Below are 144,179 nucleotides of genomic sequence, written 5' to 3'. Positions count from 1 at the left end.
CATCCGTGGGTCTGGGTAACCTAGGTCAAGCATTATGGCATCAAGTTCATGTACAGAAAACTCATCTATGTCCACATAATCAACATAACGCACTTCACCTCCAGTATACTTTATGTCAGGTAACTTAGTAAACTTCCCACCATGATGAAGCTTAATACTAAACCATGTGGGTGCACCCGCTACAAGTCAAAATTGTACATGATAACAAAGTCAAAATTTGGCGGATTTTAGTATAAATCAAGGGTAAAATGAAAAATAGGAATGTTTAAGAAAACAGAGCAACTTACCATATAAGGATGATACGTCGACAACTTCATTTTTTGGTCTGATCTGCCACATTACGTACACCATTTCGACTTTATGACCTTGTCTCCTTTTGCTTCGATTAGGTTCTTTCGATAACGACTTTTTTTTTTGCAGGTTTAATGGAGCAGAAGGAAGAAGGAGGGAGGTGGGGAGTTGACGGGTGTTTGGGATTGTAAATGAGGGATAAAAGGTAGAAGGAACTGTTGACACTGTAAGTAAAAAGACAGAAATACCCTCACGTGCAAGGCACATGAGGGGGTTAACGGATGGAATTTAACGGGTGTTAAGTATAGGGACCATTCTCACAAACAAACCAGTCCAAAAGGACCACAAAACCAAAAAACTCGTGGTTTGGACTTTTTTCCTGAAAAAATGCAAACCACAGGGACCATTTTTGCAATTTTGTCTAATTTTAAAAACCATTGATACTCGCCCTTCTTCCCAACCAGCAGTAAAAATATGTTTTATTATTAAATTTAGATTTAATTTGAAAGAAATATTATTTTGATCAGTTATTACAAGTCAAACATGTTTTTACTGCTCTAGAAATATCATTACACTAAAAAAAAAATGTCATTAAATTTATATTTTTATACATCATTTACCATTAAACTAAATTTTATACTCATTCAGTTACTTTCATATTTTAAAATCATCATCAAATTTTCAATTATTTTTTAAAGCCAACACAATTCCAAAGAAAAAAAAAAACTCCATTTTGCATTTTTCCTATCCTAACAACAACATGCCCCAGAAATTCCATTTATATGGGGGCGAGAGAGGTAGAATGTCAACAATTAGCCTCGAAGATTCACATCGATAACCTATGACGTGTTCTTCGATGAGGACCCATAGATGAGGCAAAGAAGGAAACAATACATCAAAGTTAGCAGTCAGACAAAACATGAGAAAAATACGGAACAAACCTATGAATATAAATACCTATAAATGATGCAAACAAGGAAACAATACATCAAAGTTAGAAGTCAGACAAAACATGAGAAAAATATGGAACAAACCTATGAATATGAATACCTATAAATGAAGCAAATAAGGAAACGATAAATCAATGTGAACAGTAAAACAAAAACATGAAAATAAATAAAATTAAGAAAAGGTGTATATGAGTGTGAAGCAATTGTCATCAATATAAAGATCAATAACAAAAGGTACATGTGGGTTAGGCTAGTCATCTATCTTAATACTAAGCCTCCAAACGCTCCTATCTACTGTTATATCCTCAGAAAGAGAAAACTCCTCCATTTATATCCTCATATTGTTATCCAACTTCCTTTTATGACGTCTTCTTTTCTTACCATCAATTACCATCGACTATACCATCCGATGTCGACCTTCTTTGTACATGTCAATACAACCTCAATCGTCATTCGCTTAATTTTTTGATGATCCGCTTAACTCTAAAAAATTCTTATAATTGTATTTGGTAGCTTATCCAAAAGAGTTCTACCGCAAGTCCACCTCAACATCCTCATTTCAATTATCCAATAAACTCCTCTTCGGATTTTCTTATAGCTGTTTTCGGTATCATGTATGTATCTTAAAAGCATTTCAAAGCGCACATTCTCCTCTCCGCTTAACTCTAAAACATTTTTCTTATATTATGAAATAATTTTCATCCTACATGTATTTATATTCAACATATAATTCAACCGGAAAGTATCTATTTAAGTAATAAGATTTTCATGTAGTATAACCAAGAATACTTTTAGCTTTTATATAATTATATCTGATTCACATAGAGTGTTACGTAATATTATCAAATGTACACTTAACACGTATTTTAGATAATAAACATTTAATTCACCTATAAAGTATACTATCAACATAGAATACAAACAAACTTTTCAACATATATTTAATTCTTTAAGTATTCAATACTTATATTAAATCATACTCATAAAAGTAAATATCCATTCACTCGATTATAGGTGGAAGATTCACGGTTAATACAACTCATCGCCTAACACTTCAACTTTTCTCTTTTAAACAACCTAAATACGAATATTACTACGTCTCAGTATTCATTCGTATTTATAAGGTTATATTTAACCATTTATGGATCCTTCAATAATTTCAAAGAGCTACATCAAGTTCTATCTGATACGGAATAACCAGATAAAATCATATCAAATGCATAATCCGTTTGATATACAACGTATAATGTTTGGAAATTCCACTTTAAACACCTCACTAGACTTAGCCTAGACATCACTTTAGTAAGTAGACCAATCAATATTTTTATTAGAATCACTGATAAATCTTATTTATAGGTTCATAATAACGATAATGAGCATACATGTAAGTTACAAATAAAATGTAGTAAGTGCAACTTAACTTATATAAATTTGTAGCAAAAGTTCGGAAAGTTGAAGAAAAAATTTCGACCCTGAATACTTTATTTCTTCAGGGCTCTCTAAAGCTTCAACACCTCGCTAAAGTAGCTAAAAACTTAGAAATATCGGTCTCGGGGCCATAGGAAAGTTTCTATAGAGAATGGTGCGTCACGTCATGGCGTGGTGGCTCTATTCAGGTTATGCCACGTGTGACATGCTCGTCTGGCCACGTCATTGAGTCGGTTAAAAAAGCCGACTTCAGCCTTGCCACATGGCATGCTCTCATATGGCCAGGTTACCATACACAAATATTTTTCACCATTTTTGAAAAATCATATTTTTCGCATACGAGCTCCGTTTTCAACATTTTTTATATCAAAACTTTCCTATCAACGAGTAGTATTAAATTGCATCTAGACTTCGTCGAATAATTAATATTGTATAAAAAATACATTGTAAAAGGCTTTACGATATTCATAACTTTTCATACAAACTTTGTTTTAGACGTTCTTTATATTGACGAATTCGTATATACGAGAACTTAAACTTTCATTTAGATTGTTTTGACTAACAAACAACTGATCTCCAATTCACTTTTTATGACACACATTGCTATGTCGGGTTGAACGAGAAATTTTGGAAAATCATAACTTATTAATGCAAAATCAGATTTAGGCGTTCTTTATCTTCACAGGATCGTCATCACCAATATAACAACTTTTGTTAAGATTGTTTATCCTGAATAATCTTTTATTTTTAAAATTTATTGTATCGTTTCAATGATAAATTTTATAATAAGATTTTCTGTAATATTATATACTCATAATATGTGTCCACATAACGTGTATATGATAAATAAATATTTATATAGTTTGTAACGTGTATAACGAGTAATTATCCTATTCGAGGATTTTTGACTATTCAATAAAATAAATAATTATTACTCAAATCACTTAATCATTTAGCCCCAACTTACAGACGTTACATGACCAATCCTTGAATTGTAACACTCGTGTTCCTAAGTATTTTCATTTTCCAGCTAAAAATATAAAAATGTTCCATTTTTGGTCCTTACGCGAGGCGTACTCCATACGCCTACCGTAACTCATTAAAAGGATATCAGGACTCTTTTGAGTATGCAGGAAGTACTCAAGTGGTATGCAGGGCGTACTCACACATGTCCCAAACCCTAATTTTTAGGGTTTGGACCCTATTTAAAGAACCTTAAGTCCTTGAGGCCTCTCTCATCACCAGCCCCCACTATCCCAAAGCACCATTTTGAAAGCCTATCCAACTTGTGAGGTTCTTTAAGCTATTAGAGTGATGTTTTTGTGTGTTTGTAAAGGTGATATTTAGAGGAGCTCTTGGAGATCCATTGCTTGTAGATCCAGTTTGTGTTGTTCATCTAGTTTCTCTAGAAGATAAAAGCTCCCACCTTGATGGTTCATTTGGTAGATCTTGTTGGTTGGTAAATTCTTTTGAGTTTTTGGTCCCATGTGTCACACTCCTTGTCCGGCCTGTGGTGGAAACACTGAGTAGTGTGACGGTATAAAGAGCGTCAATCCTATTAACCTGAGAATAAATGAATATTGAAAAGTCAACATAATGTTGGTGAGTGCACGAGTTTTTATTTTTGAATTTCTTTTAAGAATAATTTTCTTTTGTGAAAACATTTCTTATTTATTTACCTAGTCTTCTATCTTTTAGGGTATCTTTTATTAATCTTAAATTACTATCTTTTTAGGATATCTAACGATCCTAACATATTTTAATTAGGATTATCTTTCGTTAACCCTAATTTACTATCTTTTAAGGATTTCTAACGATCCTAATGTATTGTAATTAGGATTATCTTTCGTTAACCCTAATTTACCATGTTTTAAGGATTTCTAATGATCCTAAAGTATTTTAATTACCATACCAGGCGTCCTAAATGATAATCTAAGTTCTAAGGTAATTTTTAATGTATTAACATGAGCCATTATAATCGATGCTATGACCATAAATGTACCCCTAATCACGATGCTTCATTAGACTTCGAATAGTTACTTATATGGAAGGTAACATACTGGGATTGTAGCAAGCAATCACATGTGGGGTTGCCATGGCCCCATATAGATCTATACATAACTTTATAGCTCTCGCAAGATTAACGATTATAAGTATTGGGGATATGCCGAATTTAATCAAGGCTTTTGGATGAATAACCAACTCACTAACGCATTAACCCTAGTCTTTTATCTTTTAATATTTTATCGTTATCATAATTACCCCTACATATATATATATATATATATATATATATATATATATATATATATATATATATGTATTTAATAATTATATTCATGATTTCATAATTATAAGATGTATATAAATCGTCATATATATACCCTAATTATGGTTATTTTAATAAGATATTTGGGCAGCGTAACAACTAAATACAATGCATATCCTAAATCTTGTCTAGCATAACTCCTAGGTACTAAGGTTTCCTAGGGATTTGGCCATTATAACATCTAAGTAATACCTACTCCTAGGTTATCGAACGTCATATATTTTAGACACAGATCATAGCTTAAATCTAGGCATAGTATCTACAGTTATACTATCCTAAGACATCTAGCTTATTATAAAATGAATTAATATTTATAAAATAATTATTTTTATAAAATCATTTGTTAACCATGTATTCCCCCTGAAAAGATTTTAAAATAGTAAAATAGGGGTCGTAAACTCATTCTAATAGCGTATCGAGAATCGCCCGAACCGTTGCAACCGGAGTTTCTTGCCATCGAGAGGGTATTGAAGTATATAGAGAGAGTTTGGAGGTTGGGTTGAGATGAATAACCAGGAAGCAAGCACCTCTATTTATAGTGATGGTGCGCGTCATGCACTCTCTTGCGCGGCGTGCACTTGCTTCGTGGCCCATCCAAATCTTGCCACGTGTCACCCTTCTGGTGATCCACGTTTCCAAATCTCTGATGAATCTGGGGGTCATATGTGCGCGACGGGCATGCCGCGCACCCTTAATTCCTTTTAAAAAATTCATATTTTATTCATATGAACTTTGTTTCTTACCCTCTTTATAAATTTGTGTAGCTCTTTCCTAGAACTACAACTTTCCGTTAGGTTGCATCTTCTAATTTTAACTTTCATTTTTAACCTACATTTTTATATTTTATAAAAATCGATGCTAGGTGGGGCCCATCGTATGTTACTGATAGATCTGTACCGGGCGGGGCTCATTGTATGTATGATATGTGGTATTTTGGGGAACTCATTAAGTGTAACGTCTCAATTTCGCAACAAAAAATATTCATTTTAATTAAGATAAAAACTTTCCAATTTATTAATTCATTAAACAAGAAAACCATTTATTCTGAAGTACATTTATTAAAAATCAGAGTATAGTAGAATCACATAATCTTCAATGTTGCTAATGAGTGTGTACAGTCTCGCCTTCGCATTCCAGCAATAACCGATGATATCTAAAATCATAAACAACCGGATAATCATAAAGCTTAGTGAATTCCCCCTACCCCCCAAAAAAAATACCACCATATAAAAAGATCACATATATAATCAAACATGTTGGGTCCAGACAACCATCGGGTTGGAATACCCCAGACCCAGTCAACCTCCGGGTCCAGTTATCTTCATGATGGAATACCCCAGGTTGGAATGCCAATATACAATAGGTCCAATCAGCCATCAAGCTGGAATACCTAGGGTTTGTTGGCCCACCACCTCAACCCTACCGCTCTTCCTGAGCCTCCGTGCCTAGGGCTTACAGCCGGCCCACACCGGGTAACTTGGCCTACCGCACAAAGCATGACCACCTCAACCCAAACCAAACACAATATGTCGACATATAAACAATCAAGATCAAGTAGGCACATAATAAAGGCAAACAGTAATCATACAACTCACTACTGCCTACTAATCCTCTCACAACATACCGTCCCGCTACCAGTTAACCCCCATAGAATGCGTAACCGTAAGTAACCAGAGGTGAGGTAGCCATCCGAACAGATTTTCCTACTCTATAGCCACAACCAAACAAGGAACATGTAAGAGAGCCTAGACCAAAAGCTCTCGGACTATCCTACATGACCACAGACAGTCCCTAAGGGCACTCCGTAAATGATAACCAATAAACAAATATAACATACAGTTCTACAGGTTATTGCCACAAAGCAACATACTCAATACCAGGAGACAGATCTAACTGATTACTACAGCATAACAGCATACACGATACTAGAACACAAATCTAACAGATCACTACAACATAACAATATACTTAATACCAAAACAAAGATCTAACAAACCACTATAGCATAACAACATGCAAAATATCGACAATCCAAGGAATGCATGGCCGTATATACTCAGAGGTGTGATAGTCACCCGGACATGTGATCCTACTCCAAAACCACAACCAAACAAGAAACAGGCAAGAGAGCTTAGATCAAGAGTCCTTAATCTATCCTACATGCCTATATACAGTCCCTAGGGAATCCCTCTACTAGCAGATAACCAAAACTAGTTGGCTGACATTGGTGCCTTCGACCCATGGGTACAGTGAGGAAAAACTCACTTCGATATACGTGCGGATAACCACTGTAGCAACGAAGAACTCTACCAGATTTAACTCACTTCTATTCACCTACAGGAAGGTACTTGAGTCAATAACCGGTCACAGGTTATAGTCACATGCAACGATGACCACCTCACATGAAATGACGATTAGGGTTTCACATGAAATAATGATTAGGGTTTCACATGAAATGAAGATTAGGGTTAAGTAAGAACACTTAACCCGTTAAGGACTTAATCACCTAAGGGTAGGACTGATTAAGGTTTAACTTAGTCATTCTCGGGTGAAATAAAAACCCAATCAATAGTCCAACTATGTGCCCGATCATTTTCCAAAATAAAGCTTCTCGATTCTAGGGGTTTTCACATAAAATGATAACTAAGGTTAGTGTTCCACACTTAACCCTTTAAGGACCTAATCTATTAAGCCAAATATTGCATTAAGTTAACTGTAAGGGCATTATTAAGTATTATTTTAAGTTTAATTAATAGTTTTAATACGGGTCCCGTCCAACTCCAAAATTAGGGTTTCCAACCCAAATACTAGCCAATTAGGTTCCAGGTTAGGCTTTTAGGTTAATTAGAGTTTAATAAGCTGGGCACCACCCACTAACACCCTGAGCGGTGTTGGTCAACGGTGGTTCACGACAGCAGCCACCACCTCACGACGGTGGTGGTTATGATTTTAGGCCAAAACAGTGACAAAAGCATTTCAAACATCAGTCCAGACATACACACATATACACACAACCACCCAAAGTGACGGCTGGTGGTGGTAGAACGGCAGCATTGTGGTGGTGGTGGTTTTTATTCAGTTTCCAGTCAAGCAACACCCAAAAACAACATTCAACTGAAATAAACACACTCATAAACACCATTTCACACACACAACCACCTCTCACAGTGGTTGGTGGTGGCAGAAGAAGTAGCATGGGCGGCAACCACCATGGTTAGCTGCCATGGTGCTCCTTTATGATCTCTGACCAACAAATGCACACATACGTGCCGACATATTCTGAAACACGCACACACGCCTTTGAAAACACTAACCACGTTGTTGCAACCTCCCCTTTGGAGGAGGATGATGGCTGGAGTAACCACAAAAAGAACAATCGCGTGGAGCGGCGACAACGGCGATGTTAACGGAAAAATAATCAGAGAAGAGGGAGGTGCACAAACCCGACTGAAAATGGCAGCAACAGATATCACGAGCTTTTAGCTCCTCCGATCTCCCCACTGTTATGGCTTCGGGCTTGCAGTTCTTGTATTTGTCGATGGCGGGAACAACGACGGGTCGCTTGGTGGTGCAAGGCGGTGATAAGGTGGAAGCGACAAATCGAGGAATGGAGGTATAAGGGTGGTGTAACGACCCAAAATTTTCAAATAATTTTTTCATTTTTAATTAGCCAAACACTCCTATAAAATGTAAAGTAACATTAACCACTGTTTTCAAAATTCATAACATTAACATTTTATTCAAAACATCAGAGTATCCCATCAAAACAAATGTCGGAGAGTGCACGCCGCGCCATCAAGCCTTGCCCTTTCCCTTAGGCTCAGATGTACCTGAAACAAATCAAAAAACTGTAAGTTAATGCTTAGTGATTTCCCCATAGCATACCCCACACAATCCACATAATCACATAATCATATTAGCTATAAAAGCTACATAAGCCATGCATACAACATATAGGGATGTCGTGGGCTCGTCCCCAGGGTCTTATTCTAGGATGCCATGGGCTCCCCTCATGGTCTTACACCTAAGTGCCATGAGCTCCCCCGTGGTCTTTAATAGGAAAGGCATGGGATCTCCACACTAACTCCAAAACATGACCAGGCCCAATGACTAATTGAGGCCCAAAAGCTTACAAGCTCAAAACAAGTCCGAGTTCATCCGTTGTGCGTACGTCTTGTGTACCACCCTAGTATGTGCAACGTACTGAGTCCCTGAGACATACGCATTGCATACTCTTAGTTACGCCCAGTGTACAAACAGATTAAGTCCATTTTCCATTAAGTGCTTAATACTCGATGTTCTAACGTCCAAACCTTAGATCTAATCTCATTAAGACGTCCTAAGGCATAAAGTTGGCAACTTTATGCCTTTGCATGTCCCCTATGCTCCCAACAACCCATTAAGACCTTTCCAAGAGTCTTAATCCATGCATGAGGTCAAAACATTCATCAAGACTCCATTTTTATGCAATGAATGGACCAAAGGACTTCAGATCTATCCTCCCTAAACTATGGAGTTTCTCAAACTCTCAAGAGGTGGTCCAAAACCAACTAAAGGGACAAAATAGAAACCCTAGCTAGATCTAATGAATAAGATGGCAAGATTAAGGCTTTATACTTCCAGAAGCTCTTCAAGGTGAACTAGATGCAGATTCTTGAAGCCCAATGCCACTCCAAGCTTGCTTAGCAACTCCTTCTTCTTGAATGGTCACTAAAATGACCACAAATACACTCCTTAAGATCAAAAATGATCTCACAAGGTATCTTTGGTGTAGAAGGGTGAAATAAGACTAGGGAGGCAGACTAGGGTTTAGTCCAAGAGGCTTAAAGGTGTTTAAATAGGTGTCAAGTCTGAGAATTAGGGTTTTGGCCCTCTGTCGCGTACGACCCGCGTACCTATGCGTACGCCCTGCGTACGCGACCACCTTCCACGATCATGAATTCTTAATACGCTTGGCATACTCCTAAAGTATGCCCCGCTTACTAAGGGACCCGTTATTCCATATTTTCCTTTTCAAGGGTCTAAAGTGCAATAGTTGAATTGGAGTGTTACAGGTGGCGGCTGGAGGATACGTTTAGGGTTAGGGTTGGCATGAAGGAAACGAAGGGGGGGGGGGTAAATCCCATCCCTTCCAAACTTAATTCCATTTATACAACATTGGTCTCTGCCTCCCTAAATCCTTTTCAAATTAAAACCAATAATTACCAAACAACCCTTGCTGTACAAATTTCGTCTTAACATTTCAAGCCCTAATGTTATAATATAGACTCCAAATTCTAGAAATTATGTCTCGGGGTCTTAGGGCTTATCATTTATTAATTTATTTACTTATATTATTTATTTATTTATTTTAACGGAATGTTACACTAAGCTTTGTGTTCATGGTTTGTGTTTAAAATGTTTTTTCAGGTACTTCCGGTTCGAAGGGGAAGGGCCTGACATGATGACACAACATCCACCCGTGTTTTTCATTTTATGATTTTGTATTGCACTCTGATAACTATTTTCTATATTGACATACTTTGATGGTTTATGAAATGAATGGTTGATAGTTTTGGCTATTTTAAAACAAAAATTTTTACTTAGTATTTTGGGGATGTTACACGAATTCTTCTTGGCCATGAAGGACTTCGACATGAATCCTTTGAGAAACACAATGATAAAACTACCTAACTATGAGTACTTTAATGGTAGCCTTCTTTCGTTCTCCTATGCAACAATAAACCTAAACCAAAATATTGTATACCTGAACTATTGTTTCCTCTATCCCATTATACTGAAACCTACAAAGATCAAATAGACCGATAATCCTCTAAGAGGAATACACAGTTCTTCCCCACTTAGAGTTCGAACTACCACCGAATGACGTTTTCGAACCACAAATCATCAAACCGGTTCAACCCGATACAGTCAATTTTAGGGAGACTCTGAATCTCAGATGGATACCTTGTAACGCCCCATAATGACACTGACTCACACTTAACGAAGTCACCCATAACACCATTTGATTGACGAGGCACCCTAAGGACCGGACCTTGCACACTAGAAACTTGCATTTGAAGAAATGACACCCAACTTCATCCTCCTGTGAACCTTCAAGAATCCCCTGAAAATAACTCCAAAAAACCTAGCATAACATTAGAACTCCCTTATTCGAACCAAAAACATCTCGATGCTACCTTATGATGAGTACCCCTTTTGCGTCATTTCTCTACATGTCGCCCCAACTGCGACTCTCTAAACCCTTTGAGCGAGTAACAAAACCTTGAATTCTCTACCCTGAGTGTAGTTCTTGGTCATGCACCAGTTATCCTTGTTTTTCGAACTTCCGTTTCGACTTTAGAATCAAATTCTTAATCTACATTGGAGACACCGATCCTGTCAAAACAGGGTCGGAGTCTCAACTTACGACATGATCTCCAATCCATCCACCGAACCAACGAACAATCAATCTCAAACATCCTTATATTAAAGATGGAAAAGATTTACAACGAACCAGACTTTACCCCTTTGCAATAGAAACCGATGTGGAGAACACCATCCCTATATTATATCTATCGATTGACACGCATCCGATCTCTTCTCCCTCGAACACGGAAAGTTGGAAAAACAAAACCCCATCGTAGAAAATGACATCCCAAATCATTGGCCCACACCCATCCTTATACTGCAATCCTTGAGTCGATTAACACAATCACTTCCTACTTGATTCATACTCAAACTAGTACTACTTCGAACAAGGGCCTCGAGGCCTTAGAATCAACTAACTCACACAGGTGTAATGCCAAGTTTTAGGTATGGTCTTTTTTAAGTAAATTTAATCAATTGAATTTGTATTTATGGTGGCCACTACGTGGTGATGGAATCCCACGACATGGCCAAGGCAAGAGTTTTCATGGCCCTTAAGTTGGCGCCACGACGTGGCCGCTGTTTAATGACAAACCCTAATCCGGAATTTGAGCCCCTATTGAAGGAATGTGATGGCTAGGGTTGCCTAACCTCAACCTCATTCACTCTTGTTAGGCTTGTCAAACCCAACAAATAAAAGGGTACAACAGACTCCAAATAAACTGTTTAATGCACTAAAAAGTAGTACCAGGCAAGCAAGATCGAACCACAGAGACACGGGTCAAAAGTCTATACCTCTTTGCACAAGGTACTTTGGTCAAAAAGGGGATTTTGTTTGCAAAAGTAAGTAACTAAATAACAATCTACTTTAAAAGCATGCACATAATGAACTAGATTTGTAAATAAGTTGTAAAAGTGCTTCCAGTTCTGGTTCTCAATGTTGTTGTTCAACTTGATTATGACTTGATGTAATTCATTATTGTTATTCTATGTTGGTACTGAAGGATATTAACACGCTCTAATACCCCTCGCTTGCCAAATTATCTAACCAAAACACGCTCTTTAACTAGACCTAGCTTTACTAATTCAACCTAAACACGCTCTTACATTGCATTGAAAAACTGCATTAAGTTTTGTACAGGCTTCCCAACAATGTTCATTTCTTATCATACGCTAGAAAGTGTGAAAACATGTGATATATGTTTTACAATAAGAAAACTTATTGCTTGTTACCAATTATTAACTTAATAGAATGATTAAGTGCCCTAAAAGTTAATTAACTACACAAAAATTCAATTCATGAAAGTGGCCAATCAAACACAAATCAAATTCAAGGATTATAAAACAAAAACATAATCACTAGAATAGAATCACAAATCAAACATCAAATCATATGCTTCAAGTCAAGCAATCAACATGTTTTGAACAAGAACTGGAAACTAGGGTTTCTTAGCCACACATTGCTAAGAACAAATCAAACAAGAATAAAGATGAAATTGAAAATTTTAATGCTTACTAAAATGAAATCAAAAGTGTTTGCAATGATTAGGTCTTATCAAAAGCTCCAATAATTTTCCCAAAATCGTCCAAGATCGCCCAAAGTTGCTCCAGAAACCGTCTCTCCTCATAAAATGATGTATGGCTTTGTTTTATTTAGTGTTCACGTTCTTTCCATAAGACCATGCGTTTTTAGCATGGTCATGCCTTTTGCCCATGTGTTTTTGGCATGACCCATGCTTTTTGCTAAAATTCCAAAGAGTCTTCACTGTTGGCTCCATCTTCAGTCTAGCTTCAACATGAGTCATTTTGCTTAAATATAAGACGAGAAAGGACAAACATGACCCGTGTCAGTGTGACATGAACCGTGTTTCAAACGTAGTCCTTTGCTATGATGATAATGCAACAATGACTCATATTATGTCTTCATTCTTTCCTTCCATGGCATGATCGATACATCTTCTTTTCATACACTAAAGCTCCATGCTCCATGATCCAAGCTCCATTCTCCATGATCCAAGCTCCATGCTCCATAATGCCTACAAAATAAATCAAAAATAGTGAAGTACCAAGCATTATTAATAAAATATGCAATTGCCCAATTGATTAAGTAAATGCAACAATTGTGAAGTAGAATGCTATGAAAATGGCGGAAATAAACATGCAAAATAGGTGCATAAAATGCACCTATCAATTATCCCTCAGCCTCCAAAAGGAAACCCTAACCTATATTGCTAATCTTTGAGTTTTTGTGTGTTTTGGTGGTATTTTGAAGAAGAAGGCATCTTTGAGCTTGGTTACAACAATCAAATCGTCTCACCAACCTTGATCACGTTTCTGGACCATTGTAAGTCCCTAAGATCCAACCTTTATGTTATTTACCTTTAGATCTAGCCCTTTTGTCCCTAAATCTTCTTGTTGTGATAATTTGGATGGTTGGATCTCATAAAGTTAGCAACTTTATGAATCTATGTGATCATTCTAGTATTATATGTTCCAAATATGATGATCTATGTAGTTTTTGGTTCCATTCTCAAGTTTAAGCCTTTATTTTCATGTTTTTGACCTAAAATGGAAGGGACATGCATTGGACATGCATGTCGATAAAGCTACGATTTTTAGAGGTTATTTGGAGTATGGAATCATTATGGAAACATTCGATGTGCAACTCTAGAGATTTGGTGCTTAATGGGTGTCTTTATGCTTTTGGTCACTCTTAAGGAATTAGGGTTTGGAATCTTGACTTATCGAGGAGTCTTAATGTATAAAGTTGGAAACTTTATCCATCAATACCATGAGAAGGACCATATCTAAGATTTGAAGCTCTTGAAGTTATAGGAAAAATGACTTGGTGGTTAAGCTGTCCAGACCAGTCCCCACGGCGTGACCTTAGGTTGCCACGACGTGTGTGACATCCCCATTTTCACGGCCAGAAAAGAACGATTATGTTTATGCTTTATAAAAACCAGAGCACCCTTTTTATAAAAATGTTGCGGAATTTCTTCCCAGAAAAATATGATAAATACGTTATCAAAGCATTTCCGAAAAAATGTATTTTTTTATTTTAAAACATTAGGATGTCATTGTCAATACAGAAACATAAGCATAACAAAACTTACATTCATTATCACTAGTGATTTACATCTCCTTAATCTCTCAGTGTAATGTAACTTCATATAGACACTTGTGATACATATAAGTTGGAGTGGGTAAGGTTGGGAAACCTGGTGAGTACATAGGGATTTCAATCACACAATGTTATATCATATGTATAATTTAGAACTCACAAAATATACAATTTCACCATATATATATATATATATATATATATATATATATAAACAACTCTTACCCCACCCCATTAATCCTTACAACGAGACTATCCAAAATCTCGGACCTTAAATTTTACTCTTACTTAACCCATACTCTCGGATCTAATTCATTCTCTCGGATCAATAATTGTGCCCATTCCATAATCTCGGATTAGGGACAAGTGTCTAAGTGTAAATCCATTCTCCCATATTAACGACGAATGACTATGTCCTATCCATACTCCCGGACTGAGGACGACTGACTATGTCTTAATCCATACTCTCGGACTAAGGACATCTGACTATGTCTTAATCCATACTCCCAGATTAATGACAGCGGACTATGTCCAATCCATAGTCTCGGACTAGGGACAATGACTATGTCTAATCCACGCTCCCGGATCAAAGACATATACTAAAGTTCTATTCTTTGAGTATAACTCACTCATACTCGTAAGAAATTACTACCCAATATTCTGTTGGATTAGTGTCTAAGTCCATAACTATTTTGGTATGTACTTGACCCGATTATGAGCATGGTCCTTTTGGGTTGCCTTCACCATAGCAATATGTAGGATGAATTAAGGAGAGAGAGGTTTAAATATGATTTATTAATATATTATGAGAATAATATATTAAAGGAGAAATCATATTGTTTAATTAATATTAGTCAAGAATTAATTGATAATTAATTTTGTGGCTAAAAGAGATTAATTAAATTTAGGGGGCTGGACTGCAATTATTGGATAATTGAGTTATTGAGCTAAGGAATGCTAAAGGAACAAGGGGTGAACGAAATTATGATGGGAGCCCATCACATTTTCGTCTATGGCCTTATCCAGAAGGTTCCATGGGCTGCTTAGAGTTTAAGCTGTCCATTAGGGTTTTGACTGAAACCCTAGCAGCCCACACAAGTATATAAAGGACCCCTTAGGCCCCAAAAACGTGAACAACTGATTCTCTAGGGTTTCTAGTCGTTTTTGGCAGCCTCCTTTCTTCTCCTCTTCATCCAAGTTTCATAAGGTGTTTGTGACTCCATTAGAGGTGCAACACTTGAGGCACTAAGCTTTCTAAGGCCAATCCAAGCAAGGAATTGATTGTTATTGCTATATAACAATCAAAGGTAATTCTCTAAACCCTAATTCAGTTTATAATATGTTAGATCTAAGTTTATCAGTCTTGGATTCAAATCATGTACAATAGAGAAACCTAGATCCAAGCATTAGGGTTTGTATGAGCACATAGGATTATTCTTATGCCTAAAACCCATCATATTCCTCATAATTAATTTAGGTTTACTCTTTGTCCTAAATCATCATATATAATCACGTATGTTCTTTAACACGTATTTCAGGCAACATCAATTAACTCGCACATAAACATATAATTAATACTTCAATCAATACTTGTATTAAACTCATGTTCATGAAAGGGACTATGCACTCACTTGATAAGGTGGTGATTCCGAACTCAGACAGCGCTTCGCTTCTAAAAAAATAATTTCCTTTGACGAAACCTAGTATTATTACGACTAGAGTTTAGTCTATTATTCGTCGAGACTAATTAATAGTCTAGCTATTATTACTATTATATAAGCGTTAAACAATACTTATATAACCCATAATAATAGCCCAATTTCTTATTATAAGTTCTTAATAACGTTACTATAACTAGATTATGACCCGCGTAAAACGCGGGGAACATATAAAAATGTACATGTAAATGTATAAAAAAGTTGGCACTATAAAAAAACAAAGTAACATAAACAAACTTAGCATTATTGCTAACATTAAAATGTTTGAAAAAAAAACAAAGAAACATTTGAATATCTATAATAGTTGAAGGACATCTTTGTAAACATAACTTTTTGTTTTATTAGTTTGACAACCTTCCTCGTAATATATGAGTACCTTCAATCCCTTTTCACTTGTGACGCGAGAAACAAAAAATATATAACTGAAAATGAGTGAAGACAAGCTTATGCAAGTATAATCCAACATTTGATAATTATTGTCATTGACTTTTGTTAATGACCATAGCAAATAAACTACTATAGGGAATTGCCTACGCTGAAAACAGAACGAGATTCTTTCATTAGACGGAGTTAAATTCATGTAAGGTATATAAGTAGTCTCCATAAAGAATCTATCATATATGATTCAGGCTTCAATTACGTTTCTTCCAAGCCTAACAATCTATAATCTAGTCCAATTGCATAGTCCTTTGGTTTGGTCGATATTACAAAGTAATATGACCGGAACACCTATTTTTAGTGTAAGTTTATGGTTGGAAATTTCATATGCCTTAAAATCATTCAACACAACTGAAGAGTAAATTGATTCCTCAAAAAAAACCTGGTAACTCTGTATCACGTAAAGAATTTGAACTCATATGTTTTCCCTTCATCTTTCATCAATCCTAAAATATAGTCATTGGTAGCATCAAATTCTACATTATTAGGGACCAAAATAGCTTTATCTTGAAAATATGATTGATCATCAAGATGGTTTTCAAAGGATGGATAAATGTTGGATACAATTGAATGAATATGGTCACCTATAGAGCGAACAACAATGTCTTCTGGAAATTCAATTTCAACTTCACTATCATTAGGGCCGCCAATATTACCTTCACCAATTTTAACAATCCACTCATCAAATGCTTTTGTCTCATCCAAATCTTAGTTAGACAACCAAAATAAATCTTATGTTTACGGTTAAACGTAAAACTGTACATCACGCCGTAATTTGGACGAATATGATGCATGCACAATATCCGAACAATTGCCTCTTTGTATTGCTAGAAGAATTTGTCTAAAGCCATCTCCATATAAAATGGTCTTGCCTCCAAACGATTCTTAAAGATAAATACCTACAGAGCAATGATATCATCTTTGTTGACCATATTTGATGTATAAACTTCATTGTCGTTGAATTGTTCGTCAAAGTTCACTAATACTTTTGTATTGGCACGCGATATCCCTCTAGATAATGCCACATAAAGTTGGCCATGTGTGAAACCGATTCTGGGAGATAAATACCTACGTTTGGAATTTTTCTCCGTAAGCTTTATTGATTGCCATCGCGAAACATAAATTGATTAGAAATTATTTTCTTATCAGCTTGAATGGTAACATGTCATCTTCATGCAGACATAGAGGAAACCTTGGACCAAATCTCTAGATAGTTTATTTTGACTATTAGTGATGCAACTATACCAAATAGTTTCTTTTGATGATAAGTTTCAGACGACTATTTAGGGGCTTAAGGTTTAGAGGGAGGGTGTGTTGCAATAAATATTAACAAATTGGTTAAAAATGAGACTTATTTATGAATGCAAATTTTCATATGTTCTTAGCATGAACATGTTATACTTTAAAGAACACGCAATATATTGTTCTTGTATCATCTCCTATTCATATATAAGTATACATTAATCCTAAAAAAATAGTTATTTTGTCAAAATACCTGTTTAAAAACTAAAATGATATGTGAAGTTTATTTTAAAACGGGTAGATGCTAACACTCTTTTTCGTAATATGATTTTCATATATGAAAAACATAAACCATGATAACTTTTATAATTTGAAAAATTAAAACATGATTATTTTATATATCTGACAAAATTTTCGTATAACAAAACTTTAGAACATAATTAATCGTTTAAAGATAATAATGAAATATTGAAATAAAGAATCAATTAATTGGTTGCTATCTTATTTTTATTTTTATAAGGTGATAATCTCGTTATGTCTTATTTAAAAACTTATATTATAATATAACTTATATATATATATATATATATATATATACACACACACACACACACAAATATTAGAGATTATTGGAATGTTAGATAGTGTAATAAGTTGCAATTAAATATAATTTTCAAATAAAACTTAGTATGAGAAACTAACCAATATGATCAACGGTCACAGAAGACATTATAACTAAAACATAAACAAAGAACTATTACGGATGAAACATGAAACTTTAAGGAGAAACATACAAATTTAAACCGTGAAGGATAACAAAAATCAACAAGTATATTTTTTAAGTAATTTAAACCAATATATTTTTAAAGTAATTTAAACCGGGCCGCAGGTTTATCCATATATTGCTACCTTAAGCATTTCATCGAACAGATAGTAGACAGGTAGACCAAACAAAATTTCCAAGTATCCATATCAAGGTCTCAAATCCTAACACATCCAAAAAAACGAAAAAAAAAACAAATTTGTGACTTTAACTACCAAAAGCAAAGGATATGACATACATTGTGTATGAGTCTACCGTTTATAATTTGATTGCTCAACTTATTGAACAATTCGTCAAAAGTATGAAAAAAATGGGGAATCCCATTGAATGATCTGATTCAAATTTCTAAATAACATAATTGTGACAATTAATTTTCAAACCACAAAATTTGACACCCTCATAACATAAAAATCAAAATATATTTTACTTACGTTCACAAGAACCCAAATGAATTCAACAATTTCTGTTGTTCGTCAACTCCAATTTCGACCTACAAGAAATCTAAAAAAAATCAAACAACTTGAGTAACAATCATTTTCATGTTGTCACAACTTTAGTACAAATATCGATAAATAATACAAATATTAGTTATCAAGAAATAAGCATATATGAGATGACTAAAAAGTTGTCAAGTGGAATTTGAGTTACTTGTTTTCTTACCTTTATCTGATGTATTTATAATTGCAGTCGTTCGACTATAAATCTAAATCGTTAAGTAAAAATCAAAACAATCTGTTTTCCCCCATTTTCTTCTCCACTACAAAACTTAGGTTAGATATATTATGTAAAGAATTGAGGAAGACGAGGTATTTTTGTATTTTATTTTTTGTGAGATTTAATTGTCTTTAATGAAATTCCTAATTTAATTCATTTTATTTTTGGTGATATTTAATTGTCATTAATAAAATTCCCAATTTAATTCATTTTATTTTTGGTGAGATTTAAGTGTCATTAATGAAATTCTAATTTAAAATGTAATATACGTTTTATAAAATCTATTGAAAAAAATAAATGGGTTGAAAAAGATGATGTCATCAAATAATCCAAGGTGGAAAATATATGATTGAAATGCAATCAATGGTCCTGAGTTCTTCAGTTTAAAAATAAAGATTCTCTTTTAATAATATTTATACATTAAATAAAAGCTATATTAAAAATAGCGTATGCGTAGCTCACTTACAACGGGTTTTATAGAAAACCGGTCTTTGCTTGGAGCAGCATTCCCGTGCGGAAAAGCTCTTATTCTCGGAGTCTTCGAGCACTCCGGGGCTTCCGCCTCGTGCTAAGGAGGCTCCCTAGGATTTTCGGGGGGTTTCAGGGCTAGAGAGAGGTTCTAGAGAAAGAGTAAAGAGAAGAAAGAATGAAAAATGTGTGAAGAAAATGAGGGTGAGAGAGGTTCTATTTATAGGGTGAAAATGGCTGAACTTGGTGTCACATGTCACCATCTAGTGGCAAGACTTGGGGAGAAAGCAATGACCAAGATTGTGTCACATCACCCATTTTCGCACAATACACTTTCGACTTCTAAAATCCGTAACTTTCACATACGACCTCCGTTTTTGACGTTATTTATATCCACGCGTAGGTAAAAATAATATCTACAACTTTCATTTTTACTCCATCGACTAATTCTCGACCGATCTTAAATTTAACAATACGAGGAGATTATACTGTTAAATGTTCGCGTAAAATTCATAACTTCTACATACGGACTCTGTTTTCGTCCGTTTTTTTACCGTTGAGTTCCTATTAATGAGATCTTCAATTATCAATTAGGTCGCGTAGGCCAAAACCGCTCGATCTAAAATTCGAGTTCGGGCCGTGCACTGCTATGCCAAATCTTAGAAAATTTATAACTTCATCATACGAAGTCAGATTTGAGCGTTCTTTTTTTTGTATGTTCTCGGTTTAAAGTATACTAAAACTTTTGTTTAGATCACTAAGGCTAAAATGCCCTTCATCAAAAAGTCACTATATACGTCTCCCGGTGCCGTGCCGGTTTTGCCGTAAAAACTTCGACGAGCCATAACTTCTTCATTATAACTCGGATTTCGGCGTTCTTTATATGTATGGAACCCTTAAGAAATATTCTAAAACTTGGTTAAGATTATTTATTCTAAATAATCTTTTGTCGAAAAGTCGTTTTCGACCCCTATTATCTCTCAATTGACTAGTCTGGATCTACGGGCGTTACAACGTGACGACTTGGTAGAGACCCGTTTGCTTTGTCTTTTAGCAGCCACGACGTGGCGACCAAGTGAAGTGACTTTTGACTTTGACCAAGTCTGACTTTAGGTCATCTGGGATATTTTAAGTAGTAGATTGAGGCTTGGTCACTAGGTGTTGTACAGGTGACCCGTAGAGCTGGTAGTTGGAGCAACATTCAGTTCTGCTATCATTGATGTGAGTTTTCTTCAATTTACTTGTGGGTCGAAGGCACCCATGCCGACCCACTGGATTATATATCCTGGTATATTGGATGATGTTATGATGGTTATATGATAGACTGGTAGATCTGTACAATTACATGTGTTTACTGGTTATGTGTTAGACTGGTAGATCTGTATGATTACATGTACTCAATGGTTATTTATTGTTATTGTATATGTCGACATGTTATGTTTTGTTGGGTTGAGGCGGTCTCGCTTTGTGCTGAAGGCTAAGATACCCGAGGCGGTCCGGTCAGGTCAAATGCGCAAAGAGCGGTCCAGATAGGCTATATGCTTTGTGAGACGATCCAATCATTCTGAAGGCTCATATATGTATGTTGTTATCTATTTGGTTGTGTGTGGTACTTTGAGGGAACTCATTAACCTTTGGCTTACAATTTGAACTTGTGGTTTCAGGTACTTCAAAGGACAGAGACAAGATGAAGGCTTGACCGTACACATCATCCTAGATTTTTATGAGATTATGGTTTTTGGATACTCTAATTCATGTTTATGACTTTTGAAAACTATGTTTTGTAAATATGTTTACACCATTTAGACCTAATCTGCCATGACCACTGTTCAGTGCTCATTTTACGACCACTAAATGATTAAAAAAAACTATTTTTACATAAAATTTTAAATTTTTTTCATGACTTTTGAGCTTAAAAAGACAAATTTACATTAAATTTTATGATGCATTTTAAATCTCCTAGTTGATATTTCTTTGTCCCATTCAATTGGGATTGACATGCTTTAGTGAGTCTCTCATCGCATATTCAATAAGTTGGTGGTAGGTTGGATTCTTTTTATGAAGTCTAAAGTTTTTAAACAAATTGACCACCAATTAACTTGTTTTTACAAGTTCGCCTAAATTTCTTAGGTTTCTACCACCTATAAAAAAATCTTCTTTATATAAATACATAAAATAAAGTTTATATGGTATAATTAATATTACTAATTACAAATAATGTTTACTAATGAGTACTAAAAAAAAGAGAAAGGTTAGAACTTATTAAAAAGAAATTGCCTTTTAGAGATAATTGATGATAAAAAGTGTTACAACTTTTTCAATGGTTGAACATAGTATAAACTATAAACAATAGATTGTATAAACTAAAAACTTACTTTTATTCAACTCCAGTCTCGGAAGATTTTTATTTAAAAAAAAATCAACTTGCTTCTATTTTCTCATAACAAAAATCATGATTCACAGACTTTATTATTTGCAAAAATTAAAACATTTTTTTTTTCAATGGTTGAACATACTATAAAATATAAACAATAGACTGTATAAACTAAAAACTTACTTTTATTCAACTCCCAGTTTTGGAAGATTTTTAATTTTTATTTTAATAAAAAACAACTTGCTTCTATTTTCTCATAACAAAAATCCTGATTGACGGACTTTATTATTCGCAAAAATTAAAACATTTTTCTTTGATGTTTTCCCTAAAATAGGAATTACACAAAAATATATTACTCTTTATGCAATTAAATAGAAAAAGTTTTCTACAGAATATGGAGAATAGAAAAAGAGAAGAAGCTTGACAAATTATGCAAGAATAATATAGAAAAATTAAAAGAAAACAATATGATCTAATTTAGAGTTGAATTTCTAAAATAAAAGAAAACAATATAATTTAGAGCCGTTAGATTCTTTAAGGGAGTATCCAAGCTCCAAAACACGAAGTCCAATCTCCTTCCATTAATAACGTTACAACCCTCTTATTTAAAACCACCCCCCACTTTTACATCTCATAAACCTAGCCGTTACTTCTTCTCTTTCTCTCTGTTCTTCACTTTGCTTCAATTCAATGGCAGCTGCGTCAATGGAATCCCCATCTCCAGATCCCCTCTTTAAGGTTTGTTTTAATCGAATTGTCATCTTTTTTCTTCACAAAACCAACCCACTAATTAATGTCCTTTGTTTTTTCGAATAGCAGGGATCAACTCACACCACGGGTTCATCCCCGATCATCAGTCCGATCTCTGATAAGCATTTCTGGAGCATTCTTCGAAATCGGATCGATACGCTTCTTGAGAACCAGAAAGGTCCATCTTTGGTAAGAGGGTTAGGTCGAATTTGATTGATTCTGTGTTTTTGTTTCTGTGTTTTGATTTTTTGTTGGTTTTGGGAAATTTGGTTGTAGAATTATGAAGGGAAGAATCGTGCGAAAAGATTAAAGGAAGACTCGTTGCTTTTATTAAGGGGATTTGATTCTGTTGCTAGTTCCCTTTCTCAGCTTTCTAACAATCTTGACAGTGCACTTCAGGTACGAACTTAATACATCCAGATCATGTCGTCTTTACTTGATTTCTTTCCGGAATTTGAGAATTGGGGAAAATGGACTCTTTTGTCTGTCTGAATCATTGATTTCGGTTTTTAAAAGCTAAATAAGAATCAGCCTAAATCTTGTCTCTTGTGAGTTATCTATTGGCTTATGATCTTCATCTTCTATTGGGTCGTAAGAACAAATTGAAATTGAGTCGCTTCTGAAAAATTTACAGGGAGCAAAAGATCTTGCCAGACCACCAACACTGTCTGATGTTCTTCATAGTTCTTTAGAACAAGCAAAAAGAGCTCAAAGTTCATCAAAGGATGAAGAGGAAGAAGATGATAATGAGAGTTTAGATCCCAACAGAAGAGGGATGAAAAGGAAGTTGGATTCCGAGGAAGCTTCTGATGAAAACCACGATGACACGAAAGAATTTGGGAAACTCAACCGAGCCAAAAATGTGAGTAAACTAAACTCTCGAGTCTTGAATAATTATATTAAGCACAAACTTTTTTGAGTCTCTGATGGTTATCTTTGATTCATCAAGATTGCAATTTCGATGGCAAAAAGAGCAGGATTATTGGCTAGAGAAATGAAATCAATGAAATCGGATCTTTGTTTTATGCAAGAACGATGCAGCATTCTTGAAGAAGAAAACCGGCGGCTTCGTGACGGATTTGTGAAGGGAGTTCCACCGGAGGAAGATGATTTGGTACGTTCTAATTAATTTCTATGCGCGCATTATTGGGTGAAAATTTTGTGGAAGAAATAAAATAAATTTGTCAATTGTCCAGGTGAGGCTTCAATTAGAGGCATTGTTGGGTGAAAAATCGAGACTGGCTAATGATAACGCAAACCTAACGAGAGAAAACCAATGTCTCCGACAGCTTGTGGAGTATCATCAACTTACTTCGCGACAGGATGAAGAGGAGGTGGAGGAGGAGGAGGAGGAGGACTACGAAAAGGTGATTAAGGGTGTGTGTTTGGACTTCTCAGAGCTTGAGGAGGATCTCGCCGGAGATGATGCCTCAGAATCACCGGAAACAGGGAGATATGGGATCTCCGACCATTATGACGAGGACGAAAGATAGAATGGGATTGTTGACCAAAAATGGTTTTCTTGTTATAAACGAAAAAAGTGCTTTTGCTCAAATGATCAATGAATCAATCATTCATATGTTATTTTAAACAGCTGGTGCATTTACTATATGTAAGTTTGATCAATTTAAAATAACCTATTCCGGTTCAAATCAGTTATTTTTCAAAATAATTTTTTTAGTTCCACAATGATTTTTTTTCTTCAAGAATACAAATGCAAAATAAACTTCAAAACGGAACATAACTAGTTTTGGTCCGAATTTAATTATTTAGTTTTGGATAAATTATATAAAAATCATTTCGGACCTAAAATATCTGTTTTTGAAAATAATTGATTCATGGTCATTGTGGAAGTGATCAACCTAAAAAGAATGTAGTGAATGCAACATATTTAGTACATAAATATGCACATATTGAAAACATTATAAGAAAGTAATGCTATGATTGTAGATGAATATGAAGGGTTGTAGATGCATTCGTATATCTCATACACATTCTTACTATGCTCAAAAGGAAACATCGATCACAACCAAATAGAAGAACTAATGTTTGGGGGACAGAAGGTTAAAACGATCATGTTATGGTTATAATAGGCCGATCACACGACCGTGCAACGTGCAAACAACCCTTAACCTCCAAAAACAACAACCAAACTCATCCAACTCAATTCTAACACTTCGAAATCGATTTGTAATGGCTTAAAATTGATTAGTAGAGTTCAAAACATTTTTCAAGCATCAAAATTCATCCTAATCAACACTATTAATGTGATCTATTCAACAATGAAGAAGGACATCATCCTCGACTTCAATTTAAGCTTTAACATATTGTTAATGACCTTTATATTGGATTTCCTTCAATGATTTGAACATATATATAACACTTTAATATATTCAAATCATATATCAAAACCTTCATTTTATAATATTTTTCAAATAGATCAACCGATCAAAAGATAATCCACCATTGCTAGAACTCAATTTGTAATTCAACGTTTCGTAACTTCATGATTCACCATTTGAATGAATTTTACTTCAATCGAATGGATATGGAGCAATCAAATCCACATGCAAACGATATGAAATTAGTGATTACTCCAACTTTTTTATAATACATGAATAATTTGGGCGATTCCCCATTGTTTCTTTTCATGATATACAACACACAACTTATAATGGATAATGATATACCTCAATTGTTTTTTTCATGAAATTGATGTTGAAACTTGAAAGAAAACATTAATCATACTTTAGTTTTGAATGCTCCTCATGAATTGAATCCTATTCCTCTCTATATTCTCTAGATCGTCAAATGAAGAAGAAAAACAAGTCCAACTTGTAATTATCCACAGCTATCCCTTGGAAAAGACTAGTCCCTCTACTCATGCTATATTATGTAAAATATACCCTAGATGGACATATTTAACATTAGTGGTACCTAATTGAATAGGTTAATTTTCGTTTAGTCCGTAAGTTTGAATGCTAAAGCCATATGGGTCCAACATTTAAAGGAGATAAGCCTAGAATTAACCCAATAATAAGCCATATGGGTCCAACACAAGGGAATAAACTTAACATTAGAGTAAACTCGATCAATGATGCAAGCTAAACCAATTACCAAAGACTATTCAAAATATTTAAGCTAAGGGGTCGTTTGATAGTCGTTGACTGGGGTAGAACCGACTGGGTTGGAAGTTCTGACTGGATTAACTTCTGGCTGAAATTAATTGTTTGATTTTACATCTGACTGACTATGTAAAATGACTATATTTGTTGGAATAGTGTCTAAGGCTGCAACTATATTAGACAAGTATTTGACCCGGTTGTGCATGGTCCTTTTGGGTTGCCTTCACCATAGCAACTTGATATGATGATTTATTAAGAGAGAGTAAATATTATTAGTATATTATGAGAATAATATAAAGAATAATAATATTGTTATTTGATTAATATAAGTCATAGAATTAATTGGAATTAATTTGGTGACTTAAAGAGATTAATTGAATAAGAGGGTATAAACTGTCAATTGTTTGATAGTTGAACTTTAGACTGTAAATCCATATAGATATGGTGTAACAGCCCAAAATCTCAAGTATTGTTAAATTGCATTTTGGGGTGTTTTAAAGGGGAGACTCGGCGAGTTGGAGCCAGACTCGCCGAGTAGGGTCGCAGAGTTGGTCGCGGGTTCGCGACTGGACTCGACGAGTCCAGGTATGGACTCAGCGAGTCGACGCTGTTCAGCAGAAACCCTAGCCGTTTCGTATTGGGTCGTATTTAAGGGTTGTTATGTCGTCATTTCACGTCTTTTGGCCGATTGTGGAGAACCCTAGACGACTGTGGCATCTGGAGCAAAACTTGAAGGCCATATTTGACTTTGAAGGAATTGTGGTGCAAGAAGAGGAAGGATTTTGGCCAAAGGAAGAGCAAGGGGGTCGAGTTCTGAGGTTTGGGGACACAGAGAGTATGTTTTCAGGTAAGGTTTCGGATCATTCCTGTTATTTTGATGTGTACACGAATTTAGGGTTTATGAAACCCATTTGGAGATTTGATGGATTATTATGTTGTTATACAAAGGTTTCTACCCTAGTAATAGGATGATTAGAGGTCCAGAAGTCCCATGAGTGTGTATCTCGGGAAAAACGTATCTCAGGAAGCAGTTGGATCGACTGCATGGCGTGGACTCGCCGAGTCGGATGATCAGACTCGGCGAGTAGCTTGAAGATTCACTGGGACTCGCCGAGTTGTTCTTCAGACTCGGCGAGTGGAGTCGGGGTGGCCCCGCGATTCTTCCAGGAGTGACTCGTCGAGTCAAAGAGGATACTCGACGAGTAGAAGGGGAATCTCAGAGGATTGAAGGACGACCAGACTCGCCGAGTCGCCAGGGAACTCGCCGAGTCCAGTCGAGCTGACATTGGACTGTTGACCAGAGTTGACTGGTGTGATTTCTTAGGGTCAGTTGACGTGGAAGATAGAAGTATTAAATAAGGGATATATGATGTTACAGGGAGCTTGTAGCTCGGAGGATCAAGTGCAAGGGATTTTAGGAGTTGCTATCTTCTAGTGTCCGCGAGGTGAGTCTTCTCACTATACCTCACCCGGAAGGGTTTGATTGTGTGACCGGAAGGTCAAGTATGTTATGTATTATGTTTATATGCTATAAATGGAAAGTTAGCTGCTACGCGTGATATACATGTTTATATATGGGCCGGAAGGCAAGGTGTTATGTGACAGGAAGGTCAGGTATGATATATGATATATGTGCTTTATGTGTTAGAGTATTTGTATTATGTGTTATATGTGTATGGGCCGGAAGGCAATTATCTTGTGGACCGAAGGGTCCGGGCCGGAAGGCAATGTTATGTGGATCGAAAGATCCGGGCCGGAAGGCAATGTTATGTGGATCGAAAGATCCGGGCCGGAAGGCAATGTTATGTGGATCGAAAGGTCCGGGCCGGAAGGCGTATGTGCGTAAGGTATATTGGGGAACTCACTAAGCTTCGTGCTTACGTTGTTTATGTTATGTTGTTTCAGGTTCTTACAGTAACGCGGGATGGCAACGGTTCGATTGTACACACCGAAGAAAGAGTTGTGTTTTGGAGGATCCTGGTCTTCTTTTATAACGGAAATGAAACTACGTTTTGTAATTTGAATGTGAATAAGATTTTAAACGAGTGTTTTTAATATTAAATTGATTAATTAAATGAAAATTTTATTTTTGGAAATCTTGGTGTTACAAATTGGTATCAGAGCTTGGTTTGAGGGATTCGGACGCGCCTACGGGTAAATCTGGACTCAAACTGAGGAAGTAAGAAAAAGTTTTCCAAATAAATGGTTTTCTAAAAGTGAATAAGAGTTCAAAGAGGAAGCAAGAAAGAGCAGTGTGTACAATCAGCCAGAGCCAAACGGTGATTTCCCAAAATACCCTTACTTTTGTATTATGAAATATCTATTATGCACTTTATGAGACATTATTGCATGCTAGAGACAGGCTAGGTACTTCACATCTTAGGACTAGAGTGGCCTGATTTGTGATGCCTTAGTCTAGGGTTTGCTGTTATATGTGCGTTATGCTTTTGTGTGTATGTGATGAGTGAGAGTATCTAGTTAGAACGCACAAGGGGTAAAGCTACGGGGTACAGAGGTACTTCCGAGGATGAGCCGAGAAGGTGGAGCTACCACAGATGGGGAGTCCTATGTATGCTTCAATGCTCGAATGCTGCTTGCTTTGTGCTTTGTGGAGTTATCGATGATGGGAGTCAGCTACTAAGTGAGTATGACGATACTCAGGAGGTAGAGGGCTGGCATCATTAGGAACTCTTCAGCAGCTGATAGCAAAGAAGTGGGAGGACAGCTAAAGGAACTAGGGAGTAAACCTAGCCAGATGAGTGCGCTGGTAGAGTAGAGGATTTCGCTGGAAAGCGAGCACGCGCGATGAGATGGGGTGAAAGAGCAGGTTTATCAGCTACTTAGGAACTCTGGGATGGTCCGTGTGGAAAGTATGGGTAGATGTGGCAGGTAGTATGGGCCCGTACTACTGAAAGCAGAGGACCCATACTTGATACAGGGGGCATTCTGAAGGTCCTAAGGAACAGATTGAGGAGTGATGTTATGGTTCGAATACCATACATCGGAGCGGATACAGAGTGATGTTATGGTCAGGGCACCATACATCGGAACAGATTGAGATAGATGTTGTGGTTCGAGTGCTATACATTGGAGCAGATTGAGGAGTGGTGCTATGGTTCAGGTACCATACACCGAAGCATGTTGAAGGGGGATGTCATAGGATGAGTACCATGGTTCGTAGTGGATGATGCTTGTGGCTATCTTGTTATCCGGTTACCGATCGGACGAGCACGAGCGAGCGGGATGCGAGGATTCGCGAGATCCGGCGTGATGAGGTTGCTGCATTGTTGCGGGCTGAGTCGCCAGAATTGTTTGGGTCGGTCAGGACCACTATGATTGAAGTAGTTGGATGAGCGATATGCGGCTTTCGCAGAGACGGCTGCCGCGGCGGTTGCAGCGGCTGTAGCAACGGCAAAGAAAGGAGCTAGTCGGGGTTTTCAGTATCGGGACTTCTATTATGCGAAGCCTCCCACATTCGATGGAGTTCAGGACTCGATTGTTGCTATGAGATGGTTACCAGACATGGAGGGGTGTTTCTCCACGAGTTTATGCCCTGCTAATCAGAGGGTGGGGTGTGCTCTGAACCTATTGAAGCTCGGAGCGAAGGATTGGTGGAGGTTGACCACGAGGTCATTTTCCGATGCGCAGAGGGCTGCGGTTTCATGGGATCAATTCAGAGGGATGTTCAGTACTCGCTATGTTCCGCGAGATGAAAAGGAGAGATTGGCTCGGGAATTCCTTGAGCTGAAGCAGGATTTGGAGTCGGTGACTGAGATCACCAGGATGTTTATTGGGAGGGCGATGTTTCGCCCTGAGTTCGCTTCGGAGCAGGCTCAGATGCCCCGATATTCGAGTAAGCTCAAGGGGGTATCAGACAGTTCGTGTCTGCGCGGAGGTGCGAGACCCTGTTGGAGTTGCAGAAGGCCGCCATGTGGCGTGAGTTAGAGGTTAAGTTGCAGTTGCGTGAGCTGAGACAGGCCCCGATGCAGTCGCAGTCGGCGCCGAAACGGTTCAGGACCGTAGACGTTGAAATGGGGGATCGGAGCGGTCACACTTGTGGGAAGTGTGAGAGAGATGGCACCGGAGCTTGTTGGCCCAATGGTGCATGCCGCGAGTGCGGAAAGGAGGGGCATGGTGCACGGGATTGTCGGCAGTCAGTGCCAATTCGGGATTCCAGGATTTGTTATCAGTGTCGGCAGGTTGGACATTTGAGGGTCAACTGTCCACAGCTTTTGCAGGATCGGTGCAGGCTCTAGCACCGGCCACCTTGAGGAGTTCAGGAGGAGGAAAGGATGGAGTAGAGCCCAAGGGCTCAGGGTTGTGCTTATCGGCTTGCGGCAGAGGGAGACGGAGCAGTGCCGGAGGCAGCTGCGGGTATGATGCTGTCTTGATGTCTTGATTAGCTTGCGTTGTTTGTGGCGTATTGTTTGTGCTGGTAGTGTGGATTTCGATGCGGTAGTCGTTGTTTCGCGGGATTGGCATGGTTATGGATTGGTGCTTCAGGTTTCGTTTTGGCATTCGTTGTTCCCTGATGGTTTGGTATGGTTATAGTCTGGTGTTTTAGTGCCGGTAACTTTGTGCGGTTTTTGAGGTGGTATTCAACCTTTGGCAGGTGTGGGTTTGGTTATGGATTATTGCTTGGGAATTCCGTTGGTCATCGTTCGTGAGGGTTGATAGTGGGGATGCGGCACTGGGTTGAATGACGGGTAGCATCTGCGGTTGTGGAGTGGACGATTGAAAGATCGGATTCTTTTGAGCGGATTGATCAGGGAGGAGATGTGTTTTGCTGAGGGTTGCTTACGCTTGTGGGAAGCAGTCAGTGGGAAAATGTTCTCTTTGTGCAGGATGGTTCTGAAAGGTCGTTAATGACGATCGGTGGCAGTTAGTCAGTGCTTTAGTGGGGGAGAATCGTAAATTCTCCGGGAGATCGATGAGTATGTAAGGGTGCTTAGCTGTTGGGATTCAGCAGGGTTTGTCAGCGCAAAGTATAGGCCGACGAGAGCGAGTGTTGAGTATGCGGGGCGAGATACAGACCTAGGGCATTTGATTGTGGAGGCCTGAGAGGAGGTCGGGATTAAGCTTGAGTAAGTAATCGGAATTTTGCGATCAGAGTATTGGTACGTTTGAGGTACGTGATGGTTGTACTGCATTAATCCCACGGGATTATGTTGTGCATGTTTCTAGAGCTGGAACCGGAAGGTTCCCAGAGTTAGAACCTGAGGGTTCGCAGAGTTTGGGTGTACGGACCCACAGAGATATAGCCTCGAGTGGCTAGTATGTGTTTTGAGAGTCGGTCCAGTCATACTGGAGACTCTGTTGGTATTGCTGGATTAGCTCGAGATTTGCGGATCGCGTATGTTGCAGTGTGATTGCATTGGAAGGTCTGGCCCCGGGTTAGTGATCTTGCTTAGCTGAGGCAGTGATTTTGATGAGTGAAGAGAGTGCATGAGGTTGAGAGCCCTGCAATGAGAACCAGAGTATGTGAATAGCAGTTACGCAAAAAGGGTGGTGTCGCTTGGGGCGAGCACCGTGGCACCGGTTGGAGTGGCATTATGTTCAAGAGAGTTCTGTGGAAAAGGAAAAGAGGAGGGTATGTAACTCCGAAGGGGGTGCAAGTTCACGAAAGTGAAAGCTGCAGAGCAGAGTTTTGGTTAGAGTATTTCGAGTATGGTTTTGAGCGTTGTGTTCGCTGCAGTGGAGTAGGAACCCATTCGGTTGGAATGTCTGTTGAGGCTCAGAAGGGATGCAGGGAGAGAGAAAATTTTAAATTCTCAGTGTGAATCTGATCAGAGTGTAGGGTGGATGTAGTGGTTCATCTTGGGAGATGTTCGAGGATATCATCAGTGTATCGGGTCTTTCCACATGCGGGTGTTGGGACTAGTTCAGTATGTGTATGTGATGGCAAGAGGGAACTTGTGAGAGTTGATCTGAGAGGGAGAACGGATCTCTCAGTCGGTCCGAAATGGGCAAAGTGGGCTTTGGATCGGGGATCCGGTGGTTCAGGGTTTCCTAACCCTTATGGGTTGAGTGATCGTTGAGATTTGGAGCAGGGTGCATCTTGGGTAATTTCCGATTACAGAGAGTGATGAGCAGTTCAGAGTTCGTACTTTAGTTGGCAAAGCAGAATCAGCAGGTTAAAGAGAGTTAGTGATCGTCTAGAGTTAACAGGAAAGTTATGCAGGCAGACGCCGTTACGAGTATGTGATTCAGGTCAGCGACTTCGTATTTCTGATGGGGTGCTTCGTTTTAGGAAGAGGGGTAAATGGGGGGCCCCGGTATGTTGGGTCTTTTCGTGAAGGTGCGAAGGTAGGAAGGGTGGCCGATCGTTTGGAGCTGTCAACGGAATTGGGACGGATCCAGGACACTGGTATGTGTCGCAGTTGAAGAGGTGTATAGCGGATGGGTCAGCAGTGGTTCTGCTGGAGAACGATTGGGTGGATGCGAGCCTGTGTTACGTCGAGAGGCCAGTGGCCGTCGGAGATCGGAAGATCGAGGTTCTGAGGAGCAAGGGGATACCCCTGGTGTTAGTTCAGTGGCAGCATCCGGAGCTAATTTCAGAGCGAGACTTCGAGGGCGAAGTCTAATTCTAGTGGGGGAGAATTGTAACAGCCCAAAATCTCAAGTATTGTTAAATTGCATTTTGGGGTGTTTTAAAGGGGAGACTCGGCGAGTTGGAGCCAGACTCGCCGAGTAGGGTCGCAGAGTTGGTCGCGGGTTCGCGACTGGACTCGACGAGTCCAGGTATGGACTCGGCGAGTCGACGCTGTTCAGCAGAAACCCTAGCCGTTTCGTATTGGGTCGTATTTAAGGGTTGTTATGTCGTCATTTCACGTCTTTTGGCCGATTGTGGAGAACCCTAGACGACTGTGGCATCTGGAGCAAAACTTGAAGGCCATATTTGACTTTGAAGGAATTGTGGTGCAAGAAGAGGAAGGATTTTGGCCAAAGGAAGAGCAAGGGGGTCGAGTTCTGAGGTTTGGGGACACAGAGAGTATGTTTTCAGGTAAGGTTTCGGATCATTCCTGTTATTTTGATGTGTACACGAATTTAGGGTTTATGAAACCCATTTGGAGATTTGATGGATTATTATGTTGTTATACAAAGGTTTCTACCCTAGTAATAGGATGATTAGAGGTCCAGAAGTCCCATGAGTGTGTATCTCGGGAAAAACGTATCTCAGGAAGCAGTTGGATCGACTGCATGGCGTGGACTCGCCGAGTCGGATGATCAGACTCGGCGAGTAGCTTGAAGATTCACTGGGACTCGCCGAGTTGTTCTTCAGACTCGGCGAGTGGAGTCGGGGTGGCCCCGCGATTCTTCCAGGAGTGACTCGTCGAGTCAAAGAGGATACTCGACGAGTAGAAGGGGAATCTCAGAGGATTGAAGGACGACCAGACTCGCCGAGTCGCCAGGGAACTCGCCGAGTCCAGTCGAGCTGACATTGGACTGTTGACCAGAGTTGACTGGTGTGATTTCTTAGGGTCAGTTGACGTGGAAGATAGAAGTATTAAATAAGGGATATATGATGTTACAGGGAGCTTGTAGCTCGGAGGATCAAGTGCAAGGGATTTTAGGAGTTGCTATCTTCTAGTGTCCGCGAGGTGAGTCTTCTCACTATACCTCACCCGGAAGGGTTTGATTGTGTGACCGGAAGGTCAAGTATGTTATGTATTATGTTTATATGCTATAAATGGAAAGTTAGCTGCTACGCGTGATATACATGTTTATATATGGGCCGAAAGGCAAGGTGTTATGTGACAGGAAGGTCAGGTATGATATATGATATATGTGCTTTATGTGTTAGAGTATTTGTATTATGTGTTATATGTGTATGGGCCGGAAGGCAATTATCTTGTGGACCGAAGGGTCCGGGCCGGAAGGCAATGTTATGTGGATCGAAAGATCCGGGCCGGAAGGCAATGTTATGTGGATCGAAAGATCCGGGCCGGAAGGCAATGTTATGTGGATCGAAAGGTCCGGGTCGGAAGGCGTATGTGCGTAAGGTATATTGGGGAACTCACTAAGCTTCGTGCTTACGTTGTTTATGTTATGTTGTTTCAGGTTCTTACAGTAACGCGGGATGGCAACGGTTCGATTGTACACACCGAAGAAAGAGTTGTGTTTTGGAGGATCCTGGTCTTCTTTTATAACGGAAATGAAACTACGTTTTGTAATTTGAATGTGAATAAGATTTTAAACGAGTGTTTTTAATATTAAATTGATTAATTAAATGAAAATTTTATTTTTGGAAATCTTGGTGTTACATATGGATTGGGCAGATTCTAGAAGCTAAAGGATAGCTCAAATCTTCCAAGAGTTATCTAAGGAATGGATTTGGATAGCCTTAAGAGAAGATTATCCAATTAGGGTTTAGGTTGTAACCCTTAAGGAGTCTACAAGTATAAATAGACCCTATGGCTAAGGGAAATCGACACTTCATCAAAAGCATAGAAACCCTGGCCGATTTCCTCCCCTCTCCTCTCTCCCAAATCATCCTCCTTGCTATTTGGTGTTTGTAAGCCATTAGAGGAGTGACAATTGTGACTCTAGAAGCTCCAAGACAACAAGATCAACAAGGAATTCAAAGGTATGATTCTAGATATGTTTTATCATTGTTCTTATTCCTAAATAGTCATTAGAAGTCTTGGATTCAAAGCATGTTTAATTAGAAAGCCTAGATCCAAGCATTAGGGTTTTGCATGCGCACATAGGAAAGTTCTTATGGCTAAAACCCATCAGTGGTATCAGAGCCTAGCTTGGTTTTCATTAAATTGTTGCTTAATTGTCTGAAACTAAACTGCAAAATTTGATTTTTGTGTTTCTGAGTCATGGACTCGGCGAGTCCCTTTGTGCACTCGGCGAGTCCAAGCGTCAGGAATGGCCAGATTCGGGATTTCTTCATGATTATCTTATGGAAACTTACCTTAATCATATTAGATCAACCCTAATCCGATTTTTTGATATATATGACTATAATCTTGATCTAATTAAAGATATTTATCAACTAATAAAATATTTAATTTCCTTATATGATAATTAATTAATTATTTTGATTATTTTGGTAATTATCTTGAAAGAAATCTTGAATAAATCAAATATAGATAATTAGGAAATTAATTGTTAATTGAAATTAGTTGTTATTTGATCCTCCATGTTTTAAATGTTTAAAACTTGTCCTCAAGTTTTGAAATTTATATTTTGTGATTAAAAGTTTTAATTTATACAATTTAAATTTCAAACCCTAGATTTTAAAAGGTTTAAAATACAACCCTATACTAATATAATATTACAAGAATAATATATATATGTATAACTAAATGCTAGTCTTACCGTTAGTAGGCCTCATTCACGAAGCTGATCTATAAGGTGGGTATAAGGTTGTGGCCTATAAAATGGCGCTTAATGGGTGTACACTCACACCCACCGCTTGCTTGATTGGTGGAGGGTCGTTAGCCGAACGGGTAGGATAGGACAACCTCATCCTCTCATTAAAAGTATAATAAGTAATACAAAGTAACTACACATTTTTTTAAAAAAAAAATTCCCAATCTTAGTTACTTTAGGAAAAGTGAATTTATGCAATCCCATGAAATTACACTTTGCACCCTTGCTAAGAAGTTAGTGGAGCGTGTGTGGTTTACCGGCACACTAATTGGTTCTAATCAAAGGTGGCAAAGGGTGATTCATTGTTTATCATAGTTCGATGGAGTGTGTGTGGCTTACCGGCACATCGAATAGATGATCGTTACAATGAAGGCACCATGTGAATTTTCATGGTAATTCACACCCGCTTTGTGATCCTCGGTATCCCAGTCACAAACAAGAGGGGCATATCGAGATTTAAACATGCCATTGAATAGTTTCAATGAATCTCATCCGAACCTAGGAATTCTCAATACATCTAGGTCTAATAGTTAGGTTTTTATGGTGGAGAATTAGTGAATCGTCATTCACTTACCTTCAATTTATTTGCATGTTATATTACGACATCCCTTTTCTAGTATGTAAATGTTATTGTTGGATCTTAGCCCTAATTTTTCTTATTGGGTGATAATTAGGGATTCTTATTCTAATCTATCTTTATCCTTTCTATTTGTAGATGTCGAACGCTAACAACGTTGCTGCTAGTTCTTTCACGTTGATGAGCCTTTGCCAAAAGGTCACCTTCGATGGAACGAACTTTAGCGAATGGATAAGATACATTCGCACCATTGCTCGCTATGAGGATAAGGAGTATGTCCTTGATGAGAAGCTCGAGAAAATCAACCTTGAAATCGCTACTCCGGCTGAAATTACCACTTTTGAAACTCATGAGCGAGATGCAACGAAGGTACATTGCATCATGATAGCCACCATGAACTTCGAATTCCAAAAGTCCTATGAGGACATGTACCCGTACGAGATGCATCAAGACTTATTGGAGAGATACCACCAGAACGCGAGACAAGAGCGTTATGAGATTTTCACTAACATGATTTCCGCTAAGATGGGTCATGGAGAATCTCTTACCGTGCACCTACAAAAGATGCAGAGGTATGTCGACCGCCTTCGCAAGTTAAATGTTGACTTTGGGGATGACTTGGCGATCGACATGGTGCTTCACTCTTTGCCTCCGATGTACAATCAATTTAGGATGACCTACCACATGAACAAATAGGAGGTCACCCTAAGTAAACTCCAAGGTCTCTTGAGGGTCGTTGAGAGCAACTTCAAAGACAATTTTGTTGCACCAACTCCCAATCCACCTGCTGCTCATGTCTTGGCTATTGGTCAAGGAAAGGGAAAGAAGAGGAAGGCTTCCTCTAAGAACTATCGTAAGGTTAAAGCCCGAGATGGTGCCTCTTCTAGTGGGACCAAAGTTGATCCTGCTAAGCCCTGCCCTAACCCGAAGGAGGCAGAGTGCCACCACTGCCACAAGATAGGACATTGGAAGAGAAGCTGCCCAGAGTACCTGCAAACCATAAAGGAAGGAAAGATCAAGCCATCTTTCGCAGGTATATACACAATTAAATCTAACGATTCTAATCATGCTATTTCTTGGGTTCTTGATACCGGTTGTGGTTATCACATTTGTTCTAATGTGCAGGGACTAAGAAGAAGTAGGGATGTGGAGCAAGGAAGGATCAATCTAATCATGGGGAACAAAAGATCGTCGCCTGTGACCAAGATTGGAGTGTATTCTTTAGTGCTTAGGAATAATTTGTGTTTAGATTTGAACAATTGTTGCTATTCTCCAGAAATGGCTAGAAACATCATTTCATTTCATGGTTTATATAGACAAGGTTTTAGATTTTCTTTTAATAATGAGAATGGTTCTATTTTAGCTTATCTAAATGGTGTCTTTTACTTTGAAGCTATACCATGTAATGGAATTTATGAAACTGTTATGATTGTTGATAACTTAGGAAATGATGTTTTGAACATAGATTCTTCCACTAGTATGGATAAAGCATCCTTGTGGCATTGTCGTCTTGGACATGTCAACAAGAAACGCATAGCCCAACTCCAAAAGGATGGAGTGTTGGAGTCATTCGACCTTAGGGAAGATGACACATGCGAGTCTTGTTTGCTTGGAAAGATGACTAAATCACCCTTTACGAGTACGTGTGAAAGGGGTGAAGGTCTATTGGACTTAATACATATCGATGTATGTGGACCGTTTAGATCAACCACGAAGGATGGGAACCGCTTCTACGTGACTTTTACCGATGATTATAGTAGATATGGGTATATCTATTTAATCAAGCAAAAGTCAGAAACCTTTGAAAAGTTCAAAGAGTTCAAGAATGAAGTGGGGAATCAATTGGGCAGGAAATTCAAGATGCTTCGATCCGATCGAGGAGGAGAGTACCTAAGTCTTGAATTTCACGATTATCTCAAGGAGTGTGGAATAGTTTCGCAATTGACGCCTCCTAGGACACCGCGGTTGAATGGTGTGGCAGAAAGGCGTAATCGAACCTTATTGGATATGGTTTGCTCTATGATGAGTCGTGCTTCACTACCTATCTCTTTTTGGGGGTATGCCTTAGAGACTGCCGCCCATATCCTTAACCGAGTCCCTACTAAAAAGGTTGCCAAAACACCTCACGAGATGTGGACAGGGAAAGCTCCCTCGTTGGCACATATCAAGGTTTGGGGTTGCGAGGCTTTCGTAAGACGAGATACTCACGACAAGCTCGAACCTCGAAGTGAGCGATGTATTTTCATCGGCTACCCGCAGAAATCCTTTGGATATCTCTTCTATAGACCGAAGGACAATATTGTCTTCGTTGCGAGGAGAGGAGTTTTCCGAGAGCGAGAACTCATAGGCCAAGGAGACAGTGGGAGGCAAATCGAGCTTGAAGAGATTCAAGAGTCGATAGATGAAGGAACCTCTACCGCTGGCACTCAACCCGAGGAGGTAACTCCGGTTGAACCGATTGACGAGTCCTTACCTCTTAGACATTCCGATAGAGTTAGAGTTCATCCCCAGTTTTATGGTTTTCATATTACTACCGAAGGGGACATGTATATTAGTGATGGTACACTAATAAATCTTGATGAACCTAATAGCTATAAGGAAGCCATGGCAGGCCCGGAGTCTGTAAACTGGAAAGAGGCAATGGATAGCGAGATCCAATCCATGTATGATAACCAATTTGGAATTTGGTTGATTATGTGCCCGGACGTAAGACCGTTGGGTGCAAATGGATCTTCAAGAAAAAGACCGACGTGGATGGAAACGTACACACATATAAAGCGCGAATGGTTGCGAAGGGCTTTACTCAAACTCCCGGAGTTGACTATGATGAGACCTTCTCACCAGTTGCGAAGATTAAATCTATTAGAGTGATGCTAGCGATTACCGCATTTCATGATTATGAGATTTGGCAAATGGATGTCAAGACCGCTTTCCTTAACGGAAAGTTGGATGAGGATGTTTACATGGCTCAGCTAGAGAGGTTTGTGGACCCGAAGCATCCGAATAGAGTGTGTAAGCTTGAGAAGTCCATTTATGGACTTAAGCAAGTGTCTCGCAGATGGAATCTTTGCTTCGATGAGAAAGTCAAAGAGTTTGGATTTGTACGAAGCGAAGACGAATCATGTGTATATGTCAAAGCCATTGGGAGTATAGTAAGCTTCCTCGTTCTATATGTCGATGACATATTACTCATAGGAAACGACACCCCGACTCTGCAGGAGGTTATGTCATGGCTCGGGAAGTGCTTCGCTATGAAGGACCTCGGAGAGGCTTCTTACATTTTGGGAATAAGGATAGTAAGAGAAAGAAGTAAGAGACTAATTGGACTTAGTCAGAATACTTACTTAGAGAAGGTACTAAAACGTTTTAGTATGGAAAACTCAAAGAAGGGAGAATTACCGATACAAAGTAATGCCAAGTTGAGTAAGACTCAAAGTCCGAGTACCGAAGCTGAGATAGCAGAAATGAGTCGAGTACCATACGCTTCCGCAGTTGGCTCAATCATGTACACTATGACTTGTACTCGCCCTGATGTAGCCTTCACTTTGAGCATGGTTAGCAGATATCAAGGGAATCCTGGAAGAGCACATTGGATTGCGGTGAAGAATATCCTTAAGTACCTTCGGAGGACGAAGGAATGGTTCTTAGTCCTCGGAGGGAGTGATGACTTGAAGGTGCGAGGGTATAGTGACGCCAGTTTTCAGACCGACAGGGATAACTACCGTTCACAGTCAGGCTGGGTCTTTACCCTGAATGGAGGAGCAGTGACATGGAAGAGTTCCAAGCAGGTTACCGTAGCTGATTCAACGTGCGAATCAGAGTACATTGCAGCGAGCGAAGAGTCGAAGGAGGCAATATGGCTAAAGAACTTCATCGGTGATCTTGGAGTTGTACCTGTCATAAAGGAGCCCATGGAGATTTTCTGTGATAACGAAGGAGCGGTTGCCTTGACCAAGGAACTGAGGGATCATGGTAGATCAAGACATATCGACAGAAAATATCACTTCATTAGACATCGTGTAGAAGAAGGACAACTCGTAGTGAAGAGGATATCATCAGAAGATAACCCAACAGATCCGCTTACGAAGGGACTGAGTAGGGTTAAGCACTTGCAGCATGCTAGGAGTATTGGGCTGAAGGATGATATTAGCATAGATTAGATAGTGTTAGAAACGTGTAATAGATAAATGTAATTAACATTTGATGATTAAATAAAGGAGTTTTATTTATGAGTAATGTTACTGTCTTATGTTAATTGTTTAACTATTGTTTCACTTTGCATGTTTTGACTTCCAGAATAATTGAGTTTATTAGGAATAATCGAATTATTCGAATTGTCCACAATCGTTCATATGTTGGAAGTAGATATGAATGAAGATTGTCATGAATTGGTGTGTAGATTGTCTAAATGGTGTTAGACATAGCAAAGGGTTGCTGCAACGTTCATGAGTGCTTATGAACTAGTTTTGAGCATTGGAACAAACCCGCGCTTGCTGGAATCACCTTATGGAATATGATATAAAAGGGTGATCGCAAGACGATAATATCATATAGTCTTAAAACCTAGATATATGGTTTGTTATTTGTTAATTGATTGTACATTGATAATGCGAAAACGCATCAGTAACTCAGTGTTATAAAACGCATTGTTGTGTATAGTCGGTTAATGAATAAGTAAATGCATATAAGTCAAAGTTTATCTATAACTTTTATCTAAGAAGGTAAAAGCGATATCTCGGCCGCTCGATGATTTGATTTGACTTATGTGCCGGGCCCGGTCAGAACTGAATTGATGTGTTCGATTAAGTTCTATGTCGAATGAATTAGAGATCGAGAAACCTAAATGCTTGACTAACCATTCCATAGGATTGTTAGCATGATATCTAACAGAGGACTATACGATCCCTTATCTAAAGGACAAGATTGACTAGATCAGAGTTTGACAGCGTCTTTGAGAGCTACGATTGCAAAACGAATTGTACTTGTGCATATAGTTACTAGACTTATCCAAGTGGGAGACTGTTGGAATAGTGTCTAAGGTTGCAACTATATTAGGCAAGTATTTGACCCGGTTGTGCATGGTCCTTTTGGGTTGCCTTCACCATAGCAACTTGATAGGATGATTTATTAAGAGAGAGTAAATATTATTAGTATATTATGAGAATAATATAAAGAATAATAATATTGTTATTTGATTAATATAAGTCATAGAATTAATTGGAATTAATTTGGTGACTTAAAGAGATTAATTGAATAAGAGGGTATAAATTGTCAATTGTTTGATAGTTGAACTTTAGACTGTAAATCCATATAGATATGGATTGGGCAGATTCTAGAAGCTAAAGGATAGCTCAAATCGTCCAAGAGTTATCTAAGGAATGGATTTGGATAGCCTTAAGAGAAGATTATCCAATTAGGGTTTAGGTTGTAACCCTTAAGGAGTCTACAAGTATAAATAGACCCTATGGCTAAGGGAAATCGGCACTTCATCAAAAGCATAGAAACCTTGGCCGATTTCCTCCCCTCTCCTCTCTCCCAAATCATCCTCCTTGCTATTTGGTGTTTGTAAGCCATTAGAGGAGTGAGAATTGTGACTCTAGAAGCTCCAAGACAACAAGATCAACAAGGAATTCAAAGGTATGATTCTAGATCTGTTTTATCATTGTTCTTATTCCTAAATAGTCATTAGAAGTCTTGGATTCAAAGCATGTTTAATTAGAAAGCCTAGATCCAAGCATTAGGGTTTTGCATGCACACATAGGAAAGTTCTTATGGCTAAAACCTATCAATATTACTCTCAAATAACATTTTTTCATAATAATTTCATTATAATTTACGATTTAATTTATAACATTATCTTTTTTACCTAACACATAATAAGGACCAAAAAAGTCTTATCCAAAATAATAAGAGGCAAAAGCAAAGAGGCTAATATAACAATCTTTTTAATGGAATCTTGGGAAGTTTAACATTCATGATTTAATATCCGAAGAATCAAAACGTAATACAATTAACACTAATTAAAGAGTATTGGTTTTTTTAATATATATAATTTGAAGGGTAAATTATCATTCTAGCAACATTTGGATATACGTTTCAAATCTTCAACAGTTACAAGAGTATAAACAACATATAAAGACAAAAGGGAAAAACAATATCAGTAACGATAACCAAGTGAGAAATTACTTCTTTATGTTCATGTTATAAGGTTTAATACAAGTCGGGTTGATATAAATATAAAAAAACTAACCAAAGTAAGTCACAAAACAAGCTACAAATCAACATCAGGGGTAAAAAAAAGGTTAAAAAAAAAGTAAACCACACCAAGGGCAACCACAAGAACAACATCACGGGGCGGGGGGGGGGGGGGGGGAGGGTACATTGTTTCCACAATTTTGTTCATATTTTGCTGTAAATTCTACAACACAATACCACCAATTGCAAAATCAATACGTAAAACCAAAAACTTGTATGTAACCATATCAGCACCAATTGAAACATCAGTGTGTGTACATCCAACTGCTCATCATTAAATTCAATCAATTGCAAATATTATTTGTAAAAACTTCAAATAAACAATCAGTGATACAACTGAATCGCAATAACACTGATACAATTGAAGACAATTTACAAAAAAAGCTAATTACATGGATCAAAATCTTAATATAGCATACCTTGGCTCAGAGACGATGAAATCGATTTGAGAAATCAACAGGATCGATTGTAGTTTTCTGAGAGATAGGTTTTGATTTTGATGGTTATAAAACAAAATTATGAAGGGTAAAATTGGTATCCTTCATTTATCGTAGGATAGGAATGAAGAAAGGAAGAATATGTGTCGTCGAAGGAGAAGTGAAGGAGTCGTTGCTGGTAGAGGGAAAAACGTGTCTTTTTCTTCATCCCACCCAGTTAGCCATGTTTTTCCTTTGGACCGAATCAACACAAAAATGGAGACCGAATCAGGATTGTAGACTGAGGGGGTGTTTGGATAGGGAAAAGATAGACTGTTTATTGCTTATTGCTTAATCTTACTGCAATAAGCAAATTTAAGTGTTTGGATATGAGTCTTTAAAAATCAGCTTATTGCGGTAGGAATAAGCTAAATAAGCTGATTTTAATAAGCAAGGGGGAATGCTTATTGCTTATTGGTCATTTTACTCATATAAGCTGTTTTGTTTGTCAAACACTTAAAATGTTTATTGCTTATTACTTATTCCCACCGCAATAAGCTAATCCAAACACATTTTTAAAAAAAGTGTTTATTCCCACCACAATAAGCAAATAAGCAATGAGCTAATAAACTAAAAACTATTTATCCAAACACCGGCTGAGTCCAAGGCTTCAACAGACAAACAAACACACGGATTGAATATTTATGACCGGGTCCAAGTATTGGACCCGGTTAGAAGATGCATCAAACAACCCCTAGGTAGTTTAATGGCCAAAATCCAAGATAAGACCAATTCATAAGATTGTCGCAAACCTTCATAAGATTGGCGCAAACCACAAAGTAAGCCCAAACTTAAGATGAATAACAAAATCATCACTTATCAAAATATTTTAATCCTTTAAATTAGTTTATATTAATTAATCTCACATATATTAACACAATTTTCAACTTAAATAACCAAAGCTCATAAAATATTAAGATACTTCTAGTTTTCATAAATTCTAAAATATCACCTCAAATAATTTTTCATCCAAATGATCCATTCTCGAAAAGTCAATTCTTATCTTTAAAACTTTCAATATTATTTACTAAAAAATCTATTTTATTTGCTAAAAAATTACATTTAAAGGGTAAAACGTTTAACCTAAATTGTGGATTTACACATGAGACCATCATCAATTTCAAACATAAAGAGAGTATTCGACACACAACTTTTGGGAGCTTCTGGCTTTTAGTTTTTTTTTAAAAAAAAAAACGCTACTTAAAAAAAGTCTCGTTCAGTGACGGGAGTGTTTAGCTTTTAGCTTACACAAAATGCTCTAAAATCAAAAGCTACATGGAGTAGCTTTCAATAAAATGCTCCAAGATCAAAAGTTACTAGCTACCAGCTAGTTTTGCCGAACACGCCCAAAGATTACGAGAATTTTTTGACTCGATCTTTTGTGTCCCATGAGTTATGTTAACTTAACTACACCTCTATATAGTTTTAAAAAAAACGCAAGTAAAAAAAGTCTCGTTCGGTGACGGGAGCGTTTAGCTTATACAAAATGCTCCAAAATCAAAAGCTACATAGAGTAGCTTTCAATAAAACGCTCCAAAAGTAAAAGCTACCAGCTAGTTTTGCCAAACACACCCAAAGATTACGAGAATTTTTTGACTCGATCTTTTGTATCCCATGAGTTATGTTAACTCAACTACACCTCTATATAGTTGTAGACTTCAATATGATATACATGTTTTACAAAAAATAAACCTATGAGAAATAATTCAAGTTATAAAGTTTTATAAATTTCATAATTATTAGGTAAGCAATTGAAATTGATTGAATTTAAGAGTTATTGTTGTAGTTTATGTTTTGCTTAAGTAAAAACTGCAACGATCATCTGTTCGGAAAAAATAGAGACCTAACAACCTTGGTTCCTAAATCATATATTTGAATTGATAAAGAAGTCATCAAGAATATTGACCGATTGAAAAAAAAAAAGAAACTTAATTAGCATACAAGTTTTTGCATAAGTAGGACATATATTTGCTAGATAGATGAAGATGCCACTTTAATGATGTTTGTTCATGTAAACTTGTAAAAAGTTGCTAACCAATTTCATCCGGTAAAAAATGTGCTTTTCTAAAACATTTTTGTAATATAAATGATTTTTAAGAAAACTTTTGTAAATATGAATGATTTAATTTTTTTTTAGTAAAATGGTGGCTTTTCATGTAATAATATTTTTGAAAATTATCCTAAATTTAGTTACATGATAAATGAAAAGACACTAGACATTTAATATCAAAAACCCATTTAATTGGGGTTTGGTTTGATTAAGAAACCAAATTGAACTCACAGCTAATTAGATCTATGAGTTTATATTTTATTACTAAAAAAAACACGTGAAATTAGTGGCGGGAATGGAGGGTTTCTACTAACGACAAATCTACAGAAAGATAAGAAAAACAGAGATCTCAGACCACCTCCACATAAATCTCAAGATAACACACACTTTATCTCTGTGTATGCACATCTTCTTCAACCTTTTGATCCAAAAACCCTAATGGTATCCCTCCTCCACCGTTCAGTTTCAATTTCATTCCACACCCCATCTCACCTCCCTCTCTTTACCCACTTCAACCACCACCACCACCACCGTACCCCCTCTCTTTTGAATCTCCACCATCGTCACCCCGCCACTTCTCTCATAACCTGCATCGAGAAGAACGGCTCCTTTATCTCAAGCAACAATGACCAACAGCCCCAAAGAACGTTGTTCCCCGGTGGGTACAAGCGCCCGGAAATAAAAATCCCCAATGTTGTGCTTCAATTGAATCCCGAAGACGTGCTGGATGACGGAAAGCTTGTTCTTGATGCTGTTGATCAGGCGGTTTCGGGGCTTGTTGGGGTTGTGGTGTTGAATTGTGGTGATGGAAGTGGGAGGAATTTGTATGATGCTGCTTGTTTGTTGAAATCGGTGATTAGGGATCGTGCTTACTTTTTGATTGCAGAGAGGGTTGATATTGCTACTGCTGTAAATGCCAGTGGTGTTGTGGTTTCTGATCAAGGTTAGAAAGTTTCGATGCATTTAGTCAACCGATTTTACCCTAATTTTGAAATGATGCCTATCTATGTGTAGCTTTAGACAACTGAAATAATTTATGTATGTTGCAATTCAAAAACAGGTTTACCTGCCATTGTTGCAAGGAATACAATTATGGATTCAAAATCAGATTCGGTATTTCTTCCTCTGATTGGAAGAAAAGTGCAAAGTTTAGATGCTGCCATGAATGCCTCTAGCTTTGAAGGTGCGGATTTTCTAATATACGATAACAATGGAGACGAAAGCATTGAAGAACCATCGGTTTCCATTATCAGTCAGACAAAAATTCCAACATTTTTCACTGTCAACCCGGATAACAAGGATAAACTATCCAACGAGATGTCATATTTGTTACAATCTGGAGCAAGTGGATTAGTTGTTTCATTAGAAGGACTAAAGTTGCTAGGCAACGATGCTTTGAACAAGATCTATAGCATGCAGGCATCCGATAAAAGAACAGAAGCTTTACGTAATGGTTTGGTGATGGAATCAGAAAATGGTGTTTTGGGTGAAAAGGGGTTCACAGGGTTTGTGAATTTGGAGGATAGAGAAGTAGAGTTGATAGAAAGCGAGAGATCGATGCTGCTTGAAGCCATTGATCTTATTCAGAGAGCTTCGCCTCTGGTGATGTTTTAATCTTATAATTTGGTAGCCAAATTGATTTTGGTGATAGTTTTTGAGTTATATATAATACTTTTTCATTTCATTGGTTCTTAATAAATGTCAGATGGAGGAAGTTTCGCTTCTCAGGGATGCTGTTTCACACCTCAGTGAGCCATTCTTACTGGTTATAGTGGTAATTGTGTGCTGAACTTCAACAACTTCTGATTCCGCGGGTATAAATTGGTATTAGCTCTGAATTTCAAATGATTTTCTTTTATTTTTTTTTTGTTACAAAAATCACTTTCAAATACTCATTTAAAACCGGGGAATTTGCAACGTAGTCAATTTCTAAAAATTTTCTGTTGTTTAACTTTAACCTCAGAGTTGTATTATGATGTATGTAGACTTAAGTAAGTAGTATTAACAGTTTGGTATGATTTTCATTGAGATTTCTTTCATCTTGTCATGATTTGATAGGGTGAATTCAATTCTGGAAAATCAACTTTCATAAATGCTCTTCTTGGGAGAAAGTACTTAAAAGACGGAGTTGTCCCTACAACAAATGAGATAACCTTTTTACGATATTCAGAGCTTGATTCTAACGAACAGCAGCGTTGTGAAAGGCATCCAGATGGGCAATACATATGTTATTTACCTGCACCAATACTTGAGCATGTGAGACACTAATTATATATTTGATTATATATTTTAATTGAGAAAATATTTAATTTAATTTTGGTGAAACAGATGATGATTGTTGATACGCCAGGGACCAATGTGATTCTTCAAAGACAGCAGCGCCTGACCGAAGAATTTGTGCCCCGGGCAGATTTGCTTCTTTTTCTTATTTCTGCTGATCGTCCTTTGACTGAAAGCGAGGTATCTTCTAGATTTTTGTTTTCTGAAACTAACTAGAAAATATCTTTTTTTTTTTTTTTTTTAATTATCTTACTTGAGATATTCTCGTTATGTTTAAGGTTTCTTTTCTGCGTTACACACAACAATGGAAGAAAAAGGTCGTGTTTGTACTCAACAAATCCGATATATACCAAACTCCCATCGAGGTATCATCATACATCCCTTTAATCTCATTTTGAAGGGTATTTCTAATTTTGGTACTGTTATACTAAAAAACTAATCATTCACATTCTGTTTCTTCAACTTGCAATTTTAAATCATTCTGAAACATCTACAGCTTGAGGAAGCAATTGGATTCATTAAAGAGAACACACAAAAGCTGTTAAGCACCGAAGTAACATTGTTTCCTGTATCTGCCCGATCTGCCCTTAAACGAAAACTGTCAACCGTATCTGAAGGGAATGTGGATAAGGATTCTTATTGGGAAACAACTAGTTTTTATGAGCTTGAAAAGTTTTTATACAGCTTCTTAGATGTGTCAACAAGCACAGGAACCGAAAGAATCAAACTGAAACTGGAAACACCAATTGCAATTGCAGAACAACTTCTTTCAGCATCACAAAAGCTTGTGGAAAGAGAATGCTTACAGGCGAAAAAAGACTTGGTTTCAATTAATGAGTTAATAAGCAGTGTAAAAGACTATGCATCCAAGATGGAAACCGAAAGCATATCTTGGAAGAAACAATCTTCATCGCTGGTATACTTATTATTTTTATTTTCTTTGAAATGAATGAAGTTTATGTTTTGGAATCTGTTTGATGTGTTGAAATAAATGCAGATAGATAAAACGCAAGCACGCGTTGTGCAGCTTATTATGTCAACTCTGCGGTTATCAAATCTTGATATTGTGGTGTCGTATGTTTTTAGAGGAGGTAATACTGCCCCAATGCCTGCTGCTACAACCATTAGAAATGACATCATTGGTCCAGCACTATTGGAATCACAGGTATGCACTTCCTTTTTTTTTTTTTTTTTCTCTTCATAAAGGGTGAAAATAGTCATTTTGCATGGAACAAGGTCCGAAATCATTAAGAAACATCAAAATAAGGACCAAGATTGCAAAAATCAGCTTTACTCAATATATTGACACATCATGATCTAAAAATGCTGGCTCTTGTTTTTTGAATCCAGTTTTAGATGAGTTTGAACGAAAAGAATAAGGTTTTAGAAATTGGCATTTTATTCAGATTTCTTGATTTTATGTTTTTTTTGCAGAAATTACTAGGGGAATATGGTGAATGGCTCCGATCAAATAATGCACGTGAAGTAAAATTTTATGAGGAAAGTTTTGAGAAAAGATGGGCATCATTTATGAAGTCAGGCAATCGATATTTGTTTGAGACTCGAAAATTGGTTGAGAGTAAAAATGAATTCAGTATCCAACAATTAGATGACTTCAGTGCTGCTGCTGCTTCCAAACTATTTGAGCAAGAAATCCGTGAAGTGGTCAGCTTCCTTTTATAATTATTTAAATAAATATCCGGTTATAATGAATAAAGCAATTTAGGAATTTATTTGTAAACACTTGAAAAAAAAACTATTGTTAAATTTTGCAAGTGCTAATTAGTCTTTTTTATTTTTTGTGTTAATAAAGTTCTTAGGGACATTTGGTGGAATAGGAACAGCCAGTTTATTAGCTTCACTTCTGACATCTGTCCTACCAACCACTTTGGAAGATCTTCTTGCTCTTGGTCTTTGCTCTGCTGGCGGGTATTATATTTTTCAATAATAGCAACATACTTTCATTCATTTGCTTATTAGCATCCTACTTTGCTACTTGTTGATGTAAATAAATAAAAGTAGATTGCTATTTCTTGCATTTTGCCCAATGTAAAATCACCTGACCAAAATAATAATAAATTTTTTGTTTTTTTCTTGGGTCATGTGATAGTTACATAGCGATTGCGAATTTTCCGTTTCGAAGGCAAAAAGTGGTGGAAAAAGTGAAGAGGACTGCGGATAACTTGGCACGTAAAATTGAAGAAGCAATGGAGAGAGATTTGTTGGAGACAAGTGAGAGTCTTGAAAGCTATGTTAAGCTTGTTGGTAAACCATATCAGGATTCAGCACAAACTAGATTAGATGAACTTGTGATGATTCAACAAGAATTGACAAAAATGGAGGAAAGAATCAAAGGGTTACAGATTGATGTCCAAAACCTCCATGTGCCATTATGATATCATAGGCAATGCTAGTCTTGAATCTTTATAAGTTTGCATTTGAGGCGTGTGTTGTGAGATGCAATTGAACAAGCTTTGGTATAGCTAATAAATTTGATTAATTTTAATGGTAATTTGTGTTAGTCGAGAGTAATCTGAGATATATAGATATATAGAGTTTGAGAAGCTCGATAAGAGCTTGAGTTGAGATGGATTGAAAGCTCGTTTCACGTTTTCTTGACAAGCTTATTGATACGAACTCATCCCATACTAGGCCCGTATCATGCCATAAGCCCAAGTGTAGAACTCACTCCCAAAAGCCAACTTGTGGGAGGAGGGGACACTTAGACTTATAAGCCACCAACTTATAGTACTTTCGGCCGATGTGGGATCATAACAATACCCCACGCTTTAAAGAGCCAACGTCCTCGTTGGTCACGGTTGGCACCCCCTTTTGGTCCAAGCCACCACTCCGAGTCATTGTTGGTCACGGCTATGTTGGTCACGGTTGACACCCCTCTTTTCAGGTCCAAGCCACCACTCCGTAGGCCACCACTCCAAGTGTTGGCACCCCGAAAGATGGGGACGACTCTGATACCAATTGATACGAACTCATCCCATACTAGGCCCGTATCATGCCATAAGCCCAAGTGTAGAACTCACTCCCAAAAGCCAGCTTGTGGGAGGAGGGGACACTTAGACTTATAAGCCACCAACTTATAGTACTTTCGACCGATGTGGGATCATAACACTTATATAGTTATACATATTGAAATATAAACATGATCGCCATGTTCTCGACCTTAACTTTTCAAGCCAAACGAGTTTGACATGCTTATATAATTTACACATATATAAATATAAACATTATCCTTATTGCCATGTTATTAAGTTTTTTAATAAAGGTAAGGGAGGGGAAGGGAAGAAAGGAATTGGAAGGGAAGAAAGGAATTGGAAGGGAAATAGAAGTAACTAATTGTGTTCTTGAGTTGAAGGAAAAATAGAAGAAAATTTGTGCTCTTAAGCTGCTAGAAAAGAGAAGGAAATCAACATTCTTATAGTTTTGTCCTTCATTTGAGAGAAAAGAGATTTGTTGCATGGGTAAAAATGTAACTTATGAACATTCCTCTATTTTCCCCTTCTAATTCGCCCAAAACTTGAAGGATAGATTTCAATGCTATTTTGTCCTTGGAAAAATGACTTATGAAGGTAACTAACTATTTTGATTGTCCACATATAGGTAATGTTCTTTTTTTTTTGTTCTTATTAATGAAACCAACTTGTTATTTATGTTCATATTTAGGTAATATGACCGGCTATTACCTCTTTTTGCCCGTTTTAACCGGTTGCATCACTTTTACTCAATTAAAGCTAATTACGTGGATTCTTACGTGACCATTACTCCCCTTTCTCATTTAATTAGGGTTCGATACGTTCAATTTCACCATAATTACCTCCCGATTTTAGATTCGATTCACCAAATTGAAGATTAGAGTTTGGAGTTGAAGTTACGTGTTGAAATCGACTGTAAGATGGCGTCCCAATCATCTACAGGTAAGTATTTAACTGTAGATGTTCATTACAATGGAGTATTTGCCCGAAATCCGTTGAAATACTTCGACCTCAAAAAGATAACAGTGTGTGATGTCGATTTTGGAGGATTTACGTACAAAGAGTTTCTTTTGTGGCTTAGGAATTTAACCAATGGAAGTTGTGATAATGTGTACTACTGTAGTAGAAAGGAAACCTTGGGTGAGGGTATTATAAGAATCGACAGTGATGCTGATTATTAGGAGTTTGTTAAAGCTACTTATACTCCTGAAGCTCAGTTGGATGTCTACATTGACCACCAAAATGATCCAATCCTTGATTGGGCTGAAAATGAGGTGTTATCAGATGGTAATTGGTATGACTTGGATGACAACGAAGAAGAGGATGACAATGAAGAAGAGGATCACAAGGAAGAAGAGGATGACAATGATGAAGATGATAACTTGGATGATATTATGGCATATGAGCATGAAGTTGATGAAGAAGTCCAACAAAACTGTTGGTGACGATTTTTTAAACAAACTTTCAGGTAAACTTAGTGATGATGAGCAACCTAATGATGGAAAGGATGATAAGGTTGTATTCCATGTCCATGATGAGAATCAAGAATGGGATAAGATGGTGCCAATTCTAGGTATGAAGTTTGCAAACCCAATGCAATTGAAGCTATGTCTAACCAATTATGCAATGAAGAATGGGTATGATTTGTGGTGTTTCTGAGAGTTTTAACTCAATCATTGGAGCTGCCAGGAAGAGACCTCTAATCACTATGTTAGAGGAAATTAGAATTTGTGATGGAGAGACTTTGTAGACAAAAAAGTAAGGGAAGTTCTTGGGGAGACTTAAACATATGTCCTGCCATTAGACTGAAATTGTCCAAGATTAAGGAACTTCAAAGGTTAGTGGTTGAATACCTTTTATATATATGTCTGACATTCAATTATGTATACTTACATTTAAGTGTGTGTAGACAGATTTTGGAGAGTTGTACCATCTGGTTATCAACAATTTGAAGTGAGACTTTTACAAGATGCATATGTTGTAGACCTTGGTAAGAAAACATGTGGATGTAGAGGCTGACAATTAACTGGTTACCCTTGTGTACATGCATATGCTGCAATTTCAAACCTCAATAAGGATCTAGAGGACTATGTATCACCATGGCTGACCACAACAATGTTTTGTAATGCCTACATGTACACCATTAAGCAATTAAATGGTAGTGATATGTGGCCTGATGTGGATTACATCAAGCCATTGCCTCCCAATAAGAGAAGGATGCCAGGAAGACCATCAACAAAAAGGAAAAGGGATCAGATTGAGAGTGAACTAAAGGGCAATAAGTATACAGTCTCAAAAGGGGAATTGTTATGAGATGCAGCATATGCAGAGAATCAGGGCATAACAAAGCAAAATGTCCTCAAAAACTAATTGGGGAATCATCTAATCCAAAGCCAAAGTCAAAAAATAAAAAAAGCCAACAAAAAAGGTATTTCTCCTCCTTTACCTTTTGATTACAATATAACAGCTTCTAATTCTAACATTTGAATTATTTCATAACAAGTAAAGTGAAGGTTGAATGGAATCAAGAAGTTGATGTGGAAAGTGATAGTGACAGTGAAGTTCAAATGGAGCCTGACAGTGAGGTGGAGTCTTATGAAGTTGATTTTGAAGAGGGTAATCATACATATGAAGATGTAGACCAACCTGAGGTTGAAGCTGAAGAACAAGTTGAAGTTGGAGGGGTTGAAGAACAGGTTGAAGCACTTGTTGAAGTTGAAGTTGAAGAAGGTGAATACCAGGATGCAGTTCTAGATCAAGTAGAAGTTAAAGCTGAAGGACAAGGTGATGGTCAAGAAGGTGAAGAACTTGAAGTACTTCAAGATCCAGTTGGACAAGATGACCAAGGACAGATTGCAGTTGAAGATCCAGTGGAAGAGGAGCATATGATGGAACTACCAACATTTCAAGTTCTACAGGGAAAGAGAAGAAGGAAACCTTCAGAAAGAATCACAAAAATTCAAATAAGAAAGAAGTGGGATGGGAAACAAGGGAGTAGTGGTGAAAATCCAATGGAATTGGAATAGAATTTGACAATTGGTTGTTTTTTGGCATCATTGACTGGGAATCTTTTGTCTAGTAATATGTGTAACTTTTGGACTTGTGTCTAGTCATATATGTTACTTTTGGAATCTTGTGTGTACCTTTGGCAGTAATGCACGTGCAACTGTGTTAAATTCCAATGTTTTGTAAACAATGTTTCCTGGGAATCCAATGTTACATTCCCATGTTAGATTATATTACATCCCAATGTTTCAATGTATACCATTCCAGTGTTTAATTATTTTTCATTCTAAACATGTAACAAAAACATCAAAAGCAAAAACATGTAATAAAAGTTCCATCCATTCATTACATACATAAGCATACACAATAACAGGAGGACTACATCCATTCATTACCAATCAAGTTTCAATCATGAAATACATCATTCAACCCTAATACATCATGAACTACAATCAAATCAACATTTTCACATACAATACAAATAACAAAATCAGTGCCAATTTGTAACGCTCTAGAAATTTCAAACAATTTAAACTTTTCAAAAACAACCCAGTTTCATAAAGTTATTACAAAAAGGTTTTCAATACAATTATTATCAGAGTCTTCCCAGAACCATATCATAAAACATTATCATGAGGAGCGGTACGATCACGCCTTTGCCTTGCCACGGTCTCCTGAAGAACCTGAAAAACATTAAACCACAACTGTAAGCCCGAAGCTTAGTGAGATACCCCCAAAATACCAACCACATATACCATACACGCACAACATGCCATAACATAACAGAACACAGAACAGCCATGCACTTCGGGTCTACTGTGTGACTGGTCCGCCGTACCGGGCCTTCAGTCCACGTGGTCCACCCTCCGAGTCTAGTCATATACATCAAGTCTACAGTGTGATTGGTCCGCCCGCACCGGGCCTTCAATCCACCTGGTCCACTCTCTGAGTCTACAATATGACTGGTTCGCCCGCACTGGGCCTTCAGTCGGCCTGGTCCACTCTCCGAGCCTCGAAACGTCTAGTCCACCCTCTTGGGGCCTACAGCCTATCCGGACTGCTCGCTGGGCCTTCGGGATAACCGGTCCGCCCTGGGTATGTTGGCCTACAGCACAAAACCATGTGCACATAAACATTCAATCATATAACAATTCTCATCCAATCAAATCGATCTAGCAGATCACATAGCATAACGTCATCCTAACCAGGATACCGACCTTAACCAGGTCTCTAACATATACCATCCTAACTACCAGGATGCAAACATAGCAAAGCAATAACATAGCAACGATACCCGGATCTCAATCCGATAAAGGGTCGGCCTTGGTGTCGTAGACCCTGTCAATATAGTGAGGATAACTCACCTCGCAACTGCCGACTGAAAAGATAAGACCAAGATGCTCCGACCACTGACACGATCTCCACTACTAGCCAACACCAACACTGAACTCAAAACAATTGCCAACAATTACCAAAATGCCCCCTGGAAGTCAACTAGTCAACCCTTGGTCAAAGTTGTCACACCCCGAAAACCGAAGGCGGAAACATTTCCGGGGCGGACTGTAACGACCCAATTTTCATGACCAAAAATTTTGTTTTAAAAACATTACTTTTAGAAAATATTAAAAACTAAAACATTGTCTGATCGAATTATCACACAAGTGAACCATGTCTAAAAGCCAATTCATACATTCAATCAAAATATCAGAGTACAGATCCCAGTGAAGCTCGTAAATGCGGAAACCGGAGAGTGTGTGTGTGTGTGTGCGTGAGTGACGTGCCGCTACCGCGCCGGCTCCTTTCCCCTAGCTGAGGAGGTACCTGAAACCAAAACTGAAAACTGTAAGCACAAAGCTTAGTGAGTTCCCCCATAATACCACATACCATGCAACATAACAACCATTGTTCAGCTAGGAGTTACGGGCCTTGCCCACACTCGAGAAGATACGAGCCCTGCCCATACTTCGCTAGCCGGGAGATACGGGCCTCGCCCACACTTGTGAAGATACGGGCCCTGCCCACACTTCGCTATCTGGGAGATACGAGCCTCGCCCACACTTGTGAAGATACGGGCCCTGTCCACACTTCGCTATCTGGTAGATACGGGCCTAGCCCACACTCCAACCTCGGAGAGATACGGGCCCTGCCCACACTCAACCGCTAACTCATAACATACAAGTATCACGCAGACAACAAGTATAAGCAATTCTATCATATTAACACATATATCATACTTGACTAAACCCAGAGATACGGGCTCGGCCCACACTCTAGTACTAGCATCTCGTCTACACGGGTCGGCCTTGGTGCCTTGGACCCGTTCCTACTGGAAAGGAAACTCACCTCGAAATAGCTGCTGGTCTGTGTGGGAATTGATCACCTACTACTGCTGCTGCTGCTCCGGAAACCCTCCGGCTGCAATTCCCACAATATACTCAATCAAACACTGCTCACTGACCTTTGGGTAAAATGACCATTTTACCCCTGACCTTGCCCTAAGTCAAAGTCAGAGTCAACTTTTCAGTTGACCTCGACTCGCCGAGTTGGCTTTCCAACTCGCCGAGTCCCTACGCAAACGACTGCCCTGAATCCTGATCCTACTCGTTGAGTTAGGCGTTGACTCGACGGGTTCACCTTCTTCACCAATATTCAAGTCCTTCATCCTACTCGCCGAGTTGTATGAACAACTCGCCGAGTTCATCTTCATCCGATGAACACTTATGCGAAGACTCGCCGAGTTGTATGAACAACTCGTCGAGTCTGTTCTTGATCTAAGGAGATTGCCTTGAACTCGCCGAGTCAGGGCATTGACTCGCCGAGTACCTCCATAGATGAGTTAAGCTTCCGACTCACTGAGTCACACCCCGTGACTCACTGCTCACTCGATACTACGAAAAAAGGGGACAAACTTGGAGACTCGCGAATAGACTCGCCGAGTCATATGAACGACTCGCCGAGTCGTTTCCATGCACCTACTGAATACACGGATTTGCTCGATTCCAGTCCATGCCATTCATAGATCTGGACTTCTAGGACACGAATCACACGTAAAGTTTCCAACTTTACGTGTGGATATTCACCAATATGGATTTTAGGGCTCAAAATGTCTCAAAAGGGTAGATCTAGGCTAACAAGCAACATGGGGCCAAAAAGCTAACAGATCTGAGCCCCTGGAGCTCAATCTTGCCTAGATCCAAAGGCCAAACGCCTTATTACGACATACAAAGCACATATAAGCTTGGGGATTTGACCAAGAAGGACCCAAATGAAGTTTTAAGCATGGAATCAAGGGGAAAACGAGTTATACCTCAAAGGAACTGCTGGAAGAACACAAATAACGCTTGGATGGCTTCCCTTCTTCTGGATCCACTTCCTTCCTCTTCCAAAGCCTTCAAAAACACACACACACACTAACCTCAAACTCTCAAAGAATAGCTTAGAACGAGAGATACAGGGCTTTAAGGGTCAATAGGGGTCGGCTTGGGGCTGATAAGTCCTTTAAATAGGGTGCAAACCCCCGAAACTTAGGGTTTCATCCAACAGCTGTGACTCGCCGAGTCCAGGATATGGACTCGCCGAGTCACCAACTTAAACGTGTCCCGGGTCCCGCATCCACTCGGCGAGTCGGACCCATGACTCGCCGAGTCCAAGGCTAAAAGAAAGGAAATACTCAAATAACATTTACGTACCAGGAACCGGGTGCTACACGGACTCCACGTTGAGTATCAAATCCAATGCACATAGTAATCAAAGTAAACAACCATTACATTACATATAAAAGTTTACATATGTTCAAAAGTAAGTTGTACAAGTGTGTTACATAGTATATATAAACAAAAGAAAGACGTGTCTTCAACGCACTCCGTCTTCGCCAAAAGGGATCATCGGGTACGTGTCTAATGCGGACCTAAGAATACAAGCAGTTTGAAAATCAGCATAAAGCTGGTGAGTTCATAAGATGTTTGTTTTCTGAAAAATCTACAAGTTTCCTTTAGATTTCTGAAAAGGTTTGTTATCCAAGAAAATCCCATATTTTCTTATAAGTATAGTTTAGTTTTCTGTTTATCATACGTTTCGGTTATATACAGTTCAATTATCCCAGGAAAAACCCTTATTTTCCTAAAAGTAAAGTTTAGTTGAATATCACAGTGTATAGTTTGATACATAAAACTATATATTGAAAAATCATGGGATTACTATCCCGTACTAGATATAAGATAACTCCGATACATAAAGACTATAGTTTGAAAATCATGGGATTTACCGTCCCGTACTAGGTATAAATGCTATAGAAATACCATCCCTTACTAGATATAAGATAGTTTGATATACACAAAACTATAGATAGATATAGATTGAAAATCATGAGATTATCATACCGTACTAGATATAGATTGAAAATCATGGGATTATCTGTAACGCCCGCAAATCCGGGCTAGTCAAATTAGAGGCAATAGGGGTCGAAAATGACTTTTCGACAAAAGATTATTTAGAATAAATAATCTTAACCAAGTTGTAGAGTACGTTACAAGGTTTTCGTACATATAAAGAACGCCGAAATCCGAGTTATAACGAAGAAGTTATGACCCGTTGAAGTTTTGCGACGGAACCGGCATGATACCGGGAAGCGTAAATAGTGAATTTATGATAGAGCAAGATTTAGCCTTAGTGATCTAAACGAAAGTCGTAGAATATGTTAAACTAAGAACATCGATAAAAAGAACGCCCAAATCTGACTTCGTATGAGGAAGTTATGATTTTTCTAAGATTTAGCATAGCAGTGCACAGCCTGAAATCTGAATTTTAGATCGGTCGATTTTTAGCCGACGGGATCTAAATGAAAGTTGTAGTACTCGTAAATACCAACGCGTGGATATAAAGAACGTCGATAATAGAACTCGTATGCGAAAGTTATGGACGAAGCTTAGTCCCTACTTTTCGAGCGCGGCGAATTCGATACAGTTTTGTAAATCCGAGATAGAATGAGAATTAGCCAACGAGGTCTAAATGAGAGTTGAAGATCTCATTAATAGGAACTCAACGGTAAAAAGACAGACAAAAACGGAACTCGTATGCGAAAGTTATGGACGAAGCTTAGTCTCTACTTTTCGAGCGCGGCGAATTCGATACAGTTTTGTAAATCCGAGATAGAATGAGAATTAGCTAACGAGGTCTAAATGAAAGTTGAAGATCTCATTAATAGGAACTCAACAGTAAAAAGACAGCAAAAACGGAGCTCGTATGCAAAAGTTACGGACAAAGCTTGGAGACTACTTTACTATACACTTCTTATAAATACAAGGGTGAACTCCTCATATTTTCTTCACACCATAAGCCTTTCTTTCTCTCTCTAACTTCTCTCTAACCTCCCTAAACCCCTCCCAAGTCTAGGGAACCTCCCTATCACGAGAAGAAAGCCCCGGAGCGCCCGACGGCTCCGAGAAGAAAAGCTTTCGGCTCGGAAACGCTGCTCCAGCGAAGCCCGGTTTTTAATAAAAACCCGCTGTAAGTGAGCTACGCCTATAGTATATTTAATATAGATTTTATTTAATTATAGTAACATTGTTAGGACCTTAAAATAATTATTTGGGCTATTATTATGAGTTATATTGAGTGTTATTTAACGCTTATATAATAGTAATAATAGCTAGACTATTAAATTAGTCTCGTCAAGCGTTAGACTAAACTCTAGTGGTAATGATACTAGGTTTCGTCAAGGGATAATTGTTTTAAGAGTAACGAAGTGCTGTCCGAGTGCCGACTCACCACCTTTCAGGTGAGTGCATAGTCCCTTTCATCTTACACATAGATATGAAGTATTTTATATAAACTACGTGCTATGTGTGCACATTATCTGAATACTTGCTGTCTATGCTGGTTGAACATTTTATACATGTTTTAAAGGACTTAAACTGTATACGTATTTTATATATACGAAAATGTTGGGTATGAGATGGGTAGATGAATGATGAGAGATAGAAGATGACGTGAGTATACATTGGCAGCTATAGACTTAGTGCCTATGGGACAAACACCGGTAGCTATGGACTTAGTACCTTTTAGACGTTGGTAGCTATGGATTTAGTACCTGTTGGGAATTGGTAGCTATGGACTTAGTACCTATTAGTTAGATGCTGGTAGCTAAGGATTTAGTACCTGTAGGAATTGGTAGCTATGGACTTAGTACCTGTTGAACATTGGTAGCTATGGACTTAGTACCTATTAGATAAAGACTGCTAGCTATGGATTTAGTACCCGATGAATAGACTATAACAGCTATGGAATTAGTGCTTTATGAACGAACATTGGCAGCTATGGATTTAGTGCCAGTCCCATAACCCTGGAAGTAAGGGACTTCGGAATAAACGAATGCAGGATAGATGACTCTTAGGTTAAATCCTTAAAGAGTAAAGAAGATAATGAGGATGGGTAATTGGGTTGATTGTTTGATTGAACATAATAATTATATTATTGTGGGTTGAAAACCCTATGTACTCACCAGGTTTCCCAACCTGACCCACTAAGTTTATGTATATCACAGGTGACGAAGTGAAGTGACATTACACTGAGAGATTTAAAAGAGATGTAGATCACTAGTGTAAATCATTGTAAGTTCTGTTTATGCTTATGTTTCGGTATTAACGATGACATCCCAAACATTTTAAAATGAAATAAATATGTTTCTTCGAAAATGTTTTAATAACGTATTTACCATGTTTTTCTGGGAACAAATTCCGCAACCTTTTTATAAAATGAAGTACTCTGATTTTTATAAAGCATAAACAAAATCGGTCTTTTCTGGCCGTGATTTTGGGGATGTCACATTATCATCCCATACTAGATATAGATTGAAAACCATGGGATTATCATCCCGTACTAGATATAGATTGAAAACCATGGGATTATCATCCCGTATTAGATATAGATTGAAAACCATGGGATTATTATCCCGTACTAGATATAGACTGAAAACCATGGGATTATTATCCCGTACTAGATATAGACTGAAAACCATGGGATTATCATCCCTACTAGGTTATAGATTGAAAATCATGGGATTATCATCCCGAACTAGATACAAGAACTATAGATAGAAGATAGATATAAAATCAAATCCAATACCGTGAACAAACTTATATTAATACGTATTGTGAGTCGGGTAACCATGCTGATGCGACACCGAGACCTCCTTGACGTTTGTCAGACGTCGGACGATTTCCAGAATTTGTCACCCCAGGCGTGCCCGCCTAATTGTAGCTAGCAGTTAAGGTGTGGGATTGTCAGTCCTGAATAGATCTATTCACAAATTCCACGCTCTCCCTCCAGGAGACTCTGGTTACACTTCCGGGGAAGATTTACTGATAACCCAAAGGGTAATGACGAATCTCACAAGCTAGTATTAAATTATTCACGGTGTTCTCAGACGATATCAAACATAATAAACGTTATGAAACAAAATACAGTCAATACAATTATATACAATGAAATTATCTGGCAATATATTCTAAATTAAACAGAGATAAACTGAATCAGACATAGTTTATCTAATAACTTTACATACATCAGTACACGTTAAACAAGAACTAAAGATCCCAAATTATTCCCATAATAATTTGATTGGTTTGATTGTTTCCTTTACTAAAATCCATATAGTTATAATTGATAAAACATCCCTTATGCTCAACATAATACATAAGGGGTAAAGATATCTATAAGTTTGCCAGATATTTATTGAAATACATCAATTTTAGGTTTTGAATTTTTTTTATTTTGCTTGTATTCCCCCCTGAAAACATTGAAAAAACCATTGAAAAAGGGTAGGGGTATGAACTCACCGGTTGAGGAACGCGTCGGTTTCCTAAACGTCAGTTCTGGGTTTGCAAACGCACGAGGTTCCTATGTAATATGAAATAATACACAATTGTATCTAATTAGACTTTGAATCACTAATTAGATAAGGTTATACACTCCAGGACGCGAAAACACTTTAAAATAAGTGTTTGGAGTGACCCGGTGACATCTAAGGACGTATAAGGTTTGGATAATGAGTTTGCTCTTCAAGAGTAAACTCCTTAGGGAGTTTACGGCCCTAAGACTATGACCACATGAGTTCACGGCCGTGAACTCATGGTTGATGGGTTTTAAGGTGCTAAATGGCCTTATATCACTTGGGAAAATTAGATAGGATCACATCTAGGGCATTGGAATGGATTTAACTCACATATGGACCATTTATTGGAGTTTACGGCAGTAAACTAGGAGTTTACGGCCGTAAACTCCCCCGCACACATTCCTTTGATGTTTTGGTGGTTTACGGCCTAAGAACCCGTTATTGGGGGTGTTCACGGCCGTAAGCTCCTATGGGGGTTGTTCTAGCATGTTTAAGGCCCTTAACTTGATTGTGGTTACTTCTAGATTTTATCCCAAGGCTTATGGTGTGTTTAAGTGGCATCTTAACACATTGAAATGAGTTTACTCTCCAAGAATATGAGTTTACCGCCCAAGCATGTTCTTGGGCAGTAAACTCATGTTTACTCCTCAAAAATGATGTTCAAGGTGTTCCAAGTCCAATTTGGTAATTCCCTAAGTCATATCTAAGCTCCAAATGAAGTTTGGAAGGGTTTTATGGCTCAAAAACCCCATTTACATGTGTTCACGGCCTATGGATGTTCCAGGGCCGTAAACACATGTTTATGGTCCTAATCCTCATATTTTTCACGAATTTGAAGGCCAAAGGTGTTATACTAGGAGCTAAGATAGTTACCTTGATGATTTGAAGCTTGTTTTGGATGATTTTTGGACCTAGACTTGGATTTGAGGAGAGAGGTTAGAGAGAGAGTGTAAAACTTCAAAATGAAGTCTTTTGAGTTTTAAATATGTTCTAAGTGTTGGACACGGTGGAATTCTACCCGATACCGACGTTAAACGGGGCTTTTGGTCACACCCGATTAAGTTGTCGTAACCCGACGGGGACGTTTCTAAAATTTTCAAATAAACATTTTGGGGCCAATTTTCATGAGTTCCTAAGGGGTTTGGACACTCATGAGATTAAAATAAACATATAAATTTAAATAATTTAGCCCAAAAACGAAATCGGAACGAATCGCTAAAGACGGGTTTTACGGACGAAATGGGTTTCGGCGATGGACAACTTCGGGTTGTTACAAAAGTCAAAGTCAACCTCCTGACTGACTCTACTCGTCAATTCAACCCGATGACTCGTTGAGTCCCCATGCTCAGAACTTCCTCAATCCGCGACTCAACTCGCCGAGTCACCCCGAGACTCGTCGAGCCCCACAACTCTAAGTCCTTTCTCATTCAACTCACCGAGTCATCCCTTGACTCACTGATTCACGGTTCAACCAGAAGAAGGTTAGGACCTCACGACCAGACTCACAGAGTCCAAGGCTATCTTCAATCAACTCGCCGAGTTGTTCTTCCAACTCATCGAGTTCCTGCCCATCTTCAAGCAACTCACCGAGTATACCTTTGTGACTCGCCGAGTACCCCTAGATCTTAATCCATACAGAAGCTTTCAGGCCATGCAGATGATTCAAACCATATATCTACCCTTCTACAAGCCATCCATCACGCAAAGTGGCAAACTTTACGTGAATCCAAGTAGATCTAAGCATTTTACACTCTAGGGTTTGGGTTTGGGACAAGATGGCTTCACCAATCACTCAAGAACAGGGACTTTAATGCACTCTAGACCTTCTCCATTCCAGATCTGAGGTAGCAACCTCAGATCTAACCTCCAAACTCAAAATATCACAAGCTATTCTTTCCAAACACCCCAAAATGAAGAATCTAGATGTAATAACAGCCCAAGCAACGAAATAATACCTCAAAAGGAAGCTCCAACAGAAGAGAATCCGAGTCCTAGCAAAGCCCCTTGCTCCAAGCCTCTTAACTCTCCAAGATCTCTTCCAAAATCTCTTCTCCAAGGTTCAAATGCTCTCAAAACACTCACAAACGCGCATTAGGGTTTTATGGACTTCAAGAGAGGGTAAAGAGGCTGGGGAGAGGGTATAATGTCCTTTATATAGGGCTCATCCTCCGAAATTAGGGTTTTCTCCACACAGCACCAACTCGCCGAGTCCAGCCACCGACTCGCCGAGTTGGCCACTTAACACGCGACCATAATCGCGACCCTACTCGCCGAGTCCACCCATGGACTCGCCAAGTTACCCTTTCACATTTTCACTTTGAACCCAGAACTTGCACTCCTGAACTCGGGATGTTACACAATTTGTGAGTAAACAACTTCCACTTGACTTTGTACAATTCCTGTCTATTAACCAAATTGGTGTTGTTTTCTTGTTCGATCTTCATCCTACATATGCTGATTTCATTCTCCAAAGTGCAAATTTTCAAGATTAAATTAAAGCTTTCTTCTGGTTTCCTCCAGTAAGGCTTTCTTCCATCTGTCCTCCCTTCATCCTCATCCAGCCATTGCCAGAATTTATAGCTTGGACTTTTTCCATTCTTGAAGAAAAATTAAAAAATGTTAAATTAAAGGATGAAGAAGAAGAAAGGGTATTCAACAAGATGAAGAAGAAGAAAGTTGCAACGTATTCAACAATACTGATTACCATTGAGTTTTGACAAACTCTAAATTTTCTTCCAGGGTTGTCAGGGGTTCTTAAACTTTTCACACGAGATGGTAAGTTGCAATCACATGGATGATCAGCTTGAAATTCATCTTGTCGTTTGAAGAATAAGATGAGGAAGAATAAGCCATCGTTGATCTAGGGTTCAAAATCAGGGGTGTAATTGAATGACTTCTTATATTGTAAACGGAGAGAATTTATGCACAATGCCACGTAGGTGCAACGTATTCAAGTCACGTACCAGATGGCTGCCACATAAGCAAAAACATGTAATAACCGATCATATTACCCAAATATGAACATAAATAACAAGTTGGTCTCATTAATGAGAACAAAAAAAGAACATTGCCTATATGTGGACAATCGAAATAACTAGTTACCTTCATAAGTCATTTTCCCTTTGTCCTTCATTTCCCTTCCATTCTATCCTTAAAAATAAACCAATAACATGTTTGATTTTTTTCCCTTTTATTTCCCTCCTAAAATGAACTCGAAAACAATTAAATGTGTGAGCCATAAGTTCCAAACATTGGACTACCTTGATTATCCATTTTTTCAACATTGGTTATAATCATTATCCATTTTTTTCATTGAAAACCGACCATTTGTCTCGATAACTAATTTAATAAATATCAAATCTTTTGACTGTGTTTTTTGGTAACTCAATTAACTATTTATGTATTAATTAGTTGTTATTTGATTGTTTTTTTAGTAAATTTTATTTAGTTATACATCAGAATTCGTTATACAAATAGAAAACATATTTACATTACAAATTTATAATTTTTAATTTTTAATCGTAATGAAAATTATGATTAAATGACAAATTATAGCAAAAATATTTTATCATGTTTGTCAAATCATAACAATAGTTATTGTATCCTATGAGATGATATAATTCAAATTACAACAACAACAAAAAAAATATATTGGTGTGTTACTATTTTAATAAAAATAAAATCTTGCTTATAATCAAATAAGTTTTGTTGGAAAAGAAGGTTTTAAACTACTCAATGCCTTATTTGTTATTTGTTAGTTTTCGTTTTGACAAATCTACCCATATTATTATAGTATAACCTTATATAAACGAAAACAAATTTTTCCTTTGAATTCCATATTCAACTGAAATGGGGGGCCAAAATCTACCCCTGACTTACCGTTTGTGGTCACGGTCAAGCTAAGAGGTATGATCACTACATGTTTATTGAAAAAGTTACGCATCGTCTGCACATCATTTTCGCTAATCCTTATTATAACCCCACAAACTTTTGGAAATGATCAACGGTCTACATTATTAATATATTTTTTTTACTCCAACGTATATAACATTATAATTAATATTATACAGCTTAAAATTAAATTAATTTGATTCAGCCTAACTGTTAGCCCACCAAGACTATAAAAGCACACTCCTTTTCTTTTTCTTTGTTCAAGATTTTAAAATGAGTCGTGGTGGTTTAGAGAGGGTTTGGCTAAGCTTAAAAAATATATATATTTTGAACTTATTACCGGTTTCATATCTATATAGCCTATATAAGTTAAAAAGAATGTTTGGTATCATTTTTTTTAAAAAAAAAAGTTTATAGGTGTTTGAGACTTCTAGCAAATCATTTTACAAAAAAAGTTTATTACCCTTCTTATCAAAAGCTCCTTAGGGTGGAAGGAGTTGTGTCACACTCCTTCATGTTATCACACTGCCATGTAGGCGCCACCCTAGTATTTACCACAAAAATATGGTTTGATACCACACCCAAGTAGTGGTGTCATACTCATTTTTTAAGAATCTATTTAAAAAAAAAAAACTAAATTTTAAACAATAAAAACTTCATTTCATTACTTAAAAAACATTACATTGCATTACCTATAAAAAAATATACCATGACATTAAAAAACACTCATCAAACGATTAAAATAACTAAAAATATACTCGATGCGGGGTCTTGCTTTGTGTTATAGGCCAACATACCCGGTGCGGGCCAGCTGTAAGCCGTAGGTACGGAGGCTCGGGACGAGCAGTTGGCTTGAGGCGGTAAGCCAACAAACCTTGGGTATTCTAGTCCGATGACTAATTGGACCCGTTGCATGTTCGCATTCAAGTCCGATGACTTATGGGGCCTGGGCATTCCAATCCGATGATTGAGGACTGTTGTGCATGCCTGTATGTTTATCGTATGAATACTTTGGGGGAAACTCACTAAACTTTGTGTTTACCTAGTTGTTTATTGTTTCAGGTATTATCAGTTATCATGGGAGGACGAATGCGTGAATGTAAACATTCATTAGCAACAATGAATATTTTACGCTTTAATATTACTATGATTTTCAATAAATGTATTTTAGAATAAACGGTTTTCTTAATAATGGATTTATAATTGATAAGTTTTACTTTAATAAAATAAAAAAAATTGGTTGTGAAAATGGGACATTACAAAATTGAGGTCAATGTGTTAAACCCCGTTAATATGTTCCACCAAGTCAATGCTAAAAATAGTCAAATGTGCATTGGACATATCCTAATTATCCATTTTTTTGGAACACGATGATTAATCTCGACCACTAATTTAATAAATATCAGATCGTAACTCAGTTAATTATTATGCATAATTAGTGGTTGGTTGAACGGTTTTTTAGCAAATTTTATTTAGTTATACAATATTATTTTTATTAAGATAACTAAATACATCAAAATTTGTATTTTAACTTTCTATACAAATAGTCAAATAGAGACGATATAAATTCTAAATTTATAATTTTGAATCATATCAAAATTTATGATTAACCTACATAACATAATAAAAATATTTAATCATAATATTTGTTATGATTTAATATTTCATGTATTATGGTTGAGTAGTAAATCATATCATACTGGATGATATAATAACAATAATAATAATAATAATAATAATAATAATAATAATAATAATATTGGTGTACTACTTATTTTATTTTATTTTTTAACAAACTAAAGAAAACCAACTTTTTCTTTCGAAGCCCATATTCAATTGAAACGGGGGCCCAAAATTTACCCCTGATTCACCGTTTCTTGGTCTTGGTCATGGAATCCAGAAGGCTGCAGCCGCACCACTCTGCCTGGGTCTGTTGACGGTGTAAGCCATGCTCCGTCTTGGTCGACGATCACTCGCCGCTGTCCGATATTTCTCGGCCACAGCGGTTGCGGAGGCTTCGAAAGTTCCAGTTCCATCCCCTGCTCCTGGTGCCATCACCATCGCCCCTAGGAAAAACACCGGTGCCGGAAAGGACACCTTAGGTCGAAGGCTTCTTAGCCTGGTTTACACGAAACGCTGCGCCGTTATCACCATAAAGAAATGGAAGGAGGAAGGGCACGTAGTTCGTAAGTACGAGCTTAATCGCATAGTACGAGAGCTCCGGAAGCTAAAGCGTTACAAACACGCCCTCGAGGTACTCATATCTCTCGTCTACATTACGAAATTTTTGCATCAGTTCGAATAAATCTATTTGAAGTTTTCACTGTCAATTTAGTAAGAATTATCTTGTATGTCTTTACATTATGATTGATTAAATGGTTATCAGCTTCAGATAGAAGTATATCTGACTTTTTGTAAAGAATAATAGCTTTAATTCTACTGTCGATGTGCTGGTTTTGAAAATTATTTGTATTAAGTTTTTCTTTTAACATTAATTTGAATATTCTGAAGGTTTGTGAATGGATGACTTTACAACAAGATATCAAGTTAGTAGAAGGAGATTACGCTGTTCACTTGGACTTAATTGCAAAAATTCGTGGTGTAAACAGCGCAGAGAAGTTTTTTGAAGATCTTCCAGATCAAATGAAAGGGCAGCCAACCTGTACATCTCTTCTCCATACTTACGTCCAGCATAAAGATTCTTCCAAAGCCGAAGCTTTAATGGCAAAAATGTCAGAATGTGGTTTCTTGAAATACCCTCTTCCTTTTAACCATATGATGTCACTCTACATCTCCAATGGCCAATTACAGAAGCTTCCTGGAATTCTTCAGGAGCTGAAAAAGAATACCTCACCAGATATAGTAACTTACAATCTATGGTTAACAGCATGTAACTCCCAGAATGACATCATTACTGCTGAAAAGATTATTCTTGAGCTCAAGAAGAGAAAGGTGGATCCAGATTGGGTAACATTTAGTCTTTTAACCAGTTTGTATCTTAAAAATTCACGACATGAAGACGCCTCTTTGAGTGTTAAGGAAATGGAGAAAAGGGTTTCTAAAAAGGTCCGTGTTGCTTATTCTTCAATTATCAGTCTTTATACAAGTCTTGGGAAAAAAGAAGATGTTGATCGCATATGGAGGAAGATGAAATCAACCTTTCGCAAGCTAAATGATGCAGAATATAATTGCATGATATCTTCTATGATAAAACTTAATGAGCTTAAAGAAGCAGAGAATATATATACAGAATGGGAGTCTGTATCTATAACTGGCGATTCTAGGGTTCCAAATTTGATCCTTGCAGCTTACATCAACAAAAATGAAATGAAAATGGCTGAAAACTTTTTTGAAAAAAGGATGGTTGAAAAAGGAATTGTACCTAGTTACACATCATGGGAGCTTCTTACATATGGTTATGTACATGAAAAGGAAATGGATAAAGTTTTGGAATGTTTCAAGAAAGCTATAGGGTCAGTGAAAAAGTGGGACCCGGATGAAAAGATTGTTAGAAAAGTGTATGGAATGCTTGAAGAATATGGTAATGTTGAGGGTGCTGAACAAGTGTTGGTGACTCTTCGTGATGCTGGCTATGTGAGCACAGAGATATATAATTTGGTTCTTAAGACGTATGTGAAAGCTGGAAAAATGCCATTAATTGTAGGCGAGAGGATGAAGAAAGATAAAGTGGAATTGAATGATGAAACATATCAACTTATAAAGGTGACAAGTAAAATGTGTGTAAGTGAAGTTTCAACGCATCTTTAGTAGAAAAAAAGGTCTTGCAAATTGGCCTTTTTTTTTCCAGTCAAGTTACTAATTTGTATTGCTTAGATTATTTTCATGTAGTTGCTTTAATCCTTTGAAAGAAAGGATATGTTTGTGCTCCAAATGTGTATGCATTGAGTTACTGAGGGACTACTTTTTGGAATTTATATGGTGTTTATTATGTGAGAGTTTTCTGTATTGACAGCAGATTTACGTGTAATATATATTTTTTGTGAGTAGGAGTAAAACTTACTGTGAGACTTAGGTGCTGTTTGTTTTGGAAGTGGTTAAATGTCTTTTGTCTTTTTCCAAGTTTGCGGAAGAAGACGTGCACTTGCAAAACGTGTACCCGCCAGAAGGGAAAAGTGCTCAAAAAGTACTTTTGTAGAAAAACAAACGAGGCCTTAGTAAAGTTTGGAAGCGTGTTTGGTAGAATAAAATAGGTTTTATTTTCACTCTAAGCATATGAAGAAATGGTAGGTGATCCAGTCCAAATGTGTATGCAATTGAGTAGATGCGATACTTATGTTGCAGTGTTTATGTGTTGGGAGCCACATGATAAACGCAAACACATATAATTTGCTTTTTGTTAATAATATATTAATATTACTAGTAAATAGTTAAGTACTAAATATAATTTAACAATCCCACCAATTGTCAACAGGATTTTTCCCCATTCGACATGATCAAAAGACTTACTGGAGAAGGCTTTACGATTGATCTAAACCAAAATGTTCAATCGCTTGAAACCATACGCAAATAACAAATATTAAAGAAACCACTTTAACCGACATGATCATCGACATAAAGGGATTATCAATTTATGAACTTATTTTTACCTAAATATGCAAACAAACTTATTCAATTTTCTTTTTTACGTACAAAATATTGAAGGTAAACGGGCAACAAGGCAAACCTGATTAGACTTTTGATCTTTTATACTTAACAAGGGAAATCAACAAAATCATATACAAATCGAGGGGTGATTGTGGGTCAAAACAAGCACAAAGAAAAAAAAACAAGCAAAAACTTTTGTTTCTATTGTTATAATCATAAACAATATTTAATATTGTAAAGTATAAATGAGTGTGGATTTGGGATCCTATAGTTTTTGTATTTTTTTTCTTCGGTCATCAACTTGGGATTGAGATTTTCAGTTAAGGTCATGTACTCATGTTGACAAACCAACTTATAAGCTAAGTTATCAATAAACTATTTTAAACTAGTTTATCAATAACTTATTTTATAATATGCTTTATAAACTGTAATAATTATTTTTATAATTTTATCAAATGCTAAATTACAATAAAATAGCTTATTATTTTCCAAATATGGCCTAAACCTAAGTTGGATGTTGAGTTTTCAAGTACGTATATATTTTTTTCTACCAAGCCAAACTAGTCCAGTAAAATCCATGATTTGGTTTGGAACATTATAAACTAAACTTACCTAATTGAGCAACGTTTTACTGTTAAAACAAAAACAAACCAAATCTTTATGACATAGACCTTGTATGTTAGTTAGACCATCCGGTGTACATTGCATGAACCCGTCCGTGGTCTAGTTGGCCACGAACCACGGCCGTGCACACCACCCCGGTGGTTCGTGGTGGGTCGTGGTCGTGGCCTTCCGTGGCCCGGACAACGAATGCAAACGACCAATCGAATTCGACCGTTTCTTGTGTAGCCGTTGATGTGTATCCGTTGTGTAGCCGTTGTTAAACGGCTAAATTTATAAAAAAATAAATAAATAAATAAATAATTTATTTACCTATAAATACCATACTTTTACTCCTTATTTTTTACACCATTCTTTTCTTTCTCTATACACAAACTACACACTACATCTTCACAACCAAAAATCATGGATCCCAACCAAAATACCCCTCCAAACTACCGAAATCGCAAACCCGATAACGCTTTTGCGTTAGACACAACACCTCGACAATTCCCGACGATGGAGTCACCTCAAGGCGGTTTTATCAATCTACTTCAAAGTGGTTCCCCTATCCAATAAACACCACTTTTCCAACAACAATATCAACCTTTTCCGGCTTTCCAACAACAACAAACGCAACAACAATACCAACAATTTCAACAATTCCAACAACTACAACAACTCCAACAACAATCGTCACAACAACAACAACCACCAAGCTCATAACCACCACTTTCGCTGGATTTTGTTCCGGAAACGCAACCTTCACCACCACCTTAACCAAAAAAGAAAAAAGGAAAAAAAACGGCCCGACCCACTACCAACCAAGAAAGGGTCCCATGGACAAAAGAAGAAGAAGAAAAGTTAGCGGAGGCATGGGTGGCGGCTTCCGAAGATCCAATTGTAGGAGATAGCCAGACGTACGGAAGTTTTTGGGAAAAAGTCCGAGCCATTTTTTACGACTTAATGGAAAGTCAAGCTCGAAATGCCGATCAAATTACGTCGAAATGGTGAGATATTCGATTAAAATGCACCGATTTTGGAGGAATCTACAACAATCTCCTAAACATACGCAAAAGCGGCTCGAACGATTTTGATGTTTTCAAGGCGGCCATGGACCAATATGAAAAAACAACGCCTACACGCAAAGCTTTTCCGTATATGAAGCCGTGGCTAAAATTGAAAGACTCCCCAAAATGGAAAGAGCAAACGGAAGGAAGTTCCCAATCTTCCGGTTCAAAGCGTTCGAGAAACCCCGATGGAACTTCTCAACAATCGGACGGCCGAGCACACATCGACATCAACGACGATCCGATAGATCTTGAAACCGACCAACCTCTTCCTCGGCCAGTTGGAAGAAATAAAGCAAAAAAAGCGGCGTCAACATCTTCGAATTCTAGTGTTATGGATATGTTCGGCGATAAATTTGATCGATATGTGCAGCTTCAAGAAACGAAGGCCGAGGTGATGACTCGGATGGAACAAAAAATGATCGAAGCACAAACATCATTTCAAGAGGCACAAGAGACACTCCAAACAAAAACCGATATGGAAATCTTGAAAATGAAAGCGGACGACCTTGAGGGCGAAGAACTTGGAACTTTTTCTAGCAATGAAAGAGTCGGTTCGAGCCCGACGTAGGCGTAGGGGGTAGTTTATTTTATGTATGGTTGGAATTTTTAGTTTTTTTAATGTTTTTTTTTTATAATTTTTTTTAAATTAACTAATGTAATTTTTATTTTGATTGTTATTTTTATTTTATTTTTTAATTTCAATTAATTTAGTTTTTATTTAATGTAATTTGGTATTTTAATTTAATGGAAAAATAGTATTAAAAAAATGTTTTTAATGTATTTTTGAATTAAATTTAAATAAAAAAATGAGGTGGAGTGGTGTTTTAATGTATTTTTGAATTAAATTTAAATAAAAAAATGAGGTGGAGTGGTGTGTTTAGTGGTAAGTACCCCATGTATGTGGTAGTGGAATGTGGTGCTGATGTGGCACCCACCACATATGTGGTATGTGGTGGGTATAACGGATGACCTTATTTTGTATTGGGACCGGAGTTTGGTAATTCTATTGAACTTTGATAAACGTTCTGTGGCAAAACTATGAAAAATATAAGTACTGGACCAACAATATAAATATCACAATCATCTTAAAACCCCAATACTGTCGAAGCAAAACCCCAAGTCCCAGGTACGACCAACGTCCACAGTCCGTCCACTTCATTGTGACCCGAGCCGGATGCCGTAATCTTTATCGCCGCCGGTCTAAGCCGTCAATAGTTAATTGACGAGATATAGCTATTACTCGACTGTTTATAAGGACTAGGGTTTACCTTTCAAAGAATTTGCAAATGCAGAGCATCAACCCATGTTTTAGCGACGTTAATTCACTATCCGCTAATTACTTTTCTCTACAACGTGGATTACGCGTATCAGGTAATTTTGATAATTCCTATTTCTTAATCGACTTTTTTCATATAATCATGTTCTTGAATTTATATGAATTGTGTTGGGTAAGTGGTATGAATAGAAGACTTATCCTGAGTAGAGGCTCTGATTATGTGACAAAGATCAAATTTTTAGAATCGTAAGAACTTAGGATAATTGTCCGAGCATTTTCATCATTAAAAAATGTTGAAGATTACTCATGGGGATTTATAAAGTGATGCATAAGTTCTCAGCTTTCTAGTGATTGGGAAAACTGAATATGATTAGGATTTGCTGATTTTTGCGATCAAAATAAACTGATTATTAAAATAATTCTAAAATTATCTAACTACTGAGTTTAAATCAAATTGTTATCTTATTCTTATGGGTGTAATATGTAAATTCCTTTTCTCTGATGAACAGGCAGACATGCACGTAGCCTCCAGTTATGGCATGTACCATATGATAGAAAAAGATTTTCCCTCAAGACCACGAATTCAGAACTTTACAAACTACATTTTGTAAATTTAGCAAAACCTTTTCATTCAAGTGAATGCCACAATTCACCAATGTCCATATACAATCAGCCCAAAAGAAGCCATATGAGAATCCATTCAGCATCTGCAGAGTCTCTAAGCCACGAACTTATCGAGCAAACTTCTGAACACGAGTTTGAAGTTAGTTCATATAATCCTGAGAAATCACAACCAAAACCCAAATATGAAAACAGATTCCTTATTTTTGCACGCGTAGGTTCAGTCATCAATAATGCTGCTGAATCATTTTTCAAGAGTGAGATAAGAAGGAGATTATTTGTTACTGCTGCATTACTTGTGATTAGTCGTGTAGGATATTTTATTCCTCTTCCTGGTTTTGATAGAAGATTAGTACCAGAGAATTACCTTAGTTTTGTCTCGGGTTCAGTTGGTATGTTAATGACATTTTAATCATCATTATCTTTTCTTTTCATTTCTTATTATAATTTCATTGTCTGAAATGGCAGAGGAGCTTGGTGAGCTGGCACCAGAACTTAAGCTTTCCCTATTCCAACTTGGAATCAGTCCCCAAATTGCAGCATCTATTGTTATGCAGGTTGATTGTGATTGAAATTGAATTTGATTTCATATATATATTTAAGCTAATTATAGAGTGATTATGGGATCAGGTACTTTGCTATGTTCTTCCTTCATTGATCAAGCTAAGGAAAGAAGGGTTGGATGCTAATGAGAAAATAAAGGGTTATATGTATGTTTACTCACATTCTCTTAAAAATGGTTTTATACTATTATAGAAAGGTTAATAATCCCATGTTTTTCTTACTTGAGTCCAGATGGTGGATGTCGCTTGGGTTTGCAATAGTAGAGGCACTGATCATTTCTTATTTTTCACTTTCGTATTCGATTTATGCAGCAAATGCAAGTCAAAGGTAATTTCTAGTATTGATTTACACACCGTGGAAGTTGCTTATTATTAATATTTTACTTGCAGATTGAAGCACATCATGTTGACAACAATTTTGTTGGTTTCTGGTGCAATGACTACAACATGGATCTGTGACAAAATATCAGACTCTGGTTTTGGTATGTGAATTTATTGTGTGTGTTGGGTTCTCAATTTTCAGGTGTTTGATATAGCATGTATGTCATGATGTAGGTCATGGATCATCTTTGCTGATATGTGTGAATATCTTGAATGGCTACATAGAGACATTACATAAAATGTTGTCTCAGCTCTCAGGTGAGTAACATCTTGTTTGTAATTGAAATGCATGAAAACTTGGTATAATATTAAATAAGTTTTGTGGTGTAGGTGGCAGTGGATGGTGGCAATATATATTTGGAGTGTCGGGTGTGTTTGTTGTTGTGACTATGTGGGCGGTTGTTGTAACTCAGGGTTGCAGAAAAATCAAGCTGCAATACTATGGCTTCAAACTTGCATCTTCCACAAGGTCATATTGTTTTTTTTTTTTTAATACTTTGATTTGAGTAGTAGTACAAGTAAAGAATGAAGATTAGTAATTTGTGAAATATTTATGTTGTGGACAGAGAAGATTCCCCAGTTACAGAGGTGGAGCAATATATTCCATTCAATATTAATCCATCTGGAATGCAACCTGTCCTCACTACCAGCTACCTATTAGGCTTTCCTGCAATTGTTGCCAGGTTTGATCATATTTATATATGATTATAACATCTTGATTGTTATTGGATGTGTTTGATGTTTGGTTTGTTTTGTTTTGGTGGTGATTTTAATTTAAAATTTGATCCATCTCCATCAGTTGGAAGATATTGATACATACATACCCCTGTTGTTGGCAGCTTTTTTAGTTCAAGATTTTGGAGAAATGTGAGAGAGATTCTAAATCCTGAATCATCTCTTGGAGCAGCACCATGGGTGTACTATACAATCTATGCATTCTTTGTTTTCCTTTTCAACATATTTGATATTGTAAGTACTCATATTTTAGCAATGAATATGATAGATACAAGGGTGTTTAAACATAATTGACTAATTGACTAATTGTGTTATTGTCAGGCCAACATGCCAAAGGAAATTGCAGAGTACTTGAATAAAATGGGGGCAAGGATACCAAATATAAAGCCTGGAAAGGCGACTGTTGAATATTTGACCAAGATTCAAGCTTCAACCCGTTTCTGGGGTATTCGATCTCTTCTCTCTCCACAACACAAACAAACCTTTCCAGCTAAAATTATGTTATGTGTTTTGTTGCATAGCATGATTAATTAACTGAAACTTTTTTTTGTTTGTTTTTTCAGGTGGTTTGCTGTTGAGTATATTGGCGACATCATCAACAATTCTTGATCATTATCTGCGAAAAACAAACGAAGGATTTTCGATAGGGTTTACATCTGTTCTAATCATCGTAAGTCTTTATTATATACCACTTTCAATTTTTAGCTCTTAATTCCACATCTTGTTTGTGCAAAATGGAAGACAAGACAATGAATAGACATGACATGTTGTTTGTGACTTGGTGCAGGTGGGTTCAATCATCGAACTAAAAAGATCTTATGAAGCCTACAATGTCATGCCAAGTTTAACCAAAGCCTTAAAGCGATACGGTGTATGATACACACATAGATTGATCCATATTCTACCAATCTAAACACACAAAAAGGGAAGCAGCATGCATATTGTCTTATTGACTTATTTCCTTATTGCATGATGGATGATGATGTGTTGCAACAAAGGGCTCCACTCTGAGCAGACAATAAAAAAAAAAAAAACAAAGTTTCACGTCTGGGATATGAACCATTTGTGGGGGCAAACATACTCTCTGGTTATATTATATGGTGGTATATGTTTTGTTGTCCCAGAGCCTCGTCGGGTCATCAATATTATTATTATTTTTTTAAATGTTTTGGGGAAAGTTTTGATTATATGATTTTCTTGTGTATAAATGAAATTCTTGTCATAGGTATGTATGACCATTTTGGATCTACATCAATGTTTGTTTTTATTTAGGACAAATATTTCAATATCATAAAGGAAATACATAATAATGCAGGAGATTCTTATAATAAAAAACAAAATGTGCAAACATGTAATCAAATTAAATAGGTCATTCGAAAAAACTAAACGCGGTATGTGACAATTTTATAAAAATTCGACAAGGTTATGAATTCACTGAGTAGAGATGTTGTTAACCATCATCCGGATTAATGACGTCATTAACATGTATTTTGATAGGACCTAACTATTATCTTTACATATAATGATTATTATTTTATTTATTTCAACTTAATCAACAATATCAAGACATTTGATGATTTTTAGAATATAAAAATATAAGGTAAATGACACAAAAAACACTATTTTTACACAGAAATTCGATTTTGACACCGTGTTATTTTTTGTGTCAATTTTGACACTGTGTTTTCCAATTCGTTACAATTCTGACCACTTGACCGGTTAATCAGGTAACATGCTGACGTGGCATGATGACGTGTCAGTTTTGATGACGTGGCATATTGACATGATATGCTGACGTGTCAAAATTGATTTTTTTTCCACAAAAAACACCAAGTTTTCACTTTTTTTTTTTATTTTGACACTAAGTTTAATTTTTTATTTCAATTTTGACACTATGTTTTTTTTGTTCCAATCGAACATCATTTATCGAATTTTGTTCAATTTTGTCTATTTTCCATTTGAAACCGTATAAATATATTTTTTTTATTACATTTTAAACCGTATAACATATTTTTTTTCATTTAAAAACCACATTTTTATTTAAATACAAGGTGTTTTTTTTCTTACATTCAAAGCATTAGTTATATCATGAGAATCAAACTAACCATAAGCTTCTAATAAGATGTAAAAATTTGATGGGTTGCAAACTTAATATCCAAATTTTGATCAACTACACGCCTATAAACCTTCAAACACATTTTAAAGTTGCATATTAATATAAAATACAACTTTTATATAGCTAATACATATTTATACATAAAAATATGGTTTGAGTGTAAAAAAAAATGTATTTATACAAAACTTTGGTTTTTAAATGAAAAAAAAACATATTTATACGGTTTAAATGTATTAAAAAAATATTTATACGGTTTCAAATAGAAAATTGTCAACATTGAACAAAATTGGAAAAAATGATGTTCGATTTGGAACAAAAAAACATAGTGTCAAAGTTGAAAGAAAAAATTAAACGTAGTGTCAAAATCGAAAAAAATGAAAACTTAGTGTTTTTTGTGAGAAAAAAATTCAATTTTGACACGTCAGCATATCATGTCAGCATGCCACGTCATCAAAACTGACACGTCATCATGCCACGTCAGCATGCAACCTGGTTAACCGGTCAAGTGGTCAGAATTGTAACAAATTGGAAAACACAGTGTCAAAATTGACACAAAAAAAAATACAGTGTCAAAATCGAATTTCTGTGTAAAAAGAGTGTTTTTTGTGTCATTTACCCAAAAATATACTTAGATTTTTGGTCATAAAAATGATTACATTTGTTATAACAATGTTTACTAATTTTTCTATTCAAATAGTTTAAATGATCATCGACGTCGTAGGTTTTTATAATTAATAAATAAATGATATATTTAAAAAAATCATGTCAGATTTAAGGTGTAGTTTAAGAGTATGTTAGATTTGTCGTTTCAAAAAAAGAAATGTTTGTCTAATTGTTAAAAAAAACAAAAATTATCTTATAAACTATTTCTTATGTCATTACCAAAAGAAGAAAACATTATATTCTTTAAAACAACCTAAAAAAATATATCTTTTTACAAGATATGATAAATAAAATGTCTCTTTTAACATTTTTTTAAATCTTAAAAGTATAACAAGTACTTTGTTATCTCATAATATATATTTTTCATTTTGGATAGTTTTGATTCAAAATTACATTTATCATTTAGTAATTATTATAAGATAATGATATAGTTAGCAAAAATGGCAAGATTATATTTTACAGATCGATTAAGAAAGTAGCTGCTACCAAATAATAGTTGATAAAAATGATGTTATGTAACTAAAAACCAGCTGATAATTTATTTGTTGAATGGAAAATGATATAAACAAAAATTCAAAATTCAGAAAAAAAATGATTCATTATTATAAGAGAAATATGTAATACACATGAGGGAATTTTTATAATTAATTCAAAATATGCAAACACATAATCAAATTAAATAAGTCATTTGAAGCATCATATATTATACAATTTTATGAAAATATGATAGCTTATGAATTCACTAATTAGACATGTCAGTTAATCTGGATCAATAATGTCACTAATTAGAGATGTCGTTAGCCTTGAAGTATCGCATGTTAGACACGCTTATAAAAAATACTATCTTTATATATTTTATATATAATGATTATTCTTTTATTTATATAAACTTCAATAAATAATATAATTATATTTTATGAATTTTAGAATATAGAAGATATTTAGATTTGTAGGAACAATCATGAAAATGATTACAATTGTTATTTAATGTTTTAATTATTTCATATTCAAATAGTTTAAATTATCATCAATTAAGATAGGTAATGATTTTTTATAATTAATAAACGATATATTATTTCTTTTTAAAGAACTTTATAAAATTTATAAACTCGTTTCAATGATATATTAAAAAAAAAAAAGTTAGAATGCGGAATATAACCTTATTCGAAAAATGTCGTTACAAAAACTATAATTATATTATGTTGAAAATCAAAGTTGGCATCTTGATTCACGAATGTTTACCCGCCTCTTGGCTTTTTCAAAATTAGGAGCAGAGCACTGAACACGCAAGTGTCGATTTTCAGAATGCCAAATGATAGAGAACCGATGGAAGGAGGAGGTAGCTCGGAGATGGAGTTCGCCGACCTCGAAGTTGCGGCGGACTCTATCGACGCCTCTGTGATGTTTCATCTCGTTATGGACATCCTAGGGTTTGTTCTTTACATGCACCAACAGATCCCTTCGTAAGTTCCATATCAATTCTACTTTCCTTATCACAAATCAGACTTTGTTTCATTATTTCTGACATTTGATTGAGTTGCTGAACATCCGTGCTTGAATAACCTAAATATTGAGATTATATGTTAGACATATGCCTCAGGAAGTCGAAAATTAGATCTATGTGTGAAAGGATAATGTATCGCAACTCTTATTTGGATAATTTAAGGAAGATTATCTGTTATGAGAGTAATTTGTCCCGAATTTTGTAATTGGTCGTATGGAGCTGCAACAATGTGAATATTTCTGGTTCCAGTTCCATCTCTATTTTGCAACTTTATGTTTATCATAAAGTTTGTTAATTTTGTGTGATTTCATCCCCCAATTGGGAAAAAAAATAGAGATATAGAAAGCAAAAGATGACAATAATAATCTTGTTTAAATTGTTCTCTCTCAAGCTGGAAGAAAGAAAGTGATATGTTTTAGGTATCAGCTCGTTCCTAGGACCTGTGAAAAAAGACAAAGAAAGCTGATAGTTTCTCAAGTATAAGCTTCCTGTTTATATTAGATTAAAAAGAAAAGTTAAAAAGTTAATTCTCTCTTTCTCCACTCACATCAAATAGGACTTTTGAAGCATGAAAAAACGTTCTTTTGTTTGCTTGAAGCTGTATGAAGGAAAATCAGGATGATTCTTGTTACAACTGCACTTGTTTTAATCTGTTAGTTACTATAAATTGAATCTTCAGTTCCTATTAAACTTGTAATGGTGCTCTTTTGTATGCTAGAAATGGTCAACCTTTATACCTTTTTTCTTTGCAGGATCTTACAAGATGTCAATCTTGAGTTTGATGCACTGCATACGGAGTATAAAGATCTGGTATGCTAAGCTTGCACAATTTTCTTAAAGATAATGATTTCATTTAAGAATTCCTTTTCAGGAGGTAGTTCTTGCAGAGACAGATATGAAAGCGTCTCAACGAAGAGTTCAAAATGGAAGAAAGAGAGAAGTGAAACATGGCATAAAAAGGCTCCAAAAGCTGATGAACAATATCAGTAATGCCCAAACTGCCCTCAAACTGGTCTTCAGTGAGATCCCACATGTTGAGGCTGTCATTCTGGTTCTTGGAGGTAGTCCTGCTCGACCTCAACATGTATATGAGCTCTGCTTTTCACATGGACAGGATACCCTCTCTGATGCTTGTGATTTTACCAAAACTAAAGCAGCAGAAGGGATTTCTAGAAAGGTTTGTTATCTCAGCTCCATATAATATTATATATATTCCCAGCATTCTAGGGGCTAATATAGTAATATTTCACCTTTGCAACAGGCCATCAGGACACTTGTATCCAGAGGTGCTGGATCTGCTTCTTATGGAGGTATTTTTTGATCAGCTTTTGTCATAAACAAACAAAAAAAAAAAAAACTTTTGAGTTTCTTGGAAATGGTGAGAGTTGAAGCTTTGCCATTTTTAGGCCCTTCCAAGTTGTTCCTGTTGATCAAAGCTCATTCTTCTTTCAATGCGCCTCTGCATTTTCTACCCAAACGTGACTTTAGATACAATAAAAAGGTAATATTTCATAAAGAAGCATATTTTATACCCCTCTGCCTGTCTGTGAGATCTTTGCTGACTACACCTACAAGTATAAAATATTGCTCTTCATTTGCAGATAGTGCCTATGAGATTAAGAATCAAGTGTAGAAACCAAGATCATGAGATTCCTGCTCTAAGTTCTGACCCTCAACCTGCAGACTCTAATAATATGATGCCTTCTACTTCAAATGATTACATCTGGTAATACTCCTTTCAAATTGAAATTTATTAGTTGATTATAATTGTCTTCATTTTTGGGAGGTCAAATGAAAAAAAAATGTTTTTACTTTTTATTGTAGGTTTCAATGTCGGCATGTTATCAAGGGTTTGGTTTGCAAGACATCACCAGAAGAATGAACATTATGATTTATGATATGACAGAGGTTGATGTTGCCCACATTCTAAACAAAAGCAAACTTACTTCAAGAAACATGACATGGAACTAACAAAAGCAATCAATTCATTCAACTTCAAAACCACTGTTGTTGGGGTTGTTCTGAAGCTGAACTGAAGAACAACAGGTTTAGTATTCATCATATGTCTAAATCAGTAAATTGTAGCATGATATGATCTCCATAACCATTTGGCATCTTTGCTTATATCTTTCAAAGTGTAGACTTATTTCATGGTTAAAACAATGCATGGATATGCATAAATTGATGGCGTAATTGGTTTGCAAAATTCATTTATTTATTTTCCTTATATTCCCTCTTTAATGGATGTCATGTTTGATTAATTTTGTAAGTTGTATTAATCCAACCAATACTAGGGAAGTTATAGTGTTGTGTTTGTGGATCAAAATGATGTTTGTTTATTAAACATGGATATGTCTTTAAAAAAGGGAAAATAGCAGGAAATCACAATTTACTTTAATCATTTTACCTATACAAACAATGTACTTTACTTTTTACCATAATAGCAATATGTGAATTAGTTCTTTACTATGATAATACTAATGTACTTACTGATAATAGCATTATGTACCAAATAAAGTATATTGCACACTTATTGGTAGTGAAATGTAACTAGGTTGTTATTATGGGTAAAAAATAAAAGTACTTTGTTATTTGAGAAAAAGAAAAAGATCTTTCTTTTATTGGTTTGTATAAAGAGACGTTCTCATGAACCAATTACCTCACCATGTCAATTAAAAAGATAGTATTTGGACATGTTTATTGTTCAAAGTTGTAATAATAAGTTGTTTGAGTGTTAAATAAATTTTTGTTTAAGAAAATAACATATAAAATTACCAAAAATGACATTGTTGTGATAAAAAAATGAGGTTTCCTCGTAAAATTAGGGGAAAATGACTCTTGAGGGTAATTAACTTTTGCGTTTGTACTCATTTGGTCTTCTTTTTTTTTTTTTTTTTTTTTTTTGTATTCAATATACCATCGAACTTGTTGTTGGTGTTTACCATAGCCCTTTTGACCGACATTTGACCTGTGATAGCTGGTCAAAGGGTTATGATGAGCACAAACAACAAGTTCGATGGTATATTGAGTACAAAAAAAAGGAAAGGGACCAAATGAAAACAAACGCAACAGTTGGTTACTCTCCTGATTCATTTTTTTTTTACTCATTTACAGCAAATCTCACGTCATCTCCTACTGAAACTAATGACTATGAGATTCATTATTGCTTCTCTTCAAAACATAACTCACGAAAGAACATTATTCATGCATGTACAACTTTGTAATGCACTTGAATATTTATTAGGGGAATCTTGACTAAGCAGACGCATTTCATGACTACATTTACATTTGCAATCAAATGATTTATTGTATCATGGATTCTAGACAAGTCTATAAACGAGTGGAATCACAAGTGCTGTGATTTTTGAGTTTACTTAACTTTAAGATACAACATCAATATGTACAATATAATGCTGCTTTTGTAGACACATCACCATAATATTCTACATATTGATGTTGTATCTTATCCCATGAGTTCGATCTTAAAGTTAAGTAAACTCAAAAATCACAGCACTTGTGATTCCACTCGTTTGTAGACTTGTCTAGAATCCATGATACGATAAATCATTTGATTGCAAATGTAAATGTAGTCATGAAATGCGTCTGCTTAGTCAAGATTCCCCTAATAAATATTCAAGTGCATTACAAAGTTGTACATGTATGAATAATGTCCTTTCGTAGGTTATGTTTTGAAGATAAGCAAGAATGAATCTCATAAAATCATTAATATCAGTAGGAGATGATGTAAGATTTGTTGTAAATGAGTAAAGGGAAAATGAATCAAGAGGGTAACCAATTGTTGCGTTTGTTCTCATTTGGTCCCTTTTTTTTTGTACTCAATATACCAGCGAACTTGTTGTTTGTGTTTACCATAACCCTTTGACCGGCTATCACAGGTCAAAAGCCGGTCAAAAGGGCTATGGTAAACACCAACAACAAATTTGATGGTATATTGAATACAAAAAAAAAGGGGACCAAATGAGTACAAACGCAAAAGTTAATTACCCTCAAGAGTCATTTTCCCTAAAATTAGTGTAAACCCCTCTCAAATTAGGTTAAAAATATGTGAATGATAATTTTATTTACCATTTGATAGACAATTATGTGAATGCTTAACAAATTCTGGCTATGCATGAAAATCATAGATAAAAATAATAATCTTGTTAGAAGATGAGAATATAAGGATTAATTAGTTCAAAAAATGTAAATAATATTTCATTATACTAGTATTTGACTATCATATTTGTAAGAAAATAATTTTTTGATACCACACCCTTCCCAAACACAATCTAAAGCTTTGTTTGCTAAGTAATACATTACATACATTTATATTGTATTTTATATAAAATAGACTGAATCGATATTAATGTGACAAAATACAACATTTTATTTGAAGTGACTTTCTCATCCTCCTATTTTAAAATGCCTTAAAAGATTTGTTTAGTCTCATCCAACTATTAATGTCTATGAAACAACTAATAAACATAGTCTAAAAAATAAATATTAAGTGTACAAAAATTAGAAAACATAATTTCAACCAATTTATTCGCATCTAGTGTCGTATCTAATTTCTAAAAGAATATATATATATATATATATATATATATATATATATATATATATATATATATAAATAAAAGGTTAGGTTCTTTTGTTTTCACTATTTATTGTGTGTATGTATGATTGATTCTGGACCAATTATTTTAGTTATTTTAAGAAAATAATTAATGCATATTACATTTTGAAGATATAATAAGTATTAATTACATCTTCAGCATTTAATATGCATTAATTACTTTCTTAAAATAACTAAAATGATTGGTTCAGAATCAATCATACATATACATAATAGATAATGAAAACATTGGAACCTAAGTCTCTATATATATATATATATATATATATATATATATATATATATATATATATATATATATATATATATATATATATATATATATATATATATATATATATAAGTCAATTTCTTGATTTTTCCTCTAAAAATAATACTATTATTTTTCCACAATATTTTCACAAAAGATGTAAAAATTCGCAACCTTTTTTTCCCAAAAAGAACACCATGCGCTCAAACTATAAAAATTTACACTTGCGGCTTCTCTTTCATTATCCCCTGGCGCCGTCAGACATTCTCAGTCCGTCGCCATTTCCGGCAATCTTCGTTTTCTCTCGCAGATCGCACTCTCAAACAGTCACAATAGAATCATTATCATATCAAAGAACGCTAGTGTGAATATACGGGGAAGATGAAGTTCCAAATCGAAGATGTAACAGTCTACTTCCCCTACGATCACATATATCCCGAACAGTACTCCTACATGATCGAGCTCAAACGAGCCCTAGACGCCAAAGGCCATTGCCTCCTTGAAATGCCCACCGGTACCGGAAAAACCATCGCCCTTCTCTCATTGATCACCAGCTACACTCTTTCTAAACCATCTAATCCCGTTAAACTACTCTACTGTACTCGCACGGTGCACGAAATGGAAAAAACCCTAGCCGAGCTCAAGCTCCTTCACAAGTACCAGCTCGAGAATATCGGTCCTTCTGCTCGGATGCTTGCCCTTGGGCTTTCGTCGAGAAAGAATTTGTGTATAAATCCCGATGTGGTTTCTGCGGAGAATCGGGATTCCGTTGATGCGGGATGTCGGAAACTTACTGCTAGTTGGGTTAGGGCGCTTGCTATTGAAAACCCTAATATTCCAACTTGTTCGTTCTTTGAGACCTACGAGAAGGCTGGCTCTGATGCTGTTTTGCCTCCTGGAGTGTATACGTTACAGGTTTGTAGTTTTTTTTTTCATAAGAGATACAGGCATTTTCATAGTCCTGTGTGTCACTTATGTACTGAAATTGGAATAACTAAGCTAGTAATTTGCTAAGATTAAACATTGAATTACCTTTAACACATGAATGCACTGCAATGACGATATCTTAACCTTGGTGTGATTTGAGGATGTTATGATGATGATTTAAACTGGTGGCAGGATCTGAGGATGTTTGGGAAGGAGAAAGGGTGGTGTCCATACTTTCTAGCCCGCCACATGATCCAATTTGCAAATGTGGTGGTTTATAGCTACCAATACTTGCTTGATCCGAAAGTAGCTGGCTTCATATCAAAGGAGATGCAAAGAGAGTCTGTAGTCGTGTTTGATGAGGCTCACAATATTGATAATGTCTGCATTGAAGCCCTAAGTGTGAGTGTACGCAAACAAACACTTGAAGGGGCGACTAGAAACCTTAATAAAATGTCTCAAGAGATCGAAAGGTAATCCTTTTATTACTTTCAAATCATTTAGGCAGCTCTCATTGATAATTGTTTTGTTTGATAATCTTTATTTTAACTTTGTTCAACTTGGTAGGAAGGTTTAAGGCCACTGATGCTGGTAGGCTGCGTGCTGAATACAACCGACTTGTTGATGGTTTAGCACAAAGAGGGAACTTACCCCGTATGTAAACACCAACTTTTTTTCATTATATATATATATATATATATATATATATATATATATATATATATATATTTTTTACATTAAAAAATCTTGAGCTTTACAGTTGGTGACACGTGGCTTGCAAATCCTGCATTGCCTGATGATATCTTGAAGGAGGCAGTGCCTGGAAATATAAGGAGAGCAGAGCATTTCTTGTCTGTTTTGCGCAGATTAGTGCAGTATTTGAAAGGGCGTTTGGATACTGACAATGTTGAAAAGGAGGGCCCACTTACATTTGTTAATGCTGTGAATTCACATGTTGGGATTGACCAAAAAATGCTCAAGTTTTGCTACGATCGTCTGCATTCGCTTATGCTGACTTTGGAAATAACTGATACGGATGAGTTTCTGCACATTCAAACAATTTGCGACTTTGCAACACTTGTGGGGACATACACCAGAGGGTTTTCAATCATAATTGAACCTTATGATGAGAGAATGCCCCATATTCCTGATCCAGTTTTGCAGGTATTTATACAAGTTTCCAACATCAGGAAATCAAATCTGTTACATCATAGTTTTTAATTTTTTCAGCTTAGCTGCCATGATGCTTCTCTTGCAATAAAGCCGGTGTTTGAGAGATTTCAATCGGTTGTGATCACATCTGGAACACTAAGCCCCATTGATCTGTATCCTCGGCTTCTTAATTTCAATCCAGTGGTTAGTAGGAGTTTTACCATGTCTTTGACAAGGGATTGCATATGCCCCATGGTTCTCACACGTGGAAGGTAAACTGATTGACAAATGTGTGTATTGTATTTATTTTGATTGAGATCTCAGTTGTTTATTACTTTTGTTGACTTGTGAACGACAGCGATCAGCTTCCAGTTAGCACAAAATTTGATTTGAGAAGTGACCCTGGAGTGGAAAGAAATTACGGAAGGCTTTTATTGGAGATGGTGTCAGTGGTTCCTGATGGAATTGTTTGTTTCTTTGTGAGTTACTCGTATATGGATGCCATTGTCAACAGTTGGAATGAAACAGGGATCTTGAAGGTACAAAACAAAACCCTCTTCTCCTTCAGTTATTGGTATTATTTGAAATTTGAAATTAATTTTGTTATGGTCCAGGAAATAATGCAACGTAAACTGGTGTTCATTGAGACACAAGATGTGGTTGAAACTACTTTAGCACTGGACAATTATCGTAAAGCCTGTGATTGCGGGAGAGGTGCTGTGTTTTTCTCTGTTGCTAGGTAACTGATAGACCCTTGTTGAATCTATCGTATACTAACAGATTCACAGCAACAAAACACTCAATAACACTATAAAAAAATCAGGATAGAATTCCCATTGATAATCAAACTATGAACTGATAAGAATAAGATAGATCAGGGAGGGTTTTCCCTCCCATTCATTCGAGAGGAATGGACTCTCCATGAAGAACAAAGTTCTTAACAATATAATTTCTTAGCTCCCTCATTCTACCTTCTAACTACTACTAAAGAAAAGGACAAAAGGGAATAACATAACAGCTTAGCGAGGTGATATCCCCACTAACGTTGTTTTCCACCTATGATTGGCTCTAGTGTAGACTCACTAATAGGAAAATAAATAGATAAAAGACAGAAATACCCCTATGCTATATAAACCAGTAAAGTTGGGGCTTATCAACAACAGCATTCTACCTACATTACATTATTATTAACTAGTACTATTAAGGAGGAATCATACATCATACTTAAGTTTGTTCAATCTACCTAGTTAATAGTTATAGCATTGCAGTTTGAATCCATGTATGATTATTTGTATCGACAATGTTGTGTTGCAGGGGAAAAGTTGCAGAAGGTATAGACTTTGACCGACATTATGGGAGACTTGTAATCATGTTTGGCATTCCTTTCCAGTACACATTAAGCAGGTGAGTGAGTAATCAAGATTAACTGAGGGGCTATGCTATAGTTATACCCTATAGAATACATATACATATACATGGCTGTATCATGTATCTTTTTGACTTAATAAGCCAAGAAACCTATTAAGACACGACACCAACCCTTTCCCAACATTCAAGTCAATGAATCTTGTGAAAATTTGTTTGTTGCATTTTATCAAAGGTAAAATGATCATTTAAACGGTTTATTCAATCTAGAAAAGAAATATGCTCTAATAATAGAAACAAATGAAAGTAGGATATGCTACAATAAATGAAAGTGTGTTTGTAAATAAAAGGTGGGGGATTCTGATTGATATATATATATATATATATATATATATATATATATATATATATATATATATATATATATATCATATTATTTGGTTGCAGGATATTACTTGCTCGGTTGGAGTACCTGCGAGAGACTTTTCAGATAAAAGAAGGGGACTTTTTGACTTTCGATGCATTGGTACCTTTTTTTTTTTGATGAATCTTGAATTGTTTGTAAGGAATATATATATATATATATATATATATATATATATATATATATATATATATATATATATATATATTCATTCTAAATCTAAACAGAGACAAGCTGCTCAATGTGTGGGACGAGTTATCCGTTCAAAGGCAGATTATGGAATGATGATATTTGCTGACAAGAGGTGGTTCCCTCCCTTGTTTTTTATAGTTAGTTATTTATATTTATTTCTTCCATGTTTTTTGATTTCATATATATATATATATATATATATATATATATATATATATATATATATATATATATATATATATATATATATATATATATATATATATATATATATATATATATATATATATATAAAAAAATGTAGATATACCCGACATGACAAGCGGTCAAAATTGCCTGGGTGGATTCTGTCTCATCTGCGTGATGCCCACCTCAACTTGAGTACAGATATGGCTGTCCATATAGCAAGAGAGGTACACACACACACACACATCTTGTAGTTGCAGTTGATTTATTTGTTACACAGAACGTAACATAACAGTACTTGCATTGGACTTGGATTGATATCAGTGAGACAAAAAATGCAATTGTTTGTCTCGCCCAAAAAGACACACGAATGCCCTCCCCTCCTCCTTTGAAGTTATGGTGGGTGTACTCCATTAAAGTTGTATTTTAAATGCAGTTTTTGAGGAAAATGGCACAGCCTTATGATAAAACGGGTGGTAGTGGAAAGAAAACACTCCTCTCACAACAAGACTTGGAAAAGATGAATGCTACTGAAGGGATCATGTTCTGACTCTGACTGTAACTAACTGCAAAAACAATCAAGTTTTGCCCCCTTTATTGCCATCCGCTTTTCAAAGTCTCATTTTCTGTCTTTGTTGCTAATTTATTATTATTATTATTATTATTATTATTATTATTATTATTATTATTATTATGGACTTCTCTTACATTTTTTGCTTTATCTAGTATTACTATCTACAATTTCTTCAACACAACTCAACTCACCTCACATTAAGTTTTTTCAAGATTCCTAATAAACCAAATTGCAAGGAAAAATATACACTCGCTTCTAATTTATGATTTATACTATACTCTTTCAAAATCATCATCTTAAGATCCAGTCTTCTTGGTCCCTAGTGCTTCCATTTATTAAGGCTTCATTTCAACTTAAATTCTAAACTAAAATATGGACACTAAACATTATGAAATTTTTTACAGTATCATTCCTAATCCTAGACCATTTAACCTTTCTTGATATTGCTCCACCATATGTTGTTGGTAACTTTAAAAAACTGTATCCATGATACCCTGGTGACTTGCTATAGCATTTTCACATGTTACATGACTTTTTTTTTACAAATTTCTCCCAGGTTTTTTTTATTTATTATGAATTTAGTCCCTAACTTTTTTTTAAAAGTTGATTTTTACATATTCAACCTTAAACATTCTTATATACACGTGCCCAATTGAGAAGGGCAATGTGAGTCTGGGACTTTGGATACAAGTGAAGTGAAGTGCGCTCGTTATGATTTAGGGTAATTCTGTTCCATCGTATTCAATAAGTCCCATCTTATTTATCCTGTGCATGGGAAAATTCTTTGGTGCACGATATATCTATATCCTCTTATCATCATTATCATTTATGCTTTTCTTCCTTTCATGTCTTCATAATCTAAGCCATGACTCCAACAACATAAAATGCAAGTCCGATTGATAGATAAGACATGTCAATTACCTATTAAGTTACTGTACATTATAATCAGTAGTATATTAATATTAAAAATCTAGCTTCATTGGGATGGGTGAGAAACCATACACTCTTCACAAACCATAAATATAAATGTTCTTGTCTCTGTGTGTGTGTAAGCCTCATCCCAATTCCTACACAAACTACTCTTCTAGGTCGAGTTAATGTGTTCTACATGCCTTCTATGGAGCCATAGGGTTTCCAGAAGCATTAACAAACTTGTAAAAAAACCCTGTAAAGCCGAAAACGGTTTATTAAAACAAGGTAAAAAAAAAAACCTTGTAAACATAAAGTTGTAAAAGCAACTTATGAAAAAATATGTAAAATCTGATTTAAGGAAAAACATGTAAAAATGGATTTGGCAAAATGAAATTATAAAAAAAAAAAGTTGGCTGAATGAGAGAGGTAATTAGGTAAACTGTAAATCTGTTGTATCAGTTCACTACTTTACACATGTTCAGATTTTTGCACTTGTTTACGTTGTTTTGGGATGATTATAAGTCATGTTTTATTTTTTCCATGTGTAATGGTAATTTAAGAAATGGGGTGATTATAAGTCCAGCTCCAGCATGGCTAGGCTAGTCTAGATATAATGGTATGAATCAGCCATTGTGACTACTTAGTTTGTGGTGCTTATTGGCTTATGACATTTCAACCATGATGGGTGTGCCAAGTGCACTCATGGGACTATCTTATCCCTAGTTGAATATTTATTCAAGTAAGGGTTTGTGGTGCAAATTAATGTTGTGTCAAACCCTAAAAGGAATGTAGACTTTTGCACTTACCTATGTTCCATTCCATATCTCTCAAGAAATGGCCTTCTATATATATATATATATATATATATATATATATATATATATATATATATATATATATATATATATATATATATATATATATATATATATATATATATATATATATATATATATATATATATATATATATCTCAAAAGAAAATGAAACCCAACCAAGAGAAAGGGAGTAAAAGAGTTATGAGCACCAAAATAGACATTTCCATCAGAAATGAAACTTCTCCTACTCCTAGCCACACAAAGCAAAAGAAAGCTTGTTTCTTTTCAACTCTGTTTTCTCCTATACTACCCACAATATGTGAACATGACATAAAAAAACTCATTCACAGCTTCAAGGTTGGATTTGCCTTGGTCTTGGTTTCACTTCTGTATATCCTTGATCCACTATTTGAGCAAGTTGGGGAAAATGCAATGTGGGCTATCATGACTATTGAAGTTATCTTTGACTTCTTTGCAGGTTTGTTATAATGGAATTATTCTACAACTATATATTAATTTTAGAATTTAGTTTGATCAATACATATAATCCCAGGTGCCACATTAAGCAAAGGGTTACTTCGTGGAATTGGAACTCTACTTGGTGGTGGACTTGGGTGTTTGGCATCAACTTTGGCAAGTGATCTGGGAAAGATAGAATACACTATAGTTGTTGGCACTTTAATATTTGTTTTTGGCAAGTATTTTCCAAAACTTGTTGAATAAATATTCATCTACTTCCGATATTTGTCTGATCTATGTCATGAAGCATGTTAATGAATGAAAGATATTGTATAATGAATGGATTATAGGTGCCATGGCAACATACTGTCGACTTATTCCAAGCATAAACAAGAGATATGATTATGGGGTTACAATCTTTATCCTTACCTTTAACCTTGTAGCAGCATCAAGCTTGCATGGTGATCATCAAGTCATGGAATTAGCCCACCATCGTCTTTCAGCAGTTGCCATGGGTTTTGCTGTCTGTATATTCATCGGTTTACTTGTATTTCCCATGTGGGCTACTGATGAACTTCATCAACTCACCTCCTCCAAGTTTAAACAACTAGCTTCCTGCATTGAAGGTACTTGCATGTTGATGTTATACCCCATACATAACACTCTTTTACTTATCATTGATGAATTCTAGAATGCATGGAAGCATTCTTGGTAGTTGATGAAAAGGAAAGTCGCCCAATCATTCATGTCAGCAGTTGCAACTCAGTTTTGCACTCGAACTCAAGTGATGAATCACTGGTGATATCTCTTATCCATATCAAACTTAAATACCATGCACCAAATATCAAGTTTTTAATTAAGTTGTTACGACAAGTCTTAAATTCACTTGTAAAATTCATAAACTAACCAAAATCCAAGACCCGGTATTGAAATTCCATATAAGTTTCAGGTGAATTTTGCAAGGTGGGAACCTACACATGGAAGATTTTGGTTTTGTAATCCTTGGGAGAAACATCAACAGATAACAGAATTGCTGAGGGAGCTTGCTTCTAACATTCTGTCACTTCAAGGGTGTCTTAAATCAGCATTACAGGTCCACAGTATTATCTACCAGGATCTGCTTTATGAATTATGACCAATGCAACAAATAAAGATAAAATCAGAGCACAAAAAGGTATTAAAATCACTCATTTCTCTACACAGCCCTCATCAATGCTGCTAGAAGTAATCAAAGAGCCATGCAAAAATGTTGGGCTGTTGCTTGGACTTACCATGCGAGAGCTAGGGGAAAACATCATGAACAAGAAAAGGAGCAATTTAGAGGTCGTCATAATGCCAGAATTGCAATCCATTAAACTAGACTTGATCCTGCTTTCTACTTCAAAGCTAGGAGCAATTGAAAACGTTGAAGATCTTGCGATAGCAAATTTCTTGTTTCTGGTAATGGAGATGGTCGATAAAGTGGAACTCCTAGCTAAAGAAGTCGAAGCACTTGGAAAGGTTGCTGGTTTTCAAACAAAATAGCTTATAAAGACTGTACTTGAATTAATAATCAGATCGGAGCTCAGTGATCGTGTATCCGGTATGAACAATATCCCCTTATAGATTAACCGATTCGCATCCATAGTAACCTGTAACTATGTTCGGTGTAATTTTATCAAATTCATGGATTTCCACCGAATTCTCCTGAGCTGTTTGATTGGACTAGTAATTTTACTTTTCGTTTGTGTAATAATGACGCCTCACCCTTTATTACATGTTCATAGGATTCATTAACTGATTTCATCGATTATATAAATCAGGAAAACGAACGTCAAAACATTATTAGGTCATCCGTACCCCACATACCACATATTTTACCACTAACATGAAATATCTACCACTCATACACCACTCCACATCATTATTTTTATTTATTTTTAATTCAAAAATACAATAAAGTTACATATTTTATAATTAAAAAACATTTATTTTTTTAAACTAGTGTTTCATTAATTATAAAAATAAAATTACAACTTCAAACTACATTACTTAGTTAATTTAGAAAAAAAAATTTACATTAATGAAAAAAACAAAGAAACATACATATAAAAAACCTAATCGTCATTCATGTTATGTTGGTACAAATGTTCTGCGACATCTTCTCGAAGATTGAAACACGTTTCACTGTTATGAATTTCAACAACTCGCTCTAAAAACGCATTCGTTCCCGGTACGAACTCCTTAATTGGAATGACAACGTCGTTCGGATCATACGTGCAAATCGCTCGACCTTCATCTTCGATAATCATATTATGCATTATAATACATGTTAGGACCATTCGTTTAATTCTTTCTTTATCCCAGAGTCGTGTAACATATTTTACTACATGCCATGTCTGCTTAAAGACTCCAAATGCCCTCTCGATATATTTTCTCGCCGATTCCTGTTTTTTTGTAAAAAACTTTGCCTTTTCACTTCGAGGAACCGAGTATGCCTTCATCAATGTAGAATAATACGGGTATATCCCATCACCAAGGTAGTAACCGTATTTGTACGCGTGCCCGTTCACCATGAACATCATATCAGGTGCTTTGCCGGTCCAAATATCGTTTAAAAGTGGAGACTGACCAAGAACATTAAGATCGTTGTTAGACCCCGCTACTCCAAAAAAGACATGTCATATCCACAAATCTTGAGATGCAACAACTTCTAGGATGATAGTTGGTTCACCTATATCTCCTCGAGTGAACTGACCACGCCATGCAGTTGGACATTTTTCCCAAGCAACATGCATACAATCTAGACTGCCAAGCATACCCGGAAATCCATGCCTCTCTTCATGAGCCGAATATAATCTCTCAATATCACGTTGAGTAGGTTTGCGCAAATATTCTTCGTGAAAAACCTCATAAACACATGCAGAAAACCAATCTACACATTCAACGGCGGTCCTCTCGGATACTTTCAAGTATTCGTCAGATGCATTGAATGCTATACCGTATCTTAAATACCTAAGAGCAGCCACACATTTTTGTATACTACTAAAACTCATTCTTCCTCTAGCATCAGGTTTTTGTTTGAAAAAATTATTCCTAATACCTTGCCACATTAGCATTTTAAATGCCACTCCATTTTTCTTCTTTTAACATCTAAACTTAACATTTTGTAAGGAATGGTAACACTCCTAGCACTCCATTTTTTATTTTTTATTTTCTATTTAATTTAATTACTATATTTTAATAAACAAATAATTTTTTTATCTAATATTATATAAAATATTAGTTGAATGGTAGTTGAATATATATATATATATATATATATATATATATATATATATATATATATATATATATATATATATATATATAATTAAAAACATTTTTTTTGTAATTAAATCATAAATTGTTGAGATATTAATTTGGATGGATAAATTGTTGTTGAGATATTAATGCATAAATTAATTTGGATGGAATCAAGAATTAAATACGCTGAAGTTTCAACATGCAACCCTAAACAATTCATTTCAGCCAATCAAAACCTCACAGTGCTCTCTCTTTCTTCTCGTTTTATGCTTGGCGTGTTTTATTTGGCGAGTGGTGTTCTACATTTTTGGCGAGTAAAACGAGTGGCTTGACGAGTGCCACTTCGCTTAGTCTTAAGATTCCAAAACTTTAAGAAATTTGTAGTACCGACCTTTCCATTGCCGAATCGTCGATTCGCATCCATAACAACGTGGTAATCTGGGGTGTTTAGGTTTCCTTTTAAATGACTTTTGACTTTTGACTTTTTCAAAAAGTATTTTAGAATGACTTTTGACTTTTAACTTTTTCAAAAAGTCAAAAAGATGTTTGAGTAATAGAAAAGTTCTTTTTAAAATGACTTTTTACATATAGTAAAACGAAGGGTTTTAAAAAGTCACAAAAACATGACTTTTTGTGACTTTGTGTGTAAAAGTTAAGACAAAAGTCCTTTTGCTAATCTAAATATTTTTTAAAGAGCTTCTTTTGCAAAAAGTCATTTTACAAAAATTCCTTTTACAAAAAGGACTTTTGATATTTAAAAGCAATCTCAAACATCCTCTCTATTTGCATTTTTCGTTCATAAATCTGCAATTCAACCATAAAACTTTCGTAATTCAAAAGAAGGAAAAATATGACTATGTTCGGGAGGGCGGGAGAGGAATTCCAGCTGCCGGAATCAGTACATTTCGCTCTTCAAGTTCAATTGCAGATATGCAGTAATCGGGTAGGTATGATTTTTAAAATCAAAATTTATGGATTTAAAATTTCAAAGCTTAGTTAGAGGTGATTGGGATTACTTTTTAATTTTTTAAAAAAAATACTTTTTGTAGAAACACCTCTTAGAAAGGAGTTAAAAAAAATGAATTCTATACAAATTAATTTTTTAATTTTTTTAAAATGTGTTTGGATTAGTTTTTGAGGCAAAAATCAAAAGTTGTTTTTAAAAAATATTTGGTTTAACTTTTACATGTAAAATGATTAAAAATAAGATGTTTACATATTTACAACGATTTACTACTTTACATATACTATTTATACTTAATATTTTTTAAAACATATATTATAATTTTGTAAATATTTTATTAGAAAATATAAAATATAAATTTATTTTAAAAAATTTCTAATTTTTTTTATTAGACGATGATAATATTAAAACTACGTTCATACAAATTGTAAATAATTCATAAAAAATATCATAGATAATATTACATTCATCTTCGCAATGTGATTATATCTTGTGCAATAATATCTCGTATCGATGTCATATACAAATCATCATCACTCGTGTGACGTGTATTTGGATCTTCTTCGTAAACTTCACTACTAGTACCACCTCGTATGTGATTGTAGGATTCTTGTTGTGCCCTATTAAACGCTTCATCAATCCTACCAACATTTCTAATGTAGTTATGGATCGTCATAGATGCTATCACAATTCTCACTTGGTTCTTGTACTTATAATTAACATGCATGTCTCTTAATAACGTCCACCTAGCTTTCCACACTCCAAAAGTTCGTTCAATGATATTTCGCAATGATGAGTGGAGATAGTTAAATTTCTCTTTCGGTCCACGAGGTTCACGAATAGCAGCCGTGTGTCCACGTCGATAATCTGGTAAATGATAACGAATATTTGTGTCTTTGTATGGAGCAAGATACCCTCTGGTATTTGGATATCTGGAATCGTAATATTTATCTGTAAATAAAACAAACATTTATTATTCGTTTCGAACAAGTAGTAAAAACATAAAACTTGTGTTCCAAAAAAAATATACTAACCGCCCGTTAGATATGGAAAATTAAGATCTGGTCTCTATAAGGCTTCATTGAAAACTATTGTGTCATGCGCAGTCCCCTCCCAACTGGCCCATACATGTTAAAATCACAAACAACCATTATATTTTGTGTTGCATATCCCTTTTGACCAATGTATTTCGCTTCCTCTTTTTGTGGAACTGATGCCCTAACTGTGTCCCATCTATAGCATCAATGCAATCCTTCAAATACAAAAATATATCATAAATAAATAATTTGTTAAAGTTTGACTACCAAGAAAATGAACATTGGATAATACCTTGAACATTGGATGATACTGAGGGTTATTTAATATATATTCGGGAACATCATCATTATAGTTTCCGACTCAGAGCTACACCCATGATCCAAAGTCATCAAGAATATTCCTACAGACTCCTCAATAGATATATTTCGTGTTTGTTGTAGTCCGTAATTTGTAGCAAGATCTATGCATAATTGTCCAAAAACCGGTACATGTAGTCTAAACATCTCATAACACCATTTAGGATGGCCATTTAGTACTTCATTAATAAACATGTGCCCTGTACGGTCTGAAGTGTGACATTGCATACGTACGTTACGAGCTAGTATTACCCCTTTCAAAGCTAATCCACATAACATTTCAAATTCTCTATCCTCTTCCCCCCAACATTCTTCAGTATCATTGGATGAATTAGAGTCATCACTATCCATCCTACATAATACAAATAAAAAGATGTCAAGCATTCCATGTTCAGCCACCAGTACAACCTCTTTAGGTCTTGGTACATCTTTTCGGAGCCGGGATGGACATAATATCTTGTTTTGTGAGCCTCATCCAAGACTAGAACCGTGATTCCTTCGAATTTGGGCGTCCAGATTCGGTCCATGAAATATCGTGTCCCGTCATCCCTAAGCTCGAATTGTTGTTCCATTCATTGCAGGGCTTCTTCTGCAATATTCTCTTCTTTTACAGCTTCGAGTTGGGCTTGCCGTATCCGTGTACCTAGATTGGAATGAACGGTCATGATTAGTGCACACGCACGTCTAGGTTTCTCATGCTCTTTCCGACTCAGAGCGTCTGCCACTACATTAGCCTTGCCAGGGTGATAACGAATTTCACAGTCGTAATCATTTAGCAGTTCGACCCACCTGTGTTGCCTCATGTTGAGTTCTTTTTGTTTGAAGATATGCTATATACTCTTATGATCTGTTAAGATTGTACATTTAGTACCATACAAGTTTTGCATATGTTGTTAAACTTATAAAATAACTGAATGTAATTGCATCAACTACAGGAGAATACGTTTCTTCATAATCAATTTCGGGCCTTTGGGTAAAACCTTGTGCAACAAGTATTGCTTTATATCTCACAACTTCATTTTTTTCTCGTTTCTTTTGTGCACAAATACCCATTCGTGTCCCACTGTTCTTACTCTATTTGGTGTATAGACTACATGTCCAAAAACTTTTCATTAGGTAAGACAATTAAGCTCTTTATTTATTTCATCTTTCCATTTTGGCCAATATTTTCTATTCATACATTTCTCAATAGATTTAGGTTCAAGATCATCATTTTCTTTATAATCGAGCGCGGAACATAATATGAAAAATTATCGTCGACTTCTGTCTTATGTTGGTTCCATCTTATTTCTGTGATGACATAATTTATTGAGATCTCATCATTTTCATTTTTTTCAGGTACCTTATATTCTTTTGTTATGTCATTGGGCTCTTCTAGAGCTTCATTAATCTTTTCAAGAGATTTTGTTTTCTCTTTTGGACCATCAATTGTATTTGCTCCAATTCATTTTCGAGGATTTTTATCTTTGGAACCGGCTGATCTTCCACGCTTCAGGCGTGCCTAAGATTCATTTGTAGTTGTATTTTTTTCCTGTAGGATATAAATTCTAACTGGAGTATGTATAACTGGTAAATGAGACTTTGTTACTCACTTAGGGTCAGTAAATGCTTCTGGCAATTGATTTGCTACATTTTGTAAAGGAATTATCTTTTTTATTTCAAGTTCACATTGACTCGAACGATGATCTAAAACTGAAAGTGATAATTCCTTTTAAGAAATTTTATTTTCCAGCTTCTTTATTTCTCACCCTAATGTTGGAAAATATGATTCATCAAAATATTAATCATCAAATATAGTTGTAAATAAATCTTTAGTTGACGATTTTAAATATTTTACTATAGATGGAGATTCATAACCAACATAAATTCTCATTCTTCTCGAGGACCCATTTTTGTGAAGTGAGGTGGAGAAATGGGTACATAAATTGTACATCCAAACATCCTTGGATGGTAAATATTTGGTTCCTGACCGCAAACCAGTTGAATAGGGGAGAACTCATGATAACTAATTGGCATTATGCATATAAGTGATGTTGCATGTAAAATTTCATGCCCTTATGTTGATTAGAAAGTCTATAATGCATTAGTAATGGTCTTGCAGTTAATTAAAGGTGTTTGATTAATTGATCAATTAGACCATTTTCCGTACGAACATGTGTAACAGGATGTTCAATCCAATCGACATGCAATAATCGTTAATAGCATGCAATGAAAATTTTGCAACATTGTCAAGTCGAATTATCTTAATTGGGTAATCGTGAAATGTGCCCTTGGGCTGATTATTTATGCAAGTAATATTGCAAAAACCAAATTACAGCTAGACAACAAGCACACATGTGACCATCTAGTTGACTCATCAATTAAAACCATAAAATATCTAAATGGTCCACATAGTGTTAGATGAATTAGTCCATATATATCCTCTTGAATTCTTTGTAAGAAACTAAGACTTTCATACCCAATTTTGTTCAATGATGGACTGGAAATTAATTTTCCTTAAGAGCATGCAACACAATTCATTATTGTAACGCCTGTGTTTCCGGGCTTGCCGTTTTTAGCAATATAATAGTCTAGGTTAACCTTTGTAACCCGTTTTGAAATAATAAGATTGTATTATTTGAGTATTATGTGTTTTGTGATTAATTGCTTAATTATGTGGTCTGATTAATTAAGAATAAAAATAAGCGTCAAAATTTAAGTGTAAAATAAACTTAATATCTTTGGTTAATGTTGTAGTAGTCGGAATGAGGTTTCCGAATATATATAGAACGCCCAAATCTGACTTCGTATGAGGAAGTTATGATTTATCGAAGTTCCGGCTTAGCGGTATACAGCCTGAAATACTCGAATTGAGATCGAGCGGTTGTTAGCCGAAGCAATCTAAATGAGAATCGAAGATCTCATTGTTGGTATCGAAGCGATAAAAAGTTAGGCGAGAACGGACATCAAACGAAGAAGTTATGAATTTATAACGAAAGTTTCTGTCGCGGCCTATTAAAAATAATTAATAAAAAATAAAGTCAAAATTAGCCGACGGAGTCTAAACGAAAGTCGTAGAGCATGGTCTCACCTTTCCGTGGATATAAAGAACGTCGAAAACGGAGTTCGTATGAAGAAGTTATGAATTTCCGAAGTTTATTAATCATTTTGTATTTATTTTTAAATCAAAATCGGAGGCATTATCCGAAGCCGAGTCACCCGTCTGATCCAAGGTACGCCCCGCGTACGTGAGTACGCTATCGCGTACTCCGCATAGTGTCGACACTTCGGATGACGCATGCAGTGACGATTTCGGACGCGTACGCGCTGCGTACGCCTGTACGCCCCGCGTACTCCGAGGCTCCAGCCTCTATATAAAGGATCCGAAGGCAGCCGGCTATCTTGTTCATTTCTTCTCTTCTCTCTCCCGTTTTTCACCGTTTTGCGTGCCAGAAATACCCCGAAGCCCCGGTATCATACTCTAGCCCCGAGACAAGTCCCGAGATCCCGAAGATCCCGAGAAGCGCGGTTCCCGAGTCGAAGCTCTGCCCGCGAAAAGTCGATTTTTGTGAAGATCTTCCAGATCTGCTGAGGAATACTACTTCTATAAGCCGTAGTGCTGTCGGATCGTCTTCTGATCAAGTGAGTGTGTAGTTATTTCTTCTAATACAATAATACGAAGTATTTTATATAAAAATACGTGCTATGTGTATATATTTGGTTGTGTTATGTGTGAATGAGTATTCACTCTCTTCTATCTTATAGATCTGCTTATTTCTTTATGAGATATGTGTTATGTGTGTGTGTGCCTCATCTGTTATGTGATATATGTGTTGATTAAAGCATGCTATACAGGTTTTCTTTAAACTATGTATACAAATGTATATTTTTATCTACTAATATGTTGGGTAGAACATGGGTAGATAGTTGGTGTGTAATAAACAGATGAGAGGCCTCGTTGTTGTTGTTGTTGATCTAGTTATTCAGCGGAGTATGGATAACGACCACGGACTCTTTCTAGACAGTCCAGTGGAACGCTAGCAGGTTCATAACCTGTAGGTGTTGTGAACGATGTGTTCACCGGTGTACTCTATCCCCCTCATGGTTGCCTTTAGGATATCTATTGTTGAGGAAACCCCTTCGCAGTGATGTCCGTCCCGATGAAAATCCTAGATTAGGTCCCTTGAGATAGTTGTTTTAGGGACGTAAAGTGAGGATAACGGGAACGGGTAATCGGGATAGTGTTTGGTTGGTGAAATTAAATATAACTTATTTATTGTGGGTTGAAAACCCTATATGCTCACCAGGCTCCCAAGCCTGACCCACTCAGTTTTATTTGTATTACAGGAAGTGGCACAAGGGCGTAAGATGGATGGATCATCTTGTTGTTTTGTTTACAAGTCTGTATATGTATATATTTGTTGAATGACTTGTAATGTTTATCGTTTATGCTTTATGGTCTGTATCGGAACATGACATCCCGAGTTTTGATTATATAATGAAATGCATCTCTTGATGAAATGCTTTGATAAATATTATTTTATCATGTTTTGTTTTGGGAACAAATTCCGCAACTCTTTCAAATCAAATGGATTTACTCTGAAAATATTTAAAAGCATAAATGAAAATCGGTCTTTTCTGGCCGAGATTTTGGCGATGTCACAGTTGGTATCAGAGCATTAGTTTAAGCGAACTAGGAATTTGTAGGATTTCTAGACTTAAACTTAGAGTGCTAAGTGGAGATTGTGAGATGTGTGTCTGATAAATTTTAGACACGAGCACTAGTTTATTTTAGGAAGGTTGCCTAAAATGTTTTTATGTGCTAAATGTTATATGTTGCCATATATGATATTGTTTGTTCGGATCTACGGTTTGTTGCCAACCGGATCTGAAGGTTTATGTGTTTAGGATTCTAAGCGTATGTATACGATATTAGAACTAGCATGTAATCGTTTGGAGTAATAAGGTGAAATAATTCGGTGTGTAGATCAAAATGGTGAGAACAAGGAGTGGCGTTGGAAACGCTGATGAAAACAGGAATCAACCACCTGTAATTCAACAAGTACCTGTCGTAGCTGATGCACCTGAGCCGATAACAATGGCTGGTGTACAAATGATGATTCAAATGATGTTGGATCGTCAGATGGAAGAAACAAGACGCCTGCTTAGGCAGAATCATGAAGAACCGTCAATTCAAGCGGAAGAGCCCGAGGAGAATGGAGGGCAGTCTGAAGGAGAAAACTTTAGTGGAATCATTGGTCAAGACGAACAACCAGTGGTTAGACGCAATAACCAGTATGGAGGAAATGATGGTCGTGGGTGCAAGTATAAGGATTTCATGGCATCCAAACCACCATGTTTATCCGGAAGCCCGACGCCGGTGCAAGTTATGGATTGGGTCTCCGAAATGGAGACTATGTTTGAAAGTTGCGAATGCAGCAACAGGCAGAAGACCGCTCTTGCGATCCCTCTGCTAAAATCTGGCGTGTTGAGTTGGTGGAAGCTGTTAGCTGACTCTATGCCCAAGGGAGAAGCAAGCAAAATGTCTTGGGAAGACTTTGTGGAACAACTAAAAATGCAATACTGCTCCGAGCAGGACCTTCTGGAAATCAGTAATGAGTTTCAGAATTTGAAGAAAGGGAAATTGAGCGTTACTGAATACGCTGCAAGTTTCACAGAAAAGATGAAGTTTATCCCATATTTGGTGCCTACAGAACTCTCTAAGGTCAACAAGTTTGCCCTTGGACTACCAGCGGACTATGGTCCAATGGTTAAGCAAGCGACCACATTGAAAGCCGCCATCTGGGCTGCTAGAAATGTTGAGACCCAGATCAGGGAAAAAGGTCTGGAAAGGTCAGAGGTTGGCGAGAAAAGGAAAATCGATGGATTTTCAGGGTCCAGCAAGAAAAGTAAATTCTCGAAGTCTAGTTCGAGAGGAAGTGGAGGAAAGGTAGAGGCGAAATGGTGCGACAAGTGCAAGAAGAAGCATCATGGGAAGTGTGGCGGGGAAACCACATGCTTCAAATGTGGAAAGCCAGGGCATTATGCCAACGACTGCACTTTCACCAAGAATGTTTGTTATGGTTGTGGTGAGGAGGGGCACATCTCAAGGGATTGTCCGAAAAAGAAGGAAGCAGCAAGACCCAACATTCCGCCAAAGCCAAAGGCGAGAGCATTCCAGATGACACTGGAAGCTGCTAAAGATGAAGCTGATCTCGCTTCAGGTACCTTTCTCGTTAACAAATTGCCTGCCCAAATTTTATTTGATTCTGGAGCCAACTACTCCTTTATATCGCATGAATTTGGTAGAAAGCTAGCTTTGCCTGTTGTTAGACTAGATAATGCTTTATTAGTCGAAGTTGCTAGTGGCAAGTTTGTACCTGTTAGCTATCGCATGAAAAACATCTTAATTGATCTAAATGGGAATAAGTTCCACGAGGAATTATTGCCTATCGAACTTAATGGTTTCGACATCGTATTGGGAATGGATTGGCTTAGCGCCAACGACGCCGAAATTTTATGCAAGAAGAAAATAGTCAAAGTAAACCCGCCTGGGAAAGATTCGTTTATGGTGTATGGAGATAAACGCAGAGTGAATTCTGGAATCATTTCATTGATGAAAGCCAGAAAATGTTTGACCAAGGGGTGTACATCGTATTTAGCATTCGTGATTGATTCTAAGAAGGAAAAGAAGGTGATGCAGAATATTCCAATTGTGTGTGATTATCCGGAAGTATTTCCCGAAGATCTTCCTGGATTACCGCCTGATCGACAAGTGGAATTCCGTATTGACTTGTTGCCAGGAACGACACCAATTGCAAAAGCACCTTATCGATTAGCACCGACGGAGATGAAGGAGCTGATGATGCAACTTCAGGAGTTATTGGACAAAGGTTTCATTAGACCTAGTTCATCGCCCTGGGGAGCTCCGGTGTTATTTGTAAAGAAGAAAGATGGAAGTATGAGAATGTGCATCGATTACAGAGAGCTGAACAAGGCAACAATAAAGAATAGATATCCGTTGCCGAGGATTGATGACCTGTTTGATCAATTGCAAGGTTCGAGCTATTTCTCGAAGATCGATCTTAGGTCAGGATATCATCAGCTAAAAGTAAGAGAGCAAGATATCGAGAAGACTGCATTCAGAACTAGATATGGACACTACGAGTTCTTGGTTATGTCGTTTGGACTAACCAATGCTCCAGCAGCGTTCATGGATTTGATGAATAGGGTTTGTAACCCGTTCCTTGATAAATCCGTGATAGTGTTTATAGACGACATTCTGATTTACTCGAAAAGCCAGGAGGAGCATGGCAGACACTTGCGAGAAGTGTTAGAAGTCTTGAAGAAGGAGAAGCTGTATGCTAAGTTCTCCAAATGTGATTTTTGGATTCGTGAAGTCCAATTCTTGGGTCACGTGGTCAACCAAGAAGGGATAATGGTTGATCCAACGAAGATCGAAGCTGTGACGAAGTGGGAACAACCGAAAAGTCCCACGGAGATTCGAAGCTTTTTAGGATTAGCCGGATATTACCGAAGTTTTATCCAAGGCTTTTCTTCGATCGCTAGTCCATTGTCAGCTTTGACCCACAAAGGAGCTACTTATGCTTGGGGTGAGAAGCATAAGGAAGCATTTGAGAAGCTAAAGGAGAAGCTATGCGAGGCACCGATACTTTCTCTACCCAATGGAGTTGAAGACTTCGCTGTCTATAGCGATGCGTCTGGTGTTGGTTTGGGTTGTGTTTTGACCCAAAGAGAAAAGGTGATAGCATATGCGTCTCGACAGCTGAAAGAGCATGAAAAGAACTACCCGACTCATGATTTAGAGTTGGCAGCGGTAGTTTTCGCTCTGAAAATATGGAGGCATTACCTCTATGGCACGAAGTGCAAACTTTTCACTGATCATAAGAGTCTCCAATACCTCTTTAATCAGAAAGAATTGAATATGAGGCAACGACGCTGGCTAGAATTACTTAAAGACTATGACTGCGAGATACTTTACCACCCCGGTAAAGCTAATGTTGTTGCTGATGCTCTCAGTCGGAAAGTCAATCCCGAAAGGAAAAGGCCAAGAGCGTTGAGAATTGAAGTTGTCTCAACTATTTTGGAAAGTATAAAGAAAGCTCAGAGCGAAGCTTCTGAGAAGAATGACAGAAAGGAGGAACGTTTGGGTAAAACGTTGGTGTTCGGTGTAAACAGTCATGGACTGAAGGTGTTCCAAGATCGGATTTGGATACCTAAGACAGGAGGAGTCAGAGATCTTCTGATGGAAGAAGCTCACAAGACCATGTACTCGATTCATCCGGGTAGCACTAAAATGTATAGGGACCTGAAACCCTACTACTGGTGGCCGACGATGAAGCTTGATGTTGCAAAGTATGTGGCCGAGTGTGTGACTTGTGCAAGAGTCAAGACACAACATCAGAAACCGTACGGGAGTTTAGAACCTTTGCCTGTGCCTATGGGTAAGTGGGAAGACATTGCTATGGATTTTGTCACTAAACTGCCCAGAACAAAGAATGGTCACGACATGATTTGGGTGGTCGTTGATCGATTCACTAAGAGTGCGCATTTCATATCGGCCAGGGAGAAATGGTCTATGGAGAAGCTTGCGAATTCTTACGTGAAGGAAATTGTGAGGCTTCACGGTGTTCCGTTAACGATTGTGTCGGATCGTGATAGCCGTTTCACATCGAGGTTTTGGAAAAGTCTACAAGAGGAATTGGGTACCAAGTTGTGTTTAAGTACAGCTTACCATCCGCAGACTGATGGTCAGAGCGAACGAACGATACAAACACTTGAAGATATGCTGAGAGCATGTACTCTGGAATTCCTAGGTAATTGGGATGAACATTTACCGTTGGTAGAGTTTTCCTATAATAATAGTTTTCACTCGAGCATTAAGATGGCACCTTACCAAGCTTTGTATGGACAGAAGTGTCGTACGCCGTCTTGTTGGCTTGAGGCTGGGGAAAAGCAGTTTATGGGACCGGAGTTGGTTCATCAAACTGCTGAAAAGTTGAAAATAATTAGGGAAAGAATGTTAGCGGCTCAGGATCGTCAAAAGAGCTATGCTGACAAAAAGCGAAGACCGATAACTTTTGAGGTTGGGGATTCGGTTTTGCTTAAAGTCTCGCCGTGGAAGGGACTTATAAGATTTGGTAAAAGGGGAAAGTTGAGTCCAAGGTTTATTGGACCGTTTAAAGTTCTTCAGAGGATTGGGAACCAAGCTTACAAGCTCGAACTACCAGAAGAACTGAATGGAATTCATAACACTTTTCATGTGTGTTATTTGAGGAAGTTCACGGGAGAAGTTCCCGACATAATTCCAATTTCTGAATTGAGAATTGATGAGAACAAAAGGTTGATTGAAGAACCAGAGGCAATTGTTGACCGAAAGACTAAGAAATTGCGACGCAAGATGGTTGGGTTAGTGCTTGTCCGATGGAAACACACGAATGGGCCGAATCTCACCTGGGAGACGGAGAGTGACATGATGGGTCGCTATCCGCATTTGTTTGTTGATGTGTGATTCCGGGGACGGAATCATTCTAAGGTGGAGAGAATTGTAACGCCTGTGTTTCCGGGCTTGCCGTTTTTAGCAATATAATAGTCTAGGTTAACCTTTGTAACCCGTTTTGAAATAATAAGATTGTATTATTTGAGTATTATGTGTTTTGTGATTAATTGCTTAATTATGTGGTCTGATTAATTAAGAATAAAAATAAGCGTCAAAATTTAAGTGTAAAATAAACTTAATATCTTTGGTTAATGTTGTAGTAGTCGGAATGAGGTTTCCGAATATATATAGAACGCCCAAATCTGACTTCGTATGAGGAAGTTATGATTTATCGAAGTTCCGGCTTAGCGGTATACAGCCTGAAATACTCGAATTGAGATCGAGCGGTTGTTAGCCGAAGCAATCTAAATGAGAATCGAAGATCTCATTGTTGGTATCGAAGCGATAAAAAGTTAGGCGAGAACGGACATCAAACGAAGAAGTTATGAATTTATAACGAAAGTTTCTGTCGCGGCCTATTAAAAATAATTAATAAAAAATAAAGTCAAAATTAGCCGACGGGGTCTAAACGAAAGTCGTAGAGCATGGTCTCACCTTTCCGTGGATATAAAGAACGTCGAAAACGGAGTTCGTATGAAGAAGTTATGAATTTCCGAAGTTTATTAATCATTTTGTATTTATTTTTAAATCAAAATCGGAGGCATTATCCGAAGCCGAGTCACCCGTCTGATCCAAGGTACGCCCCGCGTACGTGAGTACGCTATCGCGTACTCCGCATAGTGTCGACACTTCGGATGACGCATGCAGTGACGATTTCGGACGCGTACGCGCTGCGTACGCCTGTACGCCCCGCGTACTCCGAGGCTCCAGCCTCTATATAAAGGATCCGAAGGCAGCCGGCTATCTTGTTCATTTCTTCTCTTCTCTCTCCCGTTTTTCACCGTTTTGCGTGCCAGAAATACCCCGAAGCCCCGGTATCATACTCTAGCCCCGAGACAAGTCCCGAGATCCCGAAGATCCCGAGAAGCGCGGTTCCCGAGTCGAAGCTCTGCCCGCGAAAAGTCGATTTTTGTGAAGATCTTCCAGATCTGCTGAGGAATACTACTTCTATAAGCCGTAGTGCTGTCGGATCGTCTTCTGATCAAGTGAGTGTGTAGTTATTTCTTCTAATACAATAATACGAAGTATTTTATATAAAAATACGTGCTATGTGTATATATTTGGTTGTGTTATGTGTGAATGAGTATTCACTCTCTTCTATCTTATAGATCTGCTTATTTCTTTATGAGATATGTGTTATGTGTGTGTGTGCCTCATCTGTTATGTGATATATGTGTTGATTAAAGCATGCTATACAGGTTTTCTTTAAACTATGTATACAAATGTATATTTTTATCTACTAATATGTTGGGTAGAACATGGGTAGATAGTTGGTGTGTAATAAACAGATGAGAGGCCTCGTTGTTGTTGTTGTTGATCTAGTTATTCAGCGGAGTATGGATAACGACCACGGACTCTTTCTAGACAGTCCAGTGGAACGCTAGCAGGTTCATAACCTGTAGGTGTTGTGAACGATGTGTTCACCGGTGTACTCTATCCCCCTCATGGTTGCCTTTAGGATATCTATTGTTGAGGAAACCCCTTCGCAGTGATGTCCGTCCCGATGAAAATCCTAGATTAGGTCCCTTGAGATAGTTGTTTTAGGGACGTAAAGTGAGGATAACGGGAACGGGTAATCGGGATAGTGTTTGGTTGGTGAAATTAAATATAACTTATTTATTGTGGGTTGAAAACCCTATATGCTCACCAGGCTCCCAAGCCTGACCCACTCAGTTTTATTTGTATTACAGGAAGTGGCACAAGGGCGTAAGATGGATGGATCATCTTGTTGTTTTGTTTACAAGTCTGTATATGTATATATTTGTTGAATGACTTGTAATGTTTATCGTTTATGCTTTATGGTCTGTATCGGAACATGACATCCCGAGTTTTGATTATATAATGAAATGCATCTCTTGATGAAATGCTTTGATAAATATTATTTTATCATGTTTTGTTTTGGGAACAAATTCCGCAACTCTTTCAAATCAAATGGATTTACTCTGAAAATATTTAAAAGCATAAATGAAAATCGGTCTTTTCTGGCCGAGATTTTGGGGATGTCACAATTATCTTGAAAAATCTTCTGGTTTTCAAGGAATGACCACTTGAAGTTTCATTTATTCTATATACCATAACAGATCTGGGATGGCCCAACCGGTCATGCCAAACTATGAAGGTAATATCATACCGTTTTTATTTTCAATAACATGAATCATTGTAATATTTTCAATAGCATGAATCATTGTAATATTTGTATAGTACAATCCGGAGGACAATACATGTAATTTTTCCAAAAAACTTTTCTTATCCGATATCATTTTTGTAATGTTGAGATAATTTTTATTACTATCATTAGTTGTTTCAATAGGATATCCATTAGACTGAATATCCTTAAAACTTAATAATTTTCTTGATGATTTTAATAATGCATCACCAATTGTAATTATTGTCACTTATGGTAATACTATATTTGCTCTTCCGGACCCTTTAATCATTTTTGCATTACCTGTTATTATATTAACATTTGCTTCTCTAATTGATAAGTAAGCAGAATGTTATTGCATTGTCTGCAAGAAATATATCTTCCTTATTTCTTTTACGAATATTCATATTTCTTTTCAATAAGTAAATAAAACATAAGAAACATTCGACATATGACATAAAAATATAATAAATGTCATGAAACAAAACTACACAATATTCTTCAATCACCATCCATATCACCACTTGTCCCTTCTGGGTAGACAAGAAAATCGACAACATCCAAATCTGTCATTTCAGGTTGATCTTCATGAATATCACTTTGAATAAAATTTGTTTTGATATATTATTTTTCTTTAGATTTTAGAGAAGTTTCATAAAGATCAACAAAATGCTTTGGTAAGCGGCATGTACAAGACCAATGAATGGTCGTTCCACATTTCTCATTAATATCAAGAATCATTCGGGCAATCATTATCTCTAACATTCTTAATGTTCTTGAATCTCTTTACACTATTCATACTTATTATTTATTCACTTTGATCACTTTGTTGAACTTCTTAATTTCGAGACAAGACTGATTTATCAGTTGACTAGATATTTATTATTAATAGACATTGATCTTAAGTTAATTCAAGGTTTGAGTTTTCAAACCTTGTCCGAGTAGATCCTTGTTTTCACAATTGGTATCAGAGCCTAGGTGGTTGTCCTTTGAATCTATAAGAACATATTATAGTTGGTTGAAGATTACCTTGGTATCTCAATTGTTTATGTGTTCAGGATAAAAGTTCTTCTATATACCACTTCAGCTCTAATATCTTAACTTCAATGGCTTCTTCTAATCAATCTCAACAAATGTACTCAATGCAAATAACAAATAACATGGGTTTCCCATTGCTTTCCCATTGCTAGTTGTTGAAGAGTATGATCACTGGAAAGTTAGAATGGAGAGGTGTTTAATTGGTAATGAAAAAGGTGAAGAAATATGGAGATTAGTGAAAGAAGGTCATTGTGTTCCAGTAAGACAAGTGGTTAGAGATTCTTTTTCCACATTCATGGCCCAATATGAGGCTCAACAAGCACCATTGAATGCATCAGACATCGAGAAGCCTCACGCAGATCAAGTCGCCTTCTCTGAAATGGCTTTTGGTATACCTCCATTTCTCTTTGAGCACATTAGGTTATGCAAATCTGCAAAGGAGATTTGGGATACACTACAAGATCTGTTTAAAGCTTCAGAGAACATAAAGTATAAGCGTTTGACATCTGTTGTTAAAGACTTCGACACCTTCACTATAACTCCTGGTGAATCTATAGTCTCTGCCTCAAATTGGTATAGGATCATGGTGAAGTAAAATGACGGAACATGGAGTAGTCTGAAATCCACTCGAGTACAACTCAAGTTCATCAACAACTTAGGAAAAGGATGGGGAAACGTAAAGGTATGTTTTCAGATTAATGGGTCTCTGAAGAAACTAAAGCTCTATCAGTTATTTGATGAACTTCAAGGTCATGAATCCAACGTTGCTCAAATGTTGAGAGAACTTTCAGGAGGTCCTCTCGCTTTAGTTAGCTTAGTCAATCCACTGATTCCGAACCCGTCTGTTTCAGATCATTTTGGAGTCATCCCACTTGTTTAACCTACACGAACCATTCCACCTGTCACACCTGTTCCTCCAATTCCGAACTACCCGCACAAAGAAGACATTGATCCAGAAATCGTTGATTCTGAACTTCGTTTTCAGCAAGAGTTTGCACTTCTATCTATGAAGTACAAACGTCCTTGTAATCCTAATAAAAAACCTTCCTAAAACAGATTTCAAGCTCCTCGCCAAAGCAATCCTCAACCTTACCCTAAAACTATTGAAAATCCACCAGTATACCGACCCAACATTCTAAATCGTTCTTCAGAACCTCAATACGTTCTGAACTCAATCAAACCTAAGGTTATTTGTCACAAATGTGGTATCGGAAACCACTTTGCTAAATACTGTGTAACACACGGTTTCTAATCGCTTCATCATTCGGGGTCGTGGCCCTATCATCAGTTATCATAAGGATTAGGACCTTTGAAAAGGTGGGATGTTGGCCCATTTGGATGCGAGTGATGTATTTAAAGTGATATAGGTGTTTGGTTCATGTTTTGGAGCCTAGGGGTATTTCGGTAAAGTGTCAATTCGGGATTTTGTGGAAATTAGCTTTTTGTTCGAAAGGTCTTAAGGATGGTATGAGTTGATAGAAGTGTAGGTCTTCTCATTACCTTTCCGTGGATAAAAGGATCGTTGGAAACGAGCTTATAACGGAGAAGTTATGTCGACCGTCGCTGGTTAGGTTAGGGTTATCGTCGCCGATTATGGCTTCGCACCCTTCTATGATGTTACGACACGAATGGGTCGACCGATGTTATGCTCAATCGATGGCTCACCTCACTCCTCAACACCTCCTCACCATCGTTGTCAGCCAATGATAGATTAAGAGATTAATTTCAGATCATTAAACTTAGGTGTTGTTTGTTTTTTGTCTGTAGATTTTCTTAGTCTCTTTTGCCTGCATCGTACAGACCACACACAGACATTATGTTTCGCAGACTGTTTGTTTTTTAGAAGACTACAGACCTAACAAGGTCTGCACATCCTCTTCTTGATATGAGTCTTCAAACCTCTTTAGGCGTCTTCTAGCCTAAAAAACATGTATTTCTTTGTTTTTTTAAACTTAGATTTATTCCAATTTTATCAATGATAAACAATTTGGAAAAAAAAAAAGTTACACTACTTAAGGAAAAAAAGTTCGATGACATAATCATAACCTTTGTGATAAATTTATAAATAAAGATTTAATTACAATAATGGTCGTTGGAGCTGTAAATATAAGATATGAAAAAAATCTTAATATTGTCTTATATTTTTATGCCAATTTTTTTAAAACATTATTTAATGCGGTATCATTTATTTTAAGGGAAAAATATTTATGGCTAGTTTTTAATTGATTTTGAAAAAGTAAAATGAAAATTTTGAAATTTTCATTTAGAATCAAAGTTTATTTCCATCCATTTTATGTGTTCAATTTTTTTTATCCATAATTACAATGTTTAGGTATAACTTTGCAACCAAAGTTTGTTGGTTTTTATCAAATATATATGTTAATTCGTACCATTTTATTTTCATTTTTTTTTTACAATAATACATAAAAGTTGATCTATATTTGTTAATTATCTATAATAAAGTTATAAAATTATTGAAAAACTTTTTATTTTTTTTCAAATAATCAGTTTAATTTAATTGTAGCTTATTCTAGCAGTCTGCAGATGTTAAAAAACAAACAATTTTCTTCTTTCAAACTGCAAACGTTTGGTCCACCTTTTTTACTGTAGAGATCCACAGAGATCCGCGGATGTTGTCCGCAGACTGTAGACATTTTGTCTCAGAAAAAACAAACAACACCTTAACGGAGGTGCTTGCATCAACAACAGGGCAAGTGTGTGTTTTGTCTATAATAATGATTCATATAAATAGACTTTTCCGCGAAGCCGGGAGAGTAACTTTCTAATTTGTATCTAATTTTTTTTTTCTATATCATTTTGTATATTGAATATATATTCAAAAGCATCCTTTTGATTGTTTAGTAAACTATGTTTATATATGTAAAATATCAAAAATAAAATTTTGGATTAAAAATGATGAAATAACAAATTCCTTGTAACTTAAATAAACACTTTCAAATAACTTAACTTAGTAGTAAGTTACTAAACACGTTTTAATTCATGCAATTCAAACAATCAAATAAGCAATCTAAACATCCGAGTGATCCATCAGTTTGATGGCCTTCTGACCGAATTCTAGTTTTTTTTAAACTTAACCATGTTATAGATGAATTTCAATATATAGATGAATTTCAACTTTTTTACGGTAGAGGGAATATACCATTGCCGCCTAGGCAGCGAACACCGCCCCTCACTGCGGTTTGGGTGCGAACTTGACTGCAATGTGGTAAATTTTGGTCATACCTTCTTCTTTTTTTCTCTATTTTTTTATTTCTTTCCCCCTTTATTTTTCTTTGGAAATCTAATTCTTTTTATATATTAAAACCAATTCCTTTAACTTCTATTTCCGACAAATGTATGTATTTAATTTCCTTTTCTCAATTTAACTCTTTTCTCTCCCTTCTATCTTGCTTTCTATTTTTTTGTTTCATTTTCTTTTAATTTTGTATATAGATATCTAGATAATAATAAATTTGTAAATAATAATGAAGAGGGATGTGCTCATGTGGAGCTTTCTTTCTCACTGATTCTCCTATTTTACACTGATTCCTTTTTGATGAGAAAAGAGAGAAGAGGGGAAAGCGAAAATTGCAGACTTCTTCCCTCATCTGCAACCCCGTGCTTTATTCATAGTCTTCTCCACCACACCTCTATTAAGCCACCTTATACCATCATATTAATTCCGAAATGGATTCAGAGGGTGTGGGGGACCTAATCTCATTTCTTGTTGAATTAAACACTGACGCAAAAAAGGTTTGGGTATTTTGAGAGTTATGTTCGATCAGAGGGAAAACAGAGGAAGTATTTGTGTGCGATTCAGAAGATGGAAAAAGGGAGAACTCGATGGAGGGTGCTGTAAGAAGAGAGCAAGGAGGAAGAAGGGACAACGGGTGTGCTCTGATTAATCAAATCGGGAAGGAGATTAAAGAAACAATGAGGTCTTATTTCTGGAACGAATTAGGGGCACTTCATTCGTTGGTTTGGTTAATCAAAGGGATGGATCAAGAGACTGAGAAAGAAAAAGCAATAATCGGTCAATGTTTACCACTCTGGGAGGAGCTTCGACTGAAAACCAAGGACTGGTGTGCTAAGTTTCATGTCAATGAGAATCACGCACACAAGGTGTTTGATTGATAAAATGTTTAAGAGAAACTACTGCCCTGTTTGGGAAACAACTGCTTTTATCCTCGATCCATTCCATTTGATCTGTGACACAGCTGGGAATTACTTGCCACCTTTCAAATGTTAAGGTCTGAACAAGAGAAAAATGTAGTAAAACTTATAACAAGGCTTATTTCACGTCAAGAAGCTCACATTGCATTAATGGAGCTTATGAAATGGAGATGGAAGAAGGGAACAATAGACAACTAGTGGGTTGACGGTGGAAAATTGAAAAGGGTAAGGTATAAAAATGTGGGTCCCATTTAAATTTCCTTTTTAATAAAAAAAAACTAAAAATCAGTAAACACCTGAAAAAATAAATGGAAAAAAAATAGATAAGGGCATTACAGTCAATTCCAGTCGGTCAGGGATGAATCGTGCATGTTGTAAAGTATGAATTGTCCGAGTTAATTTTTGAAAATAAGGACTAAACGTGCATTTTGACACTTGCACGAGAGACGATTTGTGTAATTTACTCATAAAACTATGATGTATGGTTTTATGTTAACTAGAAGGTAATCCGTGCTTTGCAGCGGTCCGATTTTTTTTTTTGTATTTACATATTTTGGTGTTTCTTTGGTTCTTTTTCTCGTTTGTTGTTTCTAATTTGTGTGTGTAATGTTTTGAGGAAAGTAGGATCATATAGTAGAATATCGAAGGTGGGAGACAAAAAACGCAAATTCCACAAACTAATGTAGCAAAACATTGAGGTGTTATATTTGGTAAATACTACGGACCAAAAGTGGCAAACTATTAAAACCTTTATAGCTAGCAGTAGAAAATATCGAAGTTGATGGACCAAAAGTGTCAACTTCACATACTAATATGGTAAAAAGTTGAAGAGAGACTAAAAATAACAAAGTATTAAAACTTTTAGGGCAAAACTTTAAAAAGATTGAAGAGTAAAGGGCAAAATGTTTGAAAATTTTGTGGCAAAACTTTAAAAAATAGAAAGTATATTGTTCATAAGGGTTTTTGTGATTTAATTGTATATATAATATGAGTAATGTTTTTTTTAATATTTTGAAGTAATGATATAATATGGTACCACTTTGTGAGTGTGACAATGAACCATATCTTTACGGTAAAATGTGATGTGACATTTATGTGACATTGAAAAGATTGTGGTTATAATGGCATCACTTCCTCCGGCCGTGGGATTACTTTAGCCACATAGTTGTATTCATACACGACACATATATACTACAATTATATAAGTGGGATAACGCCACTAGTGTATTCATGGTTGTGTTGTACTACTTAGTTCAATTTGTTTGATCGACGAGAAATATATATATATATATATATATATATATATATATATATATATATATATATATATATATATATATATATATATTGTCGGGCTTTTTGTTAGATATAAAATAGTAAACCACAACTTACAACATATAAAGAGCATGTTTGGCAAAAATAGCTGTTAGCTGGAAACGGATAGCGGTTAGCTAGAAACGGGTAGCGGTTAGCTGGAAATGGATAATCGGTAGCGTGTAGCAGTTAGCTGCTAGCGGGAAGCTGTAGCTTTTATTTGTTGTATGAATGTTTGGCAAAAGTAGCTGAAAGCTTTTGAAATATATAAAATTACATAAAACAACAATTGATTAAAAATAAATAAATATATAAATATATTTTTAGGGGTAATTATGGAAATTGATTTCAAAAGCTCATAAGCGTTTTGTTAAACGCTACATGAAGTAGTTTTTAGAATCAGAGCGTTTTGTTAAAACTAAAAGCTAAACGCTCGTACTACCAACCGAAGCTTTTTGTTTAAACTAAAGCGTTTTATCAAAAGCTAAAAGCTAGAAGCTCCCAAACGCTTCCAAAAGCTCCGTGCCAAACAAACCCAAAATGCGATTAAAATTTAAAACACAAAAATATAAAAAGAATGTTAGGAACTAAGCATTACATCATGGTTTATATAAATTATGATTCGGCCATTTAGACAAAACTGCAAGATTTGTTTATGTAGTATTCAAAAAACTTTTGATAGTATCTAAAAAGTTTCCAACTTGAAAGAAATGTCTAAAATTAATGTTTTTTCTGTGTTTTTTGGTCCCTGATACATTTGAAAAACCGATTTTACCTTTTTCATTTCTTTTTCTATTTATTTATTTATTTTGGTATTTAAATATTTAAAAATAAAAAATAAAAATAAAATGTCACCCAATCCTCTCTCTCTTTCTCTCTCTCTCCCCACCAGAGAAAAAACAACTACACTAGGGATGAGCAGTTTGTCCCAAATCCCGATCTCGTACCGGTACTGTACTGGAACCGGTACCGAACCGTACCAAATTTGAAAATATAGAACGGTACTCGGTACTCCAAATATATGAAATTAGGGATTCGGTACCACCGGTACTGGTACCGAAAATCGGTACCATTTCCGGTATCGGTACCGATGAAGTTAATTCGGTTCGGTACTCGGGATTTACTTTCGATAAAATTCGGTTTTCGGAAAATCAGAAACGGTACGGTTGGGTACCGGTTCCGTCCCATGCTCATCCCTAACCTACACCCCACCCTCGTTTTTCTTCTTCCCTTGTTGTCATCTACCTCATCTCTTTAGCTCTCATAAACGTATCTGAAGTCCCATCTTTTCTTTGTGTAATCCCAACAACCAAGAGAAAGAAGGTACATCATACACCAATTCTTGAAGAATAGATGACCTGATCTTGAAATCTGATTCACAGAAGGTATGGTGGTGGTTGGTGTTGATGTTGATGAAGACGATCGTCACCAACTTTGATTATGTTAACAACCCGTTTCTCTTCCAAATCAAGACGAGGTTTCGTGCAACAAGGTTCTTCATCAGGTTCATCAACTTAGAAAACCCCTTTAATTTCAAAATTGATCAAGGGAAACCCATTGATTTAAGAATTGAAAGACTCCCTGAATGTTCGCTTTGTTAAAACGATTTTGACTTGGCCTCTGGCCAATTTGCACCTGAACCGGAGACTCTTTGCCATCTTTCTCGCATGTATAATGATTTGGAGGTGCTTGAAAGCTTCAATTATGTTTTTTCTAGGTTTTGAAAGCATCGATGAACACACAATCAAAGCTTATATAAGTTCAAAGTTGGATTTAATTATTTTGAGTTTTTTGTTATGTCTTGAAATTTCATTAACTGATTGGTTTGAGAATACGAAGACGACCTGCATTTTAATTTTTTTTGGACAAAGCTTTGAAGGGGGTTGTAGGGTTCTATAGATTTGTTCCAACTACTTTTTGTATTCATGGTCATCCTCAGCCTCCATCTTTGATTTTTTCTTCGAAGATTTTGATTTTTTCCAGCTTCAATTAGGACTAGATCACAATTTGGTTTGGATTCTTGATTTTAATATTGATTTAGTAATTGTGTTTGGAGTTAGAATTTGTTCTTTCATCTTTTTCTCACGGATGCACCTTACTCATGGCATCATATATATATATATATATATATATATATATATATATATATATATATATATATATATATATATATATATATATATATATATATATATATATATATATATATATATATATATATAGAGAGAGAGAGAGAGAGAGAGATATATTTTATTTTTTTATTTTTAATTATTTAAATACCAAATAAATAAAGAAAATAAAAAAAATAGTAAAATCAACTTTTCCACTAAAAACGCAAAAATAAATAAATAAATAAAAATAAAATAAAAAACTTTGATTTGAAATTCCTTGTAAACCTTTTGGACAATATCCAAAATTTATCTTAGAACACTTTATTCACGCTTATCTGTAAAGGCATTTTCTACTTGATTGTTAACAACCAAAACTCATAAGTGCATAATATTCTTTCAACACAAATTTGTTGTAAATATTTAAACTAGCCGTTTACAGAAAAGGACAAAATGTTCTAGCACCTCACTAGTCATTATCGACTATCGAACTTCTTGTTTTTTTTTCCCAAAAAATTTCCCTAAAAAGTTAAAACATGTTTTGGCCCAATCGAAACGGCCTAACCGTCCTCCAAAAAAGGTTACATGTCACGTGAACTTAATTTTATAACTTTAGGCTCGTACTGCATGCAAATATAAGTTGTACCTTTAATATGGGGTGTTCGTTTGGATGGATCAGATCGATCCGATCTAATTAATTAAATCCAAATTGATTTTGGTTTTTAAAATATGGATCCGAATAATCAAAATAAATTCAAATCCGATCCAATCCAATTACAATTCGGTTAGATCAGTTTTTTATAATTTGGATTTCAAAAACTAAAACATTTTAAAATGACATATAAGTATAATATTATCCAATTTTTATAGAAGCAAAAAAAATATTTAATTGTGATTTAAAATTTTTAAACTACTAAGAATGTATATTATAGTTTAATATTTAATAGATAAAGAACTTCTAAGAAAAAATATGTATTTATGTTTTTTATTAGATGAAACTTTTTGAACTTATTTGAAAAAATAAACTATAAAATTAATAAATAGTTACAGTTATATTAAAAATAAATAAAGAATAAATTGTTATTCGATTTTTTTGGATTATTCGGTTTATATTTTATAAACCAAAACCAATCCAAAATAGTAATTCGGTTTTGTTGAAAACCAATCCAAAAATCTGAATATCCAAACCAAATAGTCCAATCCGATTTGTCAAATTTGTCAAATTTGACAATTTGGTTTTATCCCAATAAGTCATAACCTTTACAAGTAAAAAAAAACATTAAATTGCAAACGAGTCCCCCACATTTACAAAGCACCCAAATATTGCCCCCCAACTATGTATATTATATATTTTGTTATTCAATTCAATTTCGGTATTTACCCGCCCCCCCACTATGTATATTCAAAAATCTCCCCCTCAATCTTTAGTTCTTTACACATCAATCTTCTCATCAATGCAATTTGCACTGAATCCCAAAAACAATTCCGCCTTCAAACCCCCGTCTCAGCCCATTCAATCACCACCACAATCTTCATCATAGAATCGTGCCACCACCTGCCGCCACCGGCAATCAGAAACCGCCATGTCCACTGCCTCCGCAAGCCCATGTCACTATCACCTCAAAGCTTCCATTTTTAAATTCATAAGAGGCAACATTGGTTTCCCCACCATTGATCATATCAAAGATGGGGTGGTGGCGGCAGTGAAATTCCCAGCAAGGGAGTATTCTCGTTTGAGAAAGACTGCATAGAGAAGCTCGTTCCAAGAATCCGGGACTCCAGGTAAGCACCAATGGCTGCAGTCTTGCTTACGTAAAGGTGCGGGCCCACCGTATTTTGGGCCCAAATAATATAGAGACGCATGACCATCTTTTCGCTTTGATGACATGTATGTCACATTCAATAACTCTAATGACTCATTCCCGTGTTTGTGTTCCGATAACACCGAACCGAAAATATTTGTGAAAAACATGGTGCCCGATGAAGCCGGGGATGAACTCAAGTCCGGCAGTGTCTCGAGGTGGCAGCTACCACCGGATTTCCAATCACCGCCCCTAAAACACCGCCCCATTAAGTAAGTAAGTAAGCATTAACCAAAAATCTTATAATAAAGATTTTCAAGGAAAATGAAAATGAACCTGAAATGCACCGGAGAAAACCCCCGGAAGATGACTTGTGTCTTGTTCGTGTCTACTTCTTTACTTATAAAGTTCAAAACCGTTTCAATCGATTTTTTGTACGCGGTTTCTATGGTCATATTCATTTTCACATCTCCGGATTCTTGATAGTAGCACCCCCTACAAATTTCAAATTTGTCATGTTATTTTCCCAAATACGTAATTTTTAAACATCATGACAACACTTAAACAAGAAACAGGGTCTTACTCGCGTGTAGTTTTCTCAATATTCCACCAATGGCCACTGTTGAATACAATCACATCCGCGTTTTTCCATTTTGCAGCACTCCAATCCATTTTATCAAGCTTCAAAGTGGTTCTCACCTGTTTTGGTGATCCAGGAGGTGGTCTGCTCTGTAACACCAGATATGGAGCTCTGTAATACTCGATTGTGCAATTGAAATCCAAAAATTTGAACACCAAAAACCCCATGTGTTTCGTGATTGGTCTCCCGTTGACTTCATATATTGAAGATGCGTTTGTAACAGCAGAAGATAACAAACACAGAAGGGATTCCCATTGATTTCTCCCAATTGAATCACCAACGAATGCTAGCCTACGGTTTCTTAGCCTTTCCAACATAGTTTTTGCATCGAATCTGTATTCATGCACATATGATCAAAACCAAAAATTCATAAGCTTTCATACACGAGAATCATCTTTGGAAAATTCAAAATCATCACCCAAAAACACAAAATCTCCATCAACAAATGGCATAAATAACTGATCTTTAGCATACCCATCAACTTCGTTATTCAGGGTCGCAATAATCTGGTGTTTGGATGTTGTGATGCTTATGATTATTTGATTTGATTTGATTATTTTAGGGTGGATTGTAGCGGCAATGAAAATGATTACAAAAAAGTCTAGTACAATTACTTATATACCCCCGGTTATAACACAACTTCAACCTCAAAAACATGTCCAACCATTATCTCATGTACCACGTTTATAAAGGCTAATTCAATTTATTATTATAAGTACTTATTCAGTATCTCATCATCAATTTAAGGCTTAAACAATAAGCAATCGATTATTGTAATCTAATTCTTCCCCTTAGCAATAGATGGTTAAAGAAATTGCATATACAAACACACCCGATTAACATATGTGATGAAAAAACCTAAAATTTGCAAAAATGAACTTGAACCATCATCTAAATCTTACCAGCTAATTATAACTCAAAATTGAATAACACCCGATTAATTTTTAATTTTTTCACACAAAAAGACACAGTAGAGTCAGAGATAGATAGATAGAAATTAGAACCTGGGTAAGTTACAATCTTTGGGTTGCCATCGCCACTTGGTGTAGAAACTATCAACTCTTCCGTTTTCAGAACACCTAAAACCATCATCTAATAACAGACAATCTTTAGAATCATAAAGTGGATAACTCTCGTCCCACACCCAATTACCATCAAATATGTTACAGTTTTCACCATGACCCATTTCAAGAAACCCAGAAAGATCTCGTCTCGAAGAACTAGACGCACTTAACCCAGACCACAGACCCAACCCATGGTGCCCACGAACCCTGAACCCTTTGCTCAAGGACCGATAATCCAAGAAAAAGAGGCACACGATGAAGCAAAGACTGATGCAGAAACAGCCAAGTTCAGAAGGCTTCAATTTCTTGAATTTCTTCAACAATTCCAATTGGGTCATTTTATTCGGACCCTTTTTCGGATTCTAGAACCAAAAACTGAGTTTGAAAAGAAGGGTATATATCTATTTGGGTTTGGGATTGGCAAAACTCAAAAGGGGGTTTCTTATAAGAGCGAAATAAAGACCAGCAACACACACTGGTTAACAGTTATCAAAGGGAATTTGCAATGGAACGAAGAGAGAGGTGGGGCTTTTGTTTTGGGAGGAGAGAGAAAGAGAACGGAGAAAAGAAAGGACAGAATTAGGAGATTAGATGGGTGGGGCCAATGGAGGAGAGACAAACATTCATGGTTTTCACACACTAGTGTGTGTTTTCTTCATTTTTTTCTTTATAATATACAATCAATCCTCTTGATGATTAGTGATGAACCTGTAACTTGTAATCATGTGAATTATTGCAAACATATAAAGAATCAAGAAAAATGGAAAATGTTCAAAGAAAGCAATTTTTTGACTTGGGAAAGTGGAGAGAGATGTTGTCGGAGGTGGATTTCGTGGGGTTTAGTGGGGAGAGGGAATAGTGGGAAGAATTTTGAAGAGTCTCCGCGCAATTGGTGCTTAATCATAAATGTCGACAATTGTCCTGTGGCATAATATCAAACTGAAATCTAGGGTATTTGTCAAAATACCATTAAAAATTGCAAGTAAATTACATAAATGGTCTATCAACGAATCATGCATAATAAAATGTTATATCCCCTAAATTTTCGGATGTAATTTTTAAAAGACAAAACTACAAATTTGGTCCTTGTGGTTTTCAAAAACCTTTGGATGGGGTCCAAAAAGTTTCCAACTTGCATGGAAGGTCCAAAATCAAGGTTTTTCTGGGTTTTTGGTCCAAAAAAACTTAAAAAGACGATTATGCCCTTTTATTTTCTTTTTTCTATTTTCTTTATTGTTTTTGGTATTTAAATAATTAAAAAAAATAAAAAATAAATAAAAGGCGTTCGATTCCACGTGTACTCTCTTTTCTCTTTCTTTTGTCTTCTCACCGATGAATCCAGCTTAGCTACTTCTTCCCAACATCGACTCTCAAACCCTAAATTCAAATCCCAATTCTTCAAATTATCAATTCTATGATTCTTCAACTCTTCAATCTTCTCCTCGTCCACAACCAATGCTCTGCTCCAAGTCATCCAAATGGCTAAACCGCCTTCGTTCATCCAGAGGATTTCCAGACTCCGATAACATCAACCTCGAGCACTTCCTCTCCAATTCCCTCGACAAAATTGATCCCCAAACGTCGACGGATCCTTCGCTTCCCGATAAAAGACCCAAACTTGACAAACGGGATGATAGTGGAGCTATCCAAGGTCGTGAAGTGATGAATAATGTACTATCGGAGCTGTTTCAGATGGGAGAATTTCAGGATTTATCGAGAATTAAAAGGAAAAAGAGCTGTAGGAAGCAACAGTGCCCTAGAATCTGTATTGTTTCTACAAATTCGAATGTTCAGAACGTGCCTGTTGGAAAGGACAGGGTTTCCTCGCCACCGCCGTCGCTGTCGCCATTTCCGTTGACTTTGAGCAATCGACGTACAGCAAAGGATGTCAATCGAGAGTTGAAGGTGACTGGACATGTTGAGGAGGAGGAGAAAGGCCATTGGGATCTAACCGCGTATTCGCAAACAGAGGTTACTGTTATCGATACGAGTGTTCCATCTTGGAAATTCGAGAAGATGTTGTACAGGAGAAAGAATGTATGGAAGGTTGGGGATAAGAAAGGTAAGGGATTAATGACCAGTGACAGAAAGAAGAGAAAGGAGCGTCTGATTGAGAATGGTGATGTAGAGAAGAAGAAATTGAAGCTGTGTAGTTCATTATCCAAGTCGGGAAATGCAGAACAAGGCGGAGAGAATAAGAAGAAAAAGAAGTTGAAGATGTGCAATTCATCGAAGTATGAAGATAAAGAAGAATCCATGGCTCGATCAAAGTCCCCTCAGGAGAAGATTGAAGAGTTGAAGAATCGTAGAATTGATAATTTGAAGAATTGGGATTTGAATTTAGGGTTTGAGAGTCGATGTTGGGAAGAAGTAGCTAAGCTGGATTCATCGGTGAGAAGACGAAAGAAAGAGAAAAGAGAGTACACGTGGAATCGAACGCCTTTTATTTTATTTTTTATTTTTTTTTAATTATTTAAATACCAAAAACAATAAAGAAAATAGAAAAAAGAAATTAAAAAGGGTAAAATCGACTTTTCAAGTTTTTTTGGACCAAAAACAATGAAAAACTTTGATTTTGGACCTTCGGTGCAAGCAAAAAACTTTTTGGACCCCATCCAAAGGTTTTTGCAAACCACGAGGACCAAATTTACAGTTTTGTCTTTTTAAAAGAATTAGTTTTACCATTTAAAAAGGCTTAGCGGCAATGCTTGTTGTCCGTTTGTCATCTCACTCATTGTACGATGCCAATTAAATTATATGGTTAATGAAAATTTTGAATGGTAAAAAAAAATTCATTCTAACTTTCGAAATATTCACAGGTCGTATATTTGTGGTTTTTAAAATTTACAGTTTTGATCCCTGATCAAGGTGTTCACAATTGGATAATGGATATTCCCATGTTTTCTATACAATGGATGAGCATCAGTACTCGCTTTTGGAATCGAAACTGTCGGTTCCGAAACTGTAACTGACTTAAGCGGTTCTGGTTCCGGTTCCTAAAGTTATGGAACCGCCTTATGTGGTTTCGGTTCCGGTTCTTATTTTTTTCGGAACCGCTACCCGTCAGAACCGGTTTATGTGTGTGTGTATGTATAGTATGAATATATGTGTGTGTTATTTAGATTGATTTAGAATATATTGGTCCGTTTTGTCCAGAGTCTCCAGTTCCAGGACTGGTTCCAAAATGCTAAGAACTGCCTAGACCGGTTCTGGTTCTCGACAAATGAGGCGTGTGTCCGTCTACACTCCTCCCTAGATCCAATTATTCATTTGATATTTGAATATTGTCAACCAATTAAATACAATTAACATTGGTTAATCGAACCGACCTTATCCAATACAATGGTTTCGTTCACCACCGTCACTCTACGACATATAGAAACGAAATACAAAAAGCTTAGAGAACTTTCTCCTATTAAGCTACCTCACATGTGTTCTCATTCAATGAAGTATTTTCATTATTTGTGGATTAGTTGAAGAATTATTTAATCGTTTTGCTTAATATACATATTACCCTCAACAAATTATCGTTTTGCTTAATATACATATTACCCATCATATTTATCACCATATGATTACACATTATTCATTGTATACTGTTTCAGCTATCAACTTTATTCTTGAATTAAAACAATAGTTGTCGCATGCTCCAAGCATGTACACTATGTTTTTCTAAACACCAGTCATGCCACACACCAAGTATGCATACTATGTTTGTCTATGATCTTTACTTTGTGAAATAGATCAATTGAACATAACTCCAATGATTCTCATTTCACAGTCCCAAATCTTACTGCAAATGCAAGAATTCCAAATTCATGCCATTTACTGAAACCTGTTAGATTCTAAACTTATATGCATTGATCCTCTTGTAATGATTATGCACAAATTCACAAAGACTTGGCAACAATCATTACAGAGTATTCCAAAGGAGATCAACTCCTTGGAAACATCCTTCTTGCATTAAGTTTCCTAATCATACAGATTGAATATTTTCTAACTTTGAAGCATATTCCATTTTGACTATCACTTCTGAACAAGAGTTGCCTCCTTACAGATTATGTCAATATGGTCCTTCCAGAATTAATACTATACTTCCAACTATCCTTGAGCAACCAATCTTTGGTAAACCTTAGATTGTCCTCAATAATTGCTTAATCATTTTAGTCATATCAATTTCTAGACCTTTTTTCCCTTCTTCATGCCCCAGGCATTTGGAAAAACTTAGAAAGAGTGAATATAGCACATGTAATCGATCCTATATCCGAAGCATATGGGACACGATTCATGATGTCTCACATAAAGACTAAACCAGTCTTTTGCTATAATATTTCTATTTCTATTTGCCAAGTTCTCATAATTCAGATTATGAAAAGGGATGTCGTAATCATAATCGAATTTTAGAACGCAAATAATGAACCCATATATAGAATTTCCTTATGTTGAGCCACCCCAACATGAAGTTCATATATATTCTTGACTAAATACGATTAAGACCTCAATCTAAGCTTTTAGATTTGAGATGAAGTATAATTTCCTCTCCCTTAATTATAGCAAAACAACTTTTTCAACCCCTGCAACCTCATGAATTGAAACTTTTGTTTTCTATAATTAACATTGCTAACTTGCAATACTTATCATAATTATCATGCTCCCACTAACATGATGATTATTAGCATAACACTTATGCTCCCACTAGCTTTGACATGTACCCATAAATCAACTGAACTTCTAGAAATCAATACTTTATTGACTTTCTTACCAAAGTTCAGATTTCTGATACTAGATTTCCTTTATAAGACTTTATCAATATCATACACCTCTCTTAGATAGCTCATATGTGTGTCTAAACAATTATGAAGAGGGATGTCGTAATCATAATGTTTAGACCTTTTGTCATTCCCACAATTGCTATCTACTCAAAATCTACTTAGTGAAAGAGTTTCCTTACCATCATTTTCATGAATCGAAGAGAAACCTTATGACACTTAGATTTGATGGTGTATGTGTTCTTATCCATGTGAATTGTCAAGACCATAGTCACATGACAACGATAATGACAAATCCAAACTCATATGGATTGAACTTGTGCAATCTTAACTTCTTGCCACCTGGCAGCTCAAGGGCCTGCCATTGCTTCCAAGTAGTTATGCAAACAATTGAGAACATGTAGAACTCAAATGTATAGCCAACTTAACTGGAATGGGCACAGAAATGTCAGCACGATAGGTTATAAACCTCTAATTGTGTGCTAGCGATGAAATACATGTTTTATTCTTGATTACTTCTTGAAACCTTTTTCAGGATCTTTTAGACTCCCACTGTCTCCTTGACCTATACGACTTTCTTGCCAAATATTCAAGAGATAGTGTCTTCCTAAAATAATATTGTCAATAAAAAAGATAAACTCTGGCAGCTCTGGACTTAGTGTCTAACAGATAACATCAACGTTTCTCTTTCTTGTAGATTGTATGCACAATGATATAAATGGCAGTAAGTAGATAAATTAGGATTGAGGATTTTTTATTTATTAGAAATTTTGAAATGGGAATTGTTCCAATGATTTTTCACCTGACATTCGGAAAGTATTTAAATGTCTCCAACAGCTCATTTCCAGAATCAACAAGTCCAGCTGTTCGACTCTCTCCATCGAGTCTACCACATGATACAGAACAGATAGCTTCGGAGAGACTCTTGTTTATGGTATCCAGTGCTGCTGAAAACGCCCCAATTCTCTTTTGAATTTGTATAGACTGAAATCGAGATAAACGATTGTCAAAAATAAACAAACTAGTAAAACTTGGTTACTATATCATACAAATACAATAAGCAACTTTTGAAAAAAGAGCCTAAAAGAGAAGAGAATGAAAGTTTATGTAACACCCAAAATTTGGAAGGCTAAGAAAAGAAAGAAAACCTTAATTTTAAGGGGAGACTCGGCGAGTCCAAGGAGGAACTCGGCGAGTCCGAGCGGGATCCAGGTCAAGCAGTAAGTAACCGACTCAGCAAGTCAGCTAAGGAGACTCGACGAGTCTGGTCTGAACGAGGAAAACCCTAAATTCGGGACTTGGAGCCTATTTAAGCGCGGCATTCTCTTCCCTAGGGTTCCTTTACAGCCCCTCTAACCCAGAACACCAAACCCTAGCCGTCATATCCATTTTTGAGCTAATTATTGCCTTGAAGAGTGCATTAAAGCTTGGAGAAGGAAGAAGAATATTGGAGGTGCAAGAAGGGGGCTATAGATCCGGGATTGGAGAGACATTTCTGAGCATTTTGAGGTAATAAACTAGTTCTTGGACTCCTTTGCACCTAGATCTATGTGTGTGTTTTGGGCATTCTTGGCATGATAGTAACCATTTCGAGCTAGGGGTTCAGATCTGAGGTTGCTACCTCAGATCCATGCTTGTTTTGGTCTAGAATCCCGTAAAGTATCAGCTCTTGGTATGTTGGTGAAGTATGGTTGTCATAAACCCTAGTTTTGAGTGTTTTGAGCCTAGATCTCCTTATCTACACATAAAGTTTGCCACTTTACATGAGGAATAGGCCTTAGAAGTATGGATCTATATGTTGGAGCCCCTGTTTGGCTCAAAGAGCCACTGCATGGATTAAGAGCTGGAGTGACTCGGCGAGTCACATGGGTAGACTCGGCGAGTCGGATGAAGTTGGGCAGGAATTCGGCGAGTTGGAAGAACAACTCGGCGAGTCTGTTGAAGGTTGTCTTGGACTCGACGAGTATGTTCTTGGACTCGGCGAGTCAAGACACGAAACCTCAAACCCTTCGAGTTGAGACTCGAATCAGTGAGTCGAGTGGAGACTCGGTGAGTTGGTCAGGTCAGGACTCGGAAATCGGTAGACTCGGGGAGTCATGGACTGACTCGGCGAGTCGAGACGCGAATGGAAGGACTTTGAACATATGAACTCGGCGAGTCAATAGGGTGACTCGGCGAGTAGGGTTGACCTGGAAGGTTGACTTTGACCAGGACTTTGACTTTGACCAGAGTTGACTTAGTTGACTTTTAGGGGTCAGTTAGACTAAGTATTTCTTTAATATTGGTAGCTCGGGGAGCTAGTGGAGCAGGAGTTCAGGAAGTTGCCGGGAAACAGCTAGAGGGCGCTATCAGCAAGTCCAGCAAGTGCAGGTGAGTTTCCATTTTATGTGAATGGGTCTAAGGCCACAATGTCGGCCCATGTAGTTATGAGTAGAAGACCTGGGGGTTAACCCTAGGCACAGTATGCTAGTATGATATTCAGGACGAGGCCCAATGATAGCGGGCAGGTGCCCAAGGATTGGTTTATATGATAGTTTATACTTGTTTTCTGTGTGATACATGTATGTGCCTGGTAGGTAGGCGGGGTGAGTGTGGGCGAGGTCCCGTATCTCACTAACAACAGAGTGTGGATGGTGTTCTACATCTCATTAGCAGCTGAGCAGGGCGAGGTCCAAGTTAGGGAAGGAGTGAGTGTGGGTTGGGCCCGTATCTCACTATCCGTAGGAGCGTGGACGGGGTTCCATGTCTCATCAGTAGCAGGACAAGGGCGAGGCCCAGGATAGGCGAGGCCTTAGGACAGGATCCAATGTATAACGGGTGAGGCCCTGTGACAGGCGAGGCCTAAGTGAAACAAATCTGTATCTGAGCGGGGCTCGAAGCCAGGCGGGGCCTGGAGCGGCGGAGCCATTGTAGCGGGCGAGGCCCGAGGCAGGGGGCGAGGCCCAAGATAGCGGGTGTGGCCCAGTATGTGCAGTATGTGGTTATGCATGGTATGTGGTAGGGTGGGAAACTCACTATGCTTCGTGCTTACGGTTTTCAGTTTTGGTTTCAGGTACTTCCGGTAGCGGAGGGAAGAGCTCGGGGTGATCGCATGGCACACACCATAGATTAGACAGCCTGGGAATGTTTACTCTGATAACGAACATGTGTTTTGAAAATTAATACTCTGATTATGTTTTGGAATGATGACTTTGCTTTAAGTAATGTTTTATTAAAAGAAATTTTTAGTCTTGAATTTTGGGACGTTACAGTTTACCTTGTCATTAAGCCCAACTTCCAGACACCTGCTAGCAACTTCAATCAAAAACTGGTACCTCTCTTTTCCATCAACCAAAAACCTCCTTAACTCACCTTATTCTCCTGCCCTTCTTGCCCCAAGCACCAAAAGTATCCCACCATTACGCAACAACAACTCCATCAACAACTGTTGTATCATCAAACTACATTGCCTTTGTTGATCCACATTCCCCATCCCAGACCAAGACAAATTTCCCACCACCAACAACAGCAGCAACCTGCGCATAATACTCCAACGCCATCATAAGATTGTTATGTCGTAGATACAACGAACCATATTGTCTAATTATACTTGTTGACTCAGCAAAACCATCCATCACACCTAACTTATGACCTGTCGTCCCAGTGATATCAACAAGAACACCATGGTCTGCTAACACAATTGCTATATGAGTAGCATCGATGTTGTACTCATCGTCTCCGATATCTTTAGACAGATATAAAACAGCTGGAAGCAACTGTATGCTTAGTAGCAAGACATAAGGATACACCAATGGATCTTTCCCCTTTTTTGTGTAGTAAGATGGTTCAAATTTGTTTAAGTAGGATTGTTGATCGTGTAAGGTGTAAGGTGATAAGCCTTCGTTTGAATTGGTGGGGGAGTCTTGAACAGCACAGATTTTGAACCAGAGGAAGTCTTATATGGTGTTGAAAAGTGTGGGGTGCTCTCTCAGTAGGCGATCGATTTGCCTGCGGGACCTGAATATGAGGGCGTAGAGAAGTAGTTTTTTTTCAAATGTTCCTCGGCCTGATCGATCCCCCATACATAACATTTTTTTATATTCTTCTGTAGCAATGGAAGCGGTTTCTACTGATACCATGCCTCCGTTTGAGATCCATTCTGTAAGCTGTTTTGTTAAAAAAGAATGAGATAAGTAAGGTGTTATTTCTTTTTGACTTAATGAATTTAATAGGGACAAAATTTAATCTGGACAGGTATATAGTGGTGTTTCTTTTTCACTAAACCAAAAACTATTAATGTGGATGTAAAACATAATGTGAATATTTTTACTAGCTTTTTATCATAGTTATATACAACTTCCAGTTATATCTATCAAATATTCAGTTAGTTATCATTAAGAATCACTTCTAGACAGAAGGGTAAAATGGTCATTTTCCATATTCAGGACAGCCCTTAAGAAAGTAATTAATGCATATTACATGTTAAAGATATAATGATCATTAATTAAACCTTCAGAATTTAATATGCATTAATTACTTTCTTATAATAACTAAAATGATTGGTCCAAAATCAATTCTACAAGCACACAATAAATAGTAGAAACATTTGAAACTAATTGAATCTGTCATTAATGTCAGCAATAAAATTCTTTCAGAATGTATTCGCATCTAGGTTTTTTTATATGAGTTTGCATTGTGTTTCAGGACTCATTCACTTGAAATACAATAAAGTTGCATGGAATATGAAGAACGAGAGTGTATTCTAGTAGAATACACTTTCATTCTGCTGAAATATACTATTATTCTTCTAAATATGAATTCATTCTGAAAGAATATTATTGTTGACATTAATGGCGAATTTAATTAGCTTCCATAAAAATGAATTATAAGTATGGATAGCATTTAATATACATATAATTAATACTAAATTCTTATTGGTGCATTCTTCCACACAATAGATGTGAGAAACATTTAAACCTATATATATATATATATATATATATATATATATATATATATATATATATATATATATATATATATAGGGATGAGATCGATTTAAAACTCATAGTTTCCCGAAAACTAAAAGTGGAGTGTTAGATCAAAACTAATTCATTAAGGACATGATCGTCATCATACCAATCCAACTTATTTTTTTGTATTATTGCAAATATTAATAAAAAACTCTCAAATTAACATTATAAAACAAATTTCAGATTTTTTTTATATAAAAAAAATAATTTTTGTTTTTTTTTTAAATTGTAGAGTTTTTAACATTTTTGGAAAGCATAAATTTTTAAAAATTTTGAATTTTTTTTTAAATTATTGCATTTAAAAAACTGTAGTTTTTTATAAAAAAAAACTTTAATTTTTTCAAAAAAACTGCAACTTTATCAAAAAAAAAAACAGCACTTTTTTTAAAAAAACTGCAATTTTTTTTAAAAAATGTGCATTTTTTTTAAAAAAATATAAATTTTAAAAATTCAGTAAATTTAAAAAAAAAAAAAAAAAAAAACTAAAATATTTTTAAAAAAACTCTATTTTTTTAACAAAAAAAATCAACATTTTATGTGCATATATGCATATTTTTTTTCAAATGAATATATGCATATTTCTTATACTATAATATTCGTAAGTAAATCATAAAAAATCTCATTTTTATTAATCAATCTATAAAGATAATAGTACAAGTATTTTATTCGATATAAAATAAAAAATAAAAAATAAAATATGCTACGAAGATTCACATTGTTATCATTTCTTCATATCAAGATTTTCATATTTTTTTCAATTTATCACTTTTCACCTCTTCAATATTTTCCACAAATTCTTCAAAATCTACAAGAAAATTAAAAAATTTAATTAATGCAAGACACTCACAAAAATGCACATGTAATTTACATATGAATTACGTGTGATTAATATGTGAATTATATATGAATCGCATATAATTGATATGTGATTCACTTGTAAATCACATGTAATTCATATATATATAAGTAATTCTTATGTGATTCACTTGTGAATCATATGTAATTCATACGCGATTCATTTGTGATTTACATATGAATTACATGTGATTAATATGTGAATTACTTGTGATTTACATATGAATCACATGTGTTATTTACATGTGAATCACATGTAATTGATATGTGATTCACTTGTGATTTACATGTGAATCATATATGAATTACATATGATTTGCATGTAATTCATATGTGAATTACATGTTATTTACATGTGAATATCATGTAATTCATATGTGATTTACATGTGAATCACATGTAATTCATATGTGATTTACATGTGAATCACATGTAATTGGTATGATGGAATCATGTAAAGAAATGGAATTACTTTATCAAGTCTTGATTATGATCAAATTCCATAGAGTTGAGGTGTTGTGTTTACCTTATACACTTATCAAGTCTTGATTCTTCAACATTTAGATGTTGAAGCTCAATCGGTCATCAACAACAAGAGGGGAGGATTTTGTTTGAAAGAATCGCTCCTTCAACATATTGTGTAAGGCCTGCATTTAGGATCAAGAAACACAGACACAGTTAAACACACACATTAAGATAAATGATATATATAAAGAGAGATAGACACAGTTAAACACACACATTAAGATTATGAATTTCATGAAATTCTAAGGCATTATGGACAAACATCTCAAGATAAGGCAATCTTTGGGAAGCTGTGCCAATCCCTCACAGAATATGAAAAGTCCCTAACTGCAAACTTGTTTTCTAAAACAAGTGATTTTTTCATGTCCCTTATGTCAACATTTAGCAAATCAGATGATAATACTTCAGAAGAACGCAACAAGAAATATAAGGTAGCTGCTAATGCTAATCCTTGTTGGACACATACACATGTGCCAAAAATTTGATGAATACATTACATTTCTAAAAAGGTTTTCCCAATAAATTATATAAACTTTTGTATACGACAGCTAATACTTTCTATTAGCAACATGCATACAACGCACACTGACCTCAGAAGGCCATTTGAGTTCGAGCATGGAATGAACTCGCCGAGTCCATGAACATACTCGACGAGTCGGACCGGGTTGTCCCGTTACTCACACAGATGGTGACTCGCTGAGTTGGGGGAATGAATCGGTGAGTCAGTTGGGATTTAGGGGACTGGAGTTCACGTCTGAACTCGCCGAGTCAATGTCTGACTTGACGAGTTGGGTCAAAGGGGTGGCCATTGACCAACGTTGACCAGAGTTGACTTGTGTTGACTTAAGGGCATTAGTCAAACTAATTCGGGGAGGTATTAATTAGAGATGTATTTATGCCATAGGAGGAAGCTAGGTCGGAAGATTGAGCGCGAGTGATCATCCAACATCTTCGAGGTGAGTCTTCTCACTATGCCTTACCCGATGGGGTGATTATATGTGTCCGGAAGGTCTTATGTGTATGATGAAAATGTGATGTATGTTGTATATGTAATATGTTATGATATGAGTATGATGATATGGACCGGAAGGTCAACAGAGTTATGGGATGGAAATCCCCTGAGACACTTGGATCGGAAGATCCCATAGAGTTATGACCCGGAAAAGCGTATGTGTTGTACGTGGTATTTTGGGGAACTCACTAAGCATTATTGCTTACCGTTTGCGTGTTATGTGTTTCAGGTACCAGTGATGATCGCGGGAAGGCGCTAACATGATCAGTACACACTTATGGCGGAGATGATTTGAGATTCTGGGGATTTTGATTGCACTTATGTTATGTAAAAACAATTTATACACGTTTTTGAGAATTGTGATTAGAGTATTTTTATTAATTTAAAATGAAAATTTGTTTTGAAATTTCACGGTGTTACACAAAATCACGATGGATAACCGGTAGGAGAGAAGATTTGGTGACATGCTTGTGTTAGGGTTTGGTTATTCCTGAGCACTACAAGAACAATTGACAGCTCCAAATTTGATATTTACTTTCCAGGAGCGATCATAGCCGGAGAACTGTGACAGATGCTTTGTACCGGAGACGAGCATCATCGAGAACTCCACCGATTTTGTCGAAGATAATATCACCATCTATGAGGAATGTCATTGAGGCGGGATGAAGAAAAAAAGAGATAGAGAGAGAAAGGGGTCTGAATTATTTATTCAAAAAAATGCCCCTTATTCATAATAATTATGATGCCCCCGTGTCTTTTTTTCAAACTATTTACAAAATCGCCATCGAGCATCCTAGCCTTCTATTATTTTGATCTAATGGCTCACAATCGGTTCTCGGGTTCTCGGAAAACTTTGAGTTCTCAAATGATCGTTGCTCTCTCTCTCTCTCTCTCTCTCTCTATATATATATATATATATATATATATATATATATATATATATATATATATATATATATATATATATATATACATAGGGAAAAATTATTTGGAAAACAAAAAAACCCTAAAAATCATAAAAATGCATAAAAAAAAAAACCTAGAGATCACAAAAAAATTTTTGATATTTTTTAAGAAAAAATCACAGGTTTTTAAAGAATATCGCTGAAAAAAAAATTTGAAAAAAAAACTTTTTTTTATATATAAAATAAAAAAAATTTTGATTTTTTATTTTTTTTTTCAGCGAATTTTTATAAAAAGCTGCGAATTTTTATAAAAAACTGCGATTTTTTATAAAAAAAATTCAAAAAAAGTTTTGTGATCTCTAAGTATTTTTTTATGCATTTTTATGATTTTTAGGATTTTTTATTTTCCATAGAACCTAAACCTATATATATATATATATATATATATATATATATATATATATATATATATATATATATATAATTACCTTTTTATGTCAACTTTTGTGGGTCTTAGAATCCCGTTCTTACAAACTTAAAAACGATCTTATGTTAGAATTATAATTTTGACAACATTGACAGAAAGATATAATCGGCAACTATTTCCTTATAAGTTGTGACCTATTTTTGGAACAAAATGATTTGATGATTTAATGTTATATCCAGTTTTCACATACTCTCTCAAAAATTTATTGTTAGTTTTGATATTTTCTCAATTTTGTTTATTTTTTGAAAGATGATTAATTAGATTTACTTAATCTGTCATGTACTATAAGTTTTAGCATTCATCCTTAATTTAAATTATTTGTTGTGTAAAACTTATATTTATTCAATTACATAATATTATTATCAAATTTCTTATTTTTCTTTAAAATATAATAAGTAATAAATTATTTTACTCATAACATGTTATAACCTTTGTTTCACAATTTCCGTGCAAAATGTTTCCTCTTTGAATAGGTCATTCAAAATAACGTTTTATACAACAATCAAACATATTTATTTTATATATAAATGTGCAAACATATTGAATGATTTGCTTTGGACCCATTTGCGATGGAAAAGGTGGGTTAACCAATTAAATTGTTTGATATGGTTTTTACATGTTCAACAAGAAGCTCCCGAAACTCATTTATGTTGCGGTTTCATTACAAATGACAGAAAAGTTGTCTTAAATGAAAAAAAAAAAAAAAAAAAAACATAGTTGCTAATCATTCAAAAATAAAATGACAATAAAAAGAAAGCATTTATCGAAACAGAGATTTATGTGGTTTTTTTTTTTTTTTTTTTCATTGTGATATCGATCGGCTGTTGATATACTTGAATTATGAGGACTAAAAATACTCGTGTCAAATTGTCTATTATGATGGAAATTGACTACCGATTATGTTATAACGGCAAATTTAAAATGATTAAAATAGAAAAGTGATTTTATTAAAGATGTAAATGGAGGAAACGACGTAAATCAATGTGATCAAGAATTAAAGTAGGAAAATAGTTATATTGAAAATATACCATAATTTTAAAGTGCATAGTTTTAAGTTAAAACGAAATAGTATTGGAAGTTATATATAAAAATGCATATATGAAGGCGTTTAGAACGGATATCTAGCGGGTAACGGTTCCCGTAAATATGATAACCGGAACCATAACCGGTTCCAATCGGTTTCACATTTTGGGAATCGGAACCAAAACTACTTATGCGGTTTCGGTTCCAAAGACAGGTAACTGATTTTGCGGCTCACCCCTAGCCTTTAGTACATAAAATAGTTACAGACATGAACTAATGAAAATAATTATTAGTTAAAATCATTGTTCATGCATTACGATTATATTTGATGGAAGCCTTTGTTCGGCTCGAATTTACAAGTCTCATTTTTGAACCATCTACTATCTATAATCGTTAACTTTGACTCTATCAATGATTAATTTTTTATTTATTTTTTATCGAACACGGAAATAAAAAAGAAACTAACACCGACGTAATTCATTTAATTCGGTGGCTAATGAAAATGAGAAATAATATTAATAATGTATCTTGAAATGTCAATGAAATTCGATATTCTTGTTGACATACGAAACTCAAATCGCATTTCAAAATAATACAAAAATAATCATAGAATCGTTATAATTCTAACCAACCTATAAAAATAATACAATACAGATAACACTAGCATATTTAAGCCTCGTTATTATTAATTTAATCAAAGACCAAATTAAAAACAATAACAAACTAATCAAAAAGGAAATGGACGGTTCAATCAATTTGAAGGCTCTAAACGAATATAAAATTTAGGGCTATTTGGTCTTTATTATACTTAATGTTATAAACTCTTCTCATTTATTTGGGGTTGATATATACTATACTCAATATTAGTTTGTTCTTTATAATTTTCAATATTAAGTTGTTCGTTATCATTTTCACTATTAATTTGTTCGTTATCATTTTCAATATTAGTTTGTTTATTATTAGCTAGTTGTCATACCTTTATACTATATGAATTTATTATAAAAAATGAAGATCGACAAATTTAAGAAGTTTGAATTTATAAAGAAAAATATAGAATTATTAAAATGTAGTGTTCAGTTTGTTATTTTGATTTTTTTTTTCATTTCTTTTAAAATTTAAACAAATAATTTAATAAACAAGCAAATGAAATAATTGGATTAAATTTAAAAAACTTTGAAATTATGTAACGTCTCATATCCACAACCAAAAATTTTCATTTCATTTAAGCAGAGCTTCCCATTTATAAATACATTTGGAAGAAAATCGTTTATTCTAAATACATTTATTAAAATTAGAGTAATATTAAAACGCGTAATCTTCATTGTTGCTGATGAATGTGTACAGTCACGCCTTTGTCTTCCCATGACGACGGATGAAAGCTGAAACAATAAACAACTGAGTAAGCACAAAGCTTAGGTGTTGTTTGTTTTTTTGAAGCCAAAATGTCTGTAGTCTGCACATTGCGGACCACATCTGTAAGCCTTTGCGACTGAATAGGTGGGTCAAATGTCTACAGTCTGCAATAAGAAGACTGTTTGTTTTTAACGTCTACAGTTGTTGAAATAAATTGATTTTTCAAACTTAATTTCATATCATAAACATTAAAAATGTATTTTCAGCCAAAAAAAACTAACACTCCGCGAGAGCATATGTTTGAGCGTTGTCTGCACGGCGCATACAAAAGTGGTTGCATAGATCTTCACAAAAAAAAAAAAAACAGCCCCTTAGTGAGTTTCCCCCAAAATACCTCATACGATAAACATACAAGCAAGCGTCAGGTCCACTCAGCCATCGGACTGGAATACCTAGGGTTTGGTGGCCTACCGCCTCAACCTAACCAATCCTCCCGAGCCTCTGTGCCTTCGGCTTACTTTTGGCTCGCACCAGGTATCTTGGCCTACAACACAAAACAGGACCGCTTCAACCCACTACAACCATATGTCGACATATAAACAATAGAGGATCAAGTAAGGCACATAATACAGACTAACAACAATCATACAACTCACCACCGCCCACTAGTCCTCACACCGCACACTGTACCGCTACTAGTTATCCTCCATGAAATGCGTAACCAAAGGTGAGATAGCCATCCAAACAGATGATCTTACTCTAGAGTCACAACCAAACAAGGAACATGCAAGAAAGCCTAGATAAAGAGTTCTCAGGCTCTCTTATATGACCATATATAGTCTATAGGGCACTCCACTAGAAGATAACCAGCAAGTACATGTAAACATACAGATCTATAGATCACTACTACATAACAACATCCTATATACCAGGATACATATCTAACGGATGACTACAGCATAACAACATCCTATATATCATGATACAAATCTAACAAATCACTACAACATAACAACATACTAAATACCAGAATAGAGATCTAACAGATCATTACATCATAGTAACATGCTAAATACCAACAACCCAAGGAATACATAACCGTAGATACTCAGAAGTGTAGATAGACACCCAAACAGGTGATCCTACTCTAGAGCCACAACCAAACAAGGAACACACAATAAATCCTAGATCAAGAGTCCTCAGTCTATCCTACATGACTATATACAGTCCTTATGGCATCCCTCTATAAAAGATAACCAAAACTAGTGGGCCGAAATTGGTGCCTTCGACCCACTGGTACAATAAGGCAAAACTCACCTGAACTGAAGAACCTTGAAACACTGCGATATACTCCCTTCTGCACTGCTCTCTCCCGCGAACCCACTAACACCAGAACCAGATAAAATCTTAATCAATAGCCCAAAATCCTCAAGTTTGACCCAAGGTTAAACTTGGTCAAAAGTCAACGGTTAACAGAAGTCAACAAAAGTCAAAGTCCAAGGCAGTTGAGTACGCCTAACGTACTCAACGTACACCCAACATACACAACTTGATCCCACTCCCTCATTAAGCACTTAATCCCTAACACATAGGAGAATCTGAATCCTCACAACATTCATAAATTTCAATGCACATACAACCGATGACAAAGATGATTAATCCATTCATAACAATCAATTTAAACAAAGCTAAATAAGACAATTCCATTTAACTGATCATCCAAGATTACAACTAAACATTGAAACACAAACAGAAATTACATATGAATACTAATACCACCACAATTACTAAATAGAAGAACTTCCAAATCAAATCTCGGTCCTCGGGACTCCGGTCAACCCATGACGACCGTTGGGTAACTGCTAAGCTAAGGGTGTAGGATCCAGCACCTCATTGAAAATGAGAATTAGACAACAAGCTTTGATGTGGCCTTCCTGGCCGCAATGGAAAGTGTAACAAAATGGAAAAAATGGCACCTCATTGATATGAATTTATTGCATTTATTACAATTAATACATTTAAATATTATGTGGAATTTAATAAAATGGAAAAAAACCATAAATTGACAAGTGGAAAAACAACAAAAATCAAAAAGTCTTAGAAAATGGCATGTGTTAAATGCAATGAGAATATGACATTTGGCAAAAAATGATTTTCATTTATTAGATTTCAATATTAGTTTGTTCATGACTATTATTATCAAGACTAGTTTATAAATCATGGGAACCACGATTATAAAATTAATTAAACTTTTATAATAAAAAAATATAATTATTAATAAATTTTTTTAAATAAGTCATTTTAAATAAACTATTAATTAAAAGATATATCAAAATTTTAAAGTTATTATAACTTCAAATTTAACATATAATTAGAAAATGTAAATTTGAATTTTGAAATTAATGGCCTAATATATCAACATGACACATGGCATAATATTAATAAAGAGTTGTATTAGAGTGACACTTGGCAAAAGTGTAACAACCCAAAAATCAAGGGTAAAATTTTCATTTTTAAATATAGCTAAAGCATTGATACCATTTATTTCAAACATTTCAAATCATCATTAAGTAAAATATTTATCAAAGTTTATCCCAAAATCATTCATTGCGGAAATCATAGGTGTGTGCACTTGTGACAACCCGATATTTCGAGTCAACGTAATGTAAAACCAATCAAATTTAGGTCAAAATATAACCTTCCTAAAATCTTATTTGGGTTAAATAAAGTAGTAGGAATCATATCAAGGTTTGCGTACATAAAAAGAACGTCCAAATCTGACTTCGGATGAGGAAGTTATGAATTTTTGAAGAAATTCCTTAATCACGTCATTATAATAAATAAATAATAAAAATAATTTCAGAATTTGCCAACGGGATCTAAACGAAAGTTGTAGATCTTGGTCTCACCTTCGCGTGGATATAAAGAACGTCAAAAACGGAGCTCGTATGAGGGAGATATGAATTTTTGAAGTTTATTTAAAATAAATATAAATTTAATTATAAACTCCCGGTATTATCCGAAGGGGAGTCATCGGATAGGACCGAAGTACGCCCTGCGTACCTTCGTACGCCCCGCATACTGAGATCAAGGGCCTCGGATCGTCCACGTCGCCCTATCCGAGGTTTCCGACCCGTCCGACCCGCCTCCCCAGCAACCCGTCCCATCCGAAGCCGAGGCAGTCGAGGCTTCGGTCATGCATGACGTACGCGTACGGGCGTACGCCCCGCGTACCGAGGCGGTTCAGCCTTCCTATAAATAGAATGCGAGGCTTTCCGGAAATTTTGCTCACTTTTCTCTTTTCTCTCACGATCTTGCCTCGATTTCCGTGTCCGTTAAAACCCGAAGCTCTGGTCTTTTTGCTCAAGTCCCGAGGGTCGATTTTACTCCCGAGATTCCCGAGAATCCCGAGAAAAATCCGTTTTCCGAGACGAAACTCTGCCCGGTTTTCCATCTCGCTTTCTTCAATCAATCAAGTGAGTTCATACCCCTTAATTTACCTTTTAAATACTTTATAAATTCTTTTATATGCTTTCAAGGGGGGGGGGATACAAGTTAAATACTTATAGTTATTGCTTCAATCACATGTGATTGCATTAATCACATGTGATTAATAACTAGGGAAACCAGTGATTTTATCACTGTTCAAACTGTCTATCAAACTGATTTACTTCAAAATGTTTTCCAAACCCATTTACCTTTCAAATTTATACTACAACTGTGATTTAAACAAATGTTCCTTATACTTAAACTGGTTTAATCAAATCTATGCCTTCAAATTGTTTTATAGATTGACATCAAGTCGATCTTTCTTTAAAAATAATACTTATGTTTCAAATGTCTTATAAATACTTATTTATGCTTTTATATTATAAATTGCATGCCCATATATGTATAGATGTATAAATAATGTTTAAAGGGCTTAGGAAGGCCATCCACCCTATTTCCTTTTTCTCGATTTGGATGTGGTCTGGTGGGATTTCGGGTGACCATCCGAAGGTCGTTTCCATATTAATTATATATCAAATATACATATATAGACATAAAAGTACTTCCATAATCATACGTACTAGACGCACCGTTAGCAAGTTACCATCGGGGTAACACAGAATCATACTATTACAACTACTAGATCAATGAGTCAGTTCATTCATGAGTCTATACTAGGAAGAGAATATATAACTATACTATGAGAACATATACAACTATACTAGAACGAGAAACATTTCTTCACATATGCAAGAATACGATAACAAATGTGATCCACTGTATCGGAGCATGCCTTAAATGTCATGGCCCGAGTTGTAGCCAGAATTCTCTTGGAGGGAGAGCGTTGAGTTGCGTATAGATCTATACTGGATTGACTATCCTACACCTTGCTGTTAGCTACAGCCGGACCTGCAGGTCTGCGGGTGCCAAACGTCATTCCGTTATTACGACCATTCTTTATGTCGTTGTTATCAGTCGATAGTATGGTGCAATTATCACATTATACCTTAATATAAATCCGGTTAAGGTAATTAGTACAGCAGTAGTCACTATAAAACTAAGCTACAGTACTACAATGATTTACCCATTACATATTTTTAGTGATAACTTCACTTGAATTTTAATGTACAAACTATATTTTGTTAAAAGATAGTTGCACTTGGGAAATTACACACTTTTACAACAAGCGATCATTCAAAACAGTCAAAGCCTTGGTAGCAGGCTACTATTTTAGAAAATATAGGTTTTTCTGAGAGATTCAAACTTTTACAAATACTTACATACATGAACTTATACTTAAGACATGTTCAAATGTTTTTGATAACAAACACCAACATTAAAGTACTTATGAACTCACCAGCTTAATGCTGATAAACTCTTTCAAAATAACTTGTATTCTCAGGTCATCAGTAGACAGGTACCGATGCCAGCTTTTGAGATGATGGAGCGCACTCAAGACTCATCATATTATTATTTTGATTTACGTTATATTTTTGGTGTCTAAAACTGTACAGAACACGCTTGTATTAAAAATATATATTTAATGCAATGGATGATGTTGTTTGCTTATTTACATTTACTGTGTTGTGATTACCTTACATGACGTCCTCCGCCCCAGAACGTTTCCGCCGTTCTTGGTTTTGGGGTGTGACAGCACTGCAATCAATCCGAGCCCTTCTTTTCCAAATCGATGATTCTTGAAACCATAAACAAAACTGTAAGCACGAAGCTTACTGAGTTCCCCAGAGCATACCCCACACAACCCACATAACCACATAATCCATATCATCTATAACATTTACATAAACCGTAAAAATCACATAAGCATGCATATACACATATAAAGATGCTATGGAAACCCTCCAAGGTCTTATTCACATACTCACGTAAATCATGTCAACTACACTAGCCATGCATATAAACATATAGGGTAGCCCTGGAAACCCTCCAAGGTCTTACACCGGGTACCCTGGAAACCCTCCAGGGTCTTAGCCCACTGCCATGGGAACCCCCACATAGTCTTCACTACCTACCAATCAAACCATACATACTAACATATAAGCTAAACATGCAAACACATAAGGATGCCTTGGAAACCCTCCAGGGTCTTACACCGGGTGCCTCGAGAACCCCCCGAGGTCTTATCCTAAGGATGCCTTGGAAACCCTCCACGGTCTTACACCAAATGCCATTGGAACCCCCATATGGTCTTAGCCTAGAATGCCATGGTAACCCCCACATGGTCTGGTATCCAATTATCCCAGGAACCCCCCCCCCCCCCCCCGAGTTCTTCCATGCAAGCAACACATAAATATCTAGCATACCACATATCACATAACAGTTAGCATACCATATAACACATATGACTAATTGCCATGGGAACCCGTACATGGTCTTAGTCTACTGCCTCGGGAACCCCTCGAGGTCTTCCATACAAATGTCATACTAACATAACACATAATCATCTAGCATGTCACAGATCATAAAATGGGCCGGCCTTGGTGCCTTAGACCCATTGGTATGGTGAAGAGACTCACCTGGCACTGCTGAAGTCCCGCAAATAAAACTCTAGTGTTGGTTGACAGCTTACCGAACTGTCAACATCCAACAATACCCAATTAATAATTGGGTTCCAAGCCCAAGGTCCAACTCACACTCCAAAGGCCCAAAAGTCAATTAATGGGCCAAATCCCAACATATGGTCCAATTTTCCAAATTGGGCCCTAACCTCTATATGGGCTTATCTTAAGGCCCAACCAATTATTCTAGTCCAAACAGTTGGCATTCCGATGGCCCAATAGATAATAATCCACAAGGCCCAATTATGGCCCACTTATAGCCCAAATTTCCAAATTAGGCCCAAGCCTCTCCAATGGGTATTATCCTGAAGCCCAATAATTTCCCTTGGTCCATAAATATGTTCCTAATTGGCCCACAAAGGCCCACAATAGCTTAGTCCAATAAATGGCCCAACAAGCATCCAAACCCAATTAGGGTTTTTCACATAAAATGACGATTAGGGTTAAGTGCTCCTATTTAACCCATTAAGGACTTAATCCATTAAGTCGAAACATACAATGAAATCGGGCTTGAGTCATTACTTTACTCCAATGGTCCAAAATGTGAATCCCGATAAGTTCACACCAAAATTCCCAAAATTAGGGTTTTCCAAACCCTAATTAGGGTTTCCAACCCAATCATAGCCCAATAGGCCCAATAGCTAGGTCTTTTGATCAATTAGGGTTCATTAGGTATAACGCCCATGTTTTCTAGACTAGGCATGTAACGTCCCAAAATTTAAGACAAAAAATTTCTTTTAATAAAACATTACTTTAAGCAAAGACATCATTCCAAAACATAATCTGAGTATAAGTTTTCAAAACACATGTTCATTATCAGATTAAACATTCCCAGGCTGTCTAATCTATGGTGTGTGCCATGCGATCACCCCAAGCTGTTCCCTCCGCTACCGGAAGTACCTGAAACGAAAACTGAAAACCGTAAGCACGAAGCTTAGTGAGTTCCCCACCCTACCACATACTGGGCCACAACCGCTATTCTGGGCCTCGCCCCCCACCTCGGGCCTCGCCCGCTACAACGACCCCGCCGCTCCAGGCCCCGCCTGGCTTCGAGCCCTGCTCGGATACAGATATGTTTCACTTAGGCCTCGCCTGTCACAGGGCCCCGCCCACTAACATATGATATGTGACATCCCCAAAATCACGGCCAGAAAAGACCGATTTTTTTTTGTTTATGCTTTATGAAAATCAGAGTACTTCTTTTAATAAAAATGTTGCGGAATTTGTTCCCAGAAAAATACGATAAATACGTTATTAAAACATTTTCGAAGAAACATATTTTATTCATTTCAAAATGTTTGGGATGTCATCGTTAATACAGAAACATAAGCATAAACAAAACTTACATTTATTTACACTAGTGATCTATATCTCTTTAAATCTCTCAGTGTAAAGTGACTTCATCTCAACACCTGTGATATAAATAAACTGAGTGGGTCAGGTTGGGAAACCTGGTGAGTACATAGGGTTTTCAACCCACAATAATATAATTATTATGTTTAAACAATCAAACAATCAACCCAATTACCCATCCCCATTATCTCCTTTAGTCTTAAGGATCTACCCTAAGAATCAACTATTCCTCGTTTATTTATTCCTAAGGATCATCCTAAGGAATCGACACGAAGTC

At 36.1% G+C, this 144,179-nt stretch overlaps 10 protein-coding genes, 1 long non-coding RNA gene and 1 pseudogene across 13 annotated transcripts; 8 read left to right on the top strand and 4 right to left on the bottom strand.

The window, feature by feature from the left end:
* Window positions 1–22,827: 22,827 nt before the first annotated feature.
* On the top strand, window positions 22,828–24,649 carry LOC111886449 (uncharacterized). Of its 2 annotated transcripts, none has more exons than XM_023882696.3 (6): window positions 22,828–22,985; window positions 23,067–23,186; window positions 23,274–23,396; window positions 23,632–23,859; window positions 23,947–24,111; window positions 24,194–24,649. In XM_023882696.3, the coding sequence occupies exons 1-6, from the start codon at window positions 22,938–22,940 to the stop codon at window positions 24,488–24,490; spliced, it is 981 nt and encodes a 326-aa protein (XP_023738464.1). In that variant the 5' UTR covers window positions 22,828–22,937; the 3' UTR covers window positions 24,491–24,649. The 2 variants fall into 2 exon arrangements, with proteins under 2 accessions (XP_023738464.1, XP_023738463.1); XM_023882695.2 differs by having other exon boundaries at window positions 22,837–22,985; window positions 23,064–23,186.
* A 20,568-nt stretch (window positions 24,650–45,217) lies between these two features.
* On the top strand, window positions 45,218–49,656 carry LOC111886404 (probable transmembrane GTPase FZO-like, chloroplastic). The gene is made up of 11 exons (XM_023882643.2): window positions 45,218–45,807; window positions 45,925–46,466; window positions 46,570–46,638; window positions 46,923–47,120; window positions 47,193–47,324; window positions 47,423–47,509; window positions 47,641–48,060; window positions 48,142–48,309; window positions 48,579–48,809; window positions 48,958–49,073; window positions 49,255–49,656. Exons 1-11 carry the CDS (start codon window positions 45,303–45,305, stop codon window positions 49,538–49,540), a joined length of 2,754 nt encoding a protein of 917 aa, XP_023738411.1. The 5' UTR covers window positions 45,218–45,302; the 3' UTR covers window positions 49,541–49,656.
* A 17,102-nt stretch (window positions 49,657–66,758) lies between these two features.
* On the top strand, window positions 66,759–68,897 carry LOC111886389 (pentatricopeptide repeat-containing protein At4g02820, mitochondrial). Its single transcript, XM_023882626.3, has 2 exons — window positions 66,759–67,176; window positions 67,434–68,897. Exons 1-2 carry the CDS (start codon window positions 66,871–66,873, stop codon window positions 68,688–68,690), a joined length of 1,563 nt encoding a protein of 520 aa, XP_023738394.1. The 5' UTR covers window positions 66,759–66,870; the 3' UTR covers window positions 68,691–68,897.
* A 3,398-nt stretch (window positions 68,898–72,295) lies between these two features.
* On the top strand, window positions 72,296–76,025 carry LOC111886396 (preprotein translocase subunit SCY2, chloroplastic). The gene is made up of 13 exons (XM_023882631.2): window positions 72,296–72,571; window positions 72,986–73,489; window positions 73,566–73,654; window positions 73,728–73,807; window positions 73,893–73,988; window positions 74,051–74,142; window positions 74,216–74,299; window positions 74,372–74,510; window positions 74,608–74,724; window positions 74,881–75,010; window positions 75,098–75,221; window positions 75,340–75,446; window positions 75,564–76,025. Exons 1-13 carry the CDS (start codon window positions 72,487–72,489, stop codon window positions 75,651–75,653), a joined length of 1,737 nt encoding a protein of 578 aa, XP_023738399.1. The 5' UTR covers window positions 72,296–72,486; the 3' UTR covers window positions 75,654–76,025.
* Window positions 76,026–78,762: 2,737 nt separating this feature from the next.
* On the top strand, window positions 78,763–81,286 carry LOC111886413 (uncharacterized). The gene is made up of 7 exons (XM_023882657.3): window positions 78,763–79,018; window positions 79,812–79,869; window positions 79,931–80,236; window positions 80,321–80,369; window positions 80,466–80,560; window positions 80,661–80,785; window positions 80,884–81,286. The coding sequence occupies exons 1-7, from the start codon at window positions 78,861–78,863 to the stop codon at window positions 80,939–80,941; spliced, it is 849 nt and encodes a 282-aa protein (XP_023738425.1). The 5' UTR covers window positions 78,763–78,860; the 3' UTR covers window positions 80,942–81,286.
* Window positions 81,287–84,147: 2,861 nt separating this feature from the next.
* Window positions 84,148–88,885, top strand: LOC111886381 (general transcription and DNA repair factor IIH helicase subunit XPD). The gene is made up of 12 exons (XM_052767958.1): window positions 84,148–84,860; window positions 85,065–85,345; window positions 85,444–85,526; window positions 85,633–86,036; window positions 86,103–86,296; window positions 86,383–86,563; window positions 86,639–86,763; window positions 87,339–87,428; window positions 87,837–87,915; window positions 88,041–88,117; window positions 88,310–88,418; window positions 88,628–88,885. Exons 1-12 carry the CDS (start codon window positions 84,327–84,329, stop codon window positions 88,739–88,741), a joined length of 2,271 nt encoding a protein of 756 aa, XP_052623918.1. The 5' UTR covers window positions 84,148–84,326; the 3' UTR covers window positions 88,742–88,885.
* A 574-nt stretch (window positions 88,886–89,459) lies between these two features.
* LOC111886420 (uncharacterized) lies at window positions 89,460–92,365 on the bottom strand. 2 transcript variants are annotated; one of them, XR_006186600.1, is made up of 3 exons: window positions 92,226–92,365; window positions 91,384–92,071; window positions 89,460–89,930 (listed from the first exon to the last, which is right to left on the bottom strand). It is a non-coding gene; the product is annotated as an uncharacterized LOC111886420 (long non-coding RNA). The 2 variants fall into 2 exon arrangements; XR_002848427.2 differs by lacking the exon at window positions 89,460–89,930 and having other exon boundaries at window positions 91,266–92,071.
* On the top strand, window positions 90,667–92,689 carry LOC111886419 (aluminum-activated malate transporter 13). The gene is made up of 6 exons (XM_023882663.3): window positions 90,667–90,973; window positions 91,049–91,189; window positions 91,305–91,580; window positions 91,646–91,752; window positions 91,904–92,047; window positions 92,158–92,689. The coding sequence occupies exons 1-6, from the start codon at window positions 90,697–90,699 to the stop codon at window positions 92,476–92,478; spliced, it is 1,266 nt and encodes a 421-aa protein (XP_023738431.2). The 5' UTR covers window positions 90,667–90,696; the 3' UTR covers window positions 92,479–92,689.
* Window positions 92,690–93,050: 361 nt separating this feature from the next.
* On the bottom strand, window positions 93,051–94,046 carry LOC111886373 (uncharacterized). The gene is made up of 2 exons (XM_023882602.2): window positions 93,668–94,046; window positions 93,051–93,595 (listed from the first exon to the last, which is right to left on the bottom strand). The coding sequence occupies exons 1-2, from the start codon at window positions 94,044–94,046 to the stop codon at window positions 93,051–93,053; spliced, it is 924 nt and encodes a 307-aa protein (XP_023738370.2).
* A 24,054-nt stretch (window positions 94,047–118,100) lies between these two features.
* On the bottom strand, window positions 118,101–121,375 carry LOC111886361 (protein trichome birefringence-like 10). The gene is made up of 4 exons (XM_023882590.3): window positions 120,481–121,375; window positions 119,420–119,809; window positions 119,173–119,331; window positions 118,101–119,088 (listed from the first exon to the last, which is right to left on the bottom strand). Exons 1-4 carry the CDS (start codon window positions 120,876–120,878, stop codon window positions 118,710–118,712), a joined length of 1,326 nt encoding a protein of 441 aa, XP_023738358.1. The 5' UTR covers window positions 120,879–121,375; the 3' UTR covers window positions 118,101–118,709.
* A 590-nt stretch (window positions 121,376–121,965) lies between these two features.
* On the top strand, window positions 121,966–123,508 carry LOC128128835 (uncharacterized). Its single transcript, XM_052767609.1, has 3 exons — window positions 121,966–122,960; window positions 123,234–123,320; window positions 123,409–123,508. The coding sequence occupies exons 1-3, from the start codon at window positions 121,996–121,998 to the stop codon at window positions 123,506–123,508; spliced, it is 1,152 nt and encodes a 383-aa protein (XP_052623569.1). The 5' UTR covers window positions 121,966–121,995.
* Window positions 123,509–126,107: 2,599 nt separating this feature from the next.
* LOC111886372 (nuclear pore complex protein NUP93A-like) lies at window positions 126,108–133,366 on the bottom strand (annotated as a pseudogene).
* Between the last annotated feature and the right edge of the window lie 10,813 nt (window positions 133,367–144,179).

This window comes from Lactuca sativa, chromosome 9 (genome assembly GCF_002870075.4).
Source record: "Lactuca sativa cultivar Salinas chromosome 9, Lsat_Salinas_v11, whole genome shotgun sequence".
Classification (NCBI taxonomy): domain Eukaryota; kingdom Viridiplantae; phylum Streptophyta; class Magnoliopsida; order Asterales; family Asteraceae; genus Lactuca; species Lactuca sativa.
The sequence above is the reverse complement of the archived record's forward strand: the minus strand, read 5'-3'. Positions and strand labels throughout refer to the sequence as shown.

What these genes read in the sequence shown, in the direction of transcription:
- LOC111886449 (XM_023882695.2), top strand. Translation starts at nt 22,938, where the DNA reads ATGGCAGCTGCGTCAATGGAATCCCCATCTCCAGATCCCCTCTTTAAG. An exon ending in ATCTTGACAGTGCACTTCAG is followed by an intron (nt 23,397 to 23,631) that starts GTACGAACTTAA and finishes AAAAATTTACAG; the next exon opens with GGAGCAAAAGATCTTGCCAG. An exon ending in AACTCAACCGAGCCAAAAAT is followed by an intron (nt 23,860 to 23,946) that starts GTGAGTAAACTA and finishes TGATTCATCAAG; the next exon opens with ATTGCAATTTCGATGGCAAA.
- LOC111886404 (XM_023882643.2), top strand. Translation starts at nt 45,303, where the DNA reads ATGGTATCCCTCCTCCACCGTTCAGTTTCAATTTCATTCCACACCCCA. An exon ending in CATTCTTACTGGTTATAGTG is followed by an intron (nt 46,639 to 46,922) that starts GTAATTGTGTGC and finishes ATGATTTGATAG; the next exon opens with GGTGAATTCAATTCTGGAAA. An exon ending in GTCCTTTGACTGAAAGCGAG is followed by an intron (nt 47,325 to 47,422) that starts GTATCTTCTAGA and finishes GTTATGTTTAAG; the next exon opens with GTTTCTTTTCTGCGTTACAC.
- LOC111886389 (XM_023882626.3), top strand. Translation starts at nt 66,871, where the DNA reads ATGCTCCGTCTTGGTCGACGATCACTCGCCGCTGTCCGATATTTCTCG. An exon ending in GTTACAAACACGCCCTCGAG is followed by an intron (nt 67,177 to 67,433) that starts GTACTCATATCT and finishes AATATTCTGAAG; the next exon opens with GTTTGTGAATGGATGACTTT.
- LOC111886396 (XM_023882631.2), top strand. Translation starts at nt 72,487, where the DNA reads ATGCAGAGCATCAACCCATGTTTTAGCGACGTTAATTCACTATCCGCT. An exon ending in TTTCCTGCAATTGTTGCCAG is followed by an intron (nt 74,725 to 74,880) that starts GTTTGATCATAT and finishes TGTTGTTGGCAG; the next exon opens with CTTTTTTAGTTCAAGATTTT. An exon ending in AGCTTCAACCCGTTTCTGGG is followed by an intron (nt 75,222 to 75,339) that starts GTATTCGATCTC and finishes TTGTTTTTTCAG; the next exon opens with GTGGTTTGCTGTTGAGTATA.
- LOC111886413 (XM_023882657.3), top strand. Translation starts at nt 78,861, where the DNA reads ATGCCAAATGATAGAGAACCGATGGAAGGAGGAGGTAGCTCGGAGATG. An exon ending in TGGATCTGCTTCTTATGGAG is followed by an intron (nt 80,370 to 80,465) that starts GTATTTTTTGAT and finishes TGCCATTTTTAG; the next exon opens with GCCCTTCCAAGTTGTTCCTG. An exon ending in ACTTCAAATGATTACATCTG is followed by an intron (nt 80,786 to 80,883) that starts GTAATACTCCTT and finishes TTTTTATTGTAG; the next exon opens with GTTTCAATGTCGGCATGTTA.
- LOC111886381 (XM_052767958.1), top strand. Translation starts at nt 84,327, where the DNA reads ATGAAGTTCCAAATCGAAGATGTAACAGTCTACTTCCCCTACGATCAC. An exon ending in ATGTCTCAAGAGATCGAAAG is followed by an intron (nt 85,346 to 85,443) that starts GTAATCCTTTTA and finishes CTTGGTAGGAAG; the next exon opens with GTTTAAGGCCACTGATGCTG. An exon ending in GTGTTTTTCTCTGTTGCTAG is followed by an intron (nt 86,764 to 87,338) that starts GTAACTGATAGA and finishes GTTGTGTTGCAG; the next exon opens with GGGAAAAGTTGCAGAAGGTA.
- LOC111886419 (XM_023882663.3), top strand. Translation starts at nt 90,697, where the DNA reads ATGAGCACCAAAATAGACATTTCCATCAGAAATGAAACTTCTCCTACT. An exon ending in ACTAGCTTCCTGCATTGAAG is followed by an intron (nt 91,581 to 91,645) that starts GTACTTGCATGT and finishes GATGAATTCTAG; the next exon opens with AATGCATGGAAGCATTCTTG. An exon ending in ACTCAAGTGATGAATCACTG is followed by an intron (nt 91,753 to 91,903) that starts GTGATATCTCTT and finishes TATAAGTTTCAG; the next exon opens with GTGAATTTTGCAAGGTGGGA.
- LOC111886373 (XM_023882602.2), bottom strand. Translation starts at nt 94,046, where the DNA reads ATGTGGCAAGGTATTAGGAATAATTTTTTCAAACAAAAACCTGATGCT. An exon ending in GTTCACTCGAGGAGATATAG is followed by an intron (nt 93,596 to 93,667) that starts GTGAACCAACTA and finishes TTTTTGGAGTAG; the next exon opens with CGGGGTCTAACAACGATCTT.
- LOC111886361 (XM_023882590.3), bottom strand. Translation starts at nt 120,878, where the DNA reads ATGACCCAATTGGAATTGTTGAAGAAATTCAAGAAATTGAAGCCTTCT. An exon ending in ATTGAGAAAACTACACGCGA is followed by an intron (nt 119,332 to 119,419) that starts GTAAGACCCTGT and finishes TGAAATTTGTAG; the next exon opens with GGGGTGCTACTATCAAGAAT. An exon ending in TTTTCTCCGGTGCATTTCAG is followed by an intron (nt 119,089 to 119,172) that starts GTTCATTTTCAT and finishes GCGGTGTTTTAG; the next exon opens with GGGCGGTGATTGGAAATCCG.
- LOC128128835 (XM_052767609.1), top strand. Translation starts at nt 121,996, where the DNA reads ATGCTCTGCTCCAAGTCATCCAAATGGCTAAACCGCCTTCGTTCATCC. An exon ending in CGAAAGAAAGAGAAAAGAGA is followed by an intron (nt 122,961 to 123,233) that starts GTACACGTGGAA and finishes CCATTTAAAAAG; the next exon opens with GCTTAGCGGCAATGCTTGTT. An exon ending in GTTAATGAAAATTTTGAATG is followed by an intron (nt 123,321 to 123,408) that starts GTAAAAAAAAAT and finishes TCCCTGATCAAG; the next exon opens with GTGTTCACAATTGGATAATG.